At 36.8% G+C, this 129,715-nt stretch overlaps 2 protein-coding genes across 2 annotated transcripts; one reads left to right on the top strand and one right to left on the bottom strand.

Moving 5' to 3' along the window:
* Nucleotides 1–17,918: 17,918 nt before the first annotated feature.
* Nucleotides 17,919–57,982, bottom strand: LOC145983957 (dolichyl-diphosphooligosaccharide--protein glycosyltransferase subunit 1-like). Its single transcript, XM_083117163.1, has 10 exons — nt 57,642–57,982; nt 43,193–43,312; nt 41,598–41,846; nt 40,459–40,668; nt 39,317–39,509; nt 33,206–33,444; nt 32,315–32,434; nt 30,964–31,107; nt 23,623–23,750; nt 17,919–19,503 (listed from the first exon to the last, which is right to left on the bottom strand). The coding sequence occupies exons 1-10, from the start codon at nt 57,894–57,896 to the stop codon at nt 19,344–19,346; spliced, it is 1,818 nt and encodes a 605-aa protein (XP_082973289.1). The 5' UTR covers nt 57,897–57,982; the 3' UTR covers nt 17,919–19,343.
* A 3,581-nt stretch (nt 57,983–61,563) lies between these two features.
* Nucleotides 61,564–117,505, top strand: Ipo9 (Importin 9). Its single transcript, XM_083117162.1, has 19 exons — nt 61,564–61,993; nt 66,709–66,842; nt 69,945–70,150; nt 73,698–73,931; nt 76,899–77,106; nt 77,564–77,722; nt 79,241–79,392; nt 80,079–80,177; nt 81,045–81,291; nt 82,693–82,840; nt 89,508–89,667; nt 96,629–96,707; nt 97,728–97,865; nt 102,847–102,986; nt 104,526–104,801; nt 105,949–106,115; nt 107,341–107,590; nt 114,143–114,245; nt 116,402–117,505. Exons 2-19 carry the CDS (start codon nt 66,719–66,721, stop codon nt 116,587–116,589), a joined length of 3,078 nt encoding a protein of 1,025 aa, XP_082973288.1. The 5' UTR covers nt 61,564–61,993; nt 66,709–66,718; the 3' UTR covers nt 116,590–117,505.
* The last annotated feature ends 12,210 nt before the right edge of the window (nt 117,506–129,715 follow it).

The raw sequence follows: 129,715 nt of genomic DNA, 5'->3' as shown, positions 1-129,715 counted from the left end.
CCTCTCATGTACAGTGCCTAACATGTTATGAATTGATACACTTCCTTCATTTCTTCTGAAACTAAATGCAAAATTCTATTGAATATAAAGCTTGACACATACTAAATAAAGTAGAAATGTGTAAGATATGTTTTGAGAATTGTATTGCATAACTATAACCTTATTTTACAGTGCAGTGGCATTAATGCGTGTCTTCCCACAAAATTAATGTGATTTTCATTAAGAGACCTAATATGTGCCATAGTTTACAAAACTCAGTATCATATCTTTAAATCTTATAAAAGAGTATAATTTGGATTGGGATTCAGTAGTGCTCTGTTTATCCTTTCTCTTGATCAGTCCATAATATTTTCAATAATATCCAGATAAGTGATAGAAAAGTTTTTTGTAAAATATTGTTTATTTTATACTTGATTATAATTTAAAGAGCAATAATTCATGAGTTAGGATTATAAGTCATTATAAGGAAAATATCATAAAGTAGTAGCAATGGCACTCCTTAGTACACTGTGTAGGTAGATAGGAGGGTAAAAGTTTCATGATAAATTCAAATGTAGTTTCAAAAATTATTACTAATTTTCAAGTAGTGTGGATTCACAAATTTTCTGTTCAGTATAGTTTTTTTTATAATAGCCTAGTGTTACCACACTCTTCATTATAATAACAATAAAGTAAAGTTGTATACTTTGTGTTAAAATCCTGAATTGAACATTTATCAGGAACAGGCAAAATTTTAGAAAAGCAGGTAAAAAGGAAGGGGTTCAAGAAAAGTTAACATTTTCAGTCATGTAGAGAGAGATTTCATTACAAAATGTTCCTGCCAGTGATCTGAAATATAGATAAGGAAATGGTACAGTTTGAACTACACAGAAAAGCATCTGTTTTGTTTCAGTATTTTGAGAGTGGACATCTTTGGAAAAGTTTGTTGTTTTATATTATTGCTACCCCTTTGTTGTTTTATATTATTGCTACCCCTTTGTCACCCATATCACCACTGTAATAATTGAGTGTTTTATGAGGGAGAATGTTTGGATGGTACATGTAATTTGTGATAAAATAGTAATCTTAATATGCCAGAAGGGTATAAAAAATGTAAGGGTGAACACAAAATTTATATTAGTGGAACAGGGAGGGCCATCAAACAAACATAATAGTGATACAAGAAATGAAAGTTGCCCATAGCTAAGTGAACATCTAGTCCAAGAAAAGAAAAATATTTGAAATATGAAGATCATCACAACAGAAAGATGACATGAGAAAATATAGGAGGCAACATTAATGAAAAAAAGAAAATATAGAAGAAAAGTCAATTAGCTGCAATAGACGAGTGGGTAACAATGAAAAAAGCTGTACCAGTATTGATTTTTATTTTCCACCTCCCAGTGTATGTCCATTCTCCTCTTTACGGGTTTCTTATGTCATTTTGCCTGTACTTGATAATCTCCCTTTAATGAGGCTGAAATGTTAAATTCAAGAATTTTTAGCACGTGAAGCATATAAACTTGAATTTGTTTGTTACATAATGTTCAGTATTCACATTAAAAACTTATATCCGTGCAATATGTATTTTTTCACTACAATTGTGTGAGTAATGAGAAATGTAAAGGCCATGAGAATATTTTTTATCTTGAATTGAGTAAAACACACGAGATAGTAATGCTTATGCTATGTTAATATGACAATAGTTTGTTAAGGAATCTCTATCTAGTACAAAATCAGTTTTGTGAAACTTATCAGACTTATGCCAATGCCATTTGAAGGAACCCCTTCTTTGCTGTATGTGCTGTAAATACACAAATTGAAATAATTGTACCAAATATGCACATTTAATGTGCCAAATTATTGCTGTCTGGTTTATATATGTTCCTATGCTGTTACACTGCCAGCATTTGTTTCATTCATTTTCTATGGAAATTGAATGCAATTTGGATTTTTAGTTTGATATATTTTATTTTTAAAAAAATAAGCCTTTATTTTTGTGTAAACCACAGCATTTGCATACATGTGTGCATGTATGTATGTATTTGTTTGTTTTTATTAGTAAATTACATACATTTATTACTTTCATAAAAAGTCTGAAGTAATTGTGATTTCCTCTTACCAGTGCTTTTTCCTAGCATGTATGTTTTTAATTGTAGAAATGATAAATATGAACATATATATGATTAATCCATCAGAATCAATACAAATGTATTAACATATTATGTTCTTAGATATATATATATATATTTTTGGTCCTATTAATGAGGATATACTTTTGATATTCAAATAGATGAATTCAAAAGTCCAACATAGCGTCGTGCTGCTATCTGAGAATTGCTTTAAATCTTCATATATCTAAAAGTAAATGTATATACCCTGTTAATTGTTGAAAGCTGCCCAAGCAGACATTGAAGATTGCCAAAAGCGAAGTAGAATTTCTCATCCTGTCAGCAACAAATAATTTAAATGATTCAGAGCTTCTCTCAGTATTTGACCACAGAGAATTTTGCATTAATGTCCACCATCTCTGTGGTTAGTACAACAGGATAGAAACAAAAAAAATGTGAATGAATCCTGGATAAGGTAATGAAGATAATATTTTTTCATTCATTTTATCTGTTTATCATCAGTCATACAGGATTAACCTAGAGATTGAAAAATATCATCAGATGACAAAAAGCCTTAATGTCCAATATCATGTGAAAGGAAATGGCAATTTATATAGAATTGTTCACTCTCACATAGAACACAAATTTTGATCCAGATCCAGTACACAAGTTTCTCACAGAGATGAATCTTGCTACAAACTGAAACTTTGTGAGTACAGGAAATAAGGCATACTATTCAAAAGTTGCAATTAGTTGCAAAAAGATCTTAAATTTCAGGATTTTATATTAGTGGGTTTGGGCTGTGCACTGATAAGTCAGTGACTGAGGATAAACTATTTTATATACTGAGATAAATATAATGCCAAACCAGGACACAGTATGGGTTTGTTGCAGAGTGCACATCTCTCATTCAGAGTTTTAGTTCACAGTTAACGTAATCAGCATTCAAGTCGAACTGACAACCATTAGAGCATCTGTATAATCACATGGAACAAAACATTCTGTAGTCAAGAGAAAAGATTATTATAAACATGTAGTTGTCAGAAAGGCAAATTGTATAACATAAAAATCAAGGAAAGGAATAACTAATTGTTCATATCTAGTTATACTAGATATACCCTGTTTTGTTTTAATAATCATTGCTATGGAAGTAAATTACTGTGCAAATAATTGTTATACAGGGATAAATACTCTTGAGTTTGAAAACTGGAGACAACAGAAAGATTGCGAGATTTTGATGAGTGGGGTGTCTGGAATAAAATACCTCCCCCTCCCTACAAAATAATAACTCCGCTGGATTTTCAGGAATGTATTGTAACAAAGACTAGAATGGAGCAAACTAAACCCACATTTAAAATACATGACAAATACACTGTGTTTCATTCCTCAAAACATTGAATTTAACTATCAATAAATAACTTTTCTAGATTTTCATTACTTTTGTTACCTTTTGCAAGCTTGAGATCTTTAGACTAAAGATTCATGGTCAATCTAGGGCAACTATCTTCTTGTGATGTGGAATTATGAGTTAGTAGGGAATGATGGTATAAACTACCCTGTCCTTATGGTAAGGGTGCCTATTGTTTGCACTTTTTTACACTGACGAAAACAGGGTCAAAGGGTGCACTAGAATTTTGCCAAGTGTTCTTGTCTGAGCCCTGTTGGATGACTAGTAAGTTTACATTCACACTTTAAAATTTAGGACACACTAGTAGTCCAAACGTGGGCATTCCAAAGATCTCTTGAGGGAGCATAAACTGCAAGTGTAAGGAAGAAGCAGAAATGGAAAAACCTGTCCCATTTTTTCTTTTCATGGATACATCTAATTTTTCCCTGATCACCACTCCATGTCATCTTCAAAACATTTTTTTATCTATTTGTGTTAATAGACTTTTGTAGATGGAAAGGTAAGGATATTTGAATTGTTATAAACCTGGTAATGTATATTTCAATTAGCATTGCTATGTGCATCATAGAACGTGCAGGAAGTTGAAGCATCATTCTTTTTAGTAATCTGCCAGCTACTTTGTTGTGCTTTTTATTTTTGAAAATACTTAAAATTGTAGCACTTGATTTAGGCCATGTTTCACATATGTAAGTTTACAACTGGTTTCATTGTATTCACTGTGATAAGTAAATATTGTTTAAAAAATATATTTTCACCAACATATCCCCTTAGTCAGAATATTGCTGTATAAAAGTGTAGTACAGATACAGCATGTATACTCTCCAAAAACCATTGCAAATCTGGAAGGTATACAGTAATTAAACAAAGAAAACTAACTAGTTCATTGATGTTACCTCAGTTTATGTCTAGTCAGAATATAAAGCTCATATTGTCAACGTCATCTGAGGTACTACTCGAAAGAATAAGCTGCACTTTAGTACAAATATGCCTAGTGTGGTTCACCATGCTTTTTCAGTCTTTCATTGATGCATTTCATCAGCAGTACTATGAACTATTGCATCTCAGCTCCAAAACGACTGTCAGATGGTTTTGTGACATTAGGATTACTTTACATGTAATAAACAGTGGTTAAGAAGCTTTTACTACCATAGAACTTATTTAAATTGCAAAGGTTATGTGTAACAAGATATGTTATCCCACACTGTACTACATAGTGATATGTAATAGAACTTTACAGATGTAATTGGATTTTTTTTTTACAAAGATCAATGTTGAATGTAAGCAGATATTTATGGCACAACATAACCTTACATCTGCATTATATTAAGAGCTTGGTAAATAATGCAGTGTGGTGACAGTATTATATAGTATCACTCCTTAAGGTGTTGCAACATAGGAGGTTACAATATGTATAATTACTCTTCATTCAATCTGTTTGATGTGCTTGAAGTGTCATCCCTATAGTATTGAAAAAGTAACAACAGCAGGGTGAATGCAGTGTTCATATTTTATCTCACTGCTGAAAAAATATTGGCATGAGTTAATGTTCCTTTTCAATTAATTTTTTTAAATATCATTAATGAGTTTTTTTTTTCAAATTACTGGAATGTGTTTTGTTTAATTTTCAGTTTATATATTTTAATATGTCTTGTTCTGTGGTGAAATCTATGGTGAGTGTTCAGTGTACAGGTGCTAAAAAAGAAAAAAAAAAGCACAGAACTTGTTTCTTACTCGTTGCTATTTTGTACATTTTGTATCAAACTGTGAACCTATTATAAATTTCTTCTGTATGATAAGAAGGTATGTTTAATCCAGTAAACTTTGATATCAAAATATAGACCTGTTGACTTTTGGCCCCACCTTTAGTGACTGTTGTACAGTTTGGAGCAAAAGATTAGAATTGTAATGAGTTAAATATAATAAAGACTCTTTGTGCTTCCTGCAAATAGGTAGTAGATACTTTTGCTCCAGACAGTACATACAAATATGCATGTGTGTGTGTTTACTTTGTTCTGCAGTAATGCACTAGTTAGCCAGAAACATCAAACATTCTTCAGCATAGGTGTGCGCAGACCCTCTGATTGGGGGGGGGGAGTTCAGTCGGGAAAGAAAAACCTCATTTTATCTCTGTTTTAGTTTAATTGCATTGGTGGGTTTATGTATGTATGTATACGTATATATACGAGGCACATGTAAAAAAAAGGGTCGATATTTTTGAAAAAACAAGAAAATAATAGGAGAAGAAATTTATTGTGATTGATAAACAAGTGCATACCTTGGCTATTTTTCGACGTAGTCACCATTAACCTCCAGACATTTCTGATAGCGTGGCACAAGCTTCCGTATACCCTCTTGCGTAAAAATCTGCTGCCTGAACTGATGTCTTGAGCACGTCACTGTCGTTGAAACGCTTTGATGCAAGCCACTTTTTCAGGTGAAGAAAAATAAAGAAATCTGGGCTGTAAGGGGGATGATTGAATAGTTCCCATCGAAATCTTTCAATTGTTTCAACAGTACAAGCAGCTGTGTGTGGACAGGCATTGTCATGGATCAGAAAAATTCCAGAGTGTAGCATTCCTCTCCGCCGATTTTGGATGGCACGTTGCAGATTATTCACTGTTTCGGAATACACCTCTGCTGTAATTGTTCGTCCTGGTTCCAAGAAATAACGTGCAGCTGTCCTTTGCTCTTTGTGAGAGTCTGTCCGCATTTTTGGTACCCACCTTGCGCACAGTTTGCAATACCCCAGGTTGTCAGTCACAATTCGATGCACTGTTTTCACAGACACTTCTGGAAACTCTTTGGGGAGTTCAGATATTGTGAACCAGCAATTGGAACGCACTTTCTCATTAACACATTCCACCAGATCGTCAGTCTGAACACTAGGCCTTCCGCTACGCTCATTGTCATGGACATTTGAACGCCCTTCCCGAAACACACTGCACCATTGCCTGACCTTCCCTTCACTCATCACTGTCGGTCCATAAATAGCACACAATTCCCGATGGATGTCAGCTGCATTCTGTCCTTTGGCATTCAGAAATCGTATGACGGATCTCACTACACATTTGGCGGGATTTTGTATTAACGGCAGCCATTTCACCTTACTGCTACTCACACGTATGCAACCCCTCTGACGATTCTAGCTCTGTTGCAAGCACAGAATACTAGGGCATGCTCCTGCGCATGATCATCTTCATCAGTGTTGCCAACCCCACGTAAAAAAATATTGGCCCTTTTTTTTTTTTTTTTTTACATGCACCTCGTATATATATATATGCCCATTGCTCCCCTGTGGTTGTGCCACTGCATCCCTTCCCCCAAAGTTGCTTTGAACTTTAATTGGCTTGAAAACTTCATTTTCTTTAAGAGTATAGTATCATTTAATAATGGCGATTACATTTCTGGGTGAAAGTACAATAATGTAGGAGGGACATGGACATCTAGAAGGGGGGAGGCAAGGACCACACCTCCCCCTTAGAAATTGAATGCTAACCTAAAAGTATATATTTCACATGTGTAATTTGATTTCAGTCATTGTAATTTACGTTAATGCGATAATTTCAAATTCAAGTGGTGTTTTTTGAGGGGGACAACACTATTATTGAGGTAATATACCCCATGGAAAAATCTGTGGACGTCCATGATTAGGGGGGCAATTGCCCCCCACTGCCCCCAACCTGTGTGCATGCCTTGTTCTTCATAGTTCTTTTATTAAAAATTGACAGAAGCAAAATATTAGCTACATATGCTTGTGCTATGATGCAGTGCTTTCATACAGCTTTCTACTGTATACGTGGGTTGCAAATAAAGTAGTGGCAACACTGTCAGGAAAAGGTGATAACACCATGCATGTGCTATCAGGCAGTGAGCAATATCAGTTTGGGCCCATGTCGATGTGTGGAGTGACAAAAGTGGTTGGTACAGCGAGTGGTATGGTGTATGTAGGATGTTGAAATGGACCTTTTCTATACTGCTCCAAAACATGTTTACAAAGGTAGAACATTAATTGTGGATCAAAATCCAGGTTACCTGTGGAAAAAATGCATGACAATATCAGCAAGACTTGCATGAAGCCTGTAGCAACAATACCTAGCTGTATCTGATGGTTGCATAATGGGTAAGTGAATTTCTTTAGGAGGTTGCGATGCGTCCGTGAGAACAACCTCAACATGAGGAAAATTGCATCATGCTGGGTTCCCAATATTGTCACCATTGTGCAACCATCAGGTAAGGCTAGTTATTGTTGCTTCAGGCTTCATGCAAGTTTTGATCACATTCTTGTGCATTTTTGCCATGATCAAGCCTGGATTTTGATCCACACTCACTGTTCTACCTTTATAAACACGTTTTAGAGCACTACAGAAAATTGTTTTCATTTCAACCTCCTACATACACAACAGCCCTTGCTGCACCAACCACTTTTGACACTCCACACATCAGCATGGCTCCAAGCTGACATTGCTCACTGCTGCTGAGAGCACATGCACGGTGTCATTACCTTGCCACTACTTTATTTACAACCCACGTATTCAACATAGAATATTGAAAAAATAAAGATAAGAAAAATCAGATTTACAATATTGCATGATGGGGTAGCATGGTGACAGAATCAGAACAACATAACTAAACTATATATTGCAACCTTTAGCATGCCAGTTTATCATTGCTTAGTACTTCAGTGTTGTGTGTTAATATATACTTTGCAACTTCTTAGTTGACCATCCTGAAATATTTCCAAATTCAGATGTTATTAATATGGCAACATTGCACATTAGAGTCAATTGCAAATAACCAACTTTCTGATAGGCCCCTTTACCAGATTTTTAAAAAGGAAAAAAAAAAAACTGGTGAAAAATTTATTTTCCACACCTTCCAAATTAGAATCTATAAACTAGCACTATTGTAATCATCAGAAAATGCCAATTCGTCATTGCCTTGTAATCAGGGGTTTGATACGGTGGAGGCACATGGTGGTTCGGATCCCACTTTAAACTGTAGGTCCAGTCCCGAACTGTGCATAAAGTGGACTAAAAGCACCAAATCAATCAAATTGAAAGTGGAGAAATGTATGAGGTTTAAAACACTGAATCAGGTAGTGTTCCTTTGGGATTAAATTACCAAGTTTGAACACAATGAGGCAAATATGAGGTGGAATATAATTTAATAGGGATGGGACAGATTATTCAGTATTCTATCTTTATCTGCTGATGAAGGTATATTGGTGTTTCGACATATCCATAAATAACCTGTAATTTATTGCAAAATTCCGCCATTTTATTTGTATGAATATAAACATGCATTGTGGCTTTGTAAAGAAAATGCCTAAATACACAATTCTTTTCCAAGACAAAACCCATTGCAGTAACCTGGTTGCATATATTAATTCAGGAGGTTAGTGAACTCATGTTCTTCAAGTAACATTTGCATGATATATTGATTATCAGTATTGGTATCAATTAAAATTTCATATTAATCCATCCCTGAAATTTACAAGGTCTTGAAATATTTTCCATAATCTGTAGGGCAAATTTGATTGAAACCTGGTCAAATGGTCGCTCGTGCCACCATCTTGCTTTGTCAAAGACAAGTACCCTACAATGTTGAACATTTGGTAACACTAGACATTGCATTCTTTTTTCAAGAATGAAATTTCATAGCTTCAACTCCCCACCCTTCCAGTTTGATTTTTTTAGTTGAAGACAAATTTTCTGTAGGTTACTATTACTTTACTATTTACTGACTGTTCAGCACAGAAATTAAGTTAAATAAAATTGTTTTAGAATGTTGTAATAATCAATGTATATTCTTTTCTGCTCATGATGTTTATTTTTAGGGTACTAATCAGAAAAGCTGAAAGAAAAGTACCCTTATCACCAGTCACGTCTGCCCTTTCATGTCAACATTATCTCGAGGAACTACCAGGCTGATGGATTTATCAAATGCAGATCAAAGCAACATAAGTTGACTCGATATGACCATCCATGAGAGGCAACAATTAATCTAAAGTGACTTGCTAATATATTGAAAAGTAGCAAATGTGCAAATTTGAAACTTTTTAAAAATTAAAAGACCTATCAAATGTTGCAACATATTGATTCACTCATCTGTCTCTGGCAGGAAATCAATTAATTTTTACCATTGTGTCATTGTCGTAACTTGGTAAATATAAGAGTTGTATCTTGAAAGTTAAAAGAACTCTTAAATTTATAAATCATGGTGCATAGTACTCATCTCGATTAGCCTGTCCATTGGACTTTTTCTAGTAAACAGTGAAACTCAATCGATAAGGATCCATTGCTAAGAAACTGCTTTATACCAAGATATAATTAGTGGGCTGAAAGATCTATCTAGCACTATATTGATTGCTTTGGTTTATTTTACTTCACTTTTCTGCCACTTTTGGCTAATTTCGAAGATGAGGATGAGTGATATAGTGAGACACACAAACACCACCCATGCCAAGATTCAAACCCAATACCCCTGGCATTATAGTATGTTGTGCCAACAACTCTGCTACAATGCTAGACTATCTAACCAGCACTATATTACTGCAACATAAATTCTCTCTTCAATCAAAATTTAACTATTGATATACATATAAAGCAATTCTTACCTTATTGCAGGAAAATATTGTCAATTTAACACTTCACTGGTGAGTCCACAAGTGAAACATTTGGTACCTGTTCAAGCTTTCCTGGTGGAGAATGATTGAAGGGATGCTCTCACTACATGAGCCTGGTGAGTTCTGGATGTGTCACAAACTTTCGAGAGCTAACATCAATTGAAATGACACGCGATCCCTGAAGATGAGTGATGTTAGCTCTCAAAAGCTCAGATGCACATCCAAAACTGACCTGGTTGATATACTGAGAGAATCTCTTCATTATTTGATACCTCCCAATTTATTCACAAAATACAAGCTACATACATGTTTTGTGAATTGAAGGAAGTAAAAGTTCATGTTGTTATAAAATGGAATATTTAATATCTTGATAATTGCCATGGTGGTCTATTTAGTAGAGCATCTGACTGACACACAGGAGACCCGGGTTCGATTCCCAGGGGGTGTGATCTAAGGTTGGAATTTTTCTGGCCTCATCCCTGCATAAAAAGCAGCTTCGAGGCTCACCCAGCCCCAAGTCAATGGGTACCTGGGGGGGGGGGGGGGAGTGGTAAAGGTGACTGGAGCATAGTGCTGATCAAATCGACTCCAAAAGATGGCATAGATCAAGAATGTGTGGGGCCCTACCTAGACATCCCTTTAAGTGTTGATTCACATCTTTGCTCAAGTCATGGCCCGCTCACAGTCAGGGGGTATCCACACTAGCGGTCAGGGTACAATCATCCTGGTCTGGTATTGGTTTCTTGACAGAGTACACAGATTTTTCTGATATAAATAACCTGCCGATTGTGCTAACTACCTTTAAGAGATCGTCAACAATGGATTTGGCTGTTACAGCACTGCCATTAGAAAAAGAATTGAGAAAGCAAAGATAGATTGATTTTAGTTCGCTTTTCTGCCAGTTTTGGTTAATAGCGAAGATGAGGATGAGTGGTGATATGAAATTGACGAAAGGACATCACAAAGAACATCCACACCCAGGCTGGGATTTGAACCATCTACACCTGACATCATAGTGCACTGTGCTAACCACTCGGCCATGGAGGTCAGCTCTTATACTTTTGGTTTAAAAGTGGCAAACTTTTATTTGCAGCTACAGTGTGCAAAACTGCAAATGTGAACAATGGAAAAAAACTACTTTGGCAGTCTAGGTTTTGCATGAAAATTTTTGGGCTCATTGTTGATCATTTTCTTTTATTTGAAAGTTTCCTACACAACATGTGACAAATATACTTCAGGTTGTAAGCCTACTTTCAAGGAGCCAGTTGTTATGCACATCATGTGAAAAGTCCCCTTCCCTTTTTTGTAAGGGAATAACAAGTTTGTTGTTAATCTTGGTTCAGAGTTAGATATCAAGAATGACTTTTCCATAGAGGGTTGACCAACACCACCTCCCCCTTTGCACACAAAAAAATGACAATTTGGTTGTAGGAAAATATGACCTGCAATAGGTTAGCTTTTTGATTTAACGATTTTAATTGATGCAGCAACTGTTTGGAAAAAAGGCAATATCAACTAGTACTCATGTATCATAGTTGTTCCTCATTGACTTCTTTTCATTGACTGTAATTGTAATATGGTTGGTTGAGTAGGTTTTTCTTTTCCTCAGGTTCATGAAAGTGAATATTTTGACTGCTGGTTTACAAACAGAATCGAGAAGAAAATATTTTGGTATTTTTTGCTCATTGCCCCGATCAATCAATTTTATCCATACTCATCTTTCTCTGTTCCAATAGGACTTTGAGGCCTCCTCGATGGTGCAGTGGTAGAGTCATTGCCTTGTAATCAAGGTGTCCCGGGTTCGAACCTGGTGGAGGCACATAGTGGTTCGGATCCCACTTTAAACTGTAGGTCCAGTCCCGATTAGCCTTACTGTGCATAAAGTGGACTTAAAACACCAAATCAATCAATCAAACCAATAGGACTTTGACTTCTGGTCACTCATCTAAATGTCCTTTGTAACCAGGCTGAAGACTGCTAGATTGAGCATTGCATGTTCACATCAGCGCTCAAGCTCCAATCACATCAAATATTCTTTCCAGTTGCTCATAATCGGAGCAAACCTTGACCAGACTTGCTTCTATTTAAGAATCATTCAAGAATATTTGACCAGACTGCGAGATGAGCATGGATGTGAATCAACCCTAAATGTGCACACACAGTATGGTGCTGTATGCGTGGAAAACTTTACCTAACAATATCTTGATAGATCTGCCTGCCTGTGGAAGTCTAAACAATGTTGTAGTGGCTTATTGATAAATATAGCAATATGAAATTTTGTGGGATCAAATGATAATGAAGTAGTAATTTCATATGACCTTAATGATCTTGATTTAGCTATTTAGAAAACTGAGTGATATAAATGCCAAGTCAGTATATGCTACATCCTATTTTAATTTGCATAAAACCTATTCTCACTTATCAAAATGACATGAGTGAAGAACCTTGATTATATATTTTTTATAGAACAAAGGTGCAAAAAAAAAACTTAAATGTAAGGATAATTCAAAGTTCATTTACATATTTGAATAATGAAGGAAACCTAACACTTATTTTTCAGAATATGGGTGTGCCCACAGAGCATATTGCAGTTACATAGTAAACACAACTGTAGCGTATGATAGACCATCAGAAATTTCATGCTATCCAGTTAGTGTGTGCTATTTAACACCTTACTGTTGGCTGTTGAAGGCACACTTCTAAGTCAAATTCAACTATGATATATGCGATAAGTAGGGGTCAGATTTTTATGACCTAAAAACTTCTGCAATATGCATGCATTTATGCCCTTAAAATTAGCAAAATATGACATTAAAAACTGAAAATACGACAAATAGGATATATGTAAAATTTAAAATGACAGACATTTAAAAAATATATGAAACAATTTACAAAATAAAATTCGGCCATCAGTACTGAAAAACTTTTCACCAAACTCTCTCACAAAACTTTTTAATTTCACACACTCTGGGCACTTCACTTTTGGCATCTTGAAATTATAACCATGTACGCGTTACCTGCAAAATTCGTTCCCCTACTTTCTGGAGCAAAGATTGTCTCTGGATGAACTGCGAACTGGAAGCTTCCAACTCTAAATGACAGGATTCCTTTCTCCCCTTCCTTGGCACTGACACGCTCCCTCACTGAAAATAGCTTCCAATGCTGTCTGGTTGCCATGTATAGAAGGGGAGGGGCGGAACAGCTAACGATAAGGAATGAACAATAGCCTAACAATCTTTAAGCCGATTGCAGACAACGAAAAGAACGATTGGAAAACAATTTCACTGTTTATTTTTTAAAGTACGTCCAAACTGTTATTTTGTAACCAAGGTATAAAACACACTGAAAAAAAAATCCGCTGTTTAGATAAGTTTGCGAAACAAGCCAGGAATTTATTTTTAAACACTGGAAGTACTGTGTGTTGAACATGAAAATATGCTTTTATTCCACACTTTTGGGCCATAATATGCCCTAAACGAAAAATATAGTAGAAATATGCATTTATATGACCTATAAAAACAGTTATCGATTTCAAAACACCAAGAAATGTGCTTAAACTAACTTAACAAACAGAAAACCAGCCCCTGGGAAAATATGTCATAAAAATCCAAGCCCTAGTGATGTGTGAATTTGGAACAATGGTACTGTGCATCTTCTTTACTGCATGCTAAATTATTTGTTAACATTTAAAGAAGTATTTAGTGTGACATTCATACCATCAGAGTTTCTGCTACATTAAACACCCTACTGTTTCCGAGTCATTCCATATGAAATCATCACAGCCCACAACCTGACCATCTCAGATTTTCATGAAATTTGGGTGCATCTTGCAATTGTTAAATTATTCAAGGTCAAAGTTAGCATAAATTGCCCTTTTTGAGCCCTCTTAGCTATACTAAATGTGCTGTAACTCTGCCCCTGTTTCACATAGGAAGCTCAAATAAAGCTTATTGTACAGGGAATTGAACAAGCTTTCCAGTGATATAACAAGCCTACCTTTGGATAAAATTATAATTTTGTCACGTGACCTTGAATATCTTAAAACATGTCCACCAAAAATCGTGGAAAAAAATATATTTGGTCCCTCATGCCATACTCTAAAACATATCAAAAAATCTTTCTGGGACTGCAATGGGATCAGAAGATACAAAATAATATGTGTAACCATGTGACTGATAAAAGCTTCATTACATGAACTATTCATGATTGGGAAAAGAGAGACGCGGTAGTATATAAATACGGAGAAACTAGTACTCACTTTTATCCGCGAAGCTGTTTTTTCTTCTTTTTCGATTAATTTCAGTGGCCACTGCCACCATCCTCGTTGGAACTTGCTGCGCTGTTGCTTGGCGTGCGTCTTGCGCAGCAAGTTCCAACGAGGATGGTGGCAGTGGCCACTGAAATTAATCAAAAAAAAAAAAACGAACTATGACGAGTCAAATGCTCCTTAACACCCCCTGCAAAATGTAAAGGAGTTATCCTGGGTATAATTGGTCATGAAAGAAACAGGTTAGGCACAGGGAGATTTCTAGCTGTGTGTGTGTCAAGCACAGGTCCGGCATATTGTTGACCCCCATATTGAATTAAACGCAAAAAATTTAAAGGGAAGGGGGTGATGTGATATATCAAATCAGGCTAGAATTTCATGAGAAATGAAGCGGCGAAGGTTTTTCCAATGTATCTTTAGCCAGCAATAAGTTATATGCCTATCTTTCATTTACGATATATGTACATAATAATATTGTCAATGTTTCTGTGAGCACACTCGTTGACGTTTCTCACAATCACATAGAACTTGGCAATGTAGCAGGTGCAATATCATAGCAAACAGCAACTATGCATTCTCTCAGATGGTCAATATCACGGACTTTAGTGCATGCACCATTCTCTTCAAATGTTTCTGAAGGTAAAAGTCCTCCTAAGATGTTAGATCTGGGTAATGTGCAGGCCTTTTAATAGATCCCTGTCTGCCCATCAATCTACCTAGATATTGTCATAATGTCCACATAGTGTGGTCACACACTGTTCTGTTTCAGAACTCTGGAAAAGTGTCATATCCCGTAAGCAACGATGAAAAACCTGTTCACTTAAATCCAAGAAGCACTCACCACTTAAGGTTCTGTTGTTGAATATGGACCAACCATTCCTGTTTTCCATACACTATATGGTAGCACATCATTAGCTTACCAGCAACAACCATTCGGTTGGAATCTGTCTACTGTAGATTATCAAATCACAGGTATTGCATATTATTTTTATTAACTTCACCGTGAACATAAAAATTAGCCTCATCACTGAAGAATTTTCCATTCCAAAGAAAGTGTCACGTAATTGTTTGAGATACTTTTCCCAATATTCTTCAATATTCAACTATTTGGTGAATGTCGCTGATTAAAATTATATGCAACGGTGCGTATACTTCTTTCTCTCCCGAGATGTCAGAGTGATCTCGATGAGTTCCTAACACGTTAGGAGCATTCTAATGCTTTGTTTATAACACCTCGAAAAGGAGGAAATGGTTATACAAGCATGCAGTAATAACTTTTGCTGGCTAAAGATACGTTGAAAAAACCTTCGCAGCTTCATTTCCCATGAAATTCTAGCTTGATTTGATGTATCACATCACCCCCTTTCCTTTAATTAAAATTTTTGCGTTGAATTCAATATGGCTGTCAACAATATGCCTGACCTACACTTGACACACACGGCTAGGGATCTCCCTGTGCCTAACCTATTTCTTTCATGACCAATTATACCCAGGATAACTCCTTTACATTTTGCAGGGGGTGTTAAGGGGCATTTGACTCGTCATAGTTCATGTAATGAAGCTTTTATCAGTCACATGGTTACACATATTTTGTATCTTCTGATCCCATTGCAGTCCCAGAATGATTTTTTGATATGTTTTAGAGTATGGCATGAGGGACCAAATATATTTTTTTCACGATTTTTGATGACGTTTTTTCAGATATTCAAGGTCACGTGACAAAATTATAATTTTATCCAAAGGTAGGCTTGTTATATATCACTGGAAAGCTTGTTCAATTCCCTGTACAATAAGCTTTATTTGAGCTTCCTATGCGAAATAGGGGCGGAGTTACAGCACATTTAGTATAGCTAAGCGGGCTCAAAAAGGGCAATTTATGCTAACTTTGACCTTGAATAATTTAACAATTACATGACACATGAGACTCAAAATTTTCATAGTTACTAAGTTCCATGCAAGTTTCAACTCCCAAAATTTCATGAAAATCTGAGATGGTCAGGTTGGAAATTGCACATATCTGTGTTGCTTTGGCATGGAATGACTCTTCTGCCACTTCTCTTCATTCTGTGCCTTACATGATGAATCCAATTGTGTGTGTGTAGAACTGTAATAGCTGGGAGTTCTTAACATTTTCACCACTCTGAACACTACCTTGTAAACAAATTTCTGCCAGGACTAAATTGAACACATGCTACTTCAACAAAAAGAAGTGCCTACGAGTACCTTTTGTGTGTTTATTCATGGCCTGGCATGGTCACAACATAAGGTTGGCTCCATCTGTTGCAGCACTGTGTATGCTTTTCCCTCACGGTTATTGTTTGCCAAGTGTAGAAAATGCATGTTAAGTCAAACTGAATTGAGCGGCTTTCTCATGTATAATTTCCCATTCCTCTGAAAATGTTTTAATACCTCGCACGTTATTCGGGAACAAGGATAAATGGTGAACAATGCACACTGTGACAAAGCTTCATCTTACATTGCCTCAGTTCTGAATATAACAATGCTAAGTTGCAGGCCCCTGTGGCAGAGTGGTTAGCACATCACGATATGATACCAGGGGTCCCAGGTTCAAATCCCATCCTGGGCAAGGATGTTTGTAAATGTCCATCAATTTCATCACATCATCCCCATCTTTGCAAATTAGTCAAAAGTGGTACAAAAAGCGAAGTAAAATAAAGCAAATCAATCAACAATGCTAAGTTGTGAAAAACTTTGTTTAGTGGCCTTGCGTTGAATATGGAGCAGCGAGTCTTGGGGTTAGTTGCAAGGATGCCACCACTTGCATGCCCACTCACTTCGAGCGCTTGACACTAAGTCAACTATATTATTTATTCTAAAATTTAATGTGCATACACAGAAAAACAGCTCATCTACTCATGCAAAAAATGCGTAAAATACATTCAAATAAATAAATTAACCAGGTTGTGTTATCCTAGCTTTCCTGCAAATCAGGATTTGATTCAAACTATTGTCAAGTGTTTGTGACACATATGTGTGCAATTAGTACAGTGGATAACTGAAATTCTTTTCTTCGGAGAAATTTTAATTCTAACATCCTTTAAAATATTTTTTTGTTAAAATGGTGCAAATAGTTTTTTCCATCACTTGAGAATAATTATTCACGTAACAATCGTTAGCACAAGTTCTTTTTGCGAGAATTACTTTAACTAAAGATTCCTTGAAATTTGTGAATGGTTAGCGCACTTTTATAAGTAAACTGGAATGCTAATAAAGTATGCATGTACATTGAAAGTAGAAAATGCCTATTTTAATGTCTTTATTTTAAGTGCTTTTTAAGTGCATATTTGAGAGGTTTTTAGTGCCTATAAATCTGCACCCTAATAATCACATAAGCCACAACGTAATTGATGAACTTTCACCTGCATTTTTCTCGGTTCCATACTTTTATGGGTTATAGAGTTTTACTCCCGAGCCACTCGGAGTAATCCGATGAAATACCATGCATTCAGGCCATAATTCTATTTCCTGCACATGGCATAAAAATCCAAGGAATCAGAACTTTAAAAATTTTATACATTAAGCCAAGTTTATTCAAAATGAAGTACAATTTATTACTTGCAAGTATCATCAGTTGTGTAAGACTAGCACATATTTGCCCAATTCACACTCAAACATTGTGCAACAAGTACAAGTATTCAAACCCAGACTAACTCACAATGGATCAATTACCAACATAATTCATTTCTCAATATTTACCACCACTCAATAATACACAGAGTTGTGTTTTAAGATAGCCTGCACCATAACTAAGCAAGTTGCTAAGAGAAAAATGGCAGTTGTATTACCCTATCCTCAGCCTTGTAACATTTAATTTCTTAGTCTACAGCAGAAGAAAAAGTCAGTCTTTTACTGCACCATATGCATCAAAGTTTGATACCAATTCAAAGTACACCAACTGTATAAATATTGTTGTTGCATGTGTCTGATTTAGTTAAAATAACAATTTTGCCATTTTGTTGTCCATAATATGTATTTCATTTTTACTAACAAAATAGAAAGTATTAATTTCATCTGATAATATTGAGGCACATATGCAACAAATAATTTCTGATCAAGTGGTAATACTATAGTTTTTTCTTTTAACAAAACAAATATTCACAGATAAATCACAAATTTATATGGAAGAGTCAATTCAGCCTCTGTACACTTCTGCTGTATTGAAAGATTAATAACAAATACTTCAACTCATAACATTGCAATTTGCATAAAGCACAAATTCAAAAATTGAATCAAACATGAAGCAATTAAACATTTGTGAATAATATCAGCCAGCAACTCTCTCCTATCAGATTAAGGACAAGTTCTCCAAATAGATTTTGCACAGACCCCCCTTAATGTCTAGTTAGCATCTAATTAAATCAACCTTAATTTTGTTACAAACTAAAATTAAGGTACAATTATTTGCGAATTTCACTTCAAGTTTTCATAAAAATCAAAATTTTATATATTACATACAACTATCTGCCTTGTTAACACATGGAAGTTTAGGAGAGGGAGAAGAGTAAATTATTTGCTACTGGGAAATGAGTTTTACTTGTGTAACAGAATGGCAGCCATGCTTCACTCCTTGGTTACCTGTTTCATCACTTCAAATTTGTGTAACAAAATTCCATGACTGCAAAACACCTTCCTATGTAAGTATAAAATCCAACAAAGGTGCTGCCTATACGTTATCAAGTATAAATTGCAAGGCTGGGAGATCTTGAATGAACCACCATTTTAAGCCCGATCTTGATTATACAAATCACATCATTTGTATTTTACCTCATAAATGAAAAATGTATAAAATTCCTGACGTGCTGAGCACACACACAAACTGCACTGATTAGTGGCACTAATTCCACACACCCTTCTCATTTACACAACCCCCCAAATAGTCATGACAGAGCAACAACATCTTTCAGCATTCTGTTTCACAATTACAGTGATTTATTAAATGTTGATAGACTTAACAATTCCATTGATCTTCTCTACTAGGTCTTCCTTCCTCTTCAAATGCTGGCTCTCATTGTCCAAGAACTGTTGGCGGCCTTTAGCAAGATGCTTCTCACCATACAATGTCTGGAGGTTGCCAAACAAATCCTTCAGTTGCCTAAATAAGACAATATGAAGAGGAGGTTGAGAGCAGAACAGAGTAAAAGAAACTGAAAATGGATCTACTAAAGGAATTTATAGAACAAATACAACACCTACTTATGTGAAATTTAGAAAATTTCGCACTTCCGTGTTGCACAATTTAATATTAAATCCTATTAATTTCGAAGATCCACTGTCTTCATTCACAAAAGGGTACAGCATTTGCTTCAAAGTGCAAAATTTTCTAAATTTCACGTAAGTAATTTTAAACCGCGTTTACCGCAACCATCATGAAATGCAACACCCTCATACAATTCTAGAACACCATGGTATAGATCCACCAACTTATTTGAAACCCTGGCCAGAAACAAGTGGCGCTAGTGTTTAGGAGGGGAGCTCGGGAACTCTGGGGCAAGGGAAGGGATGACAGAAACAAGTGTTTTCCCCCCTGTGTTGCCAGATCTGGAAGTGGGCGTGTGCCGTGAAAGGTTTGCAAGTAAACAAATATGCAGGCCGAATATTAAGTTTTGTTTCTAGACGTGGTAATTCAAATAACATAGCATAAGAGAGAGGAGGGAGGGGGACACTAAAGTTAAAAACGCCTGCTGTCTCGCAGAAGGAAGGACAATATTAATATTCTAAACTATAAAAAAAAATTATGTAAAAAAAAATAAAAAAGCATGAATCCAAGTTTCATCAATGTAAACAACAGGCCTCCCTTCGTTGCAGAATCTGTTGATTGCACGAAGATATCTTGCTCTCCAAACCAGAGCTAAGCGAGAGTTTCTACATTTTTTAAATTTAAAGCCTATTTGTTTCATAATTTTCCGTAATGTTTCTCGCCCCTCCCCTGATAATTAATTTCTTCCTTAGCAATAGCTAAAAGTTTCAATATTGTAGGAACTTCTCTTTTCAGTACGTACATTTCATGGACAATTTCTGGTCAGGGGTTTGTAAATCTTTTTTCTATCTTTTCAGTTTTTTAAGCAATGACTCCGACCGTCCCGTTAGATATACTGCTCTCTTTAGGGGTTGATCGCGAGGATAATTCCACCCATCTCTTTTCTCTTCTTTACACTTCTCAATGATTCGTAGTAGCAAATTTCGCTCACTGCTGTGCACAACTTTCGACACTTTACACTTACTCAAAAACACGTCTACACACATCAACAACACTCCTCGAATTCTTGAAGAGAGTAAAATTAGCAACACTGTGTCAGCGGAAGTGGGAAGGTCCTTGCCTGACCAGCGCCAGAGCAAACACCGGGGGTGAAAGAAGGGGGTGGGGGAGGCCGGTTAGTTCGCATATTTTCCGAGGTTTCAGAAAGCTTGGTGGATCTATACTATGCTAAATATAGGGTGATCATCCAGGGTCATGATAAAATTTGAGTATAATTCCTAGTTTTCAAGGTGAAATTTCCAAAGATTCAAGGATACAAGCAGATGTTTTCTCTATTTCAACCTCACATATTTTATCCTATCACCACCCACCCACAGAGACACACAAACATATTAGCAATATAAAGGGTTAGTGTGATTCACATATATCAAAAAATTCTAATTCAATTGAATTAAACAGTATATACACACAGTATATTTAAAATATTTAATTTAAGGCACGGAGTTTACAATTGCCATTTCACACACTCAAGACTCGAAATACTCCTACAAACACAAGTCACAAATGTTATGGTATACTCTAATCTACGAACAATTGTTAACTGTATAAGAATTTCAAAATCGAATTTACCAAATCAATGTCAAGATACCTTATCTTGCAATAATCTTCCATCTGTCAAATAGATTGTTCTGCAAAAGACATTAACAAAGTAAATGGATTGCGAGAAGTTCCACACAGCTTTCTTTTCCTTCCTCAATAAAAATAAAATCTAAACTGGGAAAAACTTGTCTCAGGGCATTTATAATAACAGTTGCAATTTTTCATGTTTATGGAGAAAAAATCACACAGAATTCCCAGTGAGTAGCCACCCTGTAAATACGATGAGAGTATAGTCACGAATTTGCAGTTTTAATAATTAGGACTGAGCTGAAGCCTAACAATACAGATACCGATACTTGAAAATTGTAACAAAAGTTGTTAAAAAATATTGATGAAAGTACAGTGGAACCCCAATTTCACATCTTCAGGGCCTGTACAAAAATTGTAGGGGTGAAACTCAAGTGCAGGTAACACATGACTACACAGTAGATTTTTTCGAGTGTATAATGTGCTAATGTATTAAAAGGAATTTAACAGGAAAGAAAAATTGTGGAACTCTTAATTAAAAAGACATGCCGTGAGAATCAGTGACAGATTAACAATCCTCTTTCACAGGTAGGGGCTGTGGACGACTGCCTACCAGGTAGAATTCAGGCATCTAATTGGGTGAGATCTCCATTTACTTTGTTAACTGGTAACTTGTTGCTAGCTTGTCTATAGACACTACAATCAAAGTGTCCCAGATTCAGTTCACAGTGGAGACATGTAGAATGGTCCAGATCCCACTTTAAACTGTGTATCTAGTCCCAATTAGCTCATCAGCATAAAATTAATTGAAAACCAGTTTCATAAAACTTGCACATTTTAGACATCAAAATGGGAAGGATCATTATTTATGCTCACGTTAATCAATGATTTATTGTTGGATTTGGGAGCCTTGTGGAGGGTAAATGCCCTTTCAGCCAATAGTTTCCCAATGAATAATGTGCTTTTTTTATATGTATAACACATGAATGGCTCTGAATAAAAGCAGGGATTATATTATACTTAACTTTGTGTGCATTTCCTTCCTTATTTCTGTGTTAGATGCAAGATAGTTACTTTTTTCTTTTTTATCAGAAGGTAGCACAAAAACAGGAAGTGGTTTGTAGGGTTGTGTGTCTGGTGTGTATATCTTGTAATTGTCAAAGCAAAAGGGCCTTGCAAGACTGCTGACCTTTACTTTGGAGGAGTCATTGCTGTAAGAAGCGAATATCAGCAAGCAACAGCTTTGCATTATGCCTTTATTACATGACCATGCACACCAGTGGCAGATTAACGAGCTTGTGGGGAGAGATGGGCAACTTTTCTGTTACTTGTCACACATTATGTTCATGGAATGCTTATTGTTAGTTTCACAGAATGTATTTAGAAGAGGAGAGGATGAGAGACAATCGCCTTTTCTCCTTATGCTGATCAGATCTCTCACGTAATTGGGCTCCACTTCCCCTGGCTCTTTGCACCATGAGTGCACACAAGCAACAAAATCCAGGCTGAAACACTCAGCACTTTTTAATAATTACAAGATCAGTGATGGGGACAAACAAGTTTAATCCCCTTGAACTAGAAAGGATTCTGTAAGAGGATGGGTAAAGTGAATAGTGATCAAGCCCTGTCGTCAATTTTTCACAAGTGGTTTTGTGGAGAGGGAAAGGCAAACAAAGACACCTAGTGAAAGCAGCATTTAGAGACTATCGGATTGAAACAGTGTACTTGATCTCCGATAATCAGAAGGCTCAACTGATTTCTATTTGACAGGGGATGCAAGAAGTGCCCTTTCCTCTCTGCCAAGGAAGGTGTGATAAAATGCAACTTGTGTTACCAACAGAATAGCCTTCTGGCAAATTTTATGACATTGGCACATCCTGGGAGTTACGGCAAATGTAAGATCAAGGTAAATGTCCCAAGCTGCATGGTTGAATGTAAGCAGGGAAAATGCACAACGTGGGAACAGATTATTGGAGTTCTACTGTATTCCACTCCAATTCGGTATGCATCAACTTGCCACAATTTTATTTAAAATATTCTACATCAGAATATTAATTAATTAAAATGCAGTTTTTCACACAATACAGTTTTTCACACAATACTGGTGCAAAATAAATGGAAACTTCAAATTTTACATAAGCTTCAGGGTAATTACACCCTACAAAAGTATCACATTACATTTTTGTGATAAACCTCGATTTTCCAGGAACATAAAATCTGGGTTCCACTGTATGCATATACCGTGAAATATATTTGCTTCGATTACATAAACAATGTTATGAAGTACCAAACTGATGATAGGACTATGACTATATTAAACATGCACTTGCAAGTAATTACCTCATTTTGTTGAATGAGTCGGTAGTCTTTCAAAAGAGAGTTATTTACCTGTCAAATTTTTGCAGTTCCATGACTTTTTCTGCAAGATCTGGGGCATCAGGTTTCAACTTGGTTATCAAGTCTGCAATCTTCTGGGTCTCAACTTTATACTCCTGATTGATATTCTTCATTGACACCTTCCAAGAAATTAAGATCCAAAATAAAACATGTCAATTCTAATATAGACCACACCACCAGCATAAAAAAGTCAAAATACCACTATCAAGGTGAAAAATTCCTTTCATGGAATCCAATAAAATAATCCTTGAAACAAAAGTGTCTGAACAAGATAATGACAAAATATTTGTAAACAGATGTAAATATGGAAATTCCACACTATTAATAGGGCCACATATTTATGGTAAATAATAGATCAAGATCTAGGTACAAGAACTGGGCACATTTCAGGATCAAAAGCAGTACAAAATGAAATCAATATGATTTTTATTGCAACAAATAGTTTTATTGGTTCTTTGTTAATATTTTTAAAAAAATGTGAAAACTGAAAAGAGACACCTAATACAGTCAACTCTCGATACAACGACCTTTCACAGTTCCCGGGAAAAGGGTCGTTGTTTCGAAGGGGTCGTTATTGGAATTTGCACCAATTTTCAGCTTAAACGGTGCTCAAACGGACATAAAGATGCCTAGGAGATCGTAACACCATGTATCCTGGTAGTTATACAACCTGTTATGCACATGACGTGTGTTGTGAGAAGGAAAACAGAACATGAAAAAGTTTTCATAAAAAAGGATTTAAAATAATGTTACTTTCTTTCAATTGTGCACCGTCGTTGCTCTCCCAGGAAATTCTTACAATTCTAGTTCATGAGAAACCCGTTTGCACTGAGACCTATGGAAAGGAAAACAATATCTCACTTATTGCAAGCGAAACTCGAAGAATCTTGACACCAGTCAAACTGGCGCCAGCAAAAGTCGCGAGATATCTGGCAGAATGAAGGTTGGATTTTATACGGATCTACAGGAGCATTGTCTGTTACAAGATTAACTGGTAAGATTAGATCTTTCGGGAGAAACAACACAACCTTTCTAGGCCAAAAAAAAAAAAAAAAAAAAAAAAAGGCGGGGCTGTAAATTTTGTTCTGGTTCGGCAGTGTAAAATACATCGTAAAAAAAAGGTCACGTTTTCTTTGCTTCAACCAATTTCATTCACCCCCCTACCCCATTCAAGGGAGCAGTCCAAACTCCTTCCTTGACTTGCATTGTAATCCAGCGTGAAAAAGGAAACACGCAATTTGAGATCTGTTTTCACCCAGTGCATATTCTAGGACACGCAGTCGATAGAATTGAACGTCACTTTAAACTGTATATTTAGTCCCGATTAGCCCATCAGCATAAAATGAACTTAAAACAAGCTTTATGAAACTGCGCATTTCTACATATCAAAATGGTAGATGGTTATTTACTCTCACGTAAATCGACGATTTAATGTTGGATTTAGGACTATTCTCGATGTCAAACACCCATTCCTCCAAAAGTTTTTCCCCTTGAATAATGTCTTTTTAATCTGTCTCAGCGAACAGTCCTACATTCAACACTTTTTTTTTTTTTTTTCACATGAATGGTTCTGAAGAAAAGGCTGATGCGAATTAATTTAGTTTTGCTTATCAGAACAGAAGGTGCAGAACATGAAGTTGTTTTAACTCTTATTTTCGTTTCTGGAGATCGAATTTCGTTATCGTCAAATCAAAACAGCTTTGGGAGATTCAAAACAACAACATTTCCCTTCCCGCTGGATGAGTCATTGCTGTTATCAGCAAGCAAGAGCAGCTTTGCAGACGCTAGACAACGGTCAATATTTCCTATGCAGACAACAGCATAAAAAAAAATAGGACCTGAATTCTGCAATTATCAACATTGCCGTGCACACCAGTGGCAGAGAATGCGCTATAGAAAGGAAGGAGGCACTTTTTTTTTTTACTTGTTCTATGGTTTTTGTTTGTTTTCAAGAATATATCCAGAACTGGTTGCCCCATTTCAGACGTCAAAGAAAAGGAATAGGGGTGGGTCCACTTCTACCCTCGCCTGTAATCAGCCCCTGTGCACACATGAGCAAGAAAATCGTGGCTGAAACAATCGGCACCCCCCCCCCCCCCCGTTTGCTGACTGGAAAAGAGGGAGAAGTCAGTCAGCCAACGGAACAATTTTTTGGCAAATATTACATCGACACAATTAGGAAAACGTATGAAGTGGGATTATGATGCACGTAAGATCGAAGTAAACTTTTATTGAAACCTGGATGACAACGCATTAAGCGGGTTGACGATCTTTAGTTGGCCTATGTGGCTTTGATTATCTCTAACAGTTTCGCTTTTTTATGAAGTGTTACAGGGGAAAAAGGAACACGTTTTTTCGGAAGTTGTCGGCTACAAGGCCAAGAGTTGCTCACTCACGGGAACCTTCTGAAATCTAGGTCAGAGCTGGACAGACGGACCAGACTTCCAGGTGCCACACGTCTGTATTTTGGAACCTTCCTGCAATCTTATCTCTCAAGCTGGTGTATTTATCGATGAAATGTGCCATACACATTGGCAAAGACTGCAAGTCCAGCGGTCATTTCGGTCTGCTCCCCTCCCTCCCCCACGAGTTTTCAGCAGCTCTTAGGACAAGGAAACAAGTCAAGGTCGATTTAAAATAACATCCAAGCACATTCGATCTTCTCTTATCGCGTATCCAAGAGCAAGAGTGGCAAAACAAGCCTGGCACGTTGGGTAGCGGTTGGGTAGCGGCCGTTCCGTTGGGTGCAGGGTAACATTGGTGCACTTGAGGGAGGGGAGGGCAGAGGTCAAGTGCTATTGGATATCACTCAATATGATGTAGTGGTGTCTATTTTTAGTTCAGACGCAATTGTGAACGGTTGTGAAGGGAATGAGTGAAAAAAAACAACGCATTTCTCGGCCGATTTCCTTCAATTTTTAAACTTTTTTCTCAACTTTTTTCTAAATTTTTCACGGTTCCCGGGAAAAGGGTCGTTACTTCGAGAGGGTCGTTATACCCAGGGTCGTAGAATCGAGAGTTGACTGTATTTGGAATATATTGTGATTTTTTAAAAAAAGAGCTTTTGCCCCATCTTGCCCCACATGCGGGACAAGACAGGGTACCTTAACTGTTTGCTCTATATACTACTTAAATGTAACATTATTAAGTTAGAGTAATCATAGAAACACAGTAGACATTTTAATTGTAGAATTGTGTAAACTTACTCAAACAATTAAGTTTCACACAAACCACAAACATGAACAGAGTTTTCGTATTCGCTTGGCACACTTGCACAAGAATTATGCACCCATCGCATGGTGCAGAAACAAGACACCTGATCCAACCTTTATCAGAAAAATCCTGACAGTAGAGCCTGGTTTGTGTTTTTTGGCTTTGGAAAGACCAACTTGCACTTGAGTGCTGCTTTCATTATTTGACGAGTTTGCTCTGCTCTGTACGGTGATTCTGTTAAGAGAGCTGTCTTTCCACGTCGCTTTGAAGATCTTGTGTTCTCTTGATCTACGTTTGAAATAGGCACAATTAATTGAGGACTTGGTAACTTTAAAGGAGGATGATGCTGGTTCCTCAGCAGCAATGTCGAAGGCTGAACATAAAGGGTTGAAGCTCTTTCTGTTGTGGCTACATTGGGAGGGAGCTGAATGCTGAAAGTCGGTTGTTGCAGAAGACAATAAGACTGTCAACTGGGGTAGTAACCCATTATGCCCCAACATCACATTATCAGGTTACATGTGCGTAACACAAAATGTGTGAATTGAAAATAACTACATGACATGCTGGACAGATAATTTAAGTACAGTCAACTCTCGATTCTACGACCCCGGGTATAACGACCCTCTCGAAGTAACGACCCTTTTCCCGGGAACCGTGAAAAATTTAGAAAAAAAATAGAAAAATTTGGAAAAAAAGTTGAAAAATTGAAGGAAATCGGCCGAAAAATGCGTTGTTTTTTCCTCCACTCATTCCCTTTACTAGCGCTCTACCGCTCACAATTGGGTCTGAACTAAAAATAGACACCACCACACCATGCTTGAGTGATATCCAATAGCACTTGACCTCTGCCCTCCCCTCCCTGAAGTGCACCAATGTTACCCCACACCTGACGGCCGCTACCCAATGCGCCAGGCTTGCTCTTGGATACGCCAGAAAAGAAGATCGAATGTGCTTCGATGTTATTTTAAATCGACTTGACTTGTTTCCTTGTCCTAAGAGCTGCTGAAAACTCGCGGAGGAGGGGGGGAGCAGCCTGAAATGACTGCTGGACGTGCAGTCTTTGCCAATGTGTATGGCAGGTCAAGCTCTTTCATCGATAAATACACCACCTTGAGAGATAAGATTGCAGGAATGTTCGAAAATACAGATGCGTGGCGCCTGGAAGTCTGGCCCATTTGTGCAGCTCTGACCTAGAGTTCAGCAGGTTCCCGTGAGTGAGCAACTCTCGGCCTTGTAGACGACAACTTCCGGTAACTGCTTTCATTCAAAACGTGTTCTTTGTTCCCTGCAACACTTCATAAAAAGCGAAACTTTTAGAGATAATCAAAACCACATAGGTGAACTAAAGATCGTAAACCCGCTTAATGCGTTGTCATCCAGGTTTCCACAAAAGTTTACTTCGATCTTACGTGCATCATAACTCCCGTTTCCTAATTGTGTCGATGTCGTAATATCTGCCAAATAAGTGTTCCGTTGGCTGACTGACTTCTCCCTCTTTTCCTGTCAGCAAACGTAGGGGGGGGGGGGGGGTGCGATGCAGATTGTTTCAGCCACGATTTTCTTGCTGATGCGGGCTGATTACAGGCGAGGGTGGAAAAGGACTCACCCCTCTTCCTTTCCTTTGACGTCAAAAATGGGGCAACCAGTTCTGGTTATATTCTTGAAAACGAACAAAAACCATAGAACAAGTAAAAAAAAAAGTGACCCTTTCCCCAGCTCATTCTCCGCCACTGGTGTGCACGGCAATGTTGATAATTGCAGAATTCAGGTTTTTATTTAATTTTATTTTTTATGCTGTTGTCTGCATAGGAAATATTGCCCGTATTATTGTCTGTTGCATGGTAAAACGTAAAGCAAGGGTCATTTCTTTCTTCTTTACACTGCTGTTAAAAGTTCCGTCTTCGACAGTTGCGTTATCTTTAAAATGCTGGGACTTTTCTCTTCCGCCACCTGTTGCTCGAACTTCCAGCAGGTCTCCTTGTTTTTACGATGCAGCTGGCGCCAGTGTTTTGTCTAACGTCTGTAAAGCTCTTGCTTGCCGATAACAGCGATGACTCATCCAGCGCGAAGGAAAAAGTTATTGTTTTGAATCTCGCAAAGCTGTTTTGATTTGATGATAACGAAATTCGATCTCCAGAAAGGAAAACAAGAGTTAAAATAACTTCATGTTCTGCGCCTTCTGATAAGCAAATCTGTTTAATTTGCATCCGCTTTTCTTCAAAACCATTCATGTGGATAAAAAAAAATGAGTTCAATGTAGGAATGGTCGCTGAGACCGATTAAAAAGACATTATTCAAGGGGAAAACGTTTGGAGGGGTGGGTGTTTCACATCGAGAATACTCCTAAATCCAACATTAATTCGTCGATTAACATGAGAGTAAATAACGATCTACCATTTTGATATGTGAAAATGCACAGTTTCATAGAGCTTGTTTTCAGTTCATTTTATGCTGATGGGCTAATCGGGACTAAATAAACAGTTTAAAGTGAAATTCAATTCCAAACCCGAATGATTATCCACTGCCACGCTGTTTAATGACGTGTCCTAGAATATGCATTGGGTGAAAACAGATCGCAAGTTCCGCGTTTCCTTTTTCACGCTGGATTACAATGCAAGTCAAGGAAGGAGTTTGGACTGCTCCCTTGAATGGGGAAGGAGGGTGAATGAAGTTGGTTGAAGCAAAGAAAAGTGACATTTTTTTACGATGTATTTTACACAGCCAACCAGAACGAAAATTATAGCCCTGCCTTTATTTTTTTTGTCTCGTACCTAGAAAGGTTGTGTTGTTTCTCCCGAGAGATCTAATCTTACCAGTTAATCTTGTAACAGACGATGCTCCAGTAAACCCGTATAAAATCCAACATTCATTCTGCCCGATTATCTCCCGACTTTTGATGGCACCAGTCTGACTGGTGTCAAGACTTAGTTTCGCTTGCAATAAGCGAGAGATCGTTTTCCCTTCCATTGGTCTCAGTGCAAACTGGTTTCTCATGAACTAGAATTGTAAGAATTTCCTGGAAAAGCAACGACTGTGCGCAATTGAAACCAAGTATCATTATTTTAAATTCTCGTTTGTGAAAACTTTTTCATGTTCTATTTTCCTTCTCACAACACGCATCCTGTGCATAACAGGTTGTATAACTACCAGGATAAATGGTGTTACCATCTCCTAGGCATCTTTGTGTCCGTTTGAGCTCCCTTTAAGCTGAAAATTGGTGCAAATTCCAATAACGACCCCTTCGAAATAACGACCCTTTTCCCGGGAACTGTGAAAGGTCGTAGAATCGAGAGTTGACTGTATGTGTTCACAATAATAACCCCATTGTAACTTACAGCAGCAAATAGTTTGCCGAATTATTGCAATGTAGGGTGAAAAATGTACATACATTCAGTTCTTCCTGGAACACCATCTCGAACTGAAACCAGCTGCTGTCCAGACAGAGTAGTATGTGCCGATGAAGTTCGAAGAACATCAGATGAATAGCACCACTTATTTGGCAAAAACACCCCGTACCCTATCTTACCCCACCTTCCCCTATATAAAATGGCATTTTGGTGTTAAAATGGTGAATATAATACTAAATTTCATTTAAAAACCATACTTAATACACAAAATAAGCATTTCCTTTCTAATAGAACATTTATGTAGTTATCAGAGTATTAAGTTTATTCCCATATCAAGGGGTACATTTTCGCCTCTAGTATTTTTACAACAGAATTAGTTGACTAACTCACAGGATAATTCAAACTTCTGTAAATTTCATGTTTAATGGTTTATTTCAAATTTTGCAGGTCATTTGTATGTTCAATTCCTAGCATAAAGATTCCACCTAACACCTCCCAACTGACAAAAATTATTTCGTTTTCACTCCCCACTTCCCTGTATACAAAGAATGATATCCTATTATAGGACTATGCTAGTACACACTTTTCAGCCAATATGTTGTACACTGAAGGAGTTTCTTGTACAGATAATCATCATTCATAATATCACCTTTCTACAACTGCTGCTACAGCTGCATTATTATTTCCTTCCAGATGTAGCATAGATCCCATACTCTTGAAAAGAAAATTAATACTAAAACTAAATATCCTCCAACAGAAACACATACAGTACCTGGAAAGAATTCAGGTCCTTTGTAGACTTCAGTTTGTTCAACTGTTCCTCATAATGTTCATATGATGCAGCCCTCTTGTACTGATGATTCAGAATTTCATCACAATATCCAGCAACACGTTTCCGAATTTCCTTACCTTCATCCTGAAATGAATTAATAGAACTTTAGTGTCACTTTTCTTTCTATGCAGTGGAACACCTGATTTTACTGCATCATAAGTTATTTTGTCATAAGTCCCTAGATGAACATACAATCAAGGTTTCAGTGTATTCATGATTTTTAAATAAAATAATACCACATGTTAACTATTTCCATACAAAGAAAAGATCAGAAGGGATAAGGTTAAGAAATAAAAACAGGAGAACTTAAGCAGGAAAGCAACGAAAGAGTTGAAAAGAACAAAATATATTGTGGACATGTACAGAGAACAACTGAGATGAGGAGTACCCAGCCAGAGGCAGGAAATGGCAAAGGATGATGATGATGAAGCAGGAGGAAAGATATTAAAGGGTCGACTATCAATGAGATGGGAAGGTGGAATATGAAAAGATTTTGATAATGCAGATTGATTAATTTATTTCACACTTATGCCACTTATGGCTAATGGTGACAAGATGAGTTACATCAGTGTTTCTCAACCACCAGGCTCTGGCATTAATTATATTGGGCCGCGAGAGATTCTCCTGAAATTTGTGACTTACAACCGAAGCTGGCAACCACCTGAAAAGTAACTTTTATTCGGGGTTCACCAGCGATAAAGAGGAAATTATTTCTCACCACCGTTGGTGAGAAATCAAAGCTGCTGAGAGACTGTCAGCCATGTATCCTCCAATATTGAATTACAACTGTAGGGCCATTATCCTGTTAAGGCCGGAAAGGTGAAGCAACTTGCAGCTTTGCTGAAAGATAGCCTTTCATTCAAGTTTCCACTGTGATAACAGAAAATTCTTTTGTGACAGTGGTGGAGAGTAATCAAACTATCTAAACAGTGGTACATATTAATTAATGTTTCAAGTTAAGAAAATTAGAAAGCTATTTACAAGTAAAATTGTTGGGATTGTGGCATCGGCTTTTAAAGAACAAATTTACAGGGGCACGGACTCACGAAGGTTGAGAACCACTGAGCTGCATGAAGGGACAATCACAAACATATATGGATAAGATAACATGATCCCCACAGAAGATTATACTGGCTGAGAATCCAGACACCAGAGCTTTGTTAGTCTGCAAATGCAGTCCACGATGTATTACATGGAAGGAAGGTTGACATTTGACTGTCTTCAGATAGGAACACCCCCTTATACCTTTAAAATGGAGAAAAAGATTATGCATAGATAAATATATACTAACCTTGGTTATAGAAAAGTCCAGACGCACATATATTATCACCAGCAGGAACAACAAATAGAATGCAGCAATAACCAAGAAAGGCTCTTGTAGCATGAGAATTCTTGGAAAGTGATATTCCAGCTGTAAGAAAATATATAAAAACTCAATTACAATCAAATTGCGTACACTACAAAACTGAAGTTTGCAAAAAGGTTAAAAAAGAGAAATCCTACCAAGAAAATTAAATGCAGCAACTTCCACCAAAGGTGAGAACTTTAGGCACATATGAAACAAAATTTCAAACATTAGTAGAATAAAATTGGGAGATTAATTTTACTAATTTTTATCTGAATGGAAATCTTCAGCTCTGTCATCCAAGTATTTCATGTTTTAGAGTACTATTTTACTATTTCAGCTCCAGAAAAACATATGACGGCTGCTATAGAACCCCAAAATAGTGAATATCTTCATTTGGAGTCATTGTAACTCAAGAAAAAGAAGGAAAACTCATTTTAAGTGAAACAGATTTTCGAACCAAAAAGTATGTTTCATGTGCACTTTGTGCATAGCGTGTATGTATAGTTTAAAGTTGTATCTGAATCAGTTTAAAGTTGTATCTGAATCACTGTAAAATGTGGCTATGTTGCGGAACCAACAAAGATGTTCTTGATTAAAAGATGACAGCTTTACCACTACACAACTGGCGACTCTTGCAGATTTCTATCAGGTAACAATCCTATTAATTATGTGTACAAGACACATGAAAAATGATGTTAATCAAAGATGGACAAGATCACAACTAAAAATTGGGTGGATGGATGTAATGGCAGAATTTCAGTGAAAATGAACACCTTCGTTAATCATTAATAAACAAATTACATCATCATGCAATGGGTCAGCTTACAGACATACCTCAAAATCTTGAATGTGATTTTCAACCAGATTATTCTTCCTGAGTGTTATCACAGGACGTCCGGTAGTATCTAGGTAGGTGAAATGGACGGAGTCAGGAAGTCTTTGAACCGGATACGGAGATGAGAACTTAATGCTGTTAGAACCTTCAGGCAAAATAATCCTAGTCGTTAATTCATCCACCACCATATCATCCAACACGTGGTCAAGGAAACGCATCTTCAACACATAATCATCTCCTAAAAAAAGTAAATAATTTTTAGTGAGGAATCAAATTCATTTACTAAAGAACTAGGGTTGAGCCAATACACATACCAATGCCTGAAAATTGCAACAATTAAAAAGTTGTTCAAAATATTGATTAATATTAGTGCACGAATATTCCACTGAAATTATAAGGCTCAATTTATTTTTGCTTCAAAATATTCAATAATTATATCAGAATATTAAAATACCTGCTATGTAGTAAAAAAATACAATTTTCATACAATATATATGCAAAATAAATGGGAAAATTGAATTGCAAGATTCCAAGAGAGTGATGTTCAGCACTTTTGCGACCCCGCAAAAGACCAAAATTCCAGAAAAGCATCAGTAAATAAAATCCAACCTATACTTTCAGATACAGATGCCACCAGTATCGGCTGATACTGATATGGCATTAGTATTAACTCAGACCTAAATAGAGCAAGAAGCAAATCCCTGTTATAAAAGACCAGCGGCAGCATAAACATATTGAAACATGGAACTTTAACATAAGCCAACATTAGGGATGTCCTGATACTGATGTACAGTCTGTAACAAAATAACTGCACCACTTAACACAATGGAACACAAACTGTGTTTTAGGTTATATGTAGAAAATTATACCATTCATATTTTACTTTAGATTAATCCTGGGCCTTGTTTTATGTATCTGTTAATAATTAAAACCAGCTGATTTCAGGGCCATAATCTTGCCTTGTTTGCGTGGTGAAATGTCACTTAGGATTTTCCCCATGCCTGTACACTAGTCACAGTTACTGCTCTTAAGTAATTGAGAATAGTCCAGACACAGCTGGAACACACTTTAGTAATCTAGTGATAGAGAAATCCATTACACAGATTTTCCACCCACTATTCACATGATTTCTACCAGTAAACACACCTGCACATCAGGAACAGGCGGCAGCCATTTGCACACAGATGTCACACACACACCTGTTGGCAGAAAGTGGAATGAAAGATGGCAGTGCAAAATAACAAAAAAGAATCAAGATGCACCAAGGAACAATCCCAGGTGCAATTTGCCATCATTTTGCACATTATTACAATGGCAATTTAAACATATTTCAATATTCTCCTCATTTTTAGTGGTGGTGCAGTTATGTTGTTACAGACTGTATATCAGCGATACCAGTATCTGGACGTATCAATGATATTTTCCAGATAAAATACCTTAGGGACAATGAAAAATCCACAGAAATCTAAGCCAATATTATGTGGCAAAGTATATGTTGCAATTAAATTGCAGATATTTTAATATTCTGTTCACTTTACATCAGGGTGGGCCCAGCCCAGTTTTCCCACGTGGTTTTTTTTCATAAGAACCCACCTAGGAAAAAAACACTCAAAATGTGTTATTTCTTTTAGAAAATGTTGTAAATTATTGCTTTAAATAATTGTAAGGTTCTAGAATTGTCAACATTTTGAGAAAACTTGTAAAATAAAAGCTTAGACAAGCTTATAATACTTAAAATAATTAATGTGGTACAAGTCACAGTGGGTTCTTTCAGGATATTTTTCTCAAATCATGCTAGAAATAGACTTTTAACAGAAATAATACGAACATACACTACCTACAAAAAGTTTAAGACCACTAGGAAAAAGTGCCAAAAATCAGTAGAAATCACGCAACCTATTCTTCACTGTTGACACAGACACAGGCGTCACTCTGCTGTTATTCAGGGAAGCAGCGTTCCGTTTGCTAGTTACTGTAATATATCTATCGTCAGCTGCAGACGTTACATGAGCTCTTCCACTACGTGCATGGTCAGCATGACTGTTGGTTTTACGGTATCTGTCCAATGCACAATGAACACCAGTCTTGGAAATATTTAGTTTTCTTGCTATTTCGAGTTCCGAATAACCTTCATTTTTCAGTGCACATATAGTTGTATGCTTTTCAACCGAAATAGCCTGTTCCCCACGGTGACAGGCCATTTCACACAGCTCCACTTACCTTGCACACCTCACACACAATAATAGGCTCGCAATGTCGCCTGCATGAACAGCAACTGACTCTGAGCCACTGATAAGGATGAGCATGAGGCTGGCTACCGTACTGACCAGTTTTACGCACACAGCTGCAATGTTGCCAGCTTCAGCAACATTTTTGTCACTTTCCATTTTGCCAATCACAGACTACATTGCATTTTCCATTTGTATCATTGTCACGTCTTTCTTGGACAGGAACCGTTGGTTCCATACAACACTCCATACTGATTTTTTGTCCGTTTTTCATGGTGGTCTTAAACTTTTTGTCGGTAGTATATACCCAAGAAACAAAAATCAAGAGGGTCTGAAATATATAGATAAAACATTTGAACGAACAAAGCTTATAATTTTGAAATGTGGTAGTACTTTAGACATTAGTCACTTCCGTATGTGCGCAAGCCACATAGTTTCACCTGTGACGATCAACTTTTACAATAATTTTTTCCATGAATAAAACACTACAAAGCAGAATTGAGTACACGTTATTGAAATGTCATGAAAGTAGAATAAAATTAATTGTGGTATAATTAAAACAAACACTTTTCAAATTATTCATTTAATTTCTCAAAATTTAGTATGTTTGCAATTGTTCTGTTATCTTTCCATGCCTTCCACTCAGACAGTGACCCCTCCCTCCCTCCAGTTCAGTGCCTTGATTGAACGTAATGGGTTGCTTGCCCATGTAGGATAAATGTTATTTGTGGCCCAAGAAGGCGAGCACTTCATAATCTACCACGATTTCTTTTTAGCTTAAATATAGGGGATGTGGGGTACTCAAGTAAATACAATGCATACATATACTTTCATATTTTGACCATTTTCAAACCTTTTTACAGACTACAATTTCAAGCTTTGTTCATAACACTTTCAGGAGCATTGTGACATTACTTGCACTGTAAATTCACAATAAAATTATCGAAACATAATGCATGATTTAGGAGGAGCATGGGTGGGGTGGATGGGCAAAGAAAGTGACCAGGATAACATGTTTCTGTAGCTAGAAAATTTGACAGACTGCAATGTGACATGCGAGTGAAATTGAACAATGTGTTTCAAGATAGTGAATGAAAAACTGATTTTCCTCATGTTGCACGCACGCTCTATACCATGCTCTCTTTTTCCCCAAAATTGTCTACAATGCATTTTCAGAGTATAAGGAATTAGACTCAGTCATTGTAAATGATCCGTCGGCCTGCAATTTTGCAGTAAAACTTTTAATATTATATTTCATAGTTTAGGTGAGGAGTGGTAATAAAATCACAAACATACATTTTGCCATAAATGTAAACCTTTTGAGTTGGAATTTTTAGAGTTACAAGATAACTTAAAGGATTGGTGTCATATTGTATTTGAGAAACATTTGTCACCATGTTTAAAGATGGTGGACAACAGACCGATTTATATGCCTTGCGAGAGCTTTAAGTTATGCAAATATTTGAGGTTAGATTTTCGTAGATTAAGAAAACCAAGTCTCGGCTACGTTAGGACATTACTTGAGCTTGAAGTTTTTAATAAAAAAAGCTGTAATATAGTGTGTAGTTTCAGAAGGGTCAACAATTTTGAGACCACTGGGAATTATACTTGAATTTTATCATGGTTCTAGAGTGGCCACTCTGATATAGCACCACACCATGAAGGCACATACAGAGAATATGGGGGTAGGACCCGACATTCTTGATCTCTGGCATTTTGGAGGTGATGTGATCACAACCAAACTCCAGCTGCCTTTACCCCCCAGAACCCATTGTTTTGAGGCTGGGAGAGTTCCACATCTGCTTTAAGCAGGGACAAAACTGGAAAAATTCCAATCTTAGATCACACACCCCAAGATTCGAACCCGGGTCTTCTGCATGGCAGTCAGCCAGCCTGCCTACTTTTTTTTTTACGTAATAAAAGTAATACCACTAAGCACTAGTATCCCCCCTTTTCTCTCCATTTTCTCTGTATTATCATTGGGACAAACATCCACGTCTGAACCAGTATTCGAACCTGGGACCCCTGGCATTGCAGTGTGCTGTGCTAAACCCTTTGCCATGTAGGTTGACTAAACCACCACAGCTATGAAGCATTAGTATAGTATTGCAATGTGCAACCTTGGGAACTGATCACAGATCTATTAACTGTTATGCCATCCAGCAAGAGTAGAATCAAACTGTTGGTCAAGTTTTTCAGAACATAGTATTTTAGATAATTTAATCATTTGTCCTGCACTGTGGCTGTGCGGTCATGCTTTGGGCTCCGGCTACGGGACCCGTGCTGGTTTGAGTCTCCTTGGGGAAACGTAACAGCTTTTCTCCTGAGATTTTGGCCTGTGTATGAAACTGGTAAACACTCACCATCATGATTAAATTGTGGAGCTACGAATGAGTAGCATAACCCTGTCATGACAACCTACGACGATGACTGGGGGTTCATTGTGCTGACCACACGTCACCCCCTAATTGGTTGTATGATCTCCCACCTCAGAAGGATCAGGTGGAATTGCGGCCGGCAGTCGATAGGTAGGCCTGCCCCCCCCCCCCCCCAATGGTCTGTGGCACAGGTCATGTATACTTTTAGTTTAATCATTTCAAGGTGTGAGACCTTGATTGTCAATTCTTAACTATGTTAACAGAAGATATTAAACAGTTTTTGATTCAGTGAACTAAAACAGTACAAATTGAATGTTCCAATATATTACTATCAGGGAGAAATGTATTTCATTTTTAAAATACATATATTTATAAACATAACATGAAAAATCCCAATAAAACCCAATTTTGCCCAGGTTCAATCTGAAAAAAAAAACAACTGAAAAACCCACCCAGGTTGGGTTTTTAAAAAAAACAGGGCAAAATGCCAACCCTGCTTTACATTAGGGTGGAGCTGATGCCAAGTTATATGTACTGACTGGTAATAAAGTATTGGTTCAAAATTAATCACCGATATTTTTCAGGAATCAGAATAACTTGCAGTATCTGAAAAAAATTCTGATATTTCCACAGTAAATTATCCAAAATTAGTAATTTTATTTAAATTTGCATAAACACTGTGTGGATAACTTCTTATTTAAATGATAACTATTTTCGTATCCCAATTTTTTATGTAATTTAAACTTTTTAAAGCAAAAATCTTGCAGATATTGAAATTGAATACTTGCATATTAATATTCTTAACTTTCAATTGTTACAATATTCAACTATTGCTATCTGAATTGGTGACAGTATCAGCTCAGTCTTACTTTCTACTTAAATCTCCGGGTTTAAATAATACTCTGGTGGCAACTGAACTAATTATTTGAAATAGTTTATTCCACACAGAGAATATATTATAACTTGCTGCTAAGTTATGTAAAACTGATGTTCAACCAGGGATTGAGCCTGTTGACATGTTGAAGGATGTCCAATAGCATTGAGAAGTTGCAGTATACATAGAACGGACATTATAAACTTCAATGCCTAAGTTGTGGAAATTGTTGGAAGCCCAGAGGTTGGCTTCATAGCTCAGTGGTGGAGCAAAGACCCGGGTTCAATCCCTGGTTGAGCCACAACTTTTCAATAAGTCATAATACTTAGGTACGCTGATATGCTATTGTAACATTTATGATTTGAGTAGAAATACTGTTCATTTCTGGCTCCTTGCTTAGTTCTAAAATCTACATTAATGTAGAATGTTGATGTGGCATAATGTCAACTGAAAATTGATACATGCACAATTAATTTTTATTAACAGTATTGTTTTTGACCAAAAAATTATGTACACACATCAGTTTAGTCAAGCTAAATGTAATATATTTTAATTCCTACACTGGCTACAAAAAAACAATTACTATAAGTAAGAACACAAAATAAGAATTCTTCTCCAAAGTATGCTTACCTGTATTGTACAGATATTCATAGCTTGGAACACTATACCCTATCACATAATGTGTTTTCCATCCACCAAACAAAGGAAATCTTGGTCTCAAGTCCAATTCTACAGCATCGCTCAAGATTTTCATGTGTGAAGTTGATATATTTCCAATTTCATCTCGATAATAGACATCCATAGCAGCAGCAGGAAGAACAGTCTGAAAAATACAACCAAATTTTTTTCGTATTTCAAATAACTATGACGTTATTACACTATTTAACTACAAAAATAGTCAGCATGATTTCTAAATATGGCACCTAACAATAAATATTTGTAATGTAATACATAGTAGAGACATTCCAACATTATAAGTATGACATACTGTATATTGGAGATATAACCATATTTTTGTTTTCATATCCATTGCTGATCTGATTAACATATTTGCAAATATTTCATAAACACCCTGAATGTTTCATTTTCCTTAATTAATATGCCACCAGATGAGATTGAAGTGGGTTTTACCTTGAAAAAGAAACTGCATATTTAAACATTTATTCATGTTGGCAGAGGGCACCGAAATTAATAGAACCTCTACAAGTAAGTGTCGCAGATAAAAATTAGTAACTCGCTTATGTCTCTAATTAAACATTTATATTACAAAACCAGCATATAGGAATTATATTTTTACATTCACTAAAACAACAAAATAAAAGATTTTTGCACTTAATGGTAGACTACTTATGCAGGGTGATGCAAAAGTCACTTCATACTTTGAAAATTACGAAAAAAAAATTTCTGTGATAGTTACCTCAATTAAATAAAAAAATAATAAAAATGTCTAGGGGTGTAGGGTCTGTCGCACTTTCCCAACCAGCCCCATTTCCACACATCATCCTCATTCCCAACCCTCCCCTATTCTCATAATGTCCCCCCAACACCACTATTTCTTCTTCCTTACACATTTATTCAAATGCATTCTGGGAAAACTGATTTTATTTGTCACAATACAATTACAAAACCTGGAATATAGCCTGTGTATGCATGAAACAATTTGATTTACTATCTAATTAAAACATGTGGCTATACTCAATAAAGTATCAATCTCATCCATTATTCAAAGAGTCTGCAGTGAATGTAGACACACTAAATTAGCAATTACTAACCTTAAACGATTTGACACTGTTCAGGCCTCCTTGAGATTCTCTCTGGTACTCGTATCGAGAGAAAGGACCCTTTAAGACTGCGCCAGTATGTTGCAGATCAACAGTTTCCTCCACAGCAATATTTCCCCAATGTGAAACTTCAATCACACGTTCCATTCTGATTATAGTCAAGAATGGAGCATTATTTTCAAAGTGAACAGTCATTTTGTCCTGTAAAAGTCAATGATCAGTTACAAAGCAAATCAAGACAAATGAGCAAGTTCAGTAAAAAAATGTGTGTGTATTGCATGCATGTTGAAAGAAAGAATTTATATCATATTTGTATATTTTGTTGTTATAAGTCTCTTCTACCTCTCTAGGCTATCAATACAAATGCCTCATTATTATATGACTTTCTAAGATGATGCAAGCAATTTTTTCATCTTTCTTGTGCCTTAAAAACTCTTTGATCACTCCAGGTAAGTTTTAATGATGATGAAAGGTCAACTGATGAAATGAATGAAAAAACAAAACATGATGAAACATCCATGCTTACAAAGAATTTGAACCTACAAACTCTGGCTTTATAGCATGCTACACTAACCACTCTGCCATAGAGGTTGGCTTAACCATACTATTTAAACTAAAAACAAACAAATGCCAGCTTATTTGAATTTATTTTTTTTCCTTATAAAAAGCCAGGATTTTCTTTACGGGAAAATGGAAATTTTGGCTTTTGTGCTCATTCTGCCTATCTCACTCGCAGTTTCACCCTGAAATATTTTTTAGCCAGACAGGTCCCCCTGTCACACGAAAATCACAGTGGTAAATAATTTCAAGAAATTCAAACCAACATTCATAATTTTTATGGATTGCTGAGAATTTTGCACAGTACCGTTAAATATACTTCACCTCAACTGCTCATAATTATGTCTCCCTGTGTTCAGGTTTGACAATGATTTCCTCCATGTTAACTTCTTGTCAGTGCAGTGTCTCCACTCTCACAAAAATTCCCCTGCCTGCATTTTGAACACTCAGGACTGTAAATATTCTACAACATTACTCATCATGTTTAATTAAACATCTAAAAGCCATCAGTGTTTCACCACTGTGAACTTCAATTGTAATAGTTTTCATTACTTCTGACAAAAAATACTTACCTCTGAGAATGGTCCAATGTTTTCATATGGTCCATAAGTAATAGTACTTTCTGATAATGATGCTGGTTTCAACTTTGAGTAATTCTCCACATTTCTTGAATTAAGATTAACTGTTGTACTTTGCTTGACTGTAAGATATGGACTATAAAAGTAGTGATTGCCAAAATAATACACTAACTGCTTCTCCTTTTGTGTTATCTGAGATGGATGTGGTTTCAATTGATGGGTAAACACTGTTTCAATCTCCACCTAATAAGGAATAAAATATAATTACAAATGCTATTACTATTCTACAAATGTTCTAAAAAAAATTCTGCACAAATTTTCAGAGAAAATTTTAATAATCAATGCAAGATATATATATGCTTTTTCTATTTTGTGTTGTTTTTCTACCTCTTGGGTTGCTGTGGATGAATGATAGTATACACATACAATGGTATATGCATGCCATACCAAGGACTTGAACCTGGGATCTCTAGCTTCATAGCACATGATGCTGACCACCCCACCATATAGGCAGGTGGTATTAGGTGTGGAAGGGAGAACAAGAGTTTTCAGTTGTAGGTTTAACACCAAAGAAACTAAAGACTTGCTACATTTTCTACAATGTACATATGAGCCTCACGTGCTCATGGGTGATCAAAAGCAGTCCCAAGTGGATGCGTGCCGTGAATCAAAGAATACTTGGGAATTAACCCTGACCTTTTTTTGTAAGGGCATTACTGGTGACGAAAGCAGGTCCCTATGACCCAGAAATAAAGCAGCAGTCAAGCAAATGAAATTCAAATTCACCATGTCCCAAAAAAGCAAGGAGAGAGAAGTTCAATGTGAAGATGATGCAGATTTCTTTCTTTCTTTATTTATTTTAATGCAAACAGCAAACTCAGAATGAATTCCTAACAGTCAAACTGTTAACCAAGCATTTTACCTACAAGTTCTTAAATGCTTGTGTCATGTGGTGAGATGAAAATACCCCAAGCTGTGGCAAAGTGGGGAGTGGTGGCTTCACCACGACAACGTGCCAGCAGACAAAGCCTTGAGTGTGAAACAATTTTTAACCAAAAACATGATGACTGAGCTTATCCATCTACCATATTCACCCAATCTCACTCCATGTGACTTCTTTTTATTACCCTGAATGAAAAAAGTCCTCAAAGGACTTTGCAGACGTGGAAGAGGTGAAGAAAAAAATTACGGAGGCATTAAAAAGCATCACTTTGCAAGTGTTTCAGGACTGCTTCAAAAAGTGGAAAACACATTTACACTGGTGCATTGCATCAAGTGGACAGTACTTTGTAACACCTAATAAATACACATATTTTAATGACAAAATTCCAATTTCTTTTGGGTGAAATGATGTGACAATATTTAGGACCATGAATAATGGGCAAGAATAAATTGAGGTTTGCATTTGAATTCATAGGTTGAATCATTAAAGACCAATTACATTGAAAATTCTATTTCTTAGTTGCCTTGTAGAACTTAATATCTACAGCTGAGAAATATGTACAAATTATGTACAGTATTATTAAAAATGGAATGAATTCATACAAAATATTACAGGTAGCCAAAATAACATATGGAAACATACTTACATTGACAGTCTTCCCTGGCTGAAGAGCTTCTTTGAGGTCCACTCTCCAGAATGATTTGTCTTTCTGACCTTGTACTTGAGTCTTGACTACCCTCACTTGATTATCTGGACCATCTGAGACCTGCGAAACAAACATCCCTTTAAGAAACAGAATATCACAACACTAAAGAAACACTTTCAAGTTAAAAATGAAACTATTACTATATATATCTAGGCATGGCTTGTGCATCTTTTGCTGAGGGGTTCCCCAAAGGCATATGACAAACATTGTTTCCACAAATAGATTCCCCATCAAATATTAGCAGGGTGTCTAACAAAATAACAAATACAGTAGAGCGTCGATTATCCGAAGTAATTGGGGGACATGGGTGTTCGGAAAACTGGTTTGTTCGAATAATCGAACTGTACATGTTTATTTGCCAAAAAGAAGTACTGTACAGTAAATTTATTCATAAAAACAGGCATCTCTTTAAGTATGTATTACAAAGTAACGTACAAAGGCAACTTTAGTAGGAATATATAGTATGTGGTACAGTTTATTAAACAAAAATATGTACATATTACATACGCATTTTGCATGAACAATACACACAGTACACAAAATTAACATTTAAAAAAATCCTTTATTTTGGTCTGTCTAAGCAAGCCTACACGCTTACGAGCAGCTAAGTCACGTACTTTTTTCATTACAGATATCTGAAAGTGAGCGAGTACACAGTTCAGTTAAGCGGTCGTTCGGTTGACCGACGTTCGGATAATCGACGCTCTACTGTACCAAATTGTTGACCTTTCTTTTCTTCATCTTGACAATCTTTCCCCTTTCCCTTAACATTTATTTAATTGGCCCCTACTCAGGTATAGTTGCTAAATTAAGAAAATAGATAAATTTATTCAATGAAAACCTCTACCACAAGGGAAAACTGAAGGGAAAACTGAAGGGAAAACTGAAACTGTACTTTAACAAGAGATTTAGACTTGATTTAATTACACTACACCACCCTGCAAAAAAAATCGGATGATTTGAAATCAATAGGTGATTCTAGAAGTATTTTGAATGCTGATCACGGAAATGACATCCATTTTTCCCATTACATTACATCCATTACCTAACGTATCAAATTAATTTATGCAAGGGAAATTTAGGTTGTTTCCAAATCAATAAGTGAATCTGGAAGTATTTTTAGTGCTGATCATGAAAATGACATCCATTTCATCCCATCACATCAGGATTTTTCACAATTTCACAATCAAAATTATCATATTCGCCATTCCATTACGTATATTACAGAATGCAATGAAATAAATTTAAACAAAGGAAATTTTGGATGTTTACAAACCAATAGGTGATTCTGGAAGTAATTTGAATGCTGATCATGCACATGACATTTCTTCCCATCACATCAGGATTTTCCCCTAGATCATGATTTTTCTCCACATCATTAAGTTCTATCAACCCACTACATTATAACATTGAGTTTTGGACATTTTGTGGAGAAATTTTGATTTCGAAAATGGAAATTGCGTAATCAAGGTTTACAATTTTCATGTCAATGTGTCTTGTGAAGATAGTTGGAATAAATGCTTACTATTCTATGTGAATTTATAGTTCAAAATTGGCGGATTTGTATTGTAGAAAGCCAATATTTTACCTTCATCTATACAGAGCCATCTATTGAGGAAATCATATAACTACAGATTTTTTTTTATTCCGTTGTCAGGGCTTTGTTGCCCCAGCATCATATTTATTTAGCTGGAATCTAGTTATCTTTTCATTACCTACAGTTTACAATATTACATGGTATTTTACAATTCCCTCCCGCAACTGTGGCAAGGAGGTTTCATTTTATTGTGAAATTAAGGCAGTTAATATATATTGCTATTTTCTGAAAAAACTACACATGATGGGTGAAAATGGATTTCATTTTTGGAACCAGCATGCTGAAATTATTCAGGGGCAACAGTCATCTGTGAGTCATTCAAACCTATGCTGGTCTGTGTTATTAATGCATTGAAAAATTAATGCTTCAGACTTCATATTACTTTATTTAATATTTTTACAAAACTTCACGCACACGAGAATGTAATTCTTAAGAAACAAAGTGAACAAATCTTAACTATATCTCAATACAAGGGGGTGCTTAAGTGTGGTTTTTTTTTTCAACTGGGAGTATAAAGTTTTATGAGAGGGACATAAGAATAAATTTAATGACAAAATTAAAAGAAATTGTGCTATTATGAAAAACTTGGAGGAAAGTCCAGGAAAAGAATTTGAAACTGTTAAGAGGGTGTTGGGGATATGTGAATAAAATATCAACTGTATACTATACCTACAAGTGAAAAAGGAATAATCAGAACTGGACCTACAGTTCTTAAAAGAGGAATCAAAACTGATGAAATGTGAATATGATAGAAATCGAACCCGCCACCTCTTGATTGAAACATGATAGCTTTGATCAAATTTGGAGTGGGTCAACCAGCACACACGCATTATATCTAATTTCTTTTCAATGGATGAGATCAATTTCTTGCATGCACAAACAGCAACAGTTACACTGCATCATTTAATATTTACCAACAACTAGCCAAGCACTTAAAAAATCTAAAACAGGGCTATAGTCGACGATCGATATGAAAGCGGCTGACCTTGACAAGTCCGCGTAGAGAGAGAGAGAGGGAGATACATTTCCGCTGTTGCCACCTACTCACCGTTCGGGGTTCTCGCCAGCTCTTACAAAATAAAAAACAACGGCTTACATTTGAATAATTGTAAATTGCCGCTGCACGGTGTAATGTTCCTGTGAGGTAATCTGAGTGTTAAATGGTGTTATGATCTATTTATAATGAGGTCAGGTGCTTTGTGTTAGCACATTATGCTGAGTTGTAATATTAAGGCCCTGCATGGTCGCAAAGAATAAGTAATATTTATCTTATAATTGTATATTAACATTTAGCACACGTTTAATATAATATGTATATATCGTTGGTGCCTTGAGCATGTAGCTCAATCTACTGCCGTAGAGATGGCCTTGCCTACTCTAGCACGGTTCCATGTAGTTTGCGTGAATGGCGCTACTTCTACTACTAAATAACCAGCCGCGGAGCAGAATTTCTTCAGTTGGCTTTCAGGTCGGCTCACGATAAGATCTCTCTTACCAACTGACCTGGAAGAAAGGAGCACTCTGCTCTTGCGAGAGGCCAAGCACAATAGAGAAGTTGTCCTCCGCCTGCGGGCGAGAGAAGCCGCACTCCGCCTTCCAGCGAGGGAGGTTGAACTCTGCCTCTGACAAGAGAGTGCAAGATACCCCACTCCGCTTATTGACAAGAGATAAACTCCACTTTAGAGTGAGAGGCCCTGCTCCGCTTGCTGCGAGAGGTTTCCTCCCACTATCAACTTGTGGCACCCCACCAGGGTAGTGTGGCATTGGGTTTCTAGGCAACCACCCAGTAGGTAAAATTACAGGTCAGATAAGATACTAAGGTTATCGTGAGGGTGACCTTAATAGATGCCCCTTTGTTCCCCAAAAGCCAAAAGTTCCCTGTAAAAAGCCTGCAGCTACAGAAGCCGGCACAAGGACAGCACATTTCTAACGAGAGTTGGAGCTACTTTTTCGATGACAGAGGGCAGCAGCAGCAGTGTTCCTGTTCTCAGTTTACAGCAGTTGCAGGAGCCATTCTCCCCCCTTTGTGTGGCAGTACATAGGCCAGTGAGTGTAATATCCTACCCGGGTGTGTGCGAAACTTACAGCATTTACAGTGTATCCAGCTACATTCATTAAACTTTCTCTAACGTTGGACAGTGAACTTATTCCCGAACCCTGAGTGAAATAGTCTCATGCCACCGCTGGAGAAAAGGTTAGCATAATGGGTAAAACTTTGCAGAGCGTATAGTCCTACTGATTTGTCATGGCCACGTTAGTAGACTTGCACCCCGCTGACGTGCTCGTGTAGATGTAGTAGGCACTTTTCTCGAGCAGGGCGTAGCAACGGCTATTGCAACAATCTATACCAATCCTGCACGAGTATTACCAGAAAGCTTTAGACAATCGAAATATTTTATTGACCATTATTGTATAGAGAAAAAGTTGTCTTGAGAGCCGATTTTTATTAAATTAGATTTGAAATAACTTCCAGTGAGAAAGTTAAAGAAAACTTCAATTTTAAGTTTGTATAATATTTACAGCGATATGTTATTTGGTTACTGAGAAAACGAGAGAAGAACTTGATTCATTCTCTCGTGGCGCGGCAAAGGCAACTTCGTTTGCCACAGATACCATGCACCTGTCTTGTGGCACTCGCAATAATAAAACAACTGCCTGGCATGCATAACATGAACTGAAAAGAAAAATTAAAATGCCATTTACTTACATAACGCTCATTCCGTACTGCTGTCAAGCTAGTCACTTGATTCAAGTTCATCGGAATCAGTGTCTAGCAATTTTATAATGACCAGCTCGATGACATCGTCTCTGGCTATTTCACGCTGGAAGCCATCTTCTTGTATTTTGTCTGCGTGAGCCACCCCAATCTGCCCACTCAGAAATACCGATTATGTCTATTGCTTCGTGAGTCAGTTTCTCTACATCGGCAATTTTGAAAGTCTTGTTCTTGTCAGCTACGTACCCCTTCACCTGGGCTCCAATCATTTCAATCGGGTTGTACTGACAATGATAAGGTGGGAGACAAACAACTCTGTGACCATAGTCTCTTGCTATTATATTGATTTCGTAACTTTTGTGAGTTGGTGTATGATGTTTCACCAACTGCAACAATTCTGCTCGGGTTTGCGTACTTGTGTGGGGAATGTTCTTGTTACAAAGCCATGTCATAATATCTGCCTTCCTTGTGTTCAAACAAGGCGTTTTATTCACTTGCAAGGAATGTATGCTCGCGTTGTCCATTACAATCATGGATTCAGGAGCGAGAAACGGCAAGACCTGCTTGCGAAACCACTTTCGAAACACAACAGACGTCATTTCTGAATAATAGGCAGTACTCTTTGTTTTGCAGTACCAGCTTTCCTGATTTTGTGCATGGTTCTGACGAAAATCACTCTCGCAGCTACAACATCACCCCTCTCCATTAAAAATTTCCTCCCGTCGTTGCCTTTCCTATATCTGAACATGTTTTTCAAAATTTTTAACACTGACCATGTACTGCCTGCAAACCTGATAGCTTCCTTCAATTTAGTTTCACTGCAGTAGGAAATTCGCCATTTGTGTACATATTAAATATAATATTATGCAATACCCCTTTATCAAAATCATCGAAGTCCGTAACATTCTTTCGCCGATTACATTTGCCAGGCGAGCGAAAAGAAACCGACCCTGTATCACCGATCGATGACCTGGTTTCCTTCGCTATCGTCTGAACTGTATGCAGACCTATCCCACATGCAGCCGCTGTACACTCCTGACATTTGGCAACACTGCTCCCTCACGAACACGAGGCACTGTCTACACTGTGAGATTTACTTTGGAAGAACTGATACACATTGTACACCATATCTTGCACTTGTTTGTGTAGAACACTATGCTTAGGTGTTTAGGTAGCCATCTTGCACATGTATATTGACAATTTTTTGTGAACACACTGAAGAAACACGAACAGTCACAACGAAAGCCAAACCGATTCTTACCGCTCGAAAAACAAAACAATGATGTCGTGTGTTTTCCACGGCAGTCTGTACTTCCTTTTTTTGCTACTGCGCATCGAGGCTTGTTCAAGGTCAGCCGCTTTCATATAACTCCTCGACTCTAGTTACATCTTCCTTTCTTGTCTAAGATCATGCCATTCATTTACTTTCCTTTATCTGAAGTGTTTCCAGCTGAAAATTTTCTTTCTGCAGCCAGAAAACGAGATAGCCTGCAAGAGTATTGGGTGTGGGCGAAATTGGACAACTAATCTCAAGCTGGTGGACAGTATGACTGATGCCCTAAACGAGAATTCACACCAAAGAGACACAAGAGTTTCACACCGAAGAGACAAGATGTACACGACAAGCGATATTGGTTTCTTTGACCGGTTTGCATGATGGTAAAGATATAATTGCATTAATCAGTTTATTAGTCACCCGAAAAAAAAGTAACAAGAGGCATTGCTATATGTCAATTGCATTGTAAAATTGTGCAAGTTATTGAAACTTGGGAGAGGCATGTTGTGCATGAGAAAACTGAGAAATAATATGCACTGACCTCAAACTTTTCAGACTGAATAAAGGGAATACCTAAACACTAGAGAAATGGTTCTCAATCTTCGTGAACAGCCTGAATAAAGGGTTCTCAATCTTCGTGAAACCATGTCATGGTATTTTTTTTAAGTCAATGAATGCCCTTAGCCCAATTGACAAATATAAAAATATGGCAGACAAAGTGGTAACGTCACCTCCTTGTAATTAAGTGATCCCAGGTTCGATAACCAGTGGAGGCACCAGGCAGATCCAATTCTGATCAGTCTATTTGTGCTTAAAATGGACTAAAAAATGAAAACTCATAACTCAATATGATATTGGGATTATTATAGTTGTCAACCACTTTCAGCAGTTCATTTCGCTGCTTAGTTGATACGAGGGCACAGTTCAGAAACAATGCACTAGCGTACTTTACTATGTTGACTAATATATTTTGGACTAAAGTGCCTCCATATGCTGGCTTTTTCAAATAAAAGCAGTCAGGTAAATGGCCAAAAGGATGTTGAAGGCAAATTACAGCCGATAACTGCAACAAAAAACTTGATCAAGCGAAAAGACTGTTGTGTTTAAATCTTAAAACATTGTGCATATCGATACTTTATTATATCAGCAAATTAGAGGTTCAAATATGATCCCAGCTGGGCTATCTTCAAGAGCCTAAATATAGCTCATTGCAATGAAGCATTCACTGCGCATACGCGAACAACAAACTGAAGCGACACTCTGCACAGTCCGAGAGACACGTAAGCGACACGTTCAACTTGCAGCGTCTCTTAGTTTTGAAAGGTTGCATTTATTACTGAGTCTTGGCTTCCAAGAGACACATGTCTCATGTCTCTTCGGTGTGAATTCTCCCTTATATTGCTGCGACTTGTTCCGTAACATATGAAAGAAAAAAAGGAGGGGATGACAAACAAAGGAGAACTAAAGAAGCCAAGATGAGATTGACAGACGTTCAATGGATGAAAGACGTAAAGGACTGTCAGACTAGACGTACGTGACATTATACATGACTTGCAGGGAGAAGGTCTGCTTTGAGGAAATGTGCACAGTGTTCCAGAAGGTATTGAAGGAATGTGTTCATGAGATTACGGTATGGCATAGGTGATTCTGAGTTGGTTTTCCGGCATTGTGGAAAGTGTAGGTTTGATCGTTCCGTGACATCGGGAACATTTTTCAAGAATATGAAATTGCCTTGGCGCGACATATTCTCGTTGATGTTTCTTTGCTGTTGCAGGACTTCTGTGTGTTTTGCAGGAGGAAGTACAACAGAGGAAGGGTAGTTCCAGAACAGTGGGTTTTCGGCATGTACAATTGCAATGCAGAAAGGGGCTTCTGCTTCTTGACGATTGTACATCCGCAACACTCGTTTCGTTGATCGAGAAGCATGTTTTTCCAGGAACGGAAATCTGGTCTGATGAATGGGCACCTTACAAATGTATTTCACATCTTGGTGGTGTTTCTCCTTACACTCACAGGACTGTGAAACATAAGGCACACTTCGTTGATCCGGTAACAGGAGTTTGCACTAACAGGATTGAGGGATATTGGTCTGTTTGATTGATTGATTGATTTAGTTTATTTTACTTAACGTTTTGTGCCTCTTGGCTAATTTGCGAAGATTGGGATGAGTGATGAAATTGATGAATGGACATACACAAACAACCAAGCCTGACCGGGATTCGAACCCGGAACCCTTGACGTCGCAGCGCAATGTGCTAACCACTCGGCCACAGGGTCGGGCATATTGGTCTGTTGTGAAGAGGCGCTTGAGGAAAAGGAATGTTATGTGGTCACATTTTTTGGATGAGTTTATGTGGTTTGACAGGCACGGAAAACAGCGACGAGACGCGATGAGGAATATCATTCAACATATTGGTGAACGGTATCCTCAGTGTGTGTAAATACGTTCTCTTGTGGAACATCGTGCATTTCTCATCGCAACTGCGGGCCAGAAACGGGGAGGGTTGTATTTTCTGAACGACTTGTGGGATGGTATAATTTGCAACTTCTTACTTGTATGATGGTATGGAAAGGGGAGGGTAGTATTCTGTGGAAAAGGACAACAAAGACTTTTGACTTCTGACTTACTTCTCCTTTGGACTTTCAAATTAAATCTAAATTTATGTGCATGAATTAGGTTCATTATTATTATCATCATCATTTCTTTTAAAGATATACACACTGAAGCATTTGTATTTTTGATATTTACTGTCTCTTTTCTTCCACTTTAAACTAATCACAGCGATGATGATAATGATGATTCCGAGAAACGACAAGGGGAACCCCACAAAACTTTCTTAGTGCCATCGACATGAGTGTAAGGAAACTTTCAGACCAATGGGACAAACGACACGGGATGTTCACTCTGTCACACTAGTGACACACACTTCCAGACTGTAAAATAGCATTCATTGCACACAAGGGTCGAAGCAGCAAACGACACGTTCGTATGTCGCATTCACATGCTACTTGTTTTTTCAGTCGGAAAGAAGGGTGCTCAGCCCGAAGCGACGAGCTACAGGGGGAAGTTTCCAAGGAAGTGACAAGCAACAGCCTTGAAGCAGCACTTCAGTCTATTAGCAAGCATTTGCTGCTAATTGTGCGACCAACAGATCTAGGCGACACGATAAGCCACACGTGTTGCTCAAACTGGGCCATTTCCTCAATAGCTTGCAATGTGTTGCTGCGGTTTGTTGCTCGAGCATGCGCGATGCAATGGGTGTCTTGCTTTAGGGATATTGTGCACCAAAGCGGCACGCGACACTTATCACTTGAGGATTTCACCAACTGAACGGTGGCCTGTGCTGCCCGTCATGCCTTTACAATGTGAAATGTTGCTCTTGATTGGATCGTTTCTAAGCAACATGTGTCTCGTCTCGCTTCGGTATGAAAGTTGCCTTGGACTGAAGGAGCCGTGTCCCTTTGGTGTGAAATCCTTGTATCGTTTGTCGCATGTCGCTTTGGTGTAAAATCTCCTTGAGGAAACGGTACAGTCAGAGCTTGTGTCCCTACGGTTCGAAAGGCTGCATCGATTACCAACGGCTCGCTTCCAAGCGACACTTGTGGTTTATCGCCTCGGTATGAAATATCTCTCAGGATACTATTTATATTCTAATAACATAGAAAAATAAAACTCTAGTACACATTCCAACACCTGACGTCCGGAATCACTTTGCGATGTTTCTTCTTCTGTTATGCATACTATACTTTTCTTTCCAAATTAATGCCATTTCGTGACTGCTAATCACTCCACAAATATAACCGTTTCCATCAATTCACGTACCGCATTTCAAGACAAACAAATCTACACAATATATTCCAAAAACTAACTAAGCCGCATTACTTTCATAACAAAATTAGCACCTGGTCCGATCACACTGCCACCTATGTTTGTCATCCATCTGGGGAACTAGTTTCTTGGGTCGTTTTCCACACTACGTTATTCAAGGTCCTGTACTTTAGACTCTAATACTGCGAACACTACAATTGTATAATTAGCTCTATTATATACTCCAACAGCATTTTGCCAACTGCAGTGGCAGAGTGGTTAGCAGAGCATGCTACGGCATCAGGGGTCGCATGTTCGAATCCCTTGCTGGGAGGTGTGTTGTTTGTATGTATGTTCCTTCATCAATTTCATCATATCGTCGTCATTAGACTTGGCAGAAAATTGACATAAAATAACCTAATTCAATAAAAACTACAGCATTTTGAATCTTCTCTTTGTTCCACATTTTCGGATATCCCCCAGCCCCAATGACGTATTTTGGATCCTCGGAATCAGGACTGGGCATACAGTTTTAAAATGGAGTCCGAATAACTGCAATATGTTTCCACTGAGGATCAAACCAGGCACCCTCTGTTCATAAGACAGTGTTACCAATATGCCATTGGGTAGGTAATACACAAACTAATATATGGTAAAAACAAATTAGTAACTAACAGTTGGACTGAAAAGTTCGTAGGCTAACATAGTAAAAAATATTTTTTTGACAAAATTCGATTTTATTATTCAATATAGTTGCCTTCAAGGGCGATACAATGATTATAGCAGTCATACAATTTTTTGATGCCATTTTTATAGTACGATTTCTCTTTAGCCTCAAAATAGGCCTCAGTTTCGGCGATTACCTCTTCTTCAGTGCTAAATTTATTTCCAGCGAGCATTCTTTTAAGGTCTGCAAACAGGAAAAAGTCACTGGGGGCCAGATCTGGAGAATATGGTGGATGGGGAAGCAAATCGTAGTCTAATTCATATAATTTTGCCATCGTTTTCATTGATTTGTGACACGGTGCATTGTCTTGATGAAACAGTACTTCTTTTTTCTTCAAATGGGGCCGTTTTTTCGTGATTTCATCCTTTAAACGCTCCAACAACGCCATGTAATAATCTCAGCTATCTCGATCAACTTCACTTTACGATCATTTAAAATTATTTTGTGGACTTTTTTTATGTTTTCGTCAGTAACAACCTCTTTGCGGCGTCCACTGCGTGCATAGTCTTCGATGCTCATTTCGCCTCGTTTAAATTTAGCAAACCACTTCTCAATGGTTGATTTTCCTGGTGCAGAGTCCGAATAATGTTTATCAAGCCAAGCCTTGGCTTCAACAGTATTTTTTTCGACAAAAAGCAATGCTTTATTAACACACGAAATTCTTTTTTATCCATTTTTTCACAATAACAAAAGCTGCTTCACTCACAATGCTATATCTCACGAACTAATTATCCGGCAGCTGTGAAATTTATACACGTATCTTTTGAAGGTTAGTACTAAGTAAAAATCACATGGATTTAATTCTAGTAACGCCATCTATGAGTCAGCCTACAAACTTTTCAGCCCAACTGTTAGCAGAAATGTCCAATGTTTGTCTCTTGGATGTAATTTTTTTAGGTAATTCCAAAATGTAACTTCATGAACCTCTAAAACTCTTAACTGACATTGCAAGTGAAATATGTTAGCCACAATTAGTAAAAAGCCAAAATTTCAGTTTTTTCCCCATAAAAGTCTGCTTTTTATATAAAAAAAAACCTTATGAATAATTTAATGCAAGTTATTAACTTAAAGGTATACAAATAAGATTCCAGCCTTGTATTTTCACCAGGTTTTCAACTATGCATGTGCATGATCTACAACCTGCCCTGTCCTGTTACATGGATGCATTCTTTAGTTGTTTGTGTGTATCAAAACACAATTGTCTTAATGCAGATAATACAATAATTTTCAAAATTGGCTCCTAAACAATCTGGTTTTAATGTTATTATCTTTTTTTTTTTATTGGGGATATATTTTATGGCTGAGACTACTTTCACCAGGTGGTGATAATATCATGAAGGGCTGTGTTGAGAACAGCAAATGTAGCTCTTTTCACCAGCAAAAGTAATTATCTTAATCATAACAGTAAAAATTTACTATTCCCCGAACTCCTGTAACTTCTTAGTTTAGTCATTTTTAACATTCAAACTTATCTATCTGCTTCGAGGATCATTGTTTAAGGTGTAGGGTGGGTGAAGGTAATTATGAGACCGGGGAAAATGAAGGTTAAAAATGAGACGGTGAAATATTGCACTAACGCAGTACTTCAAACTTTGAATAAAAATCATCAAAAGTTGCCTAGGATCTTGTCTTTCATTATATGTATATTACAGTGTTCTGAAAAAAGTCATTTACTGGGAAAAAAACTCTTGACTACAACTCCTTGTTTTATTTAAAAAAAAAACTTTCAAATTCCGATGACAAACTTTCGCTGTACCCAGCCATCTATTACTTTAGGAGCAAAATTGAAACCATAACTCATTGAAGGTTTAACTTTAGACTAACATCAATGCAAAAAAAAAAAAAAAAAAATGTAAAAAGTCTCCTTGTGACATGAGTTATGTCACTTTTCAATTTAGGTGACAAAATTAGACACGTGAAGATAAAAATGAGACAGCAGATATTTACCTATTTACCTCGCCTATCTTCTTCATTTCCTTTTATGTATTTACAATTATGTTAAAGATGTCTTAACATAAAGAAAGTAAAATTGACTATCAAGTCCAGTGGAAAGCACACAAAACCTTCAACGTGGTGACTACATATTAGTTTGCTTCAGAGGTGGTAAAAGAAAATGTACTGAATTTCGGTACGTGTGTATCGTGCAAGAAGTTCTTGATAAAAAATATATCCAGATAATGGGAATGAGATATTCAGGAACAAAATACACTTTTCTTGTAGACGAGAATGATATATCAGTCACAAGCTTTTCCGATATCATTGGGAAGTTGGAGGTTCCAAAAACTGTGCTTTTTGGGGACAGAGTGAAATATCGATTCTCTCAGCCAATTGATGTGTTTGAAACAGCCTAGTTTTGTTAATTGCCAGCGTGTATTTCAGTTTCTTGACTTACCATATTGTTTGGTACCATGTTTCAATTACCTATTTTCCTTGTTTATTTAGGTATTCATGAGCTGTATTGAAATGTTAATACCAGTATAGAATGTTCGTTTTTGATTTTATGGCAAGACCTGTAGGCCTAAACTTGTTGTACAAGTGAGGGTTTTTTTTTTTTCAATGTTTGTGTTAATGAATAAGATAGCTTACTGCGAAGGCCTAACATTTCATATTTTCTTAATAATAGTAGCATTGGCCATAGCCTAATATGCTTATGTACTGAACTAGGCCTATCAGTAGTAGCTACACAATTTTAGTTTGCTTTATTTCTATGTTTATGGCAAGACACAACTGCTTTGTTAAATGTAGGCTTGGCTATGTTACGTTGCCTATTTCATTCATTTTTTATTTAATGTGTTGCATATAGGCCTATACAGTATTTATTATGTCTCCTATGTTCCTACAGGCCTTCTCATTTCTAAGGATTTCTTGGAGCTTTAATTCTAGAAGCCATAACTCTGTCAGTTTTCACGTTACAAAAAATATATATATATACCACGTGACTCATATTTTCATGCTCCGTCTCATTATTTCATTCCTACTGTTCCACAGTGCATGGCCATTGAGATATAAGCATGTCTCATTCTTACCTTCATTGTGTCTCATATTTTACCTTTTTTGAGGTTAGAAATGAGACAGTGTTTTTAATTTTTTTTTTTACTTTTGGGTGAACATAATCATAACAAGCCAACAAAAATGGAAGTATAACCTGAATTGTGATGGTATAGCTTTGGTTTCATCACAATAAACCGGTTCTAGACAAAGTTCCAATAAAATATTTAAAATGTCTCTCATATTTACCTGCACCCATCCTATCCACGTTTATTTCATGAAAGTAATTACAATTTTTCACATTACAAGTACATCTTCCTTGTAGTTTTAGCTTGCGGAAAACACAATATGGTACATACATCTTCGAGCCTCATCACACGTCGTACTTTTTTTTTTATTTCGATTTTCATCCGCTATGCAGTGTCTCAACCTTCGTAACCGAAAAAATACTAAGTTGATTTTTTTAAACTTTCTCGCATTGTTTTACGAACAAAATTTTTACTATGCTTGCCTAACCTAACCTTGCCGGAAATGGTTCGTGGGGTTATGCGTGAATGCTTTTTGGGGCTATCCGTCAATGGTTTGTGGGGCTCCCGGTATGAATTTCACCATGCATCCACGACAAGTCAAGTTTGTATTTTTGGTTGCAGAAGGTTGCAACACTGCATCCCAATGAACAACAACAAAACACAAGCACAACGCGTGATGATCTACCAAGGTATACCTTCCAAAGGCTATTGTCCGTCGGAGAATTAATTTTCAACCAAAAACATGAATTTCCGCTATGATACATTCCAAAATCACAGAAAACACCTTCCAGATGTTAGACAATGCTACAGGAACTTATTACCGTAAGTAGTTTCGTCTGTAAAAATGAAGAAATCTGTTCTGGGAACAGACCTGATGAAACCAAGAGACTCACACTGCATTAATTATTTGAAACATTAGAAGCTTGACTAAGCAGTTTTTTTACAAGTTTGCTAGTAATGTTGACTCTCACAAGTATCAGCAATTTACCAATTTTATGAAAGAAAAAAGGAAGACTTCTTCTTGTGTAATTTTCTGAAAAAATCCACGTGAGTAACCCTAGCCAAGTCTGAGATCTATAAAAGGATTTTTTTCAAAAAATGAAGATAGCTAATGATGAAGCTACATAAACTAATTGGAAATTTCTTCATTTCAACATTTCATGAACATGAGTTCTCTACGAAACACGAGCCATTGACCAGCATGTTCGACCATATTGAGATACAATACAGTTCAAAATCGGTGCTTACCTGGGCTCCAATATACGAAAGACTACTTTCGATATCACCGTCTGTGGCAAAGACGTAGCTTTTAACAGGATTTTTGCCAGAATTTTCAACAGTAACAGAAGATGAAATCTTGACGAGTTGAGAAGCAACATCAATAGAACGAACTACATTTTTATTTCGAATCCCCGAATTGATTGTATCCACTGAAGTGCCAACTACACAGTTCAGGAAAATTGTTCCTAAAATGAGAATGAGTCTTGCAGAAAACATCATCATTCAACAAATGTTACACCACGTTGTTGTTTCAGTTACTATTAAGATACATGTAATTCCAAACACACTAACGCGTGTACGCGTGCCACACTACACTTCACCGAGAGCCGGCTGATAACACGTAAGCATTGACGCCGAAGTTATAATCTGTGACAAAATTCATGAACACAGCATCACTGCCGCTAAACCGATGGACATGGGGAGATAGAGGGATATGTTCTTTCTTTCCGTATAAAGCTTTTATCTTTTTTGTTCTTGTCGCTCTTCTGCAATTTTTTTATTGCGAATAGTATTTGATTACTGTAGAGAATATACATAAAGTTCAATGCAGGCACGTATCAAGAGGGGGGCTCGAGCCCCCACCGAATGTTTTAGGTTTACACTAGATAAAATGAGGTTTTTGGTTTCTTGTGGTGTGAAAATATAATGTGACAATAATTTAAGGAGAGAAATAATTATCGAGGCAAGACGGAGAATGTTCCGTAACCCTGTATTGATAATAGCACGTATCCAAGATGGGGCACAGGGGCTCGATCCTCTCCCCAAGAAAATTTTTAGTTTACATTAGATAAAATTAGGTTTTTGGCTTCTTAAATAATGTGAACAAAATTTAAGGAGAGAAATAATTATCGAGGCAAGACTGAGAACGTTTTCTACCCCTAATATTGTTAATAGCACGTATCCAAGGCGAGGATGAGGTGGCTCAAGCCCCCCCCCCTCAGGAAATTTTTCAATTTACAGTTGATAAAATTAGATTTTAGGCGTCTTAAATAATGTGAAGATAATAAATTTATAAATCTGAGAGAAATAATTATCGAGACAAGACGGAGAGTGTTCTATAACCCTATTATTGTCAATAGCACGTATCCAAGGTGAGAATCAGGAGGCTCGAGCCCCCCTTCAGGAAATGTTTCTGTTTACACTAGATAAAAATTAGGATTTTGGCTTCCTGAATAATGTGTTGATAATTTGGGAGAAATAATTATCGAGACAAGACGGAGAATGTTCTATAACCCTGTTATTGTTAATAGCACGTATCCAAGGTGGGGTTGAGGTGTCTCGAGCCCCCCCAGGATTTTTTTTATTTTTCACTAGATAAAATTAGGTTTTTGGCTTTTTGAATAATGCGACGATGATTTAAGGAGATAGACAACTATCGAGGCAAGACGAAGAATGTTCTATAACCCTGTTGTTGATAATATTGCATCTAATCTTTTCTTGCGCTTTCCGTGTTGTCGCAGCACAACAAAGGTAGCGCCACACGTAGGGCGATTCGTTGTAATTTCTAATATCTGGAAGGCGGGAGAGGGTACGTTTATCAATGAAAAAAGAAGTCAACTACTGGCAATATTAACAAATCGTTTTATCTGCGGAACGTTCTAGAATATAATGAGGATATACTAAATACGCGGATTCAATTTTTCGGTTCATCTCTACAAAGAATCGGTTAATGAGATTTCAGAGGTAAGTGTGACAATTCATACAGTCGATTTGTGATTAGTCAGCGTCCTCTGGTTGCTTTATAAGAGTGATTCCTAAATGAAGACATTGACGACAGTAGAACTTCCGGGGCCTCAAAGTAGTGCTAGTTCGGGTCGAGGGCCAAAGAGATCAAGCCCCCCCCCCCCCCTCTCTCTCTAAAGTGAATATTTCAGCAGTACCGGATATTGGAGTGGTTTATTAAAACAGAAATAAGCTGCATAGATCAACTGAAAATCAAAGTTTTGAGTGATGATTTAGTTTTGCCAGAACTAAATTTCGTATATGCAGTCCGAGAATTTCATGGTATAAAAATACTTTTGTTTAAGCCTACTGGGTTGAAAATACAATCAAACACTTACTACCATAAAGAGACAGCTGAAAATATTATGAATGTCGAGAAGAGAAAGCAAGAAGATGTTCCATATGTAGACATTTTAGGCGGAAATTTCAGGCTTTACCAGGACCCGAATCAGAGCTATACCAACTGAGCCACCTAGCCATCCTTGACTTCAACCGATTTTTCGTTAAAATGTCTACATAGTACATGTCCTGCGTATATCAAATCGTAAGGTGTTGCCTGTATAGTGAACAAGCACAGAAAATATAGGAGAGAGAAGAAAACTGAGGAGCATTCCCACCGGTTGAGGAGAATTTTTTTCTTCTGTTGTCAACAAGAGCTACTACTTCGAGGTGACAATGACAATAGCCTAATAAGAGAGATTTCACACCGTGTCGCCTGAGGATTTCACAAGTCGAAATTAGGTTTGTGATGCCTTTTGTGTCGCTGCGGTGTGAAACGTTGCTGTTGAATGGCCCATTCCAATCGACATGTATCGCGTTTCCCTTCGGTCTGAAACCTTCCTAAGTCTTGAAAATCCAAGTCACAAGGATGGAAAATTAGGGCCTTGTTAAGGTTAGGTGTGAAGGCAGGCAGACGACAGCACCCTAAAGGATCATATCCAAACCTGCAGGAAGAAAGCATCTTACTTCAATCTCCAATACAGAATCATAAAAACTTCTGGAAGGTTGATTTAAAGAAAAATGTGTCCGAGATAAAAAGTGGCGTGCCCAGGATTTTCGGAAGGGAGGGGGGTTACGCATACTATTTTTGGTGGTCAGTCCTGATTTTGCCATTTTTATCCTGTCTTTGACGTTCTTCTTTTTTTTAAAAAAAACAAAAAACAACGGAATATTGAATGAAATGGGGTTATGACCTCACCAACCCTCCTTTGGGCATGTCACTGGAGATAAATGAATAAGCATTTGATCATTAGATGTGTTGGGAACGGAAGGGATTTCATTGTGCAATAATTGTTTCGTGATCCAGCTATATTTCGGAAGACTTCCTTTGTTTCGTGCCGATATATATCAAGACTCCGGAAGCTGTGACAGGCATTTTTGAACACTTGTGAGTGCTAAGGCCTGAATCTGAACAATTTGGTGGGTTTCGGCTTTTATAAGAGCTGCAAACATGGGAGGACAAGACACGTTAGTGGTGTTCAGGCTCGAAACAGAGATACATATTCGAGAGCTGTCTGCGTCCAGTTGGCACGCGTTGTCGAGTGGATTGTCCATCCCGTGCATGTGTAACAGCTTCGTAAAAACACTCAAAGACACCACAGATGTTTCTTTGCCTGATGAGAAGAAATGGACAAACATACATACTGAGATGGTTCCGGCACAGAATGTTAATGCTTGAAAACAGAGGAGTTGAGTGGTAAAAAATGTTCCGATTTCACGTTTTGATCAAAATGACAGCTTCACAGTGGCGACGATTTTAGGGATAGTTGGTCCCCATTTTTTTTGCCTCAACATTATGACCTCTTAATGGCCTTGTCTACCAAGAGAAAGTAAACTTTCCTTGCACCGCCCTCCGCCCCCCCCACCTGTTTTGGAACCCAATTACCACCACTGGTCTTAATCATACAATTGTGAGGTTTTTACTATACCCCTTAAAAAATGGTGTTAAGCCCCCCATAAAGAAATTCCTGGATACGTGCCTGGTTCAATGGTAGACATGCTTATTGATGGTTATCATTTTTGAAGGAAATTTGTATTCGAATCCTGCTGTATAAACGTCACTGTTTCTGGACTATTGCAAGTGTAACAATCAGCAAAACGACCATTTGCATTTTCATTCTCTTTTACCGTGTTCTTTTCAGACTTTTTTGTGCTTTTTATAAGGAAAGGAAATTACCGCGATGTTGGTTCGTTGGCGCTTTTCTTCCAACTCTCGAATCTCGATCTGGATAAAACAAAGCGCATTAACATGATCGTGGATGATTTGCCGCCGGCCATATCATAGCAGTAGAATTTCCATAGCAAACCAGCAGATGTGTGAAATTAATGAAAAATACATGATTAAGTTCAAATTGGAATATGTTCCAAAAGAGTATAAATCGTGATTATTTATCCGACTCCTAAGATAGTATTTATATGTTTAAATAATCATTACTCATCAGATTGCCATGCGGATACATTGTTGATATGTTTATATTTTTAATTGAAAAAAGAACCCAATGTTCATGGCGTTACAGAAAACGAGCAAATTGTAGATATTTGGCGGGAAAACCTGCCGTGTTCCATACTATTGACGTTGAGGAACTCTGATCCATTTTGTAAGTATGTTACTTTCTACTTCGGAAATGATGAGAAAGTTAGTTCGTTGCTACATTATTAAGGTTCAAAAGAACAGGATAGAAATATATATATGCTAGTGTGTTACGCATAAATTTTAAATTTTTGTTTGTTTTGAAATTCACCTTACTGTAGCATCGTCAGCAAGCATAATTAATTTATTTGCAGTGATTAACTTGCTTTTGTATATTACACATACGTAGGTATTATCTGACACTATTGTCAGATTCTTACTTTAAATTTTATGTATTCTGACATGCAAGGCGCATGTAATTGACGCCGTCAGGGGGTTTCGTTTTCGAATCCCTGCATGGGCGTTCTTTGCGAGTGTCAGTTTCATCGTATCAGCACTCATCCTTATCTTCGCGATTAGCCAAAAGTAGCAGAAAAGCGAAGTAATATAATTAAATCAGCTAACCATAGTCCGAGCTATGTGAAAATGTTTTTGTGGTAAAGTGTTTACGTTTCCTAATTAGTTATAGGTACTTCCATAAATTAATTTTGCATAAAATGATCAATTATAGCCTTCGTGGGTTTTTTTGTGATTATGGAACATTATTTTATTTACGTCACTTTTCATTCTCTTTTGACTGATCGCGACGATTGGCACAGCTGTTTTAAAGGAAAACTGAAGAGAAATTGACTTAGTTGTGTGAACATTCCAATAGCCCATGCAGTTTGTTTAATTCTGTCACCAGTAATGTGTGTAAGCGCAGCAATTAGATTGGAATATAATTGTTTATTGTCATTAAGCAACCTTAACCCCGCGCCACATGCGTGAGCACTTGTATCAGTGTCACACGCACGCAGAGTGTCACTCCACATCTGTATTTTCAATATTTTTGTAATATAGTATGTTGTAAATATTCATGCTATTACCTTTAAACATATATTTAAATATTTTGTTGCATATTTCCAATGTTTGGACTGTACATTTTCTATTTACAATGTTATTATATTTTGTGTAAATATTAGACTGAAGTTTTTTTTTATTGTTTATGCTTAAAATATTTGTATAAATGAATATTTGGAAAAGACAAAATACCAGTAAAAGTACAAATGAATAAAGCACAGGATATTGACAAAAATGGACCAACTAATTTATTTTACTGACTATCTGAATGACAGTCCACTTGCACATTTTGTGTCTTGTTATCACATTCACTGCATACATAACTAACAATGTGCCCCATGCGTACATATCTAAACATAAAGTGATTAGAAAATAAAGACATGAACGTGATATGAACTAATAATAATATACGAAGTGAAACGTAACATGTAAATAGACCAAAAGTTGCTTTGATGACTCTTAAAGATATATTTTTAGGAAACAAAATTTTGAAACCTGTATACTTATTTCTATATAGAACTAATGAAAAAAACAAAAAATTACCTGATTTGTAGATTAGGTAAATCAAATCACAGTAGAATGCAAACATGCGTGATTCGGCAATATTATATACACAGAGGCTTCCATGTGGAGAGTCACTCCACTTTCAAACTAATAGACTCACTGCCAACTACGGACTGAATGTTTATTGATGTTAGCTGCCCCAGTACCTTCGTAAGAGTGAAGGAGGAAGCTACTAAGAAGGCCTCCTCTCAAACATGTTTTATTAAACTTTATAAAGCAAAATTTCCTAGTTGGGGAGTGTCACATGTGGTGGAGGGTTAAATAACAATTTATTGCACAATACAAAACTAAGAATTCTAGCAATAAGCTTATTTTTATAATCAAATTCATACAAAAGCAAGTAATAAAATTAGTACAGTAAATTAGATTATGTTACCAACTGACTCCTCAAATGCTTCAGTGTTATAAATACCATTTTCCAATAGCTATTTCGTTATACATTTACAAAAACTATTTAAATTCAGTGACCTCCTCTCATGTGGTAGTATGGTATACCCAACCAGAGATGACAATGGTCTGACAATACGGGGTCAAATACTTCACATTTACATTTTTGTTGTATGTATCTGTAATTGTATTGTCTAGACCTGATTGTGCTCTTGTGGATTTATCATTAATATAATACAGATTACATCTGAGTGTATCACAAAATAGTAGTACATTTTTAGTCTGTTCCCTGCTACCTACAGTTATATCACCAAGCATTACAATTTTGAAATTTTTGTTCCTACTAAGGTGCATTATATCCTTCTGCACTTGTTCAATAAAAATCATATCAGAATATGGTGCATGGAATATTAATAAAATTATGCACTTGTACTACTATGTGCCCCCGCTGCATCATGGATTCAATACCTCCTGGAGGCAATGGTTTTGATTCCACTTTAAATGCTTGGTGCTTCTTTAGGTATGATATATCATACACCCCCTATTGTACAGTAAATAAAATGAATGTGCTGTGCTTGGGAAAAGCACATTAAACATGTCTAATATATAATTTAATATACAGGAGTGGCTATCTTCACCAAGTGGTTAAGTTAGTTTTTTTTTTGCTATTTTGAACATATTTTGAAGTGCACATGTGCAGTGTGTGTTGCCTGTTGGCTTGACTTGATTTTGCCATAGTTCATTTAGTTGTTGGCATACACTGCTGCACTGGCTGCTATTTTTGACAGTTAGATGTAGAGTGTAGCCCTCCATGGCTGAGCTGTCAGCAAAATACCTTACAAAGCCAGAGCTTAGGACATGGATGCATCATTGCATTGTCCCATTTTTCATTTCATCCTCTCATCATTCATCCTCATCACTGTGTTTTACTCAAGAGTGATGGTTCGATTCCCAGTGGAGGCATGTGATGGTTTGGATCTTACTTTAAACTGTAGGTCCAGTACCGATTAGTCTTACTATGCATAAAGTGGACTTAAAACACCAAATCAATCAATTACCCAGAGTGATATACCATAAAATAACCACAATAGAAGGAATAAAGATAGGTTCAGTGATAAATTTCTGCTCTGAATAGGCCATGGAGTGGTCCAGAGCTCTAGAAAAATAGTAATCATTAATGTCATGTTGGCTAATGTTTGATGGTTTTATTTTAGCAACATAACTTATGAATAAATAATGAGTTTTAGTTAAGTCCTTCAGAAATGTAAAGAAGTGTGTTGATAAAATAGGTTCTCCTGTTATTCTTACATCCTGGTGAAAATTGAATTTTTCTTCTGATTATTTTAAACCTAAGCCGAGAACAAATGCATCATCTCCCACTAACCATTTCTCTCTTAAACATGAGAACTAGCAAATATATACTTATTATTACTCTGATTTTATATTTTAATGAGGTAATAGGAACAAATCTTTCTAATTTTTGTAACTACAAGAGAAGAATGTTTTATATGTTCAGGAAATGGGTAATAATGCTGTGGAGTTTTAATGTAATTTAAATGGTATAACATGAACCAATTGCCAATTGTATAATATCTCTTTATTCTTATGTCAGTTAGTTAGGAGATAGATGTTCATGTTGTTTGTTGGTTTATCAAGACAATTTATTTCAGTGGTTTCTTAAAGTGAAGAAATAAATTCCAAGGGTAATTCATTAAATAGCAGCAATTTTATTCTAAACTTCCTGGAGATTAATGCTCAATGAAAATTCATATTTTGGGACTCAATTGGTTCCTTAGCAACATGCCATAAAGGTGTCTTGATGATCAAGCAGTATGCACCTGCACAGTGGCTTGTATAACATGGCTGCTCCACTGTTGACTTGCACCATAGAAGAGCAAGAAAGTGTTATTCGTTTGTTGTGGTCTGAAATCTAAAGCAGAATGAAGGTTCAGTATGGAGACAATTGTTTAAGTGAGTGGAGAGTGTATGTATGGGTGGAAAGATCAGTTTATAAAGACTGAAGACGAAATGTGAGTGATGAACACTGGAGTGTGAGGCTAGTTTGTGTGGCAACTGAGGCAGTGAAACCACAGATCGACCAGTGAATTTGTTAATTTAGCACACTCTTCCCTCTTCATTCTGCTGTAGATTTCAGAAGGTTTCCCTACCTCTGACCACAAAAAAAATTCATTGTTTTTCTACGGTGCAAGTCAACAGTGGAGTGGCCATGTTGTACAAGCTACTGTGCAGGCACATACTGCTCAGGCATGATACCTTTATGGCATGTTGCTAAGGAACCAATTGAGTCTTGAAATACAAATTTTTATTGAACATTAATCTCCATGAAGTTTATAATAAATTTCCTCTAATTTAATGACTTACCCCCGTAGAAATTAGGACCCATGTGAAAGTATTATCAATACCAATTAAGTACTTGCTTATGGGTCTCCCTGATGGCGTAGTAGTAATGTTGTTGCTTATATTCAAGGATCCCAGGTTCAATACCCAGTGGAGGCACTTAGTGGTTTGGATTTCACTGCTATGTGCCTCCACCAGAGAGTGAACCTGAGACCCCTTGATTACAAGACAACAGCATTACCATTGCCATCAGGAAGGCCCAATATCAGTTATCACTTATCAGTATTGTTAAATTTTACATTGATACTTAATTGATATCAGTAAAAATTTCATATCAATCCATTCCTACTTCTGACATTTCCCACCCTTCATTCCAATCTTGTCTCTTAAAGTCACCAACTGTGAGTATTTAGCTCAATGCTGCCTTTGCTTTTTATCCTCTATTGTCTTTGTTAGTGATTTGACAACTCTGCATTGTGATCCAGAATTTATGAAATAGTTTTTTTCTTAATTACTCTATGGTTTAAATTTCAGAATTATAGCCATGGATGAAGTAAGTACGTCACTAAAAGAAGCACTGTTAGAAACATTATCTGATATTTTATCACCAGTTCAGGAAGAAAGAGCAGCAGCTGAACAGAGGCTTAAAGCCCTAGAAGTTACTGAAGGTAAGGTAAAGCAATATATTTCATTACACCACCACTCAATACTTTTCATTTAATTTTTTATGTAGATCTACAGTAATCATTAATTAATTGGAAATACACACACACAAGACAGTTTGGAACAGATGTATGACTGACCTCCTGCCAACATTTTAAAACTCTTAAGATGACAAAAATAATTTCATGTTGTCATAATAGTTTCATGTTATTTCATGATATGGATTTGGACAGCCGATACCACTTTGAACCAATACTAATACTGATGCCGATAATCTTACCGATTCCCACCGATACCGATACTTTAAAATTGTAATAAATCAAAGTTGTTCAGAATACTGATCAATATTAACCTTTAGGTGCCTGATTGTCTCGATCGAGATGCTTTTAGGTAACCCTTGGGTGCCCGATCGTCTTGATCGAGACACTTTTTCAAGGTCGTAGTTTTTACGTTATTACTTCGCTATTTTTGGATATAATTCAGATTTTCTTTTTTCATATTGTTGTTAAGACATGTCTTTAACAGAAATGATTGTTGCACTTTTTTTTTTTAAGAAAATGGTGTCGAGAAGGAGACTTCTTTATTGCATGTTTTTTTTTTTCAAGGGAAAAATTTTGCCAACAAAGGAAGGCCAGCTTTGTTGTTCCAAAGCAATGCGTTTCCCTCACCCCTGGCAAGTGCATTCGAAGGAAGTTTGTTTATCGGTACCTGAGGTCAAAAGGAATGTTTTCCATGCAGGGGCAAGTGGGGAGGGGTGTAAGAAACTGCATCGTAAGAATGAATGTTCGAGGCACTCTGAAGAAAAGCCTTTGTTCTTGAGCACAAGTGTTTCACAAGTGGCTACTAAGGTAACCCTGCATTGTCTAAAAATAGCTGTACCCCTTTCGTTTCAGGGGTACAACTCATGTTATGTTGTTCATATGATAATGATGCAAATATTTTTCTGTTTCTTACATGCCAGCGATAATTTCTATGTGCATGTTGACCTTTTCATGTCCTTTTTTTCGGGGGGTTGGGGTGGGGGGAAACCCCAATTTAAGAAAAAAGATTTTTGGGAGATTCCCCCTCCATATATATATATATGCCGAAAGTGCATAAGTTTTATATCGTGTAAATCTGTGATTCATTCCGCGTACAACGGTATTTCATTCATATCTCTAGGGCAATTAGCCTTTGAGCTACAGTCATTTCAAGGTAACTCTGCATTTTGAAGCTTTAATCAGTGGTGTGCTGACCATTCCCTTTGGAAGTACAACTCGCGTTACATTGGTCATACGATAATAATGCAAATATTTTTGTGTTCCTTACATGCCAGCGATAATTTCCATGTGCATGTTGACACTGTCATGTACTTTTTCCTTGGGGGGAGGGGGAAATCCCCATTGTTTCCCGAAATTTTGGAATTTTGAGTGTTCTCCCCCTCCTACCTGCCACATATATGCCAAATTTGCATAATTTTATATAGTCTGAATCTCTGGTTCATTCTGCATACAGCGGTATATCACTTATCTCTCTAGGGCAATTAGCCTCCGATCTACACTTATTTAATCTGCATTTTGCTCAAAATTCGCTGGGGCACCTGTGAAAATGGCCTTGGGCTCCTAAAAGTTAATGCGTAATTATTCCACTCCAATGATATGTATCAATTTAGCAAGATATTTGATTTAAAATATTCCAAGAATTACATCAGAATATTAAAATTCATATTATGTGATCACAAAATCCATCTTTTCATGCAAAACTTGTGCAAAATAAAAAAAAAAAGTTGAAATTTTCTTTGCATAGTTCCAAGGATAATTAATTAGACTGTGCGAAAGTGTCGCAATGCATTTTTGCATGTCCCATGAAAGACTGAAATGCAGGAAATGTATCAGCTGGTGTGGAAAATAAATTCCAACGGATACTTTCTGATACTGATACCACTGGTATTAATGGATACCGATACATCAGCATCAGTATTGGCTCAGCCCTAATATGGATATATAATGTTGGTAGAGGTCACAGTGGTTTGAAATATTAATGCCTCTGCTTGTTTCAGACTTGATATAATTTTAAAAAGAAAAATGTAAGTATAAAGGAATGTGAACCTGAAATATGTGGTAAATGTGCCTCTAGTACACTTCAAAACTATATATCTATTGGATTTATTGATTTGGTTATTTTCATCTAATCATAAAGATGAGGATGAGTGACAATGCGATAAAATTGATGAAGGGACATTCAAAGAACATCCCTGCCCAGGCTGGGATTCGAACCCAGGACCTCTGTAGCTTTCTGCAGATGTAAGTAAGATGTAAGATGGAAGTAGCAGTTATGAAATATGTGTAGACTCTTTTAAGGTTAATGCTATTTGTAATGTGACCACAATTAATTACTATCATAGGACCCTTGTTCAAGGCTTTGAAAGTGAAATTGAAAATTTAGTTGCATAGTTTCCATTGTTTAATCATGTTACTAGTGGATAAACCTGAAAGTTAAGTGAAGATATTTCATGCACAGGTCTGAAATTCAAAAGCAAAAGAATCTTGAGAGACTTGTTAAAAACAACACAAACAGTACAATAGAAAACACATCAAGAGCTTTCAATTCCATCTCGGAATGATCATCAAGGCTGGTCGAGACACGGCTTGTTATTCATATGTTTTGTGTTGTTTTTAACAAGTATGTTGCTTTCTTTACTGTCAGAATCCTGGCAGACTTCATACATTTTTACACTGTGATTTCATCATTATTTGTAGTTAATCATCAAATTTATGTTAATTTTTGGGAACAACAGGTGTGAGATTTATTATAAGGAGTATGTTAATAGCCGGTAAGAATACTATAATGTTTGCATATCTGGATAGTTTTGGTAGTTGTGATAGTGGCTATATTCATCTGACTTGATATGATATGAAACACTGATGTGATAAATAGTTATGGGGTTTGAAGGAACCATTAGATTAAATTGGAGGCATATTTGAAGAATTAACTACCATCAGTGGTAATTATGATTGCTAAGTAGCTATTATTTATTTTGCATAAATCTGTGCTAATGCTTTGTTGTTAGAAGTTAATCATCTTGTACATTCTAATTTCTTAATTGTACCCCTTTTTTCTTTATCCAGATTTTGGGTTTCATTTGACTGAGATAACCATAAATTCAAATAACAATCTTTCATTGAGACAGTTAGCATCAGTTTTGCTCAAACAATATGTTGAGACGCATTGGTCATCCAATTCAGATAAATTTCAACCTCCAGAAGCACTGGAAGAAGCTAAAGTTACTATAAGACAAATGTTACTTCGGGGATTGAATGAACCAAGCAGCAAGGTAATTCCTTCAGATTTTCTATGTGCGACTTATGTTTCATTTCATTTTCCAACATTTTTCCATTTTAGTGTAAAATACTTTTGAACACTTTGTCTATTTTATGCTGAAATTAGCCATGCATTGACCCAACACAACAGTATGAAGAAACTCGAAAGGGAATAAGATATTTGCAGAAACATACTTAATATCATTGTTGTGAGAGAGAACTTTTCTTTTTTCTTTTTGTGGGCCTCCCTGATGGCGCAGTGGTAGCATCGCTGCCTTGTAATCAAGGGGTCCTGGGTTCGATACCCAGTGGAGGAGGCACATAGTGGTTCGGATCCCACTTTAAAGTGTAGGTCCTTACTGTGCATAAAGTGGACTTAAAACACCAATTCAATCAATCATTTTTCTTTTTGTAGTTCTCCTGATTGTGCTCACTTACATGTATCTCCGATCATTATCCAAGTTACAGTACGAGGGGGTGCTGAAAAGTTCGTAGCCCAACCCAGAAGGAGTGCACGTAGAATGATGAAATTTTACAGTTATTCTACATACTCCCCCCGAAGTTCAATACACTTCTTTGCACGTTGCTCCATTTTTTGCAGACCAGTGAAAAACAATTCTGAAGGCTGTTCCACACAACACTGTTCCGTAGCACTAATCACCTCCTTATCAGATCCAAAATGGCGTCCTTTCAAGTGTTGTTTGCGTTTGGGGAATAGGAAATAGTCTGACGGAGCTAGATCTGGGGAATAAGGGGGATGATCTAGACATTGAAACCCTAGATCATGCAATGTCAGTTGTGTTTGCAGTGCTCGATGGACAGGGGCATTGTCCTGCAGGAACAGAATTCCTTTCTTCATTTTTCCGCGGAGTTGCACTTTCAATTTGTCTTTCAATTTTGTGAGTAATGCAGAGTAATACTCTGCATTAAATGTCTGACCCTTGGGCAGGGAGTCTATGAATACAACTCCATCCTTATCCCAGAAGAATGTTGCAAACACTTTCCCAGCCGACTTCTGCATCTTGAACTTCTTGAGGCAAGGGGAACCTGAGTGCCGCCACTCCATTGACTGTTGTTTCGTTTCAGGATCGTAGTGGTACAACCATGTTTCATCCATGGTTAATATCCGTGACAGAAATTGGTCGGCATTGCGTTCAAAATGGGCTATGACTACCCTTGATGTCCTCACTCTTTCACGTTTTTGATCTGCTGACAGATTTTTGGGAACCCATTTTGCCGAGAGCTTGCGCATGTCCAAGTCATTATGAATTATGGTACCAACGCGTTCCCGAGAATGCCCATAATCTCTGCCACACGTTTTGCTGAGATTCTGCGATTTTCAAGAATAAGGTCATGAATTTCATCCACGATTTTGGGGACAGTCACTGTTTTTGGTCTTCCTGCACGTGGAGCATCATCTCTTGAAAAATTACCACGTTTAAACTGTGCCACCCACTTCTTCACCACTGCATATGATGGAGGAGAGTCCCGGAGTGTTCCACTGATTTCCTCATGAATTTGCTTCGGCGACTTTCCTTGGTGGAACAAAAATTTGATGACACCTCTGATCTCGATGTTTGTGAAATTCGCTGGCTGGGCACACATGCATCACTTCAGGGGCCTGAAAACCACAATAACAATTCCGCTATTAATATGAAAATTTGCATGTGTACATACCACGATATGTTCTTTAAAACTGTAAAGTTTTATCATTCCACGTGCAATCCTTCTGGGTTGGGCTACGAACTTTTCAGCACCCCCTCGTATGTTAAAAAAGTAACATAATACGATAAAAAGCTACTTTTGACGTGTCACAAGCAGTCTTTAAGGGAAATACCTGCTGTGACACCCATGTCACTGTCTGTCCTTTAAGGGTTAAAGAATTTTTTAGAATTGGGGAGTAAATCAACAAAATGCAGCTGTCAACAAGAGGGAAGATATGCAGCTATTGAAAAAGTTCTTATCACGAAACTTTTAGATTTGTTAATTTACCACTTTATGACAGTAATTACCTATATTATATCTTGTTCCTCAACATAGATAGAATTGCAGTATTTTAATAATGACTATATCTAAATCCGATTTGTAAGTAATTGTGAGTTATAGGTATTATTTTCTCTTCACCTTGACTTGAGTTCAACTGTATTTTTAGTTTGTCTGTTGTCTTAACCTTTTGTACTAGCTTTTACATTGATTCAAATTACATGCATGTATTTTCATATTTGTATCTAATGTAAATGTAGGTGTGAATTAATATTTTAGAAAAGATAGATCTTTTTTTAATGAGTAAAGTTGCAGCACAACTGAATGTTGTAGAAGGCGCAGTGCATGTTAGTTATGCTACTGGTTATGGATGGGACAGATTAATTCATACTCTGTTGATATCGACAAATATAGACATTTTAGTGTAACAGTTTTTCAGTAAAATTGCCAATAATGCCACTGATATTTTTTTTAATCACCTGCAATTCAGTACAGTTTCCTGTCATTTTGTTATAGTTTTTATTAAGGATGGATCAATATTAAATTTTTGCCAATTTCAATAAAGTACCATTATAAAATTGTAAATGTTCCTTGAAGAACGTCCATGCGTCTTTAACCTCCTTAATTAATGCTTGTAACTAAGTGACTGTAATGCATTTTACTTTTGAAAATGAAACTGCAGATTTATACTTCTACTTTACAAAACACTTGCATATAGTCAGAAAAATAGTAAATGGCCAGTATTGATTGATTATTGATTAATCTGTACCATCATTAATTTTTATGAATATAAAAGCATAATTTCTCTACCCAAGTTTTGTAAAGAAAATGTTAAGAAATACTTTTTCTTTTTGTAATGTAAGACTTTTGCAATCGCATGGTTTTGATTGATTGAGTTGGGTGTTTTAAGTCCACTTTATGCACAGTATGGTTAATCAGGACTGGACCTACAGTTTAAAGTGGAATACAAACCACTATGTGCCTCCACTGGGTATCACACCCAGGACCCCTTGATATCACTGCACCATCGGGGAGGTCCTCACATGGTTATGAGGTGAACGAACAATTCAGGTTCTTTGTGCAGCATTTTGATAGGATCAGTAGAATATTGGTGATCAGTATCTGTAAATGTCTACCAATAAATATGAAACTTCAACTTTGGTTTATTTAGAAATCAATAAATATTTCATGTTCAAGTATTAGCTGAATTTCATGTTTCAACTTGCTGTGCAGAAAACCAACACCAGATTGCAGCTTGAAAATCAGATGCATTTGATATTTTCTGATGGCCATGCTCCAAGTTGGTTCTTGTAATAGGGTGGTGGGTTTTCTCTTGTCAGATCATTGTATGATGATGTCATTCGATTATCTTAACAAGAGACCACTCAGAAAGCTTCATGTCAAGATCATGCATGTAGTAGCTTCCTGGACTTGATCACATTTCTCTGCAGTGAGCTGATACATGTAATACTATCTTATCAGAAATATCCAAAGTGAAAAATTTCCATCATGTGTATAAGTATAGAAACTACCATTTTGTTTTTTATACTTTAGTCGTTGTTCTAATTTTCTTGTTAGGTCAGATCTTCAGTTGCTTATGCTGTGTCTGCAATTGCTCACTGGGATTGGCCCGAGCATTGGCCAGATCTTTTCAACACACTTGTTAGTTGCCTTTCTGGGGAGAGCAATTGGGCTGTTCATGGTGCCATGAGAGTGCTGACTGAATTTTCTCGAGATATCACAGATACTCAGTTTCATCACATAGCACCTGTTATTCTGTCAGAAATGTACAGAATTTTTGTATCGGATGAGGTAAGTGTAACATTTGAAATCAGCAGTAGGTCATGAGAAAGATACATGAGTTTAATTTTATATTAAATTCAGCACAGTATAATAATACATTTTGGATTTTGTTTTGAATTGTTTTAGTTTAACATTTACACCTCCAATTGCTGGTATTTTCATGTAGTAGTCACGGTCATTGGGCTCCCATGTAGCCAAATGGTTAGTACTCCAGCCTTTGGTTCCAGAAGTCACACTTTCGATTCTTTGGGGAATCACCCAAAATTATTGTGGTGTTTACCCATTTACCCAGCATCATGAGGACAATTGGGAAGCCACTTGAAGAGAAGAAGTAGCAGGCTTCGGTCTTGAAAATCAGAAATATTTACATCCTCAGCTTTTAATTGAAGTAAGGAGATTTCAGTTCTCAGAGATAGTAGTAAGTAATGAAGTTTCTAAAAGGCATATTTTATGTTCTTGTTAGGGGCCTGTCCTCAATTTTGTTTTATTTAGTAGTTAGTTAGTATTGTGTGATGGGCAAAAATTGCCTATGTTCTGATGTGCCCACACTAAATGAATTAATCAAACAATCACTTTGGTCTGAAAGTTTCCTAAGGCCTCCCCCCCTCGATTCTTATTACTTGATCCTGATACCCTAAGAATGGACACCACCATACATGATGTCTTACTGCATAGACTGTCTCATTCCACCAGAAATCATAACTAAACTTCAGATGACCTGAATATATTACTTTGCAGAAAGAAAAAGAAAGTAAATGTACAGTAGGTTAATATTTTTTAAATTTTTATATTTTTAATATTTTTATATAATATATGTTATATATTTATATTTTTAAAAATATAGTTCCAAATATGTACAATGTGGAACGGCACTTATTTGGAACATAATTTGTCGTGAAGGTATAGTCCATTGCATATATTTCAAGTAATTGTGAGGAATGTAGTGGAACTATGCTACTGGAGTTTTTAACATGATATAAAGTATTGCAAGGTTTGAGTTGAGCTAAATATGATGGTAAAAAAGGATATGCAAAAAAGGTAAAGTGCTCTCCTGTGCTAAGCACGACGCCATGAAGGCGTATAGGGGGTGTGGGGTTAACGCCCCACACTTTCTTGATCCGGTCATGAGTGGGGGGTGATGTGATCAGCATCACGCCCCTGACCGCCTTTACCCCCCAGGGTTTCCCCCAGGTACCCATGTCATTCGATGCTGGGTGGGCGCCGGGGCTGTATGCACAATTAGTATATTGTGCAATGGAAATTATTCTTTCTTCCTTTCCTGCTATATGAGGAGTCTGATTTTCCAGCTTTGTAGCTTAATATTAATCTCAACATTTTTCAGCAATTTAAATGATGCTAAATTCTTGTATTCTAAGACTATAGTACTTAATGCACCAATAAAGAAAAGTTTTGTTAAATTTTTAGGCTTGTTATGTAGTTGTTGGAGTTACATTCTTGTTTAAAGAGCTCCATTTTCCATCCCTTTATTTTGCCACAGAGTGGTCGGTTGGTTTTGTTTTGATTATGCCTAAGTTGACCAATTACATAAAATTGTACATGGGAGGGAGGGAATAACAAGCATTGGATTATAAGCAGAGCTACTTAAAATATTTTTTGCTGTTGGCTGTGGATGCATGTAAATACATTTGCATTTAAATACTTACATAAATATGTATACACACAAAAGTACAGGTTTAGTGTGCTATATCAGTCTAGAGCATCACAAAATTCATGTCAATATTAGCTGAAGAAGTTTCTTGAACCATCTTAATTATTTGAAATATTGTGGGTTTATTCTTTATGCCAATTATGATTGATTAAACAATTCAAGTCCACAGAAAGGTTAAGTGGGTCTGGACCACTATGTTCCTCCACCAGATATCAAACCCAGGGCTTCTTGATTACAAGGCAACAACGCTACCACCATGCCTTCAGGGAGGCCATTATGCCAATTATGAAAACAAGCACAATGAACTGAAGAAGAATTTTTTAAGAATAGTGCTATGAGTGAGTTTTATATGGTGTGATGAAAATATGCTTTTCCTTTCTTGATTGCGTTTGTAATGACAAGACCAGTTTAGGTAACAAATTAAATAAACACCCATATAAGTCTTTTTCTGCCTTTTAGTGTACAGGAATAAAAAAAAAAAAATACTTTGAAAGGTACAGAATGAAAGCAATGGTGAGTACATTATCGATTTAAATTTCCGATATGCTTTTGCTGGCTTATAATGCTACAGGAATTCCAGTATTGATCTGATGCCCAAATATTACACTTTAAATTTTATTATCTTAGTGTGAGCAACAAAACTACATAATATTTGGTGTACTTTTCACATGATGCTATAGGATCTTAAGTCGAGGCCCCTGTGATTGCCTCTCAATCAGAAAACAAAAGAAACTATAACTGATGTCTAATAATATTTCTTAATTGCAGTATCCATAAATTATGGATGGCCAAAAAATTGTGTATTTCCCAGTTCTGAAAATATCCAGATGCGATGAGATCCAGGTATCCAGATCAAGAACCGAAATTTTGGGCCAGAAGCATCATACCCAACTGAAAATACATAGAATGTATCTTCATCCTATCACATTATGTTGGGGGGGGGGGGGGGCAGTGGCAGTGTCGTCACCTTGTAATCAAGGGGTCCTTTGTTTGATACCCGGTTGACGCACATAGTGATTTGGATCCCACTTTAAGCTGTAGGTCTAGTCCCTGTTAGCCTTACTTTGCATAAAGTGGACTTAAAACACAACTCAACCTTATGTTGGACAATGGTGCAGTTACCAGCTAATTTCATCAGCCAAACCACATGCACACATTAATTGCAACTGATAGGGAAAATAAACAAAGAAAACCAAAAATACTGTTAGTATGACCAACATTGTTTAGAAGTATAATACTATTAAATACAATATACATGGTTGTTAGCTACATTGCTTTGAAACCATGTTTTATTTATTTATTTCTAGCGATATAATGTAAGGATCAGAGGAAGAGCTGTAGAAATCTTTGGTACTTGTGTGTATATGATATCTGTTATGGCAGAGTACAACAAGGGAGTAGCAAAAAGCATACTGACGCCAGTTCTTCCTTCATTTTGTGCAAAATTGGTTCAAGGACTTGCAGTTGCAGATGGTGCACTGAGTGACTGTGGTTTAAAAATGGAAATCATGAAAGGTAATTACTGTTTCCATTTATTTACACATTTACTACATGTAGGTAATTGATATATTTATGCTTACTAATTTCATAGAAGGTAAAATTGGCATTTCTTATTGTGCATTTGGCTATTACATGTATATATAAAAGGATGTGTTTGTAAATTTTTAACACTTCATTTTCACGAAAAATTTTCCTACAATTTGAAGTATCTGCAAATTTGTATCCTGTCAAATATGATTATTTTGTTCAAAGTTATTAACTCAATGTGGTTAGCACATCGCGCTACGATGCCAGGGGTCCCAGGTTCGAATCCTGGCCTGGGCATGGATATTTGTGAGTGTCCATTAATCAATTTCATCATATCATCACTCATCCCCATCTTCGTAAATTAGCCGAAAGTGGCACAAAAGGTGAAGTAAAATAAATCAAATCACATTTATTTACTCAATCTTTACATTTTTCCTTTTTACAGCATTGACATTACTAATGAAACATGTTCCTAAACTAATGTCACATTGGCTTCACGAAGTTCTCGGACCTGTATGGACTCTGCTTACAAGGAATTGTGATTATTACGTGAGATCAGTTGTTAACAGTTTGGAACATATGGAGGAAATTGTGGATTCTGATGGTGAGTTTTTTGACTATAATTGAATATAGAACTTTAAGTATATTGGGAACAAGAAGTACAGGAGCTCTTTGTTAGATATTCACATTTGTATGGCTACACAAAGCTATTTTCAGTATATATCTGTAGGGATAAAATTTTTTAAAAAGCCTACTATGATTTTAATTTGCATATAATTTGATTATTAGTAATTATTGGCATTTATTTGTAATGCTACTGAATTAGATCACAGAAACTGACCCCCTGGCAAAGTTCCCATGTGATAGCAGAGAGGGCACGTGTGCACCCAGGTATCTGTTTTGGTGCCTGACAGCAATAAGGAAGGTTAGAAAGTTTTATACATGGGTGGGTGCCCCATGACCTGACTCCAGTGAACAAGGTGTATCAAATTGTCTCTAGTGATGAAACGTGGGTCTGGTATGACAATACCAGCATTCTGGGTGCTGCCCAAAGCCACCCATCCATTCATCATGGTGGTCTGCCTTTCTCGAAGTGAATCAAAATATTCAGACTCACTTTAGCTGAAGAAGCCAGCATTGGTGTACAGATATAAGTGTCACACATGTAATGGTCACCTTTTTGACACATACTTTTACTTCCTGAAGCTTTCACCAAACCAGCTTCTTAGAGAAAACAAGAATGGAACAATACACTTTTAATGGTGCTTTGGACATTGTGAATCAAAATTGCAATGCCTCCCCGATGGCACAGTTGTTGTGTCGTCGCCTTGTAATCAAGGGATCCAGGGTTTGATACCTGGTGGAACACGTAGTGGTTTGGATCCCACTTTAAACTGTGGGTTCAGTCCTGTTTAGCCTTCTGTGCATAAAGTGTACTTATAACACCAATTCAATCAATCAATCAAAATTGCAGTTTCTATAATAACCCGTGGTGCAACAGCCTATGAGGGCCAGGTCCTACCTACCAACTACCGGCCTCACTCCCTCCCGCTGAGGTGGGATATCATCCAACCAGTAATGGGGTGATCTGTGGTCAGCACAATGAACCCTCAGTCATCGTTGTAGGTTTCTGTGACTGAGTTACGCTACTCATTCATAGCTCCTGAATTTCCTCATGATGGTGGGAGGCCACTATCTCATACACAGACTAAAATCTCAGGAGAAATATTGTTACGCTTTTCGCCAGGAGACTTGAACCTGTGCACATCTTGTAGCCGGAGCCCAAAGCATGACACCTACGGCTGCATGGCCATGATGCGGAACTTGCAGTTTCTATATGCCAATTATTTTTGCAAAATATTGTAGTGATAACATTTTGCTTATTTCTACATTTGTCCACAAAAAAAAGTTTGCTTTGCACTTGTCAAACAAATAAAAAAGACTTCAATATTGAAAGATTCCTTTAGTTTCAATGTTAATGATGTTAAATATTAATTTTTGTTCTTTCCAAATTGAAGAAGAAAAAATCTTGTGGAGAAATTTTGTATGCTGAACATGAATCCTTACTTTATAGAATCTTCCATGACATTTTTCATGTAATTACTTTTCTTGCATGTTGCAGGTGGAACAATAGGTTTCGAGAACCTGATCCTTAGTATTTTTGAATTTGTACATGCTGTAATTGAATCACCAAAGTTCAGGAAAGAAGTTGCACCTCTCTTAACAAATGTCATGTACTATTTGATCCACTACATGAAGATCACTGAAGAACAGGTAAATGACATTAATATGTATACAGGGTGTTGCCACATAAAACTGATGTACTTGCACAGCGTGACCAATATTTTTTCATTAAGTTTGCTTCGTTAAAACCTTATTTTAATTCTATGAACCCTCAAAAATCATCGATATTTACCCTGTATGCTTGCAACAGATTCAAGGTTGCCACAGTTGAGAGAAGCCAATATACTAAGTTTTGAAGCTTTCCTGGTGACGAATGATGAACAGATCCTCTTGAGATATCGACCAGTTGAGTACTGGAAAGAATTATAAGTGGAGTTCTACCCTGAAGATGAGAGCGATGTTATCTCTCGAAAGCTCAGAAGCTCACCTGGTTGATATCCTGAGAGACCTTGTTCACCAAGCCAGTGTATTTTGTGGTCACCTTGGACCCTCTCCTATTGACATTTAGAAGAAAAAAAAATACATTAAAATTGAACTGAAAAGCCTCCCAGAAAGCTCCCATGGTGTAAGGCAACATATAACAGGTATGTACATAATTTTCAATCTTTTTGTCAATGTTATTTATTATTATTATTAATGAAATTTTGGAAAGTATAATAATTTCAGATTGTTTTATCAACTTATAACCTTTCGTAAAGATTTAAGGTTGTTACATTTTGATGGTTCCTGAACCACTTTGCAATAGTTTCTAACATTTTCATTTATTTGTTTTTCAGATACAAATGTGGTGCTCTAATCTAAACAGATTTGTTGAGGATGAGGATGAAGATACATATTCATATTCAGTTCGAATCTCAGCACAGGATCTAATGTTGGTAAGTGTGAATGGTTCAGAAGATTTCTTTTTGCAGATACTGAAAGTTTGATTTATCAGTATTAACCTTTAGCAGCTGGAACCTTGTGCATGTGTATTCTTGTTGAAGCTGTAGCCTTTTCAAGTACTTGCTTTTCAAACTTGCCAAGAAAGGAAAAGAAAAGGGGGGAAAAACTTAGCTCAAAAACTAATTGTTGAAGAGATGAGAAATTGATTTTGTTTTCTTTCTTAATAACAGGGTTTTTAGTGGAGGTAAAATTTATACATTGTGCCTCCCAATAATTAGTATTAGAGGAGGAAGAGGAAAAATTCAATTTTTTTTTTAAAAAAATTGCAGCGTTAATTGCTGCTGGTCGATATATTTACCATCCATCCTCAACAGGAATACAAGTGTGGTCGAAATATCAACCATCTGGTGATAGAAGGTTAAAATAAAAAGCCAAGCTCTCATGTACATGCTGGTGTAATTATACAGAGAAACCTTGATTTTATACTTTTTGTGACTTTATGATCCATGATGATTGAATGCATAATGTGAGAAATGTAAATTCCAAGACACATCAGAATTCCACTGTATTAAAATTGGCAATTTTAAAGTTTTGTAAGTTATTTTTTTAATGTGTTTCTACTCTTGGAATGATTTTTTTATTATTGTTGAAACTGCCTTTGAAATCTATATGTGAAACTAAGTCATAAAAGTTGTCTTACATTGGAATGTGGACATTTATATTTTTTTGTAAAGGTTCAAAGCGGAAAATTTTATTAGTTGCTGTTTGAGAAGAAGTGGTTGAAGACTTCTTTATAACTTTATTTCAGCCTATTGTAATAAATATATATATGTTTTTAAGATCCTGATCTTGTATTGCAGTCTTTGTGTAAGGAAATCGAAGATGAAAGCTTGATTGGCTTGGGCCAAGCAATAGTTAGACATTCACAAGAAGCGCAGGAACAACGACAACATGAAAATAATTTTTGGTGGAAAACTCATGAAGCTTGCCTCTTGGCTCTGGGATCTGTGAAAGACTTACTGATTGGAAAACTGAAAACAATAAGTTTTTCTTTAAATGTACAAAATTTCTTGGAAAGTGTAATTACATCAGATGTTGAACTGCTAGGTAACGTTGATTTTTAACTTCAAGAGTATAGTTGATGTAAGAAAGAGAGAGTGAATGAGTGTATGTTGGTGTTTATTGATTAACTTATGTGTGATCATGGCTAATTGGTAGAGGCATGCATATTTTGTTTTTGACGAAAACACGAAATGTGAAATAACACATTGTAATGTTAATTTTTCATGTTTCTGAAAGGTGTGAGGTGCATTTTCCTACCCTGTTTTGTCACGAAATGATGCAAAATGAACTGCAAAATGCGAAATAGACTCTTAAACATGAAATTTAGACTTTATTTACCGATGCAACACTTTCTGAAGTCAGAATTATCCTGAGAGTTATGCAATTCACAGAAAATTGATTAATTCTGCTGTAAATACTTAAGAAGCAAAAATGGACCCCTTTGTACAGGAATACATAAACCTAATATTCTGGTAATGACATAAATATGCTATTAGAAGGGTTATGTTTATTTTGTGTAATAAGTGTAGTTTTTAAATCAAATTTGGGTTATATACACATTTTTAAAACCAAAATGTCATTTTATATACCTCTTTTACACCGCTATAACTGCGAAATTTTATTTTATTTACCACTTTTAACCAGAAATTGACTCTGTTTTTGTAATGAAATTTTGCTTTTTTATTTATCAAAAATATGTGCCTCTACTAATTGGCTTTGTTGGAGAAAAAGAAAGTGTGTATTTTTAAATTTAATTTACAAAAAACATGTACCTGATTTATGCCTTGATATTCATAACTATAACAACATTGCAATATTGTGCTTTCAGTTACAGATGTTTGTAGAACTACATGATTAGTAAAATTCTTGACAATTTTTTGATGTACTAATATCTGCCAATACTAACAGGACACTAATTAAGTAGTTCTCTCTTTAATATAAATAATTTTCATTTGATGTGGCAAATATTAACTCTCACAAAGTTTCTTGGTATATTTAACTGTGACGATGTTGCAATATAAAAGAATAATACATTTACTCTCATCGTTCTAACTAGACAAAAAAATGATTAATCTATAGAACCACATGAAATTTTTGGAACAGAGTGAGAACAGTTCTAATAGTGAAATCTCACTATTAGAATAGACAGACATTGGTTCCATCAAGAATTTACTATTTTTGTATTGAGGCTCGGAATAGTTGTTGTTATTTGCATTATCATGAGGTAAAATGTAAAAGTTTTGGTTCCATGTTTGCATGTAAGATAAATATTTGAAATAAGGGAAATATGAGCAACCTCTGAAAAATCATCAACATGTTTTTAAATTTAAAAATTGTAGTTTTCATGAGAGTTCAAAAATCTTGTATTGGAACTAAATACTAATGGAACATTTGAATTATGGTTTTCCATATACTTCTTACAATAAAAAATCCTTTTTGTTTCAGGTTATCCATTTTTAGTTGGTCGTTGTTTGTGGACTGGTAGTCGGTATGCGAGCATTCTTTCTCGTGAAATACTATCCATGATTGCTCGTGCCATTGTGGCATCATTTCAAAACAATTACCATCCAGTTGTGAGGATATCTTCAGTGAGGTGAGTGTATATATATAGTTTTTTTTAAATTTTTCCCGTGTATACACACACTGCTATACTCATACATAATTGATAAAATACATCTTATTAATTTGTTAATAAGATCATTAGCCTTCCATGTTCTACAGGAAAATTATTTTCTTATCAGATCATACAGTTATATCATTCCAGCATTCCTGTAAACCATCAGGATTAAGGCTGAGCCAATACCACTTTGAACAGACACCCATACCAATGCTGATACTCTTACCAATTCCCACAAATATCGTTGCTTGATAATTGTAACACTTAAAAGTAGTTCAAAATATTGATGAATATTAGTGTGCAAGTATTCCACCCCAATTACTGTATTTATGCGTGTATAATGCGCGTGTGTGTATAATATGCACCCTCGTTTTTGATGGGGAAAAGCAACAAAAAAATATATCTCGTATATAATGCGCAGTACAATTCAGGTTCCAGAAATGGCTTTCTTAGTGTCGGACTAACATTTACGGATTTCATTTAAAATTAATCGGTAGACCATAAAAAACCAGCTTTTCGTTGCTTTCGTAGCTGTTGCGTTCACCATGCGACCTTGAACTTCCAGATGTTAGCCTTTTCAAAGGAGAGGAGGGAGCAAAGTTATCAACCACCCATTCAAGGTGGCAGTGCGTGATGCTTACAATAGATGGACGACATCAAGGCAGCGTGAACTCTCACCAAGCGGGAGGGTGAAACGTGCGTCTCTGCTAATTGTTTGTGAATGGGTTCGTGAGGCATGGAACTCCATCTCCCTGGAAATGGTGATCAAAAGTTTTAAGGTAATGGGAATATTGAACAAGATGGATGGATGGAAGTGAGGACATTTCAGACAGCTTGTATTAGTAACTGTGAACTGCTGGGAGTGAAGGACGAAATTAAGTGTAAACGTTATTCAAACGTTATTCATTTATTTACGTGAGTCGAGCTGCAATAGTGCAGTAAATATACAGTAGTTATTTCTATTTGGTAAGTGTTGATGTAATTATTTTACCTTCATAGTTGTTACAGTCAACTCTCGATAAAACGACCTTTCACAGTTTCTGGGAAAGAAGGTAGTTATTTCAAAGGGGTCGTTATTGGAATTTGCACCAATTTTCAGCTTAAACGCAGCTCAAACGGACACAAGATTCCTAGGAGATGGTAACCATTTATCCTGGTAGTTATACAACCTGTTACGCACAGGCTGCCCATTGTGTGAAGTAACATAGAACATGAAAACGTTCTCACAAAAAAAGTATTTAAAATAACGTTATTTCCTTTTAATTATGCACAGTCGTTTCTCTTCCATGAAATTCTTATAATTCTAGTTCATGGGAAACCCGTTTGAACTGAGACCTACCGAAAGAAAACAATCTCTCGCTTATTGCAATCGAAACTCGAATAATCTTGACACCTGTTACACTGAAGCCAGCAAAAGTCTGGAGATAATAGGGCAGAATGAATGTTGGATTTAATACAGGTCTACTAGAGCATTGTCTGTTACAAGATTAACTAGTAATATAAGATCTCTCGGAAGAACCTTTCTAGGCACAAAAAAAAAAGTGGGGCTGTAAATTTCATTCTTGTTTGGCTGTGTAAAATACATCGTAAAAAAGTCACGTTTTCCTTCCTTCAACCAACTTCTAATTCACCCCCTCACCCATTCCAGGGAGCAGTCCATACTCTTCCTCGACTTGCGAGCAGTCCATACTCTTCCTCGACTTGCATTGTAAGCCAGCCACGCAACTTGCGATCTGTTTGCACCCAATGCTTATTCTAAGACACATTGAACAGTGTCGCACTCGATAATCATTTTGGTTTGGAATTGGATTTCACTAAAGTGAAACTGTATATTTAGTCCCGATTAGCCCAAAAGCATAAAATGAACTCAAAACAAGCTTTATGAAACCTGCGCATTTTCAGATATCAAAATGGGAGATCGTTATTTACTCACATTAATCGACGATAATCGGTTTGAGCGTATACATTGAGCACTTTTTTAAAAATAGCACTCCCCCTTCCTCCCCATGAATGGTTTTGAAGATAAGCGGCGATTATATTGTGTGCATTTCCTTGCTCTGAGTGTTCAGGAAGTTTATCCTTGTGTCAGATGCAAAATAAAATTTACACTTTTGTTTATCAGAAGGTGCAGAACATGAAGTTGTTTTAACTCTTGTTTTTCTTTCTGAAGATCGAATTTCGTTATCGTCAAATCAAAACAGCTTTGCGAGATTCAAAACAATGACTTTTGCCTTCGCGCTGGATGAGTCATTGCTGTTATCGGCAAGCGACAACTTTGCAGATGCTAGACAAAGCACTGGCTCATACTGCAGCGAAAAACAAGGCCACCAGCTGGAAGTTCGAGCAACAGGTGGTCTAAGGGAAAATCCTCCGTATTTCAAATAACGCAACTGTCAAAGGCGGAACTTTTATCAGCTGTGTGAAGAAGAAAGAAATGACCTTTTCTTCATGTTTTACCTTGCAACAGACAATAATACGGGCAATATTTCCTTTGCAGACAATAGCATTAAAAAAAGAAAAAAATAGGACCTGAATTCTGCAATTATTACATTGCCATGCAGACCAGTGGCGGAGAATGAGCTGGGAAGGGGGACACTTTTTGTTTTTACTTGTCCTATGGTTTTTGTTCATTTTCAAGAATGCATCCAGAACTGGTTTCCCATTTTAGAAGTCAAAGGAAAGGAAGAGCTGTCCACTTCCAGCCTCACCTGTAAACAGCCTGTGTGCACACACGAGCAAGAAAACAATCTGCATTGCCCCCCCTCCCCTAAACATTTGCTGAGAAGAAAAGAGGGAGAAGTCACTCAGCCAACAGAACACTTTTGGCAAATATTAGTACATCGGCACAGTTATAAAAATGTATGAAGTGGTAAACAGGAGTTATGATGCATGTAAGATCGAAGTAAACTTTTGCGGAAATCTGGATGAAAATGCATTAAGAGTGTTGACGATCTTTAGTTGGCATATGTGGCTTTGATTATCTATAACAGTTTCACTTCTTTATGAAGTGTTACAGGGAACAAAGAACACATTTTGAATGAAAGCGGTTACCGGAAGTTGTCAACTACAAGGTCGATTTAAAATAACATCCAAGCATATTTGATCTCTTCTCGCGTATCCACGAGCAAACGAAATCACATGGCAAAACAAGCCTGGCATGTTGGGTAGCGGCCGTCGGCTGTGGGGTAACATTGGTGTGCTTGGGGAAGGGGAGGGCGGAGGTCAAGTGCTATTGGATAGCATTGAAGTGTGGTCTGGTGTTTATTTTTAGACGAGACCCACTTGCGAGTGGTAGAGTGCTTGTGAAGGGAATGATTGCAAAAAACTTATTTTTCGCCCAATCTCTGTTCATGACAGTTTCTAAGGTGAAAACGATTTTTGTGGAAGTTATTTATCCTGCGAAAAATACAGCTTGATACGCCTCCCGTGTGACGGGAAGCACGTGCTTGAATGCCGCCAGAATGGTGCTGCTTTTCTCGATGTCGCAATACTTTCCAATACTAAGTGAAAACTCATGGTTATTGTTGCTAAAGAAAGACAATCTGTAGATATATACATGTTATACACAGTGACAGTGAAAAAAAAAATCTGTGATTTCATTTTGGCTGTCCGAATTATTCCGTGCATAATACGCACCACAGTTTTGGGGGTCAAAAATTTTGGAAATAAGTGTGTATTATACACGCGTAAATACGGTATATGCATCAATTTACCAAGAGTTTTGCTTTAAAAGATTCAAGAATTACACCAGAATATTAATGTGTGTGTTACATAATCACAAAATCCAGTTTTTCACACCAAACTAATGCAAAATATGAAAAAGGTAAAGTTCCCTGTGCATATAGCACTGTCCCATAAAGGCACATTAAGGAATGTGGGGGTAGGACTCCACACATTCTTGATCTCTGCCATTTTGGAGCTAATGTGATCAGCTCCATGCTCTTGCTGCCTTTACATCCCCCCAGGTACCCATTGATTTGAGGCTGGGTGAGCCCCAGAGCCACTTTATGCTGGGACAAGGCCGGAAATATTCCAACCTTAGATTACCCACTCTGGGAATCTAACCTGGGTCTCCCGCATGGCAGTCACACACCCTACCGAGTAGACCTCCGCAGCTCTGATAAAGAGAGACTTAATATTTTGCATAATTTACAGGATAATTACAAAAGTGTTGCACATCATTTTTGTGGTCCCGGGATAGACCAAAATTGATGGAAAAGTATTGGGCAGTATCAGTAAATAAGTTCTAACCGATACTTTCTGATACCAATACATTAGCACAGTATCAGCTCAGTCCTAATTAGGATCTTTAAAGTACTGAAGTGTTCAATAAGATCCTTTTCCTACAGAACACGAAAGGAAAATAAGTCTTCTTAGCAAATTACCTACATAATAAAATGCCTTTCATTAATTACCTATGGGAGTGGCTAGACATACAAAAGTTGCTTGTATCCAGGTGTGTATATAGTGGAGTTGTATATGCATATTTTTGTACTGTATTTCTTTCTGTGTGTTCTGTATTGCTAATAATAGTGTAACTTTGGGACCTGTAATAACTTCCATGTGTACTTGGTAATTATTTCAGGTGCTGAAGTTTAAGCAAGCTTATTTTCTCACTCCCACCACTTATACTGAAATGTTGATGATAATGCACAATTTAAAATCTAGTTTTATATTTTAAAAATTATTAAATATTCAATTGCACATAATACACATTTTCTTGTATCAAAATGAAAGCTGAATATTCATCACTCTGTTGTTTTAATAAATGTTTTCAATTCATTCTTGTTCTTGCCCAATAATGGGTTAATAAGGGAAAGATGTCATGTCATCTATCACCTTTGAAACATGTTGTATGTAAATCATGCATGTAGCAGTCATGATATGTAACATTTAGCATACCAGAGTGTTTATTTTGTGCCATTTGATAAATGGTTTGAACCTAACCATAATATAGACAACCTTCGTGGTGGAGTGGTTATCGCAGCACTCTATGATGCCAGGGGTTCCAGGTTTGAATCCTGGCCTGGACACATGTGTTCTTTCTGAGTGTTCCTTCATCAATGTCATCATATCATCACTACGGCCCGGGACTTTGTCCTATAAAACTAAAATATGTATGTAATTATGTCATATAAATTGGAAAATATGTCATGAAAATTTACAAATATGTCAGAAAATGCAGAAATATTCCCAGTAAAGCCAATAATATGCACAACAGTACTCTCAAATTTCTCCCATACCCGATAGAGTAGAGTAGGGGCTGTAATGTGCCGAATGTTGAGAACGAAACTTCTTTACTTCTCGTGCAAAAATGAGAGAACATTTTTCCTCAATAATGTTTGCATGGCTATCAATTGTCGGAGGTACAAAAAAAGTGGGGTATTATTGTTCTGTACTAAGAAAAGACGGCACCTTTCTTCCTCCGCAATTTCCATATCCTGCCATCGACAATATGAGCTATCCGTTGTGCTAAAGCTACAAAGAAAAAAATATGAAATAACCGATTATGTGCGAGAGAATTTTGAAATTATACAGAAATATGTCTTATTACAACAAAATTGAAGAAATATGTTGTAAAAACGTGAAATTGGTGAAATATGTCAAAATATGCTTTGTCAAGTTTGTCAATTTCGGCTGATTTTCATCAGATATGTAAAGATCTCACCCCAATATTAGATCCGAAGCCAAATGAAAAATATGTTATAACATAAAGTCCCGGCCCCTAATCATCACTCATCCTTCTCTTCACAATTAGCCAAATATAGCAGAAAAGCGAAGTAAAATAAATTATCAATCAAAAACCTAACAATAAATCAACATTGAAGTGTGATAGATAATATTGATACAACACTAATAGATAGACAAGTATATCAACTCAACTAGCAGTTTTTGTATTTAATTAGTGTCTGAAGATATTTTGTTTTGGTTCGACTGTGGTGGTCCAATCAGTAGGACATCCGAGACTACCATGCTCGAGACCAAAGTTCATTTCTAGTGCAGGTGAACTTAGGAAGCTTTCAGACCAAAATGACAGGCAGCAAGCAACATGGGTTTCACACTGAAGTGGCAAACGGCACAAGCCCCTTCAGCGAGCATTCACCATGCATGTGTGAACAACAGACAGAGGTGACATGATGCAAGATATTGACAAAATGGCCCAGTCCAAGTGACATGCAAGCAATATGTGAAACTTGTTATGTCACTCAAAAAATATGCTTCTTACTTTTTTAAGCATGTTTAAAATGGGTTCAAGCTGAAAACAGAATCCTTTAATCCATGAACAAAAAAAAAATAAAAAAAATAGCTTTGCCCTCAAATCCCCAATGGGGTTTCACCAATGTACCCATCTTTGGAAGGGATGAGTGGTGAACCATTGGTACTTTTCAGATGTCCTGTTCTTTTTAATCATTTACAGCTGATCAGACTGAGTCTGGAAGCTCTCTTGGGTGGGAATTTTTCTGACGATGTTCCTGCACATAGTGGGTCTGGGTTCAACTAGCCTCTAATCAATGCACCTCCAATACACCTCCAAACTCTCAATGTGACTTCATGGCACAATCCAATGACCTTTTACCATTTTTTCCCCTTTTAACCACCTCTTGCTTGTAGTGCTAAACAACAGTTTTGTTTTTCATTTTAGGGCCATATTGGAGTTTTCAGAGTTTTGGAAAGTAGGAAACAACAAGCAAGATATTTTAATATATATTCCATCATTTTTTGAAGGACTTATTACCTTAGCAACGCAATTTTCATGTGAAGTATTAAGTTTGGTGATGGAATCTCTGTCTGTAGTGCTTTCAGTAAGTTGAATTTTTGTGTTAACATACATTTTTTATTATACAGTGTTATAACATTATGTTACTGTACTAGTAATATTTGTTTCTGTTCTTTGATATAACTAGATGTGTTATGTGCATGTGTGTGAAAGAAGTAGATTTTTATATATTTCAAGTTTTTGTGTAGAAATATTGCTGATAGACATACAATTAAAACTTCTTCGTATTCATGGAAATGGTAAAATTAAAGCTTGAAAATAAACTGTTCAGTAAACAAAAATATGAAGTATGTAGAACTTAGAAGCTTAAAGAACCTCTCTTCTATGTAGTACACCCTAGACTGCCTTTTGCAGACTAATGAGGTTCTGGGGCCTGAACCTTCAGCAAGGATAATCTTCTGTCAGAATTGTGTTTGTGATTGTCCATTCATCAATCTCATCACAATCCATCCCCATTGTCTCGATTAGTCAAAGTGGCAGAAAAGCAATGTAAAATATCCTAATTTATGATAATACAGTGGAACCCGATTTTACGTTCCCTTCCCACATTATACCTTCAATCATCATGGTCGCAACATACCAAAATGTTATAAATTTTCCACAATTTTACATTTTCCCGCATTTTAAGTTTTTCCAGCTTCGTCCCCAGAAAAATGTATAATCGAGGTAAAAAGCATATGTTTATATCATAAAAATCCACAGGAATTTGATACAGTGAAATCTCAGTTATACGTTTTATGGGGGACAAGGGGAAAAATGTATTATTGAAAGATAATTAAAATGGTAAAATAAGCACAGAAAGAAAGAAAAGGTGTACGACATATACACCAAAGTTTGCTATATTGCACTAATCTGTTCTAAATCCTTATTGTAAATTCACAAAATCATGAGAAATAGATAGTGGAGGCACCAAGGGGGATGGAAAGATACAAGCCAACCCACTTAATCTGTTCAGCCAGTTTCCTGAAGGGGAAAAAAAAACACCCTTGAACTCCTGCCTTATGATCAGCAACAAGCACACTATTTCCAAATTGATAGTCACTATAAAAGCAGCTTTATCTAGGGATGTACGATATCAAAAATTTGATATCATCACAGATGATACGATATGATATTTTTTTTGTATCGTGATATCGATGATATTATCATCTCCACGAAATATACTGAGACGATATATCACTGAAATATCATGACGATATATCAACACAATGTACATCACCAAATGTGACGATATATTGCCGACATATATACATCGCCAACATGATAAATATCGCCCAAATATCATGATGATATATCATCTAGTTGATATCATCTAGACGACATTTTTGTCAATATCGTATCGTCTGGACAATATATCGCCTAACACTAGTTTTGACACATTCTAAAAGTGTGACTGATGCATCTTTGTTCTCCCTCCTCCAAAAAAGGTATGTGGACAATTGAGAACATGGCTCAATCACTATTCACACTTCTTTACAGACGCTTTTACGTAATCCTTCCTAGTATAGAGAGAGAGAAAGGGGAACTTGCTTGGAAAAGGTAAGATGAATTTGCCAACCCCGGTAATTCGATATTGGTTTAGGAATGAGTGAAAAAAAGTTGCTAATCTCCTATCATGAGAGATAATTAATCTGCAACTGCTGCTCAAGGCTATGCAATAACTTCATGAAGCAGCTTTTTTTTTTCTCTTGTATCTGTTACAATAATCCTTCCCCCTTTCTTCTTCTGCAATTTGGTTCGGGAATAAGCATGCTGTTGATTTATAAAAAAAATGAATGCTGTGGTCCTGCTTCTCATCTTCAACAAGTGCTTCATTTTTAGACATGCAGGACCTTCTATTCCACCTCCTGTTCCTTTGTGCCAGTCTGTCTGGAGGGAGGCTGCTACCGGTGCCAGTGTTATGTCTGGCTGTTCGAAAGCAACGCTTTCTGATATCCTTTCTGACCGCAATGACTCATCATTGATGAATCCTGCCACTTCAGAAAAAGCAGATTGCCACTTCTTACAATGACTTTAGGCCTATCGGTATTTTGCCTGTGCTATCTAAAGTACTCGAGAAAATAGTGCATTCGCAGATGTTAAACTACGTTAACACGAATAATTTACTGCCCCCGCTGCAACCCGGATTTCGTGAGAAACACAGCACAGCCACTGCTCTTGCTAAAGTTGTGGATGATATTCTCTATGCTATTGATAAACAGCAAGTCACTATTTTAGTACTTCTGGATCTCAGTAAGGCTTTGACACGATGCAGCATGATTTATTATTAGCCAAACTTAAATATTACAAGTTTTCTCCTTCAACATTAAACTGGTTTCAAACATATCTATTTAACAGATGTCAAAGGGTCGTATTACATAATTCACCATCTCACGTGTCTCAACCTATAATGCTAAAAGCAGGCATGACGCAAGGATCGATATTAGGCCCCCTGCTCTTTACCCTTTACGCTGCAGATTTGCAGCAAGTCATAAAATTCTTCACTCCACATTTTTACGCAGACGATACCCAGTTATATTTCTCAGATCATTACGCTTCGTTGGAACATAAGCTTCAGTCACTAAATTCTGACTTGAACATCGTCAGTAACTGGTGTGTATCTAACGGTCTTAAAATAAATCCAGAAAAATCCACTTTCATAATCATTGGTTCTAATTATTCAATGTTGTTAATTAAAAATATTAAGATCGAGCTCAAAATAAACAATTTGCCCATTGTCAGGAATAACACTGCTAAAAATCTTGGTCTGATTTTTGACGAAATTTTTGACTGGACAGAACATGTAAAGACGCAATGTAGGAAAGCTTATGGAACACTTAAGAATCTGAATTGTTTCCGTGACTTCCTCCCTGCGGAATGCAAGCTAAGACTCATCCAAGCATTAATCTACCCATTGTTCGACTATTGTGATAATGTTTACGGCCCTCAACTCTCGCAAAAGCTCAGTAAAAAAATACAAATGGTGCAAAATGCGTGCTTCCGATACATTTTTCAAGCAAAAAGATCCGATCATATTCTTCCATTCTTAAATAATAATCAGGTTCTTACCATGGCAAACAGAAGGAAGTTGCACTATCTCTGTTTCATGTGCCGCATACTGACAGAAGTACCTGTTTGAGATGTATTCCCATAGGGAAATCCATCAGTATGTTACCCGTAAGCGGAACAACTTTGATTTACCCAATCACTCTACCACGGCCTACAAATCATCCTTCTCCTTTTCGGCTCCCAAAGCATGGAATGCATTGCCTGCAAATATCGCTAGTGTAAACAACCCATTATATTTCAAAGGTAAAATAAAAGATCTGCTGTTAATGGAACAATGGCAGAGTCGGGGCACATACTGAAGGTATCAAGTCACTCACTATAAGGAATTGTATTATTGTATTATTATTACTATTGTCTTTTGTATTTCTAGTTACACTTTTTTTTGTATGCAACTAATTTTTGTTTTTTTTTATATATAATTTTTTTTAGCTTACTGCTCCATAAGTTCATATCATCTCATATGTATTATCATATTGACAAGGGTTAGGTGGCAGAGCAGCCCTTGGCTGAACCTTGCTCGCTGAATAAAGACAATTTATTATTATTATTATTATTATTATCAACTTCAAGGATGCAACTTTTCTTTCTTGTCCTGTCTTCTGATATATAAAACCATAATTCTTATCTTGTGGATAACACAAGAATAATCCTTTTGATTACTAGAGCCAGTGACGTGGCCAGAATTTTAGAGGTGGTGGGGGATGTTACATATACATTTTTTTACCTCCCCGATGGCATAGTGGTAATGTCATCGCCTTGTACGAAAGGGGTCCAGGGTTAGATACCGCCGGTGGAGGCACATAATGGTTCGGATCCCACTTTAAAGTGTTGGTCCAGTCCCCATTAGCCAGTGTCGTATGCTGGGTTCAAAACCTGGGCTATCTCTTCATATCATAATGTTCAATGGGAGGCTCTTTTTCGTTCAATTTCTTGGATTTTAATGTGATGTGACATTGCAATTAAAAATACATACATTACAATTTACTAATAATTATAAAAATATCACTGAACCATGAAATGTATAAAATATAGAGAAATATTGTGAAATATTTATGTAGGCCTACGTGCTAGAATAAAATACATGCGTATAATAAACTTCTTACCTTGAATATTTAATTTGAACAGGAACTCCATTCTTCTCTTGGTGACCTATGTGGTAAAATGTTTTTTAGCACAGTGCACTACTATGCCAGGGGTCCCGGGTTCAAATCCAGGCATGGACATGGGTATTCTTTATCCATGTCCCTTCATGAATTTCATTGTATCATCACTCATCCTCATCGTTGCAATTAGCTAAAGTGGCAGAAAAGCAACGCAAAATAACAAATCAAATCCATTCTTCTCTTCTTTGCAATGCCAGAGGCCTGAATATCTTCATAATTTGCAAAAGCCGAGTAAATTCTTTCGTTAATTATATCACTCATTTTCGTTCACTACACGACACAGCACAGATCATTCAAAACATATATACGTAATTCACTCAATCAATACACTTAAGAAAATCCACACAGTAAGAAACCTAATTTTCTTAAACTTCCTTCAACATGATTTCCACTTGCAAAATGCCCTTTGTCATCTCTGGCGAGTCAGTCTACTCCAGCCAATCATAAGCAAAGCAGCAGAGGAGTTGAAAACATTGTAAAACATGGTTGGTTGAAGGTCAGCGGCCTGCAACTTCTGCATCTGTTCTATGGCACAGTGTTGTTTTGGCCTAGAGGACAAATTCCCTATCACATGCCAGCCACTCTTTTCCCGTTCCTGTAATAGTAGTTTCGTTTCAAAATTTCCCTTACCTGGGAAAATCCCATGCTGGTTGGCGAATTGGCATCACTGTAAGGTTTTACCTCCATTATAAAATGAAGACTTCCCTATCCATGCTTGGGTTGGGTTTGGAAGCTACTACAAGTACGTCACCGATCGCCTGCAGGCGCCGGTCGGGGAAGAATTTAACGGATGAAGCCTGGTGGTAGCTTTAAAGGAAAGGATCCCATCCCCATGTACTATCGTTTTCTCCCACGGTCGTTATTTGAGAGTGAAGCACCAGTCACATTTGCTAGTCGATTATTTCCTGTATTTAATCTGGGCTTCGGAGATAGCCTAACTACCCTAGAATATACGCGGCTGCCATTAGCCTTATGTGTATAAAGCGGACTTAAAACTTTTAGCGGATGGAACCTCTCGCGCATGTATTCCCGTTGAAGCCGGCGCCTTCTCAAGTATAAGCTTTTCAAACTTGCCGCGAAGTACAAGAAACAATCATAGCTCGAGAACTAATTGTTGTAGACAGATGAAATTGGTTTTGTTTTCTTTCTTAAAGACAGGGCTTTTAGCAGTGGTAAAACTTATACATTTTGCCTCCCAATAATTAGTGTTTAAGGAAGAAGAAAATTGGATTTAAAACAAAAATTACACACGGCATGCCCCTGTGCCCCCCTCAATAGAGTGAAGTGAATGAAGAAACGGTATGTAGCGATGGTACATTCCTACAACCATGCAAAGTTTTGTTGAAATCAGACTGATACTTCTTGAGCAAAAAAAAATTACAACATTATATAAAACGTCAATGTTGCCAACTTTGAGACATCAGGAATTTCGCTTTTAGCATCGCCTCTATGAACGCTGGATGGACTAAATTTGGAGGAAAGCTCTACAAAAGACCACTCTATGAGGATACGTAATGCTCGTGTCACAATTTAAAAAAATAAATGGAAATTACGGCATTTGGAAATCTTGCGTAATTACAGAAAATTTCGAAGTTTGGGCCTTTCCCCCCTGGACGCTTAATTGTCAAATGTTCCTTAAAATGTTTGCTTTTTGCTCATTCTTACATTTAGAATTTAAATTTTTCAAAATGATGCAGTGTTTGAGCAGTTATAGCCTTTTACCTTCAATGTATCTCATAGTAACAAAAGGCAAACAAAGGGCTTTTTCAAATGGTGCTTGCAGAAAGAAAATGCACACATTGTTTAGTATGATCACTGGTTTTCTTCAGAACCATCCACATGCTAAAAATAAGTTACAGTGTTCAATAATTCATTTATCTGCAATTTCGTTTGCATAAATAAAAAGTACTCCAACTTCTCTGTCTTCAACAACTGTATTATCGTTAAGGTAATAAGACACAGTGAAACTGTTCCCCACCTGCAAGCCTCTGTTGATTCCTTCCTCCCTTTCTTCAGCTTGTTTGTAATGTTTAGGACAGGCTGGGAAGTTTGGCGCCAGTTACTTGTCTGCCAGCTTGAAAGATATCAAATCAGTTTCAGATCTGCTGTAGGGAGATACGACTTGCCCAAAGCAATGCAAAAAATAATAGCATGATTTTTTAGCACAGGCCAATCTGGTTCAAGGGTGCTTTGTCCATCCCCTGCCCTCGGATGCAAGCTACAAAAATAGAATTTCAAGTCCAGAGTCTGGTTTCATGGTTGCAGCTGATAAGAAAACCTGTTTGGGAATGGATGTTATCATCATGGAAATCTTGACTCCAAGAACAACATTCTTTCCAGCAAGCACTGAAGTCTTTTCCTTGTTGGGACTAAAATCGCTGAACGTATAACTGGAAAAATTGTATATCTGAAAATCGTATAATTGAAATATAATAGTACACACACAGCCTTACGGAAATTGGTAGGGACTGCTAGAAAAATGTACTATCGCGAAACACATAATTGCGATTTCATTGTAATAGGATATGTGCTTGTGATGATGTGAAAAATAGATAAAATTGAAGTTTCTGCTTGATTTGAATTAATGAAATGCATGCATATTTACAACATTTTATTTTGTCAATAAAAATCTGTTAAAGTACTGCTCATTTCTCTCTTTGTGAGAATTGTGCAAGTTTCTTTGGCAAGTTATAACCATGCATTATACTGTAATAAATTATCTTGTGGTTCTTCCTGTAAAATTATGTAAATGATTTATTTCTTCTTTTTACACAGATTGACGATGAAGTTACAGCAACATATGAATCTAAAATATCCCCTCTTGCAATTGCAGTGTTTCTCAAATATCATTCAGGTAAGGATTGATGGTAATTAACTTTAATTGTTTTTATAAATGGTCATTACTTCTACAAAGTATGACCATTTTTCGAGTGGGACAGATTAATTGACACTGTATCAGTATTGGGTAATATAGGCATATTGGCCAAATTGCTAATAATTTTAGCAAGCTGACATGTCTATATCTAATCTTAATTTAACACACCTTTCAGTCATTTTGTTATTGTTTTATGTAGATTTATGTTTCTTTTTGAGTGTCCCTTCATCACTTTCATCTCATCATTTGTCATCCTCGTTACTGCAGTTAGCCTAGGGCCAGAAAAATGATGTAATATAAGAAAACTAAATCAAGGGGTCCCAGGTTCGATACCCGGTGGAGGCACACAGTGGTTCGGATCCCACATTAAACTGTAGGTCCAGTCCCAATTGGCCTTACTGTGCATAAAGTGGACTTAAAACACCAAATCAAGAGAACTACAATATTAATCTGTAAATTTTATTTAATGGTATGCTATGAGTATCATATATCTCTCCCATTTCTGTATATTGTTAAAAATACTAGTATATGACCTACCATACTTTTTTCTAGGATAATTGATGATAGTATTGTAGCAGTCCATCATATATGTAGGATTTTTCAAAGGTCATTACGTAATTATTTAGTCATAAAATTAGTGTGAAAGTACAGACTATATTAATAAAAATAAATTTCTTGCCTTGCAAGTTGAACATTATATCTCTATATAATATTAACAATATGTAAAAATAACATTGGTACCTTATTTGGAAGTAATTATCAGTTACCTTTAAAGTAAGTACCAGTTGGTATTTTGATTTACTTGGGGATCACTTAATACATTGTTGAAATTTTCGGAGTAGCCTGCCGAGGATTTAATAGCTTTGGCATGAGTTTCCAAGAACTTTGGTTCATTTGTTGGCCTTGATATAATTTTGCATGGTGTTACTGTTATGATATATGTGAGTGTAATTCATCGTGTGGTGTGCATATATACATCCTTTCTTTCTTCTCTTCTAGATCCTGTGATAATATCACTTGCTCAAGATATATTCAAGGAACTCTCTAAGAACCCTAAGTGCTTATTACCTTTGCAGCAGCGTTTGGTGCCTACAATAGTTAGCATATTGAATGCCCCAGCGGAAAGGATTCAGTCAGGTTGGTGATATTATATATGCAGAAAGTTCAGCAAGAAATGCAGGCTCAACCATAACTCGTACCTGAGTCTTTGGCATACCATGCCACTGCTCTGCCAACTGAGCTGCAGAGCCAGCCCTGGTTTTGCCTGATTTTTCATTGTTGCTGTTTTACCTTTGTTGAATTGTCTCTGCCTGTGCTACCACAATGAGATCTGTTGCCTTTGAAACACTGATGATGTCAACAGATACCATTGCGGTAGCACTGGGAGACAATTCCACGCAGGTAAAACAGCAACAGCGAAAAATTAGGTGAAACCAGAGCTGGCTCAGTAGCTCAGTTGGTAGAGCAATGGTACAGTCTGCCAGAGACCTGGGTTCGAATTCTGGTCAAGCCTGCATTTTTTGCTGAAATTTCTACATTGTACATCTCCTGTGTGTGCCAAATTTATGGTGATATTAAAGTTACAAAATAAGATTTTTTATTTGTTATGATGATTCATCATCAGAAAATGATTGGATGAACTTGTGCATTCTCTAACTTGAGCATGAGTTAGTAGCAAAGTAACACTTTTTACACATGTTTATTTATTATTTCATGGTAAATAGAATTTCAGTTAAGATGACAATTGTGGTGTGTTTGGAAAGAATGAGGAACGAGGTAGTGTAAGTGTCAGCATGAGCGGAGTCAGGGCAAGATGTGGTAAGGGTGTTGACGTAGATAGGTGAATGGTCGGAGTTTTGGAGGAAAGGAGGAAGCGAGAGTGAGGGAGTTTGATTAGAGACAGGAATGAGAGAGCATAGGGAGAGGAGGTCCTCACAAAACTTCGGTAAATCCTGGCCAATCTAGCACCTAAACTTGCATCTGTCTGTGCTTGTATTAGATTATTATTACTATCGGAATAAATGGGTGTTTTATAATTCATTTGCATGAATTCATCAACATTTATTCATTCAGTTTGCCAAGGATGAACCGCCACCGAACACATCCTCATTGAGTTAACGTAAACTACCTCACAGCACTTTCCTAATTTCAAGGAAGGTGAGAAAATGGTGTAATGTTTTTATAGTTCTCAACCTTTTCTATTTACACAAAATTAACATAAACTTTTGTAAACTTAACCCATTAGAGGCCAACGATGTGTTAACACAACATTTTTTTTATTTTTATTTCAGGCAAACTATTTGTTGGAATTCTATCAGCTTGTTCACATTCGTAAATTGATGTACTGATTCTTCAAATGTAATTTTTATTTTTACATCAAATTTAACATATATCGTCAAATCTTGTCTTTTTGATTATATCAGAAGCAGTCACTTGCTTTTATTATAAAGAATACTTTTCATAATCTGGTGTGAGCCTCGGCAACTGGACGGGTCACAGGTAGCGGATAGTGACTGTGAAACCTCCCTCAGATATGAGGGGAAGCTGCAAATAAGGGGAAACATAAATATGCAGTCCCACACTGAGGCAGCAAGTCTATTGGGTGTGGAGGGTGTCCAGTAGCATGGACATACTCAGCAAATACCACAAATACCCATCGACAGCCTTGTGTCATGGCGAATAAACACCACCATAAAAGTGTTTGCCCCCACTGCCTTGTGGGCCTGGAGGGTTCCATAAAGTCTAAGGGAGTTGGAACCCTAACAGAAAACAAGGGTGTACCTGGGAACCCTCAGGTGTAGGCTGTGACAGGCCAGATTAGCCGACAGCCGAAAACATAGAAAATTCGATTAAAGAAAGAAGCATACCGAACTGGAAATTGGAGACAACGCAGGCTACCAATAGGGATATTGAATATTGGAACACTGACAGGAAGGACTGAAGAAATTGTAGATCTAATGGAGAGAAGAGGAATCAACATCTTTGGAATGAGCGAAACAAAATTGAAAGGAGGAGTAGATGAAGTGCCAGTGGAAATTATACTAGAAGCAGGAGTGATTGGTGTGCAGTGGCTGTACAGTGTTGAAAACAGTGTTGCAAGAGAGAGAAGTGCCAAGAGATTGGACAAAAGTTCCCATATTCAAGAAGGGTGACAGAAAGGAATGTAAAAACTAAAGAGGAATAACACTTATGTGCCACTCAGCAAAGGTGTATGAGAAAATATTAGAGAAAAGAATAAGGGAAGTAACAGAGCTGAACATGAGAGAGGAACAGTATGGATTTAGAAGAGGCAGATCAACAATAGAGTTGATATTCACTATAAGGCAAATGCAGGAAAGGCACTTACAAGTATGGCAACCAGAGCTGTGTGAAGGAAGACACCAGTGGAAGAACAGAGTGGTTCAGTATAAGTAATGGACTAAAACAGGGAAGTGCTCTTTCCCTATTGCTCTTCATAATTACAATGGATGCAATTAACGAAGAGGTGGGGAAGAAGATAGGAGAGGAAGAGATGAAGGCCCTGTTGTTCGCGGATGACTTAGTAATATGGGGGAACAGAGAAGTAATGGTACAGATACAGCTTGATATTTGGAATGAGGAAATCTGAAGAGCAGGAAAGAGCAAGGTGCTAATAACAAAAAACTGAGTCCGAAATGAACCAAGAATAAAGATGGATACAGAAGAGTTGAGGGTAGTGGAGAGCTTAAAATATCTAAGAAGCATAATTGTGAGAAGTGGAAGAATAGATGAGGAAGTAAACAGAACAGGACAAATGGGTGGTGGACTATATCAAATCATTTGAAGATTAAGATGGAACAGGGATGTACCTATGAAATGGAAGAAGGTAATATATAACACATACCATGTGCCAATAATTACGTATGGAGCAAAGACTTGGACAATGACAGAGGGAGACAAAAGAAAGATGCAGGCAGTGGAGATGAAATTTTTAAGGATTATGTTGGGGAAGACTAGAAGGGATAGAATAAGGAATGAAGAGATCCGACAGACAGTGGGTGTGGTGAAGGTTCAGGACAGGATAGATCAGGCACAGATGAGATGGTTTGGGCACATGAAGAGGATGGATGCTGAAAGACTACCAGTAAGAGCTTACAATGCACAAGGAGTAGGAATAAGGCCAAGGGGGAGACCAAGATGTCTGTGAAAAGCGCAGATAGCAGAGAGTGTTAGGAGAAGAGGACAAGGTTGGAACACTGTGGAAAGAGAAGAATGGTGGAAGACAAGGAAAAAATGGAGAGGCTTGACTTCAATGTTGACCCAGCTAGAGGCAGGGAATGGCAAAGGATGATGATGACTTTTTATAACCTTGAACTGATTAAAATTTGTGATATACTACTTTAATTGATAACATTTAAGATAAAATCACCTAAAATGTAAGAATGGAACCATTAATGGCATTTCTGTACTTTCAAAAAAATGTTGGGTTAACGCATTGTTGACCTCTAGGGTTGTATTTCTCATTGATCGTAAATATCTGTTTTCTTGGCTATTTTATGTTGGATAAATGTCGGAATATCAAAGATAAAAATAGATAGCCAGATTCATAATATATTTTATTTGGATAATGTACAATTGTATTATTCACTGCCTGCATATTAACATACAGGATGTCCCTAAAGTACCATCACCATTATATTCAAACATAACTCTTATACCACATGGCATAGAGCAGTGTGTTTTTTGCAAAGTGTTCTTCAGCTCAAAGAGTTTATTTGTTGTTGCCATTTGTGTTCTAGGCCCATTTTTCTTAATGGAGGACTGATTGCAGGGAAAATTTACTGTGATATGCTTGAACAGTAAATACTCCCCCAGAGAAAGCACCCCTGCATTGGTCTAATAATGTTCAGGATTTTCTGGATAGACATTACCGTGGGAGATGGATAAGCCATGATGGACCAATCGCCTGCCCCCCTCCCCCCCACAATCTCCTAATATCACCCCCTTGCATTTTTTATTGTAATGGTACTTTAGGTACACCCTGTATATTAATACACACACTGAATAATACAAATTGTACATTATCCAAATATACACCCTGTATATTAATACCATTACCATTACAATCAGACAGTGAATAACACGAATTGCACATTATCTAAATATACAGGGTGGCCCATAATTATGTATATGATGTTTCACAAACTATGGTAAAGAAACTAGCAATTTTATTAACAACAACATAATGGAACATGAACATATACACATTAATCTCAAACCTTGCAAGTTTTTAATCTCTGTTCTCCAATGCACCATCCAAATCCATACATGCCTGGAGACAAGGAGCAACATAGTCACAAGTAGCTTGACACAGCAGTACTGGTATCCTGTGGAATGCTTCTGTGATAACTGGCTGTAGCTCGGCCAAATTGCGTATGTGATGTTGATACACTTTGTCCCCATAAGAAAAAGTCCGGTGGTGACAAATCGGGAGACCAAGATGGCCACTCCACAGACCCACGTCGACCGATCCAGCATTGCGGGAATGTTTCGTTCAGCCACTCTTGCACTGGTATGGCATAGTGTGGCGGTGCTCCATCTTGCCACCACAGGTCATTAATGTCCGGTCATGCAGACAATAAAGGCTACACAGTGTTGCCAAATCAAAACTTTCTTGTCCAGTATTTGAAATACTGCAGTCAGTCAAACATCATATACATAATTATGGGCCACCCTGTATATTAATATACAGTGAATAATACAAATTGTACATTATCCAAAAATATATATCATCAATCCGACTATCTATTTTTATCTTTGATATTCCCACATTTATCCGACATAAAGTAACCAAGAATCCAGAAATTTATGTTGTATGAGAAATATACCCTAAAGGCCAATTCTGTGTTAACACAACATTTTTTTCTGCTCATACCAGTGTTCCAAAATTTTTTTGTGCTGAAATTTGTTCAAATTGGGTCACAAACATTGCAAGACTGCTATGTGTTTGTCAGTTGCCTCATTATTTTAATGTTTGGCCCTTAATGGGATAAGGTAAGTGTTTTTTATGTTACAAAGTACATGAAATAACTTAAAATAGGGTGCTGTTGTACTGAAAATCCTGTGCTGCAACTTTTAATTTCCGATCTCTTTCCCCTAGGGCTTCACGCAACTGCTCTGGATGTTTTGCAAATTCTCATAAGGTATTCTCAAAACCCACTAAACAACCTTTTAATGGAACCAACTTTTTATGCTGTATGTGATTGTGTCATGAGAAGTGATGATAGCTCAACAATGCAAGTATGTATATGCCACAGAACATCTGTTTAAAAAAGGTTAATATAGGGAGTAGTAAACAGAGACACAACTAATCAAATGTAATGTATGAAGGTAACACCATAATATAGGTTTTCTTTATTTTTTAGCCTACACCTTCAATTTCATTGTGTTCTGAAGTGCTCTTATAACTTAAATCTGTAAACAGAAATATATATTTTTTGTTACTCTTGTTGTTTCTTATAATTTCTAATTCATTCTATATTAAGTTTTTAAAAAAATGGAAAGTAGTCAATGAAGCAATCATATTTTAGTTTTGTATTTAGTCAGGTTACAAGAATTGATAATAGAACTAAGTTGGTAAGACAGAGGTAATGAGTGTATCCTCCAATATCAATGGGTTTGAATTCATGGTAAGGTGCTTCCATCAGCCAGTCCTATGATTTAAGTTAACCTAGCAGTTGATACACAGTATATGTGATGTACATTATTTTGTATCAAGCATGCTGCCATTTTCCATTTGGAGAAAAACATTGAGTATATAATACAATTTGTAATACAAGTTTGAAATAAAACTTTTCATTTTTGATGCTGAACATTGAAACATCCTCCTAGAAACTAACTACTTTCATGTGAGTGAGCATAGACTGTCAAATTCCAAATTTGAGAACATATTTATTTGGAGTGTATTGCATAGAGATACATATTTGTGGTGCATATATATATATAAACAAAAGCAAACCATATTTCAGGTTTACATTCTTTGCATAAAATTAAATTTCAGTGTTGTTGTTGTAAATTAAATCCTAAATTTGATATGAAAACTTAACACAGAATTTCTATCCTAATTGGAATACATGGAACCCTGATTTTACGTTTTTCAGGGATCCATAAATAAAAAACGTAAAAAGTGGGAAAGCGTAAAGGAGGGGGGAATTCAAGTGTGAGTAAGATACTACTACACAATCGATATTTGTGGGTATAATGTATTAGAAGGAATTTAACAACAAGAAAGAAGTAATATCGTACCATGCCCTGTTCGATTAAGAAATATTGACCCTGGCAGACCTTGTCAGTTCCTGTTCAGAAATGTGTTGGGTAAGCCTTTCACAGGAAATGGTAAGAACACTGGCCTTTGGCAAGAGGTGACGAGAGGCCAAGCGAGGGTTTAAATAGGTGCGCATGAGAGCGACACGAGGTCTTTTAATCTGGAATCATCGGAGAAGCAGGAGCTACTGGTCTTATTTCTAAACCGAACAGGGTAAGCTAGTCTACACCCATTCTGCCATTCGCATTGCTCACTTCAGTCTAAAACGAATCATGAGTCTATTTTAATGAATAGTTAGATATTTGTACCTGCCCATTCAGGGCTGTCTCTACCATCAACAAGTACTAATCGGGAGGGGCAAGTTACATCCCTATTTAAGATCCCCGTGTTCAGGTTGGTATAATGTTTTAGAAGGAATTTAACAACAAGAAAGAAGTAATATTATTTCACTGTATATTATGGTCTATTAATCCAAAGACTTTTTTAGTACGAGTGTGTAAATTTGTGTTTTTCAGAGTGGAGGCGAATGCATAAGATGCTATCTATCTGTTGCTCCATACCAGGTGTGCAATTTTCAAGATCACGATGGTCGTACTGGCTTGTGGTATGTTATGCAGATTACCGTGCTTTTGCTGAGTCCAAACACTTCAGAATTTACTGCAATGTTTGTGGGAAGATTGGTTGTAACCCTAATCAAGAAAACAGGAGATGTCTTGGGTGATGAACTTGAGTTTCTACTCAAGGCTGTCCTAAGTAAAATGCAGCGAGTAGAAGCTGCAAGCGTCATGCAGGTAAGGTAAAGGAAAATATGTAAAGTGAGATAGTAGGTTTTTGTTATAGAGATGGTCCAACATGGAATGTTTAGCAATAGGAATAGCTGATGTTGTGATGATCTGATATAAAGTGAAATACGTTTCATTAAGAACTTGAATGTTTTGTACACCTCATTGACTTAATGACACTGATGCATTTTTGCTTTAAAATAACAAGAAGGAAGCTGCATAATAGAAATTAATTTTACAAAATGGTGCACTCACTTCTGTTATATTGAATCAGCAATTTTATTGATGCATTAATATACCTTTATCACATCCTAATTTTGACTGAACATGCCAAGTAAATCAGTGATTGATTTATATCCTCCTCCTCAATAATGTGTTGCACGATTAAATACGAGGGCTAGTTTTTTCAACCTCCGATGGCACTGCCAGGTGGCCCATGAAGCGCTAGAAGCGGGGCATCACCCAACATGATTGGTGTCTCCCCTGCCACTACCACCACCACTGCCAAGGCCAACGCTTCAGTTGAAGCTGAGAGACGAGCGTGTAGAGATGTCTGCTACAATCGACTCCCACCAAGTGCGAGGTGTTACTGGTTGACTGTATGGAGCCAGCAACCACAATCAATGAGGCTGCATACTGTGAGACATTGCACAGACTACGCAGAGCCATCCAAAACAAACAGAGAGGCATGCAGTCTTCAAGCATTGTCTTGATTCATGACAACGCCCGACAGCATGTTGCTGCATCAACCCAAGACCTTCTTCAACGATTCCACTGGGAAGTGTTTGTTCACCCTCTCTATACCCCAGACCTGGCACTGAGTGACTTTCACCTTTTCCCGGCAATGAGTGCTTCCACACCAATGAGGAGCTTCAGGACACCGTGCACACCTGGCTCAACAGACAGGTGGCACCTTTTTTTGCAGAGGGTATTGGAAAGCTGGTGCATCGGTACGATAAATGTCTGAATCTTCTTGGTGATTACTTGAAAAGTAGATGAAATGTGTGTGTAACATTTGTCAATAAACCCATTTTGCTATTCACTGTGGTTTTGTTTCCATGCCCTATTGGAGGTTGAAAAAGAAATAGCCCTCGTATTACTTCATTGAATTTCTCTGAATTACATTGTAATTAAACTAATGTATTTTTATTTTCAGAGCCTTCTGTTAGTGTATGCAAATTTAGTACATTCTCAGTTTGATGCAGTATTAGGATTCCTAGCTAAAATTCCTGGCCCAACTGGACAATCTGCTCTTCAATATGTGTTTTCAGAATGGTGCTCAAAACAGCACTTATTTGTTGGAGCATATGAAAGAAAGATTTTGTAAGTATTTTAATTTTTCTTTCTGTTGCACTCTTTGTATTTGAAGAGACCTGATATATTGGTAAATAAAAATTCTTAAATTTTCATCATTTCGCAGAGTATGAACACACACTGGAAATGAGTAATGATTACTTGAATACACCAGTATATCTATTTGCCCAGAAACGAAAGGCTCTGTTGATGGAAATTTTGTCTAAATATTTAGTCTCAGAACAGTTTTTGGGGCTGGCAGAAGATCAAAATTTCTAGCATTTAAGAGAAAAATACATGAAAGAGAAAGCGCAAGAAAATATACATGTTGCCTGGATTGAAACACTCAAATTAAAATTTAAGTATTTGACATTAAACAGTGCTAGTAGAAGCTTTTTTCCTTCATAAGGAATTCTGTTGTTCAATTTCAATCTTCTGTATCCCTTCATATCTCTCATCTTATCATCATACATCCTCATCTTTGCAATTAGCCATAAGTGACAGAAACGTGAAGTAAAATAAATCAGTTCATCCAATTCACCTAAAATAGAAAGCCCAAGTCATGCTTGTTTAGGGTGTGAATTGGATAGATGTTTCAAGAAATTCTGAATGTTTTATTTCATATTTTCTTCATAATCAATTCTGATAACTTTATTTTTGCAGTAGGTCTTCAGGAAAGTTGTATTATGCATGTTTTTAATAGCATAAAATGCTATTTTTTATCAGGTTCATAGCATATAATCAAATTTGCATTTAGGCTTCCCGGTGGCACAGTGGTAATGTTGTTGCCTTGTATTCAATGGGTCATGGGTTTGATACCCAGCAAACGATCCCACTTTAAACTGTACATCAGTCCCGATTACCCTTTCTGTGCATATATTCTAGCACAACACTTGTGCACATGTTGATAACTAATTCAGGATTGTATATTTATATTTCATATTTAATCCTGTTTGGAAATTTGTAAGTTTTGCAGGCTCATTTGTTGATTGATTTGCTTTTTTTTTTACTTCGCTTTTGTGCCACGTTTGGCTAATTTGTGAAGATGGGATGAGTGATGATATGATGGAATTGATGAATGGACACTCTCAAACATTCATGCCCAGGCAGGGATTCGAAGCCAGGACCCCTGGCATCGTAGCGTGATGTGCTACCCACTCCACCGTGGGTGCCGGCACAGGCTTATTTGTATTAGCAGATTTGAAGTCATAAATTTGAAGAATTTTAAATTGATTTTAATGTCTTTGTGTTACAGCACTATTGCATTATGCAAACTACTGGAATATGGTTTGGCATCAGAGGATAATCCTTTGAAGGAAATCACAGTAAAAGGAGACCTGTTGCTTGTAGATGCATCGGTAGTGTACAGGACAAGGTCGCAAACCCAAGCCAATCCTGATCAGTGGACACAGATACCTATATTAGTGAAGATGTACAAGTTGATTATATATGAACTCGCTGATGTGATTGAACATAATTTGGCTTTAAGTAATGGTGAGAGTGAGGTAAGGTATTAATTTTAATTAAACAAGCAAATATTAATACATGATTAAAAATACACTTTCCCACACAGAGAAGAGTTTCATCTAATACTAAGAATGAAATTAGAAGTAAGAGTAAAAATTATATGGATTTATGATTACAGAAAAAGTGCTTTGTTAAGGTTTTTCTATTAATGCAGTGGAACCACGATTTTAAATTTTTTTAAGACCTAAAGATAAATAACATAAAATGCAGGAGATATAAAAAGTTGGAAACCACAAGGGAAGGGGTGAATCTCAAATGCAGACAAGGTATGATGGCAAAATCAATTTTGCGACATATAATGTATCAAGAAGAACAATGGGGGAAAAGCTAAGTGATATTGAATGCTAAAAGAAAAATCACACTGTACAGTGAAAATCAATGGTGGGTTGATGACATCACTGGAGGGAAGGGGGATGACCAATTTTATGTGCAAGCCATGTTGACCCTTTCAGCACAGAGAACGTATATTGTTTACCTCTATGGTGCACAAATCGCAGATAACATAGATATATGTTCTTTGTTTTTGAGTTCTTAAGACATGGATTCTAAGAGTTCACTGCTTTTCCAGTCATTCCTGTTTAGTTTCCACCAGAAAGTGATGTCACTGATGAGTCACCTTTTAATTAACGTGTCCAAACCTAACTAGTCCTTTCTATGGTAGGCGATATTAATGACCTTAAAGCATAGTAATTTAACTAACTGCATTTGCACACTCTTCATTTCAACTTGTCATGTTTTGTGTGGTGAATTCCATATGGGACTACAGTATTCAAGTATTGGATGCATGAGAGTATCATGTATATGTTTACCATCATGGGCACAGAGAAATTAAACAGAAAATTCCCTCTAATGAATTATACTTTGTTTAATTGTGCTGAGGAAAACACACCAATGCACCTATTGTATGCTCATGCTTGATTCAGGTTTGTGTGTGTTTATGTTGCACTTTCCACTTTTAGGACCATTTTGGCCTTCCTGCAGCAGTTTTTTTTAAAGTGTAGAACAATTTTTCACTGGACTGGTGCAATAGAATAATTTTATACCATCTGCATACATTAATATGCTGACACTTCGCAAGTAATTTGGGATGTTAACAAATAGTACAAACAGATATGGACATAGGTTGGATCCATATGGTATGCTGGAAAACCTCCCTCTTGGAAGAGGTAAAGAGAACTCATTGAGTGTGATTCAAGAGATAGCTGGGTAGTGGGTTGTACAGTATACCCAGTTTGATTTGATTTACAGTAGAGACATAGCATATGTTGAGGTTAAATTCGCACCTCAAACTATATCTGCAGACCCAATTATTCTTTCTTTATAAGTTCAACTGAAGTCTCCCCCCAGTTTCAGCTTCTCTTATAAACATGCTTTCCCCATTTAACATTGTGCTATTTTCCTACATGAATGCCTCTGAAAAAACACAGTGCAGGTGCTGACTTATATATCAATGGTTCTTTGCTGATCTTGATCAATGCACTTGCTTCCTGACCATCATTTTGGTAGTTGCTGCTGAAGCTTTGAAGAGGTTTACTGCTTCCTTTTCTACTCTAAAGTCAAACGTTACAACATTTATTTTGAAAACTTTTCCTTATTTTGCATGAAAAACCTACCCACCAGAAGTTCAGGGATGATTGGTGAATGAAACTGATGCAATAGCTGGGAGGGTAAAGAGAGGAGAAAGTTTCTAGGCCAACAGGACGATATTCTGGCAAATTTATTTCATTACTCTTCTGGCTTACTTCACCTTATTTAATGTGTCGGTGCATATGAAGGTCACAGTCTGGGAAAACGTATAAAACAGGAAAGAGGAGTTTTGGCAAATATGAATTGAGAAAAACATACTATTATTTAACATGGCCTTTTGGTGGTACTTGGCTGGCTTAAAATATTAAGAAGGAAAATGTAAAATCAGAGTTCCACTGTGTAAGTTTCCTTTATTTCTGTTATTATTTTAATTCTTATAAATTTTGTAGTTCAGAAAGTGTATAATATTTTAAATGAATAACCAAGGTTTTCGACAGACCTGGAAAACATGGAAAACCAGGAAAAGTCAGGGAATTTGAGGTGTCAAAAAAAGTCAGGGAATTTTGTCTTGATTGAATAATATATATATATATATAGAGAGATATTGTGATGGAACTCTGCACGGGAACAGGAAATCTTGTAGCTAAGTTTCGACCTCAACTTTTAGGCCCCTTTTATGCAGAACACAACCACAGTGCCAGAAACCCATGATGGCAGGAGGAGAGAGAGAGAGAAATTCCCGGAGGGGTAGAAAAATGTGTTAAGCCTCTAAAAATTACTTGGAAAATGCATTGAATTATCATTTTTTCTTGTCCCGTATGGGAGTACTAAGGGGACAGAACTGTCAACAGATGGAGGGGATGGGAGCGGGTGGTGCCATCCGATAGTTGTTGGACGTCATAGTAAGGTATTTTTTTGGTAAACTAAAGGAACATGGAAACAAATAGGCTCCATTGATACATACGACTTTTGTCGAATATCGTCACCCGACAAAGTATCTCACTACAACATGCGACAGAAATTGCATGTATGACACTCGTACGGAATTGATTTTTGTTGGATGTCTTCGGACTGCAACATCCAACAAAAATCGCAAATATGCTGCTGGGATTTCATTACTCTTCTGGCTTACTTCACCTTATTTAATGTGTCAGTGCGTATGAAGGTTTTCTTTCAACATCCTGAGCAGTGGCGTGCCCAGGATTTTTCGAATGGTAGGAGTTATGTATACTTTTCCTTGATAGTCGGACCTCATTTTGTCATATTTTTCTACCTTTGACGTTCTTTTTTTTTTTTAGGAATACTGGGCCAAAGGTGGGGGGGAGGGGTTATAACCCCCATCAACCCCCCCCCCCCCCCTTGTGCACATCAGAACCTGATGTATTACTGGTTTCGCACAAGTTAAGATATTTTTACAATGACATTGCACTATTCTTAGATATCAAGAAGAATCTGACAAAACGGGATATATATTGAATACTATCACGAAAAAGCGAATCATAAATCTGCATTGGTGAACGTTATAAAAATTAGCAAGTGCATGCTCCCAACCTCAAATTTACTGCAACACTAGTATTGCAATGAAATTAACGTCACTCTCTGTCCTGTCTGTTTAAACTCGTGAGAGATGGTCATTAATCTCTGACTGAGTGAAGTTAATGTGCAATATTATGAAATATAATAAAAAATACATAATATTTTATCATCATATTTACTGGAATCATTCAATCATAAAAGCAAATCACTTTCTTCAAGAATTGACTTTTTTCTGCCAGCCCTGCTAAATTTTCACTTTCCATCTACTGATTTATACAAGGGGTGGTCAGAAAGTAATTTCCGATTAGTAGGGACATTGATTTTTCGCAAACGCGAAAACCGTGAAAAATGTTAATTGCTGCGAAGTTGTGTTTATGACAGTGATGACACATTTTTCGCTCGTTCGAAATATCGAAATAATGCGAATTGTTGGTGTTTTTATCAATTTTTTTAAAAAATGTCCTAAAACAACGAAAAATTCCAAGAAATCCAAAATTCTTGTCGTTTCTACTTCTAGGCCATTTTTGTGTACATAGAACTTGCAAGTTTTCCAACATTTTATTCAAGAGTATACTATAATGCTTGTTATACATGGAATAATTCAGACAGCCACATTAAATCATGTATTTCCCACGATTTTTTCAACTTCTATCAAAACCATTTGCATCAGAGCAAAGTGGCAGGGTTCTAACAGGAGATCGAGTGCGTATCTATCGTCACACTGGAGCCACATCTTCAGTATTTGTCACGTGAGATGTGTTTTGGATTACCAAGCTAATTGCTCACCATTGGCATTTGTCGAGCGAGAAATAATGGAACTCAGTCATAAGGGCATCTGACTACCTTGCGAGAGACCCGGGGTCAATCCCCTGTGGGGGAGATCAGGGATCTTTTCCACCTATTCAAACTGCTCCGGTGTCCACTCAGCATCATATCAAGTGGGTACCTGGAGGAAACTTTGAGGAGTGTGGTGCTGATCACATCACCCCACCTTCAGCCATGATCAAGAAAATGTGAGGCCCTAACTCCACACCCCTATACGTCTTCATGGCAAAGTGCAGGGGAGCACTTTACTTTTACTTCCTCAAAAATCTGTTCCAACATATCAAACTGTCACGAAAATACATAGACCATGTGACGTACAATTTAAAATAATAGTTTAAAACCACAATGGAGTATTAAGTTTCGGTATATTTGACAGAAAAATGTTCTAAAACCAAAACTCAAATTTTGGGGAACGTAACACTAACAAGTCAAAATAAGATAATGCCAATTTTTGGTGCCATAATATATTGGTATTTGTCATGTGAGATTGATTGATTTAAACGTTTTGGTTGTGTAGCCACTTATGGTCATTATGTACCCTTCAGTATATACAGGGAAAATTCCATTTATCTAAAACCCTTACCTTAATATTAAAAAGGGGGTATGGAAAATAACTTTCAAGATATCAAACTTTCACGAAGAGGCATAGGCCATGTGACTTACAATTTGAAACAGTAGTTTAAAAACACCATGAAGGTATAATTTCAGATATTTGCCAGAAAATGCACCAAAATGAAAATGTGAATTTTGGGTGAAATAACACCAAATAGTAAAAAGTAAAAAATTAAAAAATACACAATTTTTTAAAAAAAAATAAAAAATAATCAAGTTCCCTACCAATTAGGCATAAATAAAACAAGAATATCAGTTGTAATTTATTGCATTAGTAACAGTGAGAGTCCTAACTTAATTTTCGGCATAATCACCACCGTTGTTCTAGCATTTGTCGTAGCATGGCACTAAATTTTGTATGCTCATGGCATATGTGTCTGACAGCAAAGGCTGCAACTATCTCTACCGCAATGTAGCTGTCAAATCCTTGTCCTGCCAGAAACATCTTCAGTTGAACAAAGAGATGAAAGTCGGTACATGCAAGGCCAGGGCTGTACGTACAGGGAGTGGTCTAAGATCTCACGTGAAGTGATGCAAAGGGCCTGCGTGTACTCAGCTGTATGGGGTTGTGCACATTCAATTGGCCTTCCGTGAATTGTCTGCACCATCGTCTGACCATACTATCACTCACGACTACCGGTCTGCACACCTCACATGATTGCTGGTGGCTCTGTGCCAAATTCTGAGCATGCAAAAATCTGATTACTACACGTAGACTACATCGCAGTCGGAGGGAGACTGTATGAGAGCTGCAATCTTGAACCTAGAACTGTCCTAAAACGGCTGCATTGCAACTGCACCAGGTTACAGCTACATGCCACTTCTTCCTGCCTGCATGTGTGTGTGACGCTCTCAGACCACTAGTGCTGCGAACAGGCTCCATTAGAGCTTTTTTCAGGATGCCCCTCGTATATGAACTTTCAGAAGCTGTTATTAACAGTGTGTTGCTGTTTTTATGTGTGGTTAACTAAATCAGGTACCTATGCAATGCAATTCTATAAATTCCTTGCATTAAATTTCTAATACCTACATACCCTTTTCGTCAGCAATAATGTTATAACTGCATGTTGTGAGTTTCACAGTACTTCACTTGGATATACTGATACTGAAGCAGAAATCCCATTGATAATGTAAGGAAATATGACACTTTCTTTTGTGCAATTCAATTGTTTCACTTATATGCAAGAAGTTGTTTGCTTTACAGAGAAGAGAGAAGTAGCTTTATGCATCGAAAAATAAGTCCGCACTCATGGTTCTTGCAAGCAGAGGGTTCCAAACCTCAGTGGATATATCAACATATAATACAGAGAATGTATAAGGAGACTGATAAATTACAAATTGTATTTCTTAATCAATCAGTCTTCACTCTTATCTCATTTAGTCGTAACTTTAAAAATAATCAAGTATTTTATTTTAAACTTACTGCATATAATAAAATTCCGTAATCCTTCCCTAGCTTGTGAATTGTAATAATTTTCCAAATTCACAATTATAGTTTGAATTGATATCATAGAGAATAGAGAAATTAAGTTAATTTCATAGAAGATAATTGGTCCTTAACAAATCCATGCCTGGATCTGTATGAGTTTATTATTTCCATTTGCAAAAACATCGATTTAGTTTAGTTTGTAATTGTCAGGGAAAAATGTAAATTTTGTCCTGGAAAACCTGGAAAAGTCAGGGAATTTCATTTCTGCTTGTTTGTAGCCACCCTGTTAACACTATTTGTGTCCTTTGTGCAAGACATTAATTGAAGCAACAGGTCTGAAACAGGGACTCTGGTTTTTATTCTGTGAATAATGAGCCAAAGACTTTGGACCTCCATGCAATTTGGGTCTACCATATGCATGCTGCAACACTTGCAGTTGACTACCGCACACATGTAATGGTACTGTTACCTGATATCACTTGTATGTGGATTTCTGTCAGTACCAATGTTCAACATTTCAGTGTATTGTACTACTAGATGCTTGTTTTTAGGTGAGAGAATAATTTAAATCAAACACTTAATAAATTGTCTTTCTTTGCAGACTGATGACGAAGAGAATGACTTCTGCGATGAAGGCAGTAATGTTGAAAATCAAGGAGTGCCAATTTCTTCAATTTTAGGTTCAGTCATAGACTTGTCATCAGGTAAGTCTGAGTTAAAATAGTGATAATAAGCATTTTGCTATTTTTTTTAAGTGTGGGAATTAATCACCTCTTAAGCTATTTGCACCCATCACATCTTATGAGGACAACACATTTCACTACGATAAGATAAAGGGCAAGCCTGATGAATTGGGACTAGCACTGAGCTGATACCACTTTTAACCAATACTCATACTGATACTCTTACAGGTACCAATGCTGATGCTTGAAAATTGTAACAGTTAGATGTTGTTCAAATTACTATTAGTAAATAAGTATTCCACTCCAATTATAAGCATCCATTTACCAGAGTTTTGCTTTAAAATATAAAAAAAATTACATCAGAATATAAAAATATGTGTCACAAAAATATAGTTTTGTCACATAATCTTGGTACAAAATAAATGGAAACATCAAATTTTGCATAACTTTCAGGATAATTAGACTACCCAAAAGTATCGTGCTGCATTTTTCCAGACCCCTTCAAACAATCAAAATGCCAGAAAAGTGTCAGCCAGTATCAACAAATAAAATCCAACTGATACTGGTATCGATACATCGGCATTTGCTCAGCCATAATTAAAACAAAAATTCTTGTGTTTGAAACCCGTATAGCGCAGTGAAATTAGACCAAAAAGGGCCAAAATATTATATTTGAAATAAGCTGCAGTTACCGGCATGCGGAAGTGATGTTGACATTTGGCTGTGTTGAGGAAGGACCACCTTTTACACACCCACAGTTAATGAATATATAAACATTGTTACATGTGTTAAGAAACTCAAGCTACCTGAATACTCCATATTAGACATATATGTTAATTTTAGGAGTGTCTTAATCACATGGGGAGCCATGGTGATCCAGTTGGCAGGGCATTTGACTGCCACCCAGCAGTCCCTTGTTTAATTCCCAGAGTGGGTGATATAAGGTAGAAAATTTTCAGCATTTATCCCTGCATAAAGCTGCTTTGGGGTTCACCCAGTCTCTAATAAATAGGTAGTGAGGTTGGGGGTGAAGGTGACTGGAGCATAGTTCTGATCGCATTATCTCCAAACATACCATGTGCCATACCTCCACATTCCCCTATGTGCTTTCATGGAACAGTGCAATGAGCATGGGGAACCTTACCTAATCATGTGGGATCTGATTAACATTGCCTTTGTACTCACTGCCATTCCTTTGCTTATTGTAACATACTGGAAAATCATTGAAATATTGCATGTACCGTTGCTTTACTTTATTTTTCTCTGTAATAAAAAAATACAAGGAAAGATATAGATGGGAGCAACTTAAATGTTGCAACAGATGCAAGAGTATCAGAGATGTATAGACATACTCTATATTTTGCTACACTTGACATTAATTCAGGAATAGCTACATTTATTTACAATTCAATCACTAATGATGAATAGAGAAGAAATTTTACTAATGTTTGGAAATATCCATCATGCTGTGCTACCTATGCACACAGGTGCCCCTGGGGATTATCCAATAAATTAGTCTTGGAGTTACAAATGAAGTTTTCCAAATTAAATATCTCCCTTTGAGCCATGCAGGTGCATATTTCACAGCAAGTATGTACAGTGGAACCCAAATTTTATGTTCCAGAATGTCACATTATGCATTCAATCTTGATGGCCCCAGGGTAGCAAAATGTTACAAAATTTTCCTTGATTACATTTTCCTGCATTTTAAATTTTTTTCAGCTTGGTTCACTGAGAAATGTAAAATGCAGGTTCCACTGTATTTTCATCATAAGAAATACAAAGAGAAATACAGTGCTGCTATGAGATATTCATTGATGTACTGTATACATGTAATTTTTTATTTGAAGGACGGGTGGGGGGGGGGGGGGGGTTAAACATGGTAAGGTAAGTGACATTCTGGTCATTATTGAGTTACAAAGAGCCATCCATCCTTCAATTTTTGGATGTTATTGCCATGTCATGCAATTTGCATTGGACTTATTAGTCCATTCTGAAATTGGTAAACACAACATGAAAACAATTTATATACAGCGTAGCTTCTAAATAACCTTTCTGCTTAAACTCAGTAATGACCAAAGTGTAACTTACCATGTTTTAACCCCGAGCCCTTCATTTTTATTCCTCTTCTTTACTGTGATATTCACTTACCAGCTGGTTTTTTTTTTTTTTTTAAGGAGCAAATGAAGACACTGATGATGAAGATTTAGATGCAATTGATGACCCTATTTACCACATTAACCTCCAGGCATATCTGACAGAATTTGTACAAAAGTTCAATCAACATCCTGCCTCTCAGTTCTTCAATGGTCATCTAACTATACCAGAGAAACAAACTTTGGCATCAATTGCTCTTCATGTGTGACAGTGGATGTGTTGAACATTTGTTTTGATTTGTTGACCTTGACATGAAACAGGATGAACTTTTTGAATTTGTGCATTTGTCTGAATGAATTTTCATGTAATGAAAAATTGTCTTCCACTCACTGTAGACATAATTGACTAATTTAAATTTTAGTTAATTTAAGAGGAAATCATATTTAACCCATTTTTTGCTGCAAATTTTTACTTACTTACTTACTCCAGGGCTCTACCGCCCATGCAGGGCATTGGTCTCCTGGGTGATAGCTGCCCACTCGTCTCGGTTTTTTTCACTCTAGTTCTCCACCCTCTTATGTCTATTCCTTTGAGGGCTTCCGCCTGGTCGAGCCATCTCTTCCTGGGTCTGCCAACCCTCCTCTTGCCTTCTTGTTTTTCTTGGTAGATTTTATATACTGCTCTGTCTGGTTGCATCTTTTCTATGTGCCCCGACCAAGTAAGAAGTTTGGCTCTTATTTCAGTTGTTATATTTGGGTTCTGGTAAAGTGTAGCTAGTTCTTAATTTGTCCTAATTCTTCAGATGCCGTGTTCATTGATAGTTTCAGCTTTCGGTTCACTGTGAGGATTTTAAAATATTTCCAAATGCATGATATCATCTGTTGCTTGCTGTTATTCTTGCTTTTACCTCTTCTGTTATTATCTTTTGTTATTGTTGAACCTAGGTATTTGAAACTTCCAACTTGTTTAAACTTTTGAGTGTGTTTCAAACTCATTTATTGTTTGATACCTGAGCTTTTTCTTGTTGTTATCATGTATTTGATCTTATCTTTTATTTCCAGTCCAATTTTTAAATACAGAGCATTCCTTGACATTCGCTACGAGACTTGGAGGCAATGGCCCAGCGTCAGCGATTGTCTTTCCCGGTAAACGGGGTCTGCGACAGTCTCACGCTACAGTTTTTTTTTTTTGCTCTCCCTGTCTTCGCTCTCTCCCTTTCTGTTGACGTTGCAGACTGATGCCAGTATAATCCTCTCTTGGAAGTTGTGTTGTGTCGTGTTCGTGCATTGAAAATTGTGGCTTAATATGGCACCACAAAAGTTTACATTATAACAATGGATTTATCTTGTCGAGTGTTACTTCAGAAAGAGGAATTGTGGAGAAGTGCTACGACGTTTTGCAATGAAATTTCCTGGTGTTCCCGTTCCACATAGAACCACTATATTAAACCTTGTAAAAAAGTTGAGATTAACAGGGTCAGTTCTGAATAAAAGTGGAAAGAAAAACCCACGTGTACTTACCGAGGAAAAACTCGATGAGATAGGACTAAGGTTAGAACAGTCTCCTCGGAAATCTATCCGCCACCTCTCACAAGAAACAGGTGTTTCAAAAACCACAGCATTTAGAGCCGCTAAAATTCTTAAATCTAAAAAATAAAGTATACAAGGACAATTCGCACACCATCTGCGAGTTAAAAGACAGTATTGTACGAGAAATCGGGAGGATTACAGTAGACGAACTTGCACGTGTAAATGCCAATTTCCTTCAGAGATGACAGGAATGTGTTGCCGCAGAGGGACATCATCTTCAACACCTTCTGTAGTCAAAGTTAGTACACAATATGAAAACTAATTTTAATAGCTGACTCTAGCGACTGTTGCAGACCCCGTTCACCGAGAAAGACAAGCGCTGACACCGGGCCACTTGCCGCCGAGTCTCGTAGCGAATGTCAGGGAATGCTCTGTAGTAGTGCATTTTGTAATTTGAATTTTTGCAGGTAGTTGGTTTTGTATTCTAATTTTGCATTTGGAATTTCTGAGTCATTTCTGTCAATGTTTCTAATATATCCATATCTCTCATTATCTTATAAAGTTTGTCTCTTTTTATACAGTCAAATGCTCGTTTGATGTATATTTATATTGTGTTCAAAACTTTTCTCTAATATCATTCTTAATACAAAGATTTCATCTATTGTTGATTCTATGCATGGTTCTAGTCTTCATGCCAAAATTTTTGTAAAGATTTTGTATGTCAGGTTAAGGAGAGAGAAGGTTGTAATCCTTTCTTATAGTTTGCTATTCTTTGATACATATTCCCTATTTCTTTCTTATTATGTAGTTCAATTAGTTTTATTGATCCCTTCTGAAATTGGTAAACACAACATTAATACAATATATCTACCAGAGAAACCAACTTTGGCATCAATTGCTCTTTATGTATGTCAGTGGATGCGCTGATATTTTGTTTTGATTTGTTGATCTTGACATGAAACAGAATGAACTTTGAGATTTTGTGCATTGTATTTTTATATGATAATGAAAAATTGTCTTACACCCACTGTAGACATAATTGACTAATTTAAATTTTAGTTAATTTAAGAGAAAATTATATTTAACCCCTTTTTTGCTGCAAATTTTTACCTTGAGGAAATTACTTCAACTTCACATTAGATTACTGTTAGAGGCACTGATAATGCATAACCTTCTTCTTTATCTGTAACTTCTGCTGCTTCAGAAGAACAACAACAATGTTTTCTTCCACATATGATGAATTTGCAAGTATATGAAATGCCTGAGTGATTGGTTTGTTTTATTTTACTTTGCTTTTCTGCCACTTTTGGCGAATAGCAACATGAACAGGATTCAAACCTGGCATTGCAGCATGCCGTGTTAACCACTCCACCATGGAGGTCAGCTAATTCTTCATCAAGTGTGATCAACTTTCCGTATCATACTTACTTCTATCAGAAACACACAATCAATGCGGTAGGACAGATTTCTAGATAGAAGTGATATCATAACAACTCCAGCAAATCAAACTGGAGATGAATTCCTTGCAGCATAGTTTCTTGCTGGATACGTGATGAACACAATCACATGACCAACTAAACAATTACTACTTTTTGTAATTTAAAAACACATGAACGCTTACGGTGCTGTTTGAAGAAAGTAATCAGGAATGGGACTTCTTTGATGTTAATAAAAGAGAATTCAGAAAAAATTACCTTCCTATTATGATTTTTAAAATATTTTCCTGGATGTTGCACATCTGCAAGCGAAAAATGGGTTAAACATCACAAACAAGCAGAATATTTAATATTTTGTTTATATTCAAGGAGGGAAGCAAATAATTATTATGTTGATAAATTCAAAGTTGACAAGGTAATTGAAAAATGCTCGAAATGGTGTGGAATGGTCCATTATTGACTCGCTATGATATTGGTTACATAATATTATAAGCTGCATTTACCAACTTTAGTTCATCTTTAAAATGACTGTAATGGTAGAAAAATGTGATTTACTTTTATGCATTGTTTATGCAAGGCATGTATGTTGTAATAAATATTTTGTAAAGTTATGTAAAATATTGCAAATCTATTAAGTTTTATTTTGCAGGAAATGAAATAATCAGTCTATTTTTAATGTTGCTAGCTTTCTTTTAATAGATGCTGATTGGTTATATACACAAAATGAATTGATCAAATTTTATATCATATTATTTGTGTATCACTGCATTATATATGTTTTTCTTGGTTATTTATGTTAATTGTTCCAGAGCTTATGGATATACAGTGCTCGAAAAATCTTCTTCAGAGCTAGTACTTGCAATTGTGCATACTACGGTGTTTCAAAAGTCACGCAACCCAAACTTTGAAAATGTATATCTTAGATATTTACACTGGGTTTTCTGCATTATAAAGCCTCATCCATTGAGATATTTTTCAATGGTAAAAAATTATCATTTTACGCCACACAGAAAATTAGATAAATTAATAACTGGCGAAAGGCAGTGTTAAAAATTTTCCAGAAATGCATTTTTGAGTGAGAAAAATATGTAAGAAATTATCAAAGGTTTATAATTAGATGTCGGATGCCATGTCAATCTGTCATTTGCGACCAATATTGATCATGTGCAGCATTTGATAGATTTTTGACTGGCGATTTTATGGGTTGAGTGGTGAAAAAAGTGCCATTTTTGGTACATATCCTCCATAAATGGCAACACTAGCAGGTTGAAATTTTGTCAACAGACGCACACAACATGTGCTTAAATATTGGCCATACTCCATGACACGGGTTAGGTGGCAGAACAGGCTCAGGCTGAACCTCGCCCACGGAAATAAAGAATAAAGAATCTTCAAAATTTCGTACATAATACAGCAAAAGATCACAGTCGCCAGGCTGAAAATTTTAGTCGCCCTGGCGACCAGGATTTTTCGAGCCCTGTGGATATACATATATATATATTGTTTGATATTTTTTTGTGTGTGGTCACTATGTACAAGGCACCTAACCATAGAACAAAGTTATCTACCATGCTCAACCAACTATGGCCGTGATCAACCACTACAGTTTTATTCCTTTGTAAGGGGATGATAGATAAATATAAACATCCTTATCAGATGTGAGAAAACAATAAGTTGCAAAGTATGTAACTGAATAACTGAATATTCTGATTATTTGATTCTGGATTTCAACACAAATCTGATATTTGTTGCAACTATTTTCAGTCAAATAGTTTTTGTAATGAAAAATAAACAAAAAGTTGTTCAAAATATTTATGACAACAATTTTCACAATTCCACACTTTTACAGATCCAATTCAGAACAATGTATATAGTGCAAAAAAGGTTTGTGATTAATTGAAATATGTGTTGGCCAGGCCTATCGTGTATATATATTTTATGAAGTCAATATTACAATTGATTTTTTTTTTAATGTGGCTCGAATTCAGTTACATGTAACAAACATTATTGTAAATATTTATGCATTTGCATTATATATGAGAATACGTATTTTGTAATTTAGTGATCAATTTTTTGTTCATTTAAAACTGAATCATGTGTTACTGCGAATTAAAATTTTCATTAACAAAGACATGCATCACTGACAATTTGTATTACGGTTTAATTTATTATGAAAATGTGATTGTAAAGATTTCAATGAATTCCTGTGTTGGGTGTCCAGATGTTACTTCTATGTAGAATTTTGTATATTTAAGTTGGGAGGTTATTGTTAGTCCCATAGTACAGTCGGTGGCAAAGAAAACAGTAGATAAATTGTCCATCACTATTTTCATTCTTTTTTCTGCTGCATTCTACCGTGTGTCATTTTAAGGAATGGAATTTTACTTGCATTGACGGTTTTGTTTCAAGTTTTGAATCTCACATTTTTTAAAAAGAAACTGAATTAATGTGCTGATGGACAACGTGCCTCCTGTTATCTTTGCTCTTGGCTGCACAACACCCAAGATTTAGATAGTGCGGAAAACAATCATTTTGAATGGTTCACGAGATGTATAACACCCAATATATCACATAAAAGTTTCCATCTTGAACTGTTCCAATTGCACCTCCGGAATACTTATACGTATTTGTAGATTGATTTGCAATCTTAAAATGACAACAATTAAAACATGAAAGTAAGTTTTGTTACACAATGCAAGCAGCAATAATTGCTAATGTGATACTAGGTGCAAAGGGTTGGGCTATGTGCTGAAGTTGATTTTCTATGTTAATAAAGAAGAAAACATATCCTAAAAGAGAAGTTACTTCTTGTTGTGTATTTCTTTAAAATATAATATTTATAACAAAAACAATGAGCTGCTTGTCTATGCACAAATTTAATTCCTGCAGCAATTGCCATGTTAAGGGTACGAGGAATATTCCATACCTATGTTCTCTCATCCATCAAAATCACAATAATAAAATTTGTATTAACTTAGCAACCACTGTACCAAACATCTTACTAATTTTCACATTCATGTAAATGTTACAAAAAGGAAGCGAAAAATATACCTTTTATCACAATTGCAACCAGATGAAAGCTTCATATACATTCTGACATATTGTCACTAATGGATTTCAACATGAAGTGAAACTAGCAAGAAACAGAGCTTGTGTCACACTATCTGACTTCTAAGCATTACACATAGATCACATTTCCTGAATATGTTGCATGTACACAAAGTCAGTGATTCATCAACATCCCCTAACATCCTTCCAAAATGTCCTCATCATCCCCACAAATACAAACCTACACCCCCTCAGATGAATAATTCTGGATAAATGACTGTGGTTATAACAAAACAACTATGTGAATGCCTTAAGTGACTTGCATTTTTTATGTGAGTGAGTGAGTGACCTCGGCTTCTTCGGTGGAGCAGGAAGAATACAGCAGAGAGAGTTCATAGCGCCAGATGTGGCCCAGGCTCTCGCTGCCTAATCTGGTGAGCTTTTCTTGTCAACAGTCGGCAAAATTGGAAAATTTGAAGCATTGTGAAGACTATAAAATAACTATATTGAAATGTAGTGTTTTATTGTGCACAAAAGAAAACAAATTGAAGCAAAACTAGAACCAAAGCTAAAGGAGGAGTAATCACTGGGCACTGAAGGATCAAGAGAGAGAATGCTGGAAACAAAAGTAAACGTCATTGTGCCATTTAAAAGAATCGGCACACCATTATTGTAAATTTACAAAATAACACATTGCTTTTATGTAATTTGCTTCCTTCTCTCACAATTGAGGATGTGTGGGATGGGAAACATTTAAAATTCTGATCTTTGGGACAGCAAAAATTTGGCATTTCATTAACTCAAGAAATTTTCGAAAGTGGAACAATTTGAAATTTCCCAACACTATGGACAGGGACATCGGAACCAGGGGCAGGGGTGGAGACTTACCCCCACTCATCATCGAGGGGGGGCAAAATAGTATTTTTGCCCCCCTGGTCGTGTCCTAAAAATGAGTATAATTTTTCCAACTTGTGTTTCATTTTGAAAAAATTGGAAAAATATTTTTGCACTAGTTAAATGAAGGTGGACTCAAGTTTCGATACCAGCAAGAAGTAAGTGACAGAAAGATTCATGTGCAGATAAGAATTGCAGCCACGTCTCCGCAAATCTAAGTGTAAGGTGCAATTATCTCCCTTAGAAATTCGCCGCTTCAATATTACGGACAGATGCAGCCGGAGCATGGTGCTGATCACATCACCTCCAAAATGTCTAAGATCAAAAATGTGTGGGTCCTGCCCTCACATCCCTTAAATGTGCCTATATGGCATGGTGCTATTAGCATGGGTTAAGAAACAAAATCACATTTGAACATGAGTATGAATGGTGTTACCTCTCTCTGAGGTCTAAAACTAAGCCATCAGCCCTGAACATGACGTTTAAAACAAACAGTAAACTTTTAATAAATAAAAGTGCCCCGGGGTGGAGTGGTTAGCACATTGTGCTACGATGCCAGGGGTCCCAGGTTCGAATCCTGGCCTGGGCATGGATGTTTACGAGTGTCCATCAATTTCAACATATCATCACTCATCCCCATCTTCGCAAATTAGCCAAAAGTGGCACAAAAGGCGAAGTAAAATAAAGCAAATCATAATAATAATAAAAAGAAAGAAATGAAAGTTCCTGCCTTGGTTGCAAGGAGAATGGTTGTTCCGACTCTAGCCACAAGTGCTTTCAGTATTGCCTGATGTTAAGAAGCCACAGAGGAGGAACAAGATTTTTTTTGCTCCCCCTCCCCCCAGTCACAAACTAAAAAATGAGACTACATATATATTTCAGCTTATCTTGGTTGTGAAGAATATTTGGAAAAAAATTTTTGCACTAGATTTGTGAACATGCACTCAAGTTTCCATTAACAACAAGAAGCACGTGATATCGCAGTCAGGTCTCCGCAAAATCAAGTATCCCCTTAGGAATTCGCTGCTTCTGTTTCCACTCTTACTTTGAAGCCTGCAAGGTTTTGTACCTACAAGTGCGCTCGCATATAACAATGCACTGGGGAGGGGCACAGAGGACAGCTTAACTTTCAATCTTCCGGTGCACTTTCCGAACACGAGCTTTCTTTTGAGACCCCTTGCTGTCAAAAAGATCATCCGCCATGAGAAAAGGTGCACCTTGTAAGTTCTTGGAAATTCAAGCCTAGGCTAATCTACCCTCCTCTTTCCAAATTTAGACTTGGTCAGACGACCCTGTCATTGTTTCATTGTTCAGAGTAGAATAACTACAGAAGGTATGTTTCGGCATTTACTCTGCACATTGTAGTGATGCGTTTGGACTTCCTTCCACACCAAGCGATATAACTGTGCATATAAAGTTTATATACATTTAAATAATTTGCAGAAAGTAGACAGACTGCAAGATCAAGCATCAGTGCACTGCAATTAGTCGCCTGATATATAATCAAGAGATTGGTAAGTGTTGCTTCTCTCCTTACGTTTTCTTTATTAATTTATATTTTCTGTGTGAATGGACATAAAGAGACGAGACTAGAGACAGACAAGTATCGTTCCGATACACCATACACTGCAAATGTGGAAGTGTATGAACTACCTCCTCTCGTGGGAAGGGAGGAACTTTTATTTCTTGGCCATTTAGATTTATTAAATGTTTACTGTTTTATTTTAAACATCATGTTTAGGGCTGATGGCTTAGTTTTAGACCTCAGAGAGAGATAGAGAGATAACACTGTTCATTCTTATGTTCACGAGTGATTGGGAGGTTAGTTTTAGGTGGCAAGGTCGAGACATGATCGATATTTTAGACTTCTCGTGGTTGGGGGGGGGGGGGATAGTGGGGGGATCGCCTTCAGTCTTAGGTTCTCTCAAATCTGAAACATCTAAGAGGGGCCATTGATCTGAAAAGACATGTAAAGCTCGGACTGATTTCATTCAAATGCAATACCAAGTACCTAACTGCTACGAATAATTACAGATCAAAATATCTAATTTTAAAGCTGTTTGCGTAGTGTGGTGACTTGCCCCATATTTGACACCTTGGCCCTCTCCAACCATGCACTATATTTGAAAGCCTTCATTGCAAAACTTTATCCTAGAAATACTCTAAAATTACTGATAGTTTCATTTCTTAATCTTAATCTCTGAATACCAAATAAAAGATACCATATTGCCCCAATCTCATCAACTGCCTTCGCGATCTGCCAAAAATGGTAGGAAAGTGAAGTAAAATAAACTAAATCTATCATTAAATTATTTCCTTTTAACTCTTTCATTCGTATAATTCTTCTTTAGTATGCAACGTTTTTGTTAAAATTATACTAAAATTTATAAAATGATGAAATGGTAAATGAAAACACGGCCATGATCAACTTTCTTTTTAACACATCGATCAGAAAGCTTCAGAAACATGGATTTTCTCAATACTTTGCACATGTACTTTACACCCTCTTAGTCTATCTCTATGGGTGTGCACTTGAGCCTTGCATGTAGAAGTGTTACCACCCCTCTCAATTAGAAGTATTTAATGCATTGGCACAGCCAGGATTTCTTTCTAGAGGAGAGGGGGAGGCTTCACATAGCCAAATATTTTGTTTGTGATCCTTTGTATTTTTTTCTTGAAACGTTTTTTTAAAAATTAGGTTATTTATAATACACATTAAAAAAATACTGTTTGGGGGAATTGTTTAATGGATAACACACTCCTTTTTTGGACTTTGAGGTGGATACACCTTCAGCCCCAAAAGCCATTTCCTGGCTGCACTAGGCAAAGATTCAATGTAAGAGCCGCTCACATTAGCCTTCTAATACTAATAGTGAGTAGTATACTCAAGCAAAGTTATCATTTCAGTTATTGGGCTTGAACTGGACCTCTAGATTGTCTACTACGAAGAAATAGCAGCTGACCCCATTCATGAGAGATGGATAATAAAGCAGTGATGGGGCTCTCTATTCATTGAAAATTTGTCACTCGATGCTGATTGGAAGGAGTGGACCCTCCAAAATATTGTTGCCACACGGACACGGTGTTAGTGGACTTCCATATTATTCATAATTTTAATGATGCCATTTCTTCTTGCTAGACCACTGATATTTCCTAAGGACTTTTTTCATGCAAAAGAACAGTTTTATTAATATATCATCAGTGCTGTAAGTATGGATGGGAGGGGGAAGAGGCGCAGGGGGATGCTATCCTCCCAGTTAAGAAAAATTTGCATGAGCATCATCCTCCACCTACTGCATTGTCTTAAGTTTGATCCATATAAGGATATTCCCAAACTTGAGCAAGCAAATTCGCAGCTAGGAATTTTCATTTCGTTTCAAGCACTGTAGATGTGACTTGGTATTTTCTTTCTTCAGGTTCATTTATTACCCAATAGTTGACACTTGATCGCAATCATTTTCATTCCAAACGAGACCTGTAATAGCCAAATATCAGGTGCAAAATAGCCTAATTGCTGATGCAGCCAGAATTTTCAATTCATCATTGTAACACACTGGAAAAGAAGAACTTGTTCGACAAAGATGTCCACAAAATTTAAATATGTAAGAAAAATGAACTTCACAAAATCCTCCAAAATAACGGTGACATTTAACTCAAATGCTGTATACCCTGTGTAGCAGATCTGGCCTGAAGGGCAAAGGAATAATTGCCACTGGGCTCCACTTCCCACTGAGTTTTTGGCCCCCTTTGAAGTAAAACGTAACAGGTGTGGAGAATGTGGGAAATTTATCTTAGATCTTATATCAATTACATATTGAGGCTTGGGGCCCCCTTGAAAATATTTGGTGGGAAGTTACATTTTAAGTATCACGTGTAAAACTAATATTCCTGGTGATTGTTTATTGTGTAGCAATAAGGCATCGACTGATTGAGCAACTGAATCTTTCTACTGGATTCATAACTGTACTACACTAAACTACAATACACTATGTTTACGACAAACTGAGTAGCTATAAAGGTATGAGATGAGGGATACTTTCCTATCAATGGCCATCTGCGAGCAAGTAAGTTAATTCTTCATTTCGGAGGAGACCCATGTGTCAAGTTGCCCGGGCCCTTCTGGCTGAGACAATGTGCTAGTGCTTATTATTACAGACGTCATCATGTGATATGGGAACCAGATTATGTTTCGTAAATACATTTTTTATAAATAAGCGACACAATTTGTTGAATTTCTTGGATTATGTAAAATTTCAGGAGCACAGAGAGAGAACATTGCGGGCCCCTACACCTCGGGGGCGTCCACTGTCGGGTATATGAAACAGCTTTTACAGCGGGAGAAATCTGGCGGGGTGCATCCTCCCACTTTACGTCCCTGCGAGCATTCTGAGGCGAGGCAGCTGGGAGAATAAACCGGACGAGAGCTGTGCATGGGAGGATGGAATGTTTCGTCGTCGGAAACCCAAACCGCTCGCCGAAGCTGGCGCCCCTCTCCGGAGAATTGTAAACAATGAAGAGTTGCGAGAACCAAGGACATTAACTTAAGAAAGAAAATTACCAACCGTTGAAAAAAAATCATTCTGTAATCCATAATCTTATTCACTTATGATATAAGCGTAGAGCAATAAATAACGTAATTTCTCATGAGGAAAATATAAATTATCGGTATTTGTTATTTAGCATCGTTTTCTGCTACTTTTGGCCAATCACAACGATGAGAGTGAATGATGGAGGGACACTCAGAAAGGCCACACATGCCCCGGCCGGGATTCGAACCAGGGCCTTCCGGATTTGTAATGCGGTATGATAGCTACGGAAGTCAGCTAGAGTTATCGCATATATACGCTGTATTTTTCCTATGTTTAGTGGAAAGTACATTTCGATTACAATGATGTAGTCTACATCATGTAGATTTAAATACATGTATTGTTTCAAAAAATTCTGATAATGTGGCAAAGTTGTCTGGCAACTCCTTTTCTTCATTTCTTTACTTCAGTTAAATTACAAGATGATGCGGTTAGCATTTTATTCTTTCCCCATTTTTCATGAGCTTCGCTTTACTATAATAGGTGCCAACCTAGAACATTATATTCGTACAAACGAACATCACAATTACACGCTGGCTGTTAAATTAATTATAAATTCGTCATCTAAACTCACCTCAGTTTGGCTCACCAGGAGCCGCTACAGGAACCTGTGAACTACAAATTCCTGAAAATATGGCAATATTGTCAGCCAACTCCGAGGCAATAAAACGACCAGTAGTAGAAGAATACGATAGTGGATGTTGCTGCATGGGTGGTCTTTAATTTGCACGTACTTATAACTTATTTGCACGTACTTAGAATGCATTCGCATGTACTTAGAACTAATTAGCGTATTATTAGATTACTTTACATTTATGTATTTGCATGTTTATAACTTTTATGAATATATAATTATTTATTTTATGAAAAATATGTATATAGAAAGTAATTAGCGGTACTAAACGCTATGCATATGGTTTTATATTCATTACTGCAAAGTATGTAATGTATAAAATGTTATTAATTAATGTTTATAGTATTGAAAATAAGAGTTTATGGTTTATGAACCGCTATGAACGGTGTTAATGGTACGAAAGAAGACGGTCCCGGTACTCGAACCCGCGATATGTAATGTTATTAATTAGTACTATGTAATACTGTTATATGGCATGTAATATATTGAGCGGAGACGAACTATGTATAACGTGTGAGCTGAGTCTGATGCCAGACAGACAAGGGTGAACTCCGCGCAGGTAGAGGAGAAAGGAATTTGGGGGAAGTGCGTTCAAGGTCAAATGACGTCACAACGTCAGAACAAGGAAGGAACCTGATTGACCAATCAGAGAACGCGTCGGTAGATTTTCAGAACCGGTTTTTTTTTCCAAGGTTAACTAGTACGCAATAACAAGGGAAAGGTATGCAATACTGTAGGGCAGGGGAGGGATTCAACCAGACAACAAAGGATGTCTGAGAATGCGCAGCAAGGGCCAAATTTTTGAAGCTATGCGTCGCTTGTAGAACCGGTTTCCGCCGCCAATTAATATTCCGCTCAGGTTTGCCCCAAGGCACAGGACGCTTTAGCACGGGTTTGGGGCTAGAACACTTGCATGTCAGAACAGGTTTCTGTCTAAGTAGGCCAAGTTTGCCCAGAACACAAGAAAAAAGGATTTTTGGATACCCAATTAGATTGGAGCGAGAACTTTACTTTGAACAAGGAGAACGAAGCGTAAGGGTTTTTTATATGTACTAGGAAGAAGGGAGAGCTATCAGGGTCTGGGCCTACAGATTTCACTATTTTCTTTTATCACGGGGTATCGAACCTAGGACCCTTTGATTATTGATTTAGGTAGTAAATGTATGTTACTGTGTGCAATTTAACATAATATCGAGTTTATTTTTTTTTACCAAACTTTGACTTTATGTCAAACATTTTTCCAGACTATCCTTATTTTTATTCAAAT

This window comes from Lepisma saccharinum, chromosome 2 (genome assembly GCF_977018435.1).
Source record: "Lepisma saccharinum chromosome 2, izLepSacc3.1, whole genome shotgun sequence".
Classification (NCBI taxonomy): domain Eukaryota; kingdom Metazoa; phylum Arthropoda; class Insecta; order Zygentoma; family Lepismatidae; genus Lepisma; species Lepisma saccharinum.
This window is presented reverse-complemented; position numbering and strand designations above follow the sequence as displayed.

Coding starts and splice junctions, on each gene's coding strand:
- LOC145983957 (XM_083117163.1), bottom strand. CDS start 57,896: ATGATGATGTTTTCTGCAAGACTCATTCTCATTTTAGGAACAATTTTC. Junction 43,313..57,641: donor TTTCGTATATTGGAGCCCAG/GTAAGCACCGAT, acceptor TTTGTTTCGCAG/GTCTCAGATGGTCCAGATAA. Junction 31,108..32,314: donor TGGACTTTTCTATAACCAAG/GTTAGTATATAT, acceptor AATTCATTTCAG/GATGAAGGTAAGGAAATTCG.
- Ipo9 (XM_083117162.1), top strand. CDS start 66,719: ATGGATGAAGTAAGTACGTCACTAAAAGAAGCACTGTTAGAAACATTA. Junction 77,723..79,240: donor GGAAATTGTGGATTCTGATG/GTGAGTTTTTTG, acceptor TGCATGTTGCAG/GTGGAACAATAGGTTTCGAG. Junction 89,668..96,628: donor CTCTGTCTGTAGTGCTTTCA/GTAAGTTGAATT, acceptor CTTTTTACACAG/ATTGACGATGAAGTTACAGC.